The sequence below is a fragment of the Equus asinus genome, chromosome 2 (genome assembly GCF_041296235.1).
Source record: "Equus asinus isolate D_3611 breed Donkey chromosome 2, EquAss-T2T_v2, whole genome shotgun sequence".
Taxonomy (NCBI): Eukaryota; Metazoa; Chordata; class Mammalia; order Perissodactyla; family Equidae; genus Equus; species Equus asinus.
In genome coordinates, this window is record NC_091791.1 from 29034315 (window position 1) to 29173399 (window position 139085).

Sequence of the window (139085 nt, forward strand, 5' to 3'; positions counted from 1 at the left end):
CTGGTTTCCAAGTTACTACTAACACCCCCAGTCCCTAGGGACTCTCTACCATCCTCTGATCACATTGTAACCAACCTGGATCGCTGAAACAATGTTAGAACTCCCCAGAAGGAATTATTAAGAATTCAATAAAAGAAAATTTCCTACAAAGGCCCAGTACCTGCTGACTTTACAGAGGGCACGTCTGAGGTCCAAACACAGCCCAGTGATATTCCCTCATTCCTCCATTGGTTCGTTCATTTAGGGTGGAGGTTCCCAAACTTTCTACGTTCATGGAACCCTTAGCTTTTTAGTAATTTTTTCACAGTACTCTAGGCCAAAAGAGATACCCAACAGTTCCTTTTAAGTACTTAGGTCCAAACTTAGGCACTTTTTACCTGAGGAGGCCTCCTGGGGGTGCAGGAGGTAAATGCTTATTAAGCATTTGTAGCTGTCTGAAAAACTAATACACATAAATTGGAAGAAAAAAGGAATATTTTTATGTCATACTTTACCTCAATTACTTAATAATGGAATGTGTCCACCTGTTGAGCTCTGCATAAGTTCTCAAAACTTGGAATCAGCTTACAGTGCCACGGTCATTTCCTGTTCCACATTGACTTTTGTGTGGTTTTTGCTTTTTGTCACAGCAACCATCAAAAACCCAGTTTTTGGGCTGGCCCAGTGGCGCAGCGGTTAAGTTCGCACGTTCCCCTTCTCAGCGGCCTGGGTTCGCCGGTGCAGATCCCGGGTGCGGACATGGCACCGCTTGGCACACCGTGCTGTGGTAGGCGTCCCACGTATAAAGTAGAGGAAGATGGGCACGGATGTCAGCTCAGGGCCGGGCTTCCTCGGCAAAAAGAGGAGGACTGGCAGTAGTTAGCTCAGGGCTAACCTTCCTCAAAACAAAAAAACAAAAAAAAAAACCAGTTTTGCAAAGACATCATTGAAAGTAATGCAGCGCAATCTAATAATTGAATTGTGAGCTAACTTGAGCTAACAGTTTGTGCAGTGTCCAACAGAGGTTGAGTATTGCTGGGTTTCCCTTGAACCCCAGGGTTTACAACTTAAAATGTCCTGCAGCAGCCCTTTGACTTCATTGTTGCACTCTGGGGTGCCTCAGTACACAGTCTGGAAACCACAGATTTAGGGAGTCTGCCTATTTTCTTTAAGCAACAAGCCTTCTTAGTGGTCTTGAAAAGTTTGGGATAGACGAATAGAGGTCATTTGATTTGGCCAAAGGAAAAGAATTTGAATCTTATCCACAACTTGGGGATCAGATATAAAATAGCAGGGGAGTCTGACAGCCTGGGGGTTCAGGGTTGGAAGCCAGCTTGCAGAAATGGGGCCCTGAAAATCACTAGCAGTGACAAACAAGTCCAGCAGGAAGAACCAGAGTCAGCAGAAGGCTTGATATCATAAAAAGCAATGCTTCCAGGTAGGTTGTAGGGTGATGCTTAATCTTACACCACCACTATCCAGAACCACCCCTACCCCACTGTGCCTTGGTGCCAGGAAAGGAGGTCGTGAAAATGAAACTGTATCACCAGAGGCCCAAGCAACTCTGCTGTGGGAGTACTCTATAGGAACCGGACAAGAATGAGGTGAAGGTGTCTCCTTTCCAGCATGCCTTGAATGACAGCAGCTCGGTGCCAGCCCCAAGGAGCTGCAGAAGTGGAGGGTAGGTCAGCACCACAGGGAACTAGGCATCGGCATGTGCAGGGAAGCAGAGAGATAACAGAGTTGAAGATAACAGAGGCTCTGATTACGTGGGAAACACTCTCTCCTTCACCCCCCTGCATTTAGGACTCCTAGAGAGACACAGAAGAGGAGGGCTGAGTTCCTTCTCTTGCTGGCATAATATGTAGGGACATATCTAGGGATAAGCTTCACTTTGCCTATGGGCACTTTTCAAGACACAGTACCCCCAAGATTCTGACATGCCTTCCTGGGAGGATGTGCTCCTCCATCCTCCAGGCTGAAAATCATTAAAGCTGTGAGCCATTGTTTCTGTTGTGAATATGTCATGTTTTTTAGGTTTATCAAAAAGTAAAACAGATCCAGAACCACTGTGTTAGTAAACTTACCTTGGACCAACATACGAGTGGGTTTGAGGGCACTTTTGGATTCCACATTCATTTATTCAGCAAACATGTCCTGAGTACCTGTTGTGGATCAGGCACTACTACAGGTGCTGTGGGCATATAAAAGTGAAGATATGAGTTGTTTTTTCATGAGTGTAGAGTTTCAGATGTGCAAGATGAAAAAGTCATGGAGATCGGTTTCACAACAATGTGAATACACTTATTACCACTGAACTGTACACTTAAACATGGTTAAGATGGTCAATTTTATGTTATGTTTTGTTTTATCACTATAAAAAAAAAGTGAAGATATGCTGCCTGCCCTCAGGAAGTTTTTCATCTAAATTGGAGAGAATCATCTGTATAGAACCAGCAATAATATATGTTGTAGTAAATTCCAATCAGAGTAATTCCCAGCTCACAACAGTGGCCCTTCTTTGGGAACAGCCCCCACCACAGAGGTAGACCTGAAGTAATGATGTCCAATGTCCTTGCAACTTGACCCTAACCTCTGGCCACCTCCTAAGGGTAGACAACTGATCTAAGCTGTACCAATTTTTGCAACTTGAACGGAAAGAGCAGAGACTGAAGCTGGTTGAAGCTGTTACCTTAATGGCAGCCCCCATAAACTCCAGTCGCTGAGGCCCCCAGAGCTGCCCAGCTTCCTGGCCTTTCCAAGGCCGGGTTGGTTAGCTCCATCCCTGGTTCTGAGAGCTACTGCAGAATCCATCCAATACAGCTCCCTGTTTACTGGAGCTAGCCACAATCATTCTCTGTCACTTTCCACAACATAACTTCAGTCAAAACCCAAACCAGAAGTGCTCCTTCTGGGAAACAAAAGTGGTCAACTGACTGAGGACTTGCTGGTGATAGGGGAGGGGAGGTCTTCAGTCAGAAAATAACATAGAGGTAAAGGGGCAGCTATATATGGTGACAGGTAAAGATTAGACTATTGGTGGTGAGCACGATGCAGTCTGTATAGAAACTAATAAATAATAATGTATGCCTGAAATTAATTACACAATGTTATAAACCATTATGACCTCAATAAAATAATTTTTTAAAATGAGAAACTGAAACACTGAAAAAAAGAAAAGAACATATGTGGTTAATAGGTTGATTTCTAGATTAACATAGCAAACTCCTGCTCCATAAGCAAACACTTTACCCTGAAGGAGCTGTTTGTTGCTTATTACAGGAACGGGGTTATTTTCCTACTGGATGCATGGAAGTGGAGCGAGGACAAGGTTGCGTGTGTAACCCCCAGCTACGCAGAGTTCCTCCCACATTCTCCTGGTCGTTATTCAGTTACAAAACCTCGCTGGTAGAAGATTGGAAGGAGGAAGCTGGAGGAGGCTGTGGCCTGAAGCTGAGGCTGCCTTTGTCCCTCTGGCAGTCTGGGATGGGACTACCAGTGAGGAAAAATATGTGTGTATAAAGGAAGAGAGAAGGATACTGCCCAGGAAGCTCTCTTTTAGGGAATGATCCAACTGTGTCAAGATTCCTCCACAATTCCTAGCAAAAGAATCCCCCGCATCCGAGATCGCTGAGACCACAGAGAGATGCTGGGAGACTGATGAACAGGGGCTGGGGAGAGGTGCCTGAATGCCTGCCGAGCACAGGCTGTGTCCTGTAGATGGGAAGGGACTCTGTTCACCCAAAAGGCCATTTCTACCCAGCGCCAGGCACACAGCCCCACTTAGCAGAGTTCAGTAAACGTTTCCCGAACGGTGGGATGCGAGGGGGCGGAGAGAGAGACAGAGAGGGGCGGACGGCTCAACCGGCAGGGCCAGTAGCCTCGGAGGCGGCTGGAAAAATCTAGGCTTGGGACCCACGAGGAGAGGCCTCGCCTGAATCCTCGAAAACCTCGCGCATTTCTGGGCAGGAAGTCAAAGGGCGGGCGCGGAGGCGCTAGTGGGTTACGAAACTCTAAAGGAGGGAGGGGATTTGGCGGATTTAGCAGTCCAGAACGGAGGTCACCCGGAGCGGATTGGAACGAAGGTTCCAGGCTCAGGTAGGGAAGATGAACTGTATTCCTGGCCTCCGAGCTAAAGCCGTTGCCCAGGTAACGAGAAGGAGGCGGGACCGAGCAGAACCTTGACTGACAGAGCCACAGCAGGGCAGAACTCTGCTTCTGACTGGCTATGTCCCCACAGAGGGGCGTGGCTTACCTATGACTGCTAGACCCCCCCTCCCCCCCCCGGGGCGGGGTTGGTTTGAGACTGACAAGCTTGACTGGGAGGAAATGGGGCTCGGCTAAGATTCCTCGCCCCGGACCTGGCAGGAAGTAGGCTAGTCTGATTAGCATGAGGCCACAGGGCCAGAGATGAAGCTGGCCCAAAACTCCTGCCCTTAAGATGCCGGCCTCTGGGTGCCGGCCGGTGGCGCAGCGGTTAAGTTCTCACGTTCTGCTTCTTGGCGGGCTGGGGTTCTCTGGCTCCGATCCCGGGTGCAGACCTGACACCGCTTGGCAGACCATGCTGTGGTAGGCGTCCCACATATAAAAAGAAGTAGAGGAAGATGGGCATGATGTTAGCTCAGGGCCAGGCTTCCTCAGCAAAAAGAGGAGGACTGGCAGTAGTTAGCTCAGGGCTAATCTTCCTGAAAAAAAAAAAAAAAAGATGCCGGCCTCATTAGTCCCAGTGACCCTAGAAAGGAGCAGGATATGCCCTCTTGGACCCCTCCCTATGGCCGGACTAAGCTAGGGCTCCAAACCCAAGCCATTTTTCTCCGTAGACGGTGGGCCGGGCGACAGAGAGGGTCGTGGTCTTTCTTATGATGGGCGGGGTGGGGGCTCTGGACCAGATGAGGCCAGGCGAGGGGAAGAAGGCTGTGGAGGAAGGCCAAGGACGCTGATGCAGGCTAGGAGGAAGAGGGGAGGCCCAAGAATGGGGCAGATTACTTTCCAGTGAGAAAAGTGCTCTCTCAGCCCAAATGCTGACTTCTGAGGAAAATTCCAAGTATGTGGAGGCAGTTTGGAAAACGTACCTGGCTAGGATTTGCCTCTAGAGAGCCTGTGAAGTTAATCTACAGCTAAGTTTTTTACTTTGAGAAGCTGGTGTGGAATTAGGAAGGAAAGACAGCAGGAAAGCATTCCTTCCAAACTGGCCCATTGGTGCCCTGGCCAGTCTTCTCTCTGACATGATTTAGTGTTACCTGCAGAGCACAGATAATTGTTATAAAATGTTCTTAATTATTTTGTTTTACAGAGATTCCTGCACCTCACTCCCCAAGTGGGTTTATTTTACATAGATTTTCCAGTAAAAGTGCAAGCCCTTTTTACAAGGGGATTACCAAAGGCCAAAGGTCTCACTGCAGAAAGAGGCTTCAAGAGTTGACCCAGGGCTCCAGTGGGCTTGGTGGGAAGCACTGGTCCAGATCGGCAGAATAGGGTGGACTCGAAACTGGTTATCTAAATGTCCCATATTTAATCAAGAATAGGAATCTTCACTTATACTCCTTCAGCTATAAAACCCTCATGCCTGGAAACTCCTCAGTGGCTTTAGTAAAAGTTTGTGTACACTTACGGGCCTGTCACTTTTGCTGGCCTTAAACAAACCAGGCCCAGGGAGGAGATGCCCTGGAATGTCCGAGGCACTAGGAGAATAACCTCAAGTTTGGCTGGTGGCTGGCAAGGAAGGAAGAAACACAGTACAATGGCCTCAGAGTCACACAAGTCGGCTTAAATCCTGGCTCCCTCACCTCCTAGTTATCTAGCCATGGACAACTTTCTTAATGTCTTTAAGCCTGTGTCCTTGCTAAGACTGGATATAACATGTCTGGCCTCACAGGGGTGGTTATGAAGACCAAAAGATATAATGGACGTAAAGCACGTGGCCTCAGTAAACCTGGCACCACACAGCAGGACTCAGTGGGCAGTAGTTGGTGTAACCCCCGCTGCCCATACAGGTAAACTTCACTTCCCGAGGGGAGTGAGTGAGTCCAGGCCAAGGTAGCAGGTTCACTTTCAACCCCAAAGATTTCTCCCCACCACCTAGAGTGAGAGCTTTGAGCTGAAAAAAGCGGGATGAGGCATATTTCCTGCAGGGAATAGGGAATGGATTTGATTATAGATTTATTCATGTTTATTCTTTTGAATCTTCCAAAGCCAAGACTTAGGGTAAGAGAGCCAACTATAAGCCGTTTAATAGTGGCTCTCACCAGCTGCACACAGGGAGGAACTTTTGGCCTCATTTCTCCCAGAAAAAAGAGGGAGTTACATAAGCAGGGAGGGAGTGGAGGGCCCTGGGGCGGGGGAAAGGGGTGTTAACTGGCAAGGGGTCCCTGCCAGGCTTGTTCCTATGTTGTCTCAGTTGGGGCATGGAGGGTGTGCTGGTGCCCTAACAACTCTGGGCCGTCCTTAGCCCTCTAGCTTTCCTCTCTCCAAAGGCCTCTCTGGGAACCAGAGGCCACCACCCCATGCCAAATGCCTGAAGGAAACCAAGAAGCAGAGCGTGAGGCTTGAGACCAGCCCCGCTAGCCAAGAAGGAAATGAAGCCAGGACTCCATTTGCTGAGAGAATAGAAGGTGGAGGCATCTACATCCCCTCCACTTTAGTACTCAGGGCGCTGATGGAGGACTGATTGTCTGATCTCAGCGCGCCCTCTGCTGGAGGCTCAGGCTCCCTACGGAAAGGGAGGGAAGAGACTAGAACGGGAACACAGTGGGTAGAGAAGGGAAGGCTGTATAGGCAGGAGGCTATTCCTGGGCACTCAAGACATGAAATCAAGTGAAGTAGACAGTTTTTCAGTTTATTGAGTAACAATGGCATCATAGCGTTTATCACTGGTGGTGGATGGGTCGGGGAGCAGGAAAGTGTTCTTAAAGGCGCCCACTGGGGCCTTCATCCGCCCCACCCACTGCTTCAGCCAGAGGTCATGGGAGTTGGAGTCAAGGTCCACCTCTGCGCTCTGTGAGTTTGCCACCACAAATTCCATCCCCAAGCCCACGTCCTCTTTGGACCAGCCTTTGATGCCTGGGCCCTTCCTCCTCTTGGGAGCGGCATGGGGGTGGGAGTAGGGCCAAGCCTCAAGAAAGAGGAGCTAAGGTGGGAGGTCAGCTGGATGTCTAACAACGGTCAATGGAACACAAAAGTCCCTGTCTTAAGATTGTACACTCAGGGCCTAGTTTCCCCTGAGGGTGTCCTAGTTACACCCACTCAGATACCTGTGGCGTTTAAGCACCGTTCCCACAGCTGTGTCCCTCTGTAAGAGGGTGCCAGGGGAGCTCTTAACGGGGAATGCTTGCTTTGTCTTTGTGGCCTTTTGGTTGGGGGAGGGAGTTGGGATTATAGGTTTAGATTTGAGGTTATGATATCAGAGTGGACCAAGAACTCCTAGGATTGTGCCTAAAGACACTCATGCTGCAGTGTGGGAAAGATGGGAAGATGGCAAGAGCAGTACAGGATACTGACACTCCTTTGTTCTGGTAGAGAAAAGGAGAGGAAATGATCTAGTTCAGGATGTAGGGGATGGCATAAGCCCCTTGCCTCCCTTATCCTGACATGTCTTCCTCTGCCAGCCTAGTTGCTGGGTCAGTTTTGGCAGCCAGGAAGCAAAAATTGGAAGAATTCAGCCCAGTTTGGTCTGCTAGTGTCCCTCAGTCTCTGTCCTGAGATCCTGGGGCTCCCCCTGTGTCCAGAAGGGGTTAGATGCTGTCAGAAATGACTTGGCTGGTGGAACTGTTTAGGCAAGGAAGTCCTCTAGCCTGGCTGGCTGGCAAGTGGCAGGAGGCCGAGAGGGGAAGCCAGACATCAGGACATCCCAGGACTGCATGTCTGCTCCTAGCTTCCAACACAGCGTATACACGTGTACACACACACACACACACACACACACACACACACACGTATATATGTAGAGACGCAAGCTCAGGAGAAAGGAATTATGTCACCCTGCTCTGTGAAATCAGAGAGGAGAGAAAACAGTTTACAGGGGCACCTCTCCCAGCCTAATGGAATGGATGCTGGTCTCAACGGCCACTCCCCCACCAAGCCCCCTGCCCAGTACCAGGCAGACAGGCAAGTGGCAGGGATGGCAAGGCTCCACTAAAGCTGCAGCCCAAGGGAGTGAGGGAGAGGCCAGGGCCTGCCCCTCCCTCAGAGCCCCTTGTTGTAGTAAACCACTTCGAGGCTGGGGTTCTGCTCACGGATCTGACTTCTCAGCTCCGGCTCCAGCCTGCTCACATTTATGGAGCTGCAACAGAACACACAGGCAGGCTGAGTGTCCCCTGAACCCAACCCCCTCAGGCTAAGGGATCGCCATCCCTCCTCCTTCCAGGCTGAAGAATCTTCTCCTTCAACTGCCAGGAGGCCCAGCTCACTATCGTTCCCCAGCCCCCAGAATAAGCTGAGCGCCTGCCAGGCCTCCTCCCACAACGCACTAAAGGACCTTAAGCTCAGCTGGCTCCAGAGAGGTGGAGATCTGCCAGAACCCCCAGCCAAGCCCGGGCAGGGCAGCACTTACCTTCTCTGGGGAAACAGGGCACAGCACAGTGGGGTGGCAAATACCAGGCTAGGGGGGAGAAGAGTGTTGGAAAGGTTTGTGAAGCTTTGATTTAAGGGATTTCCCTCCTGCACCCCAACCCATCTCTGGAGACAGCCCTTAGGGGTGGAGATTGATTAAAGCCAACTCTGACATTAGGTTATGGCTGAGGAAAGAGCTTCCAGAGCACTGACCCAGAGCTCCACAGACAGCAAATGTCAGAATCAGGAGTCAAACGTGCGTGAGACTCCTGGATGGTACCAAAAGGTATTTTTCTATGCTTTCCTCTTGCAGATGAAGGCTGGAACCCCTTCAGCTAGCCTCTTGACCTTCAAGGACAGGGATCAGCCCCTAACACACCCAGTACACCCTCCAGGCATCCAAGACCCCTACCAGCTGAATATATGAATGAATGATGTATATAAACATCTTAAAAGCAATAAATAACCACCCACATCCACCATGGAAAGGGCACTCCCACACACCCTCCTATCTCCCTGCACACTTACCAGAAGCCCACCAGCCCCACCTGCAGGGGTGCCCCCAGCCAGGGGCGGCGCTGTAGGGAGACAGAGACAATGGAATAGCAAGTGTCCCCCGCCCCCCGAACCCCCAGGCCATTGCATTCACCTGGCTCTATGCCATCAGCCCTGACGTGCGGCCCTTTTCTTTCTCCCAAGCCCATAACACGGTTGGGACCTCCAGATCACCACCCTCCACTCCAGCCAGGCCTGTTTACTGACACCCTCCCTAGTGTCCCATCACCCATTCTCGCCTCTCAGAATTGGTTCCCATGGCACTCCCTGCCTCTTTCTCTTCCCTCACTTCCTGCAGGAGTGCCTCATCTAACCCTCCACTCACTTCCCCCTGGCCCTTCCCAAACACATCTCCTGCTCTGTACACCTTCTTGATTTGCTCCAGCCACAGGGACCACCATTCTGTTTCTCCAGGGTACACAGCTGGTGCTCAATAAATATTTGTGAATAAATGATTGAATGAATGAGCTAGAGCTTGTGTTCCTGTGCCTTGCTTCCCTGTCCTGTTTGTGCATGTGTGAGCCTGTGTGTCTGTGTCTGTCTCGCTGTTGTGAGCAGGTGACAGCATGAATGTCATATCAAGTGTGACATGATGGTCCATCCCTGGGTCAGAGGCGTCTGGAGTGACACCAGTTTCCTTCAGGACAGAAACCATTTCCCTCCGTCCCTTATCTTCTCTTCCTCCTCCCTCAGTGTTCCTTTGCCCAAGCCCAACTCATTCTTGCTGGATGAATGAAGGTCGAGGGGGCAGCACAGGGGTGGGGCCAACAGATGGCGAGTCTTAGACTCAGGTCAGGCTGGAGAGAGGGCTGGGCTCCCAGCCACCATCACTTCCAGGCTGGGAGAAGTGAGAGTGACATACCTTCAGAAAGTCTTTCTTCTCCAGAGTGTCCATGATCACGGGGGGAATGGCTGAGGGGAGAGCAGGGCAGGGAGGGAGGTAGTGAAGTGAAAGTTGGGACCCAAAGGAAGGGGGGATCCCCCCCAAGTCTTATGGTCCCCAGAGTCCTCAAAACCCTTGGGGAACCGCACCTCCCTTCTCTCAGAGCCTCCCGTGCCCTACGCAGCCACCCCCACCTCACCCATGGCAGGAATCGCCATGCAGATTCTTGATACCACCACCTGGAAGATTCCCTGCTTAGCTGCAGCCACCGAGTGGCCAAGCCTCTGACCCGCCTCATCAGTCACTGGGATGCCCACCTGCAGCTCCCTGGGAAGGGAAGGAAGTAGGGGTCAGACCATAGGCCCCAAACCCCACCCACAATGTCCTCATGGGCAGCTACTCCCTATTCAGACATCCTAGATCCAAAGGCTGGCTCTCCCACCCCAGGATCCCAGCATCAGACTGAGACCGGGCCAGCAGCTCATGGCCAGGGAAGGACAGGACTCTCCCCACTCTGGACTGGTCTGCATGGCCAGATGGTGTGTCCACATGCACACTGGGCACACACAAGCCAGGATTCGGGGCCACTCACCTCTGCCTCATTAGAGGGATGTTTATGCAGTTGGCAGCTGCCACAGCTGCAAAGGGCACAAATCTGCTGACCAGCGGGGGCAGGTGCTGGGAGAGGAAAGATGTCATTTAGTGGCCCTAAGGGCCAAGGGATGGTGAGGAACTCTCGGGAGACATATGGGGAGCCTGTAGGTCCGGGTGGAAGGGTGATGGAGAAGAAGGAAGCACATAAAGGGTGAATAGGGGGCAGTAGAATGGGGGGACATTTACCTTAGTGAGGGATTTGAGGCCCAGGGCCGTGGCCACAGCCCCAGTGGTGGCACTCACATAAGCTGTTCCCAGCTGCCTGTGGGTGGAGCCAGGACACAAGGAGAGAGGTGAACAGCCCAGTAAGTGGTTCTTTCCTTCAGGGACTTGTGAAATCCTCAATATATGAAGTGTGGGAGGGTGGCCTGATTGCAAAGAAATGCCTCCCTGGCTCCAGTGTAGACTTTTCTGGAAGCCCCAGTCCCTCCCTTTGAGGAAGGGTGAATCCCAAAGCCCACCCAAGAGGACCCTATGCACTCAGTCAGGCCAGGAAAGTGGGGAAGAGGGGCAGGCTGAGAGGAGGGCCCTGAGCCACTGGCGGCATGAGCCCGCTGGGAACAAGAGTGAAGAGGAGAGAGCAATGATAGGCGAGGAGGGGAGAAGAGTCCCTGGGGACAAGCTCTCACCTCACAGTGATGGGAGCATCGCCACTGCGGTTGGAGTAGTTAACGACGGCATTGAAGGACTGATTCACCCACTGCCAGAACACCACGGTTGGGGTCTTCCTGAGGGAACAAAGACACTTACTTTTGCCCCCTCTACAATGTCCCTCATCCTTGGACCCTGATAAGGAAACCACAAAGGTCATTCCCAAACACTCAGGAGGGACCCAGTCGATGACCCAAGAACCTGGTCTGGTGACCCCTGCATGACCCTCCCCACCTACACAAACATCCCCACTGTCTCTGGGGTGGGAGGACCCCCAGGGCGGAGTTCTGAGTAAAGGAAGGGATTCTGACACAAGCTTTCACCCACCCCTACTTTCTGCCCAACTGGCCTAGAAAGGAAGCACCTGGTCATCAAGCCACACTCTGGCTAGGACAGAGCACTCAAGGAGGGGACACATGGGACAGGACCTGCCTGTAGAAGGTGAGCATGCAGCCAGTGATGGTCATGTTCATGGGCACCTGGGCTGACATGCGGCCAATCAGGACCACCTTCTCCCCTGTGTCTGGATGGAAGGCAGAGTCGTACACATACTTGGCCCTCCACAGCTGGTCCTCGGTGAGCCCTGGACTCACCACGCCAGCCCTGCAGAAGTTGACAGGGAGCAGACAGGCAATTCTAGAGGGCAGATCTACCCTCCAAATCCCCGCCCACCCAGCTCAGAGGAAGTCTGGGCAGAGGCCCAGGCACTCTGGCCCCCAATCTTAGAATAAAGGAGCTCCTTGTCTCTGGGGGAGAGTCAAAGCTTCCCAGAAACGGGGGGGGGGGGGGGGGGGGCTGGGGGGGGGGCGGAGAGGGGAGGCCCATTTCTATTGCCCTTCAAGCCACACGAGGAAGGTTGTCCTTCCATTTCTGCCTAAATGCTGGGTCACGGGTACTGGTGGTTTCCAATGGGTCAAAAATGGCTGGGGGCATTGCAAGGGTTTCTCCTCCTGGAGACAAAGGGGACGCCCTCCTATCTTGCTGGGACTCAATTTTGAGCCCCTGTGTCCTTGCAGAGGGTGGCCCAGCAATGGGATAGGTCCCTGTGGAGGGTTTATGAGGCATAGAGCAGCACCCCCCGTAACTATCAATGCCACCTCCTCAACCCAAACACCCCAAAATCCTTTGAGTTAAAGCTCTGTGCCATCGTTGTGAGCAAGGGGACTGAGGAGCAGGACAGGATCACCCTCAAGCTTGGGGAGGCAGGTACAAAAGGTACTATTAATGGCAGGGAATGAGATCGTGGGGTACAGGGTCAGATGGCATAGGGAGTCACCTGTAGTTCTGCACGATTTTCCGGGAAGCTTCCAGCTGTGCCCCAGAAAGCAGCAGATTTCGGGGATCGGTAACAGTGAAGAAGTGCCGGGCTCTGCCCATGAAAGTGCTTTGGTCCCAGCGAGGTTCCTGGATGTTGATATCTAAGGGCAATTCACCCATTTTCTGCAGGGCAGGGACAAGAGTCAGAGGACTCCAAGGAGGGGGTCCAAGGGCTCCACCTGAGGACAGCCTTTGGTGGCCCTGCCCCAGTCCCTGGGCCTATTGCCAATCCCTTTTGGAGCTCAAGGTGACTCCAGATAGGGAAGCAAGGGTTGGGGGAGAAGGTGTTTTCTAGGGGAGGGGGTGGGGAGAAGAAAACCACAAAAACAGATCTCCTTATGCTGTGGCCTGGTGCAGATTTTCATGAGTGAGGATTTATATGTGTGTCATTGATGCATGCGCAGCAGCTAATCCCATGCATCTACTCTTGTGCTCTGTATGCACAAAAATGCATTCTATATGCATCACACATCTATGTTCCTGTCAGCTTTAGGCCCCAGCTGCCTTGAGACCTAGATACAAACCCCTAAGGCTGTTTGGGAAGATAGGATAAGCCCTCCCACAGGTCAGCCCCTGATTGGAGGAGAGCAAGAGCTCATAGGCCACTCCAGGGCTTATCTATTCCAGATCTCAAACAGGGGACTCTGCTGATAGCCCTGTGCGTGCGTGTGTGTGTGTGTGTGTGTGTGTGTGTGTGTGTGTGTGTGGGCATGCACAAGTCCCCTCTCCAGACCCATCTTCCTCAACCCACACTGAATGGCTCAAGGCTCTCCTTGTTCCTCAGCTGGGCAGGGCTGGCACAGACACTCGTCCACCTCTCCCTGAGCCACCTGCTTCCAGAAAGGAGCAGGATTCAGTAAAGGCCTCCTCCACCCAGCACAGAGAGGAAAGCCTGGAGCAGCCATCTGGTTGCATTCGGCAAAATCCTACAGAATGACTAATCCTCTCCAACCACACTTCCTCCCTCACAGGCAGACACACCCTCCCTTCTCTCACATACTCACACTCACATACCCACACACAAAGACACCATCATATAGCCCTACATAGACACACAAACAAGGTGGACACGCCCTGCATACCCTGGCCCACAAAGACTGTTACTTGCATGCGCACACACACACGAACACACACACAAACAGCCCATACCCATCAGTTGTAGCCACTTGAAGGCTTGACCAAGCCGAACCCCACCCTGACATTCCTCCGCACTACCAACTTCCCCCTGTGCCCCTTGGACCTCTCTAGAGCCAGAGCCGAAGATACTGAATCGGACAGGACAGAGAGCACCCTGCAAGGCAGGCCTCTCTCTCCGACTCCCAGTCTTCAACTCCGTAAGCCCCTGACTCCCGAACCCCGCCCGAGCCAGCGGGACTCACGCTTTCCCGGGATCCTGACCTCTGCAGCTCTCAGACCTGCCTTCCTCTTCGCGCATCGCCCCCGCCCTCCAACCCATCACGCGTAACGTCACGCGTGACGCTAACCAGCAGGAGGGGCGGGGGCTCCCCTGGCACGTCCGCCTGGCGTGCCCCTGGATTGGCAGAGTCCGGGGGCGGTGGGGGCGACGCCCCTAGCCCAGGCTACTGGGACCCGGCTCCACACTGCCTCCCAGAGCCAATCCCGGCTCCAGGATCAGTTGGGCCGGATTCCCAGCGAGAGAGAGGAGGGGAGGAGCCACGGGTGCTCCCCCCCTCTGCTTGCAGTCCCTTGGCTGTCCTCGGGAGGCACCCGGCCTCTGCAGCAAGGGGTCTAGGTACCCAGGGCAAAGGCTCGCAGTGCGCAGGGCGAGGGCGGGCGGCTTGGAGGGGCCATCCTTTTGATGGCGCGCCGGGAGGGACTCGGATTACTGCGCGGCTTACCTGATGGCTGCCTTGACAGTAGCCTCTGCCTACTTGGCCCCCTGGGCTCCTACCCCAGTTTCCACAAGCTCCTCTCGCAGCACCTCGGCGTTCACACCCCTTCACAGCCCCGTTTCGCTCGTGCCTGTGCCCCTTCTATGTCCCCAGCCCTTTCCTCCTCCCCAGGCCCCTTCTTAGTCCCCTCTGAAACCCCTCGCTCCACTGGGTCCCCAGTTTCCTTATGCCTCCAATCCTACCCCTGCACCGCAGACCGTAGCCCCAGTCCCTGCCCTGGGATGCGAAGGGGCAGAAGGCTCAAGCTAGTGGATCAGAAAGAATCTTCTGCCCTCTAGTGTCGTGGGACCAGCTGCCCCGCCCTGCGTCCTTTCCCGGGCTGGGTGTCCAGACACTTTCTGACATAGAAGAAGGATGCATGTGAAGAAGGCAAAGCTCAGCCACAGACACTCTCACAACTCACCCAGTCACTGTACGGAGCACGCCTGCCTCACACCCAGGCTCATGCCCTGCTCCGCCCAGGTGACACTCCCTCACTGAGGCCTCAGGGGTGACCGCAGAGGTGTGGCAATTCCAGGAGCCCTGGTAGCTGCGTCGGCCTGGAGAAGACCGGCTTTTGGGCTTTCCCTGAGCTGAGTTCGCGGGACAGGGTGAGGCATCACAACTCGAACTCAGCGGCCCCAGCCTAGGTGACAAACGGAGGTCCCGGGCGCCCGAGGTAGGTGGCAGGAGGGAATGACTGGCGGCTTTCCCAGCCAATAGGAGCCCAGGGCTACGCAGGCCAGCCCTGCTCCCGGAGCCTCGGCGGAGAGTGGGGAGAGGTTCCACGGCTGCTGCAATCGCTTGCGCCCGCTGGCGGGCGAGGCAGGCGGCTGCTGCACGAGCGAACAGGTGAGCCGGGCCAAGCCTGAGGGGTGGGGGGCCGGGAGGACGCAGCCGGGGGTGGGATGCTGCGTTCTGGGTCCCAGAGCTGCTCTAGGGTAATTGGCCCTGGTTTTAGGCGGGATGCTGTGGGGCATTCGACAGCAGGTCCTCCCCGCAAGCCTGGGAGAGGTTCACACAACCTCTTTAGACAAGAGAGAAGAGGGGGCGGAAGGGACAGCAGCCTGGGGGTTGGGTATCTCTGGGGCCCTTGGCTACAGCTGTCCCAGACCCTGAAGCCCTGCCCTCGAGGCCTGCGCCCCAGGAGCTGGCCCCCTGCCCATATATCCAGGGGAGGCGGTGCAGTGAACTGTGCTGGCCCCACTTTCTCTCACCCCAGTTGAAGCCCTAGGGCCGTCCATTATCCCATCTCCCCTCTCTCAACCTCTACTGGGGACTGGGGACCAGAGTAGATGACTCAGCTGAGAGCAGGAATGAGTGAAGCAGAGGTTCCCACTGCCTTGTATAAATGATTCCACAAGTCCATCATGGTGCCTGGACTGGGCAGTTCTCTGGCGAGGGGTGGGAGAGGTGAGGGGCCTAAGGCATGAGAGCTTAGGGTGCTCAAACCAGGGGGAGGGGTAGAAGTTCTGGAGGGCTGTCTTCACATCCCTCCCCCAATCCCTGCTCTCAATCCTGGCAGGCCTGGAGCACGCAATCTTGACAGGCAGCAGAGGTGGGGGGCTCCTGGTCATTGAGACCCCACTCCCGCACAGAAGGCTCATGGAGCTCGGAGCACGCGGGCCTTCATCTTAAGAGCTAGCAGGTTCCCTCTGGACCTGTAGGGCGCCCGTCCCAGTCTAGCCACCATGGCGCACAGTTTCGCAGTGGGCTTGGACCCGCTGGGCCTCGGAGACCTAAGCTCTGGCTCTCTGAGCTCTCTCTCCTCTCGAGGCCACCTGGGCAGCGACTTGGGCTCCGCAACGCGATACCTGCTGAGGAAGCAGCAGCGGCTGCTGAATGGGCCCCCCCGCGGAATCCGAGCCTCATCGCCCATGGGCCGCGTCATCCTCATCAACTCCCCCATTGAAGGTGGGGGCGGGGCCCAGCCACCGGCCTGGGAGCTGAGGGTGGGGGTAGGGGGCAGGGGCGCTAAGTTGGAGGAGGCAGAGCCAATATGAGTGGGGGAACTCCAGAGATGGGAGTCATAGGGATGTAGGGGGGAGGGGGTTTCTGAAGACCCATACTCTCTTCCTCACGTATCTTTTTCTCACCTTCAGGCTAATCCTTTAGGGTTCCAAGATCATAGAGAGGTCAGAGGGGCGAGATAGGGTCATGGAGGCAGGGGAAGGTGTGTGGTATGCTACCCCCCAAGTGAGTGAGGCAGGGTACTGAATTGGTCCCTCCCTCCCATGGACTCTGCCTTCCTCCAAACCCACTTGTGTATGCCTTTGGGGGTGTGGCAAGATGGAGAAGGATGTCCTCCATCAAGGATGTCATCCTTGGATTCATCCTTGGACTCACACATCCAAGGACTCATCAGCCCACTGTGTGACCAGCTCTGAGCTGGGCTGTGAGGACTCAGTGCCCAGTTGGGCAGAGAGAATTAAAGGCTTCAGGTGCAGAAGGAAGGAAATAGAGATAGAGCAGCAAATGTTCTGATGGGGGGCTGGGGGAGGGGTGGCCAGGGAGGGAGCCCCAGGATTGGGCCCTAAAGGAGGGGGAGACCTAATCTTACGTAGTGTTTAATGCTGTTTCATTGCACACCTATTCTATGCCAACCCTGGTTATGTCCTGCAGGGGACTTAGAGAGAAACAAGGCTCAATTTTCACCTTCCATAAATTTACAGTGTAGCAGGGCTCTGAGACAGAGCCACCAACAGCTGGTGGTGGGGTAGAAGTATCACAAAGGTTGGAAGCATGGAGCATGGGGGTGGGGGGCACTTACGAGACAGCTTGGCTGTAGTGACAGATGTGAGGCGACAAAGAGCCAGTAAGAAAGGCAGGACCTTGAATGCCAGCCGGGGAGTGGGGCCCCCCTGGGCCTGGGCTTTCCGTGAGCAGGACGAGATAAATATCTCCAGCTCCCCTCCTCTCCCTCAGCCAGCAGAGCTTCCCTGGCTGGATCCCAGACTGGAATTTTCAGACCCTGCTCCTCCCCTCTGGCCCAGCTGGGCATCTCTGTTCCCCTACCTGGGCCACTGGGGCAGGGGTAGAGCATGTTGCTCAGGGAACAGGCTTTCCTGCACCAGTGGCCCAAGGTACTCACCCTCATCATCCACCTTGCTTGGCCTCAACCTCAGGTGAGCAGCAGGGTACTGCTGAGGGTCACCACTGTCATTCTGGTCATGCAGCAGAAGTCCCAAGATGAGCTAGGAGACATGGAGGGGAGAGAGGAGGCGCTGTGGCCCTGCCCCTGTAAGTCCCGTTGTATTCCAAGAACTATGCTGTACCTCCCCTCACACATCCACGTGCACCGTGCTGGCTGTGGTGCAAGGGCTATGTACACTGTCCCTCTAAAGATCCTCTTCCAGAAGTTCCATGATGGCTCTCTCCCTCTGCCTCACTCCAATGCCCTGCAGCCAGAGGAGCAGCATCTTCTAGCGGTGCAAGTCCTGGGGTGTTGCTCTGACCTCTGACCCCTGACCCTGGCCTGTCTGGGCTGGGAGCCTCTGAGCTCAGATCCTCCCTCTGCCAGAGTACAGACATCTCCCAACTCACCGCAGCCTGGAACCCCTCCCCCACGTTATTATTTAGACCTTTCCAGGGCCTGAAAGTACCTGAAAAGGGAGACACAGTGGGACGAGGAACACTGCCACCCACATCACCACCATGAGTTCCCACCAGCTCCTCAAACTCAACTGGTCCCAGAGAAAATGCATTATCTTTAATCCAAACCAGCCCTTTCTCCTCACTCTCCTAGCTCATTTGTTTATTCATTCATTCATCTATTTGTTCTTTTATTTATTCAAAAACTACTTAGCAAATATCAAGCACTGTGCAATACACTGGGGACACGTGAGTAGAAAGGAATTACAAAGTCTCTACCGTGACAGAGCTTACAGTCTAGTGAGAGGAGACAGATACTAGATAATATATGAATAAGCAAATAATGAGAAAGGGTGGTAAGGATCTTGAAGGTACTAACTTGGATGATGTGATGGAGTAGTGGTTCTCAAACTTTAGAATACCTCAGAATTGCCTGGGGGGCTTGTTATTAAAAGACAGATTGCTGGGTCCTCCACCTGGAGCTTCTGATTCAGTGGGTCCGTGGTAAAGCCTGAGAATTCACATTTTTAATAAGTTCCCTGTTGCTGCTGGTTTGCGGAACACTCTTTGAGAACCACTCTAACAGAGATGATCTGGGAGGAGGGGGTCTTAGGTAGGGTTGTGTAGGAAGGCTTCTCTGAGAAAGCAGAGTCTGAGCCAGGAGGGGCTGAGGAATAGGAGCCGGCCCATGAAGGGCTCAGCTAGATACCGCAGGCGGAGGGAAAGGATTTGGTCTGTGGGAGGAACAGGAAGGAAGTCAGTGTGGCCAGAGCTCAGTGAGGCTGGGGAAGGTGGCCGGAGGTAAGGGTAGACAGGTGGGCAGAGGAAAGCCCATGCAGGGCCTTCTTGGGCACGGGGGGAGTGTGGAGTTTCTTCTAGAAGCAGGGGCAGGCGTTGAAGTTTTTCATCAGGGGAAAGGCATGATCTGTTCTAAAAGGTGACTCTGGCGATGGCGTAGCAAATGGATTAACAGGGGCCAGAGAAGAAGCAGGGGGATAGTGAGGAGCCTGCGGAGTGTCTGGAGAGAGAGGTTGGTGGCCTGGCCTAGGGCAGTGGAGGTAGAGAAGCTTCCATCCTCAGAGGCCCCAAGCTCCTAGGCTCAAAACCCAGATGTGGCACCCCCTGGCCCAGAGTCTGAGGAAGGCCCCAGGAAGGGACTGAGGAGAAAGAGGGTTGGCGGGCGGGAGAGCAAAGTCTCCCTGGCTGGGCCGAAAAGGTCCTGAGACCTGCGCAGCTAGAATCAGCTAGGAAGCCCCAGGATCTGCCCTGTCTCTGCCCTGCACCGTCCCTGCCCCCAGGCTGCCCTTGGGGATTTCTTCCTGAGCTACCGGCCGGCACTGTAACCTGATTTCTCTTAGATCAGAGAGAAGTGTGTGTGTGTGTGTGTGTGTGTGTGATTTCTCCCTCTCAAACACTGCTAGAGCAAGCCTTGCCCAAGATGAAATCTCACCTTCTCACCTGGGAGCCAGCTTACCTCTCCAGTCTTCTCACTTTTCTCTAACCAAAACACCTCCTCAGGGACCCATCTCTGAGGCCTTGCTCCCTCCATCCCCTCATCAGTGTTCTCCCCTTCCCCTCCATGCCTCCAAATCCCACCCATCTTAGTCCTCTAAGAACCCTTCCCTGGCAGCTGTAGCCCCTGGGGACCCCTCTTCTCTGACTTTCCCCAGCGCCGACTGAGAGGACCACTCTGGGCACGTACTGCAGCGTGGTGGTGTTTTGAGTTTCTCTCCTCATGTAGTCAGGTAGTTCCTAGATTCCTTACCTCCAGAATCCCAGAGTCTAAGAGATACAAGGGTCCTCAGGGATCCTTCCACAACATCCCAGACAGGGATTTACCAAGTCTCAGCTTGTATACCCCCAAAGATGGAGTACTCACTATCTCTCCTGGAAAATTCATTTTGTTGTCTGACAGCTGAAAGTTTTCCCTTAGTAAATCTGCCTCCATCTAACTCCACTGTGTGGGCTTGGTTCTGCCCTCTGGCTTACACAGACAGAAACATCTAATGCCTTTCCCAGAATAGCTCTTCAACTGTTTGATGATAGAGCAAACATACTCATTTCTGCTGCAAGCTGAAGAACGCAGACTCCCTCAACTGTGCTGCAGAAAGCATGATCTTGAACCTCTTTTCTATCTACCTGACCCTCAGAGTGGCAGGATTCTTAGGAATTTGGCCTATTTCAGGCCTGTGGGCATGGGAAGTTTAGTAAGCATTAAATACACACACATATATCTATATTATGAGGGAAGGACGACAGTGTCTTGGAGCATGGCATCCTGTCCTACCTGCTCCCATACCCTCCCTGGCCCATGGTCTCAAGACCACCAAGAGAAGACTCAGAAATTGGGTCTCCCACCCCCTCATTTAGGGCCCCAGGTGCTTGTGCCCAGAAACCCAGCCTTTGCAGGTCCCAAGTTGGGGAACCCAGGGGCCCTCTGTGCCCAGAATGGGCATGGGAATCATGCCTGTGTCCCCACCCCCATAGCCAACAGTGATGAGAGTGACATCATCCATGCAGTCCGGGTAGAGAAGAGTCCCGCAGGGAGGCTGGGTTTCAGTGTGCGAGGCGGCTCCGAGCATGGCCTGGGCATCTTCGTCAGCAAGGTGGAGGAGGGGAGCAGTGCAGGTGAGTGGGGCCCCCAGGGGTGAGGTCCTGGCTTAGGATGTGACTCGAACCTCAGTGGGGTGCGGGAGTGCTGTTGTCAGGGTTGAGAGGAAAGCGTCCTCAGCTTTGGAGGGCCTGAGCCAATGAAGAGAGAGGGCTCCCTCCCAGGGCAGAGTGGGCTAATGGACAGGTCCCTAGTCTAATAGGGGATACTCAGCCCCTAGCTGGGGATCCCCAATCTAGTAGAAGTTTTACCCCAGGCGGAGGCTCGGCCTCCCCCAGGGGACTTCTCCAAGTGGCCCACGCCAGCCACCGCCTCCCCTGGTGCAGAGCGGGCTGGCCTGTGCGTGGGGGACAAGATCACGGAGGTGAATGGGCTGAGCCTGGAGAGCACCACCATGGGCAGCGCTGTGAAGGTGCTGACAGGCAGCAGCCGGCTCCACATGATGGTGAGGCGCATGGGCCGTGTGCCGGGCATCAAATTCTCCAAGGAGAAGACCACATGGTGAGAGGCCTGGCCCCACCCCCCCACACCCAGCTCCACCCCCCAAAGCCATGGCAAGAGAGCCTGAGGGCACAGGGCTCTGCATGGGGCCTGGCTGCCATGGCTTTTGCTCTCCCTGCCCCCTGGCACTGGAAACACAGGGATCCTAAGGCCTGACCTTGAAATGAGCAAGGGCCATGTTTTTCCCCTAGCCCTCCTCCCAACAGCTCTGCTGTCCCAGACCCCAGTGGCCCTGCCCCCCACACTCTGCTGCTCTTGTGAGTCTGGGATAGTAACAGCGCCTCTTCCTCAGGGGCCTGAGGCTTTAAAATGGGACTTGGCACTTTGTAGCTGCTCAATAAAAACAGATCAGGATGGTTTCCCAGATTTGATGAGATCTATGTCCCACTGAAGATCTCAGGCCTCTGGCGTCCCCCAAAGGCAACCCCTCCTTTCCTGTGCAGTTACTGGGGCTGATGGGGGGAGAGGGGGTGGGTGGTGGTGGATGGGGGGCCATGCCGAGGACCCCTTGCTGTTGTCCCAGGGTGGATGTGGTGAATCGGCGGCTGGTAGTGGAGAAGTGCAGTTCGACACCGTCCAACAGTAGCTCAGAGGATGGCGTGCGGCGCATCGTCCACCTATACACAACCTCCGACGACTTCTGCCTGGGCTTCAACATCCGCGGGGGCAAGGAGTTTGGCCTGGGCATCTATGTGTCCAAGTGAGGGCTGGGGCAGGGAGTGAGAAGGGGTCCGGCTGGGGATGGGGCTTGGAGTGGGGCCTGGACTGGGACCTGGGGATGGGTCCACAAATGAGGCCTGGCCAACTACGTCTCCAAGGTTGGGGAGGGGGAGCCTGAGGAGGGGTCAGGGCTCACCAGGAGGAGGGTCAAGGAGTTTGCCTGGGGCATCTCTGTATCCAGGTGAAGAGAGTCTGGAAGGGGGTCGGGGGTGGGGGTGGGGGACGGACCAGGTGGCCTATCAGCCTGCCTCCTGTCTGACCCCAGAGTGGACCGTGGTGGGCTGGCCGAGGAGAATGGCATCAAGGTCGGGGACCAGGTCCTGGCAGCCAACGGTGTCAGGTTCGACGACATCAGCCACAGCCAGGCAGTGGAGGTGCTGAAGGGCCAAACGCACATCATGTTGACCGTCAAGGTGGGCAGGACTGTGGGAGTCAGGGAGAGGCCAGACTGTAGGAAGGACTTCCCAGAGTACTCTAGAACTTAATTATGCCCATCGCTCTGCAATTTTTGACTTTTCCACAGCCACGTGAGAGGTAGTGCAGGTATTGTTCTCATCCCTGTTTCACAGAAAGAGAAACTGAGGCTCAGAGAGACAAAGTAACTCAGGAACCAGAGTCAATTACGTGGCTGGTCCGTAGCAGAGCCTGGTTCTAGGCCTGCTCCCCAGACGCTTAGGGCAGTGCCCCTTCCTATGAGTGGTGGAGGCCTGGGGCTGAAAGGAGAAAATGTCCTTTGCAGAAGGATGGGGTGGTACCTGGGCGTTGGGCAGGACCTGGGCGGTGGGCATCCTCAGGGCCTAGGGCAAGAAGGACTGGGCTGGGCCAGAGATTGGATTTCAGGGGAGAAGCCTGGATTCATTATTCATGTGGGTGTCACACTTGCCCAAGGATCAGGTCCTTCTCACTCCGGCTCCTGGAGGAGGTGATGCCTCGCTTTCCCCCATTGCCCAATCCCAGCCCTGTTCCACCCTTCTCCCTTCTCCAAGCCATCACCCATCTCACCATTCAATGCCTCCTCCACCATCCCCTCCGCAGGCACCTCTATTTCCTACCTCTCCCACATCCCATGTCTCCCTTTCCTTCCTCTCAAATTATCCCAAACACTCCTCCCCTCTCCCACTCTGCCCCTCATTCATTCATTCAGTATCTTTGAGTACAGACTACATGAAAGCTACTACGCCAGGTCCAGGGGCTACAATGGTGAACAAGATGGACAAGGTCTCTGCTACTGGGGGAAGACAACAAATAAACTAGATGCCTGCAGATTGTGACAAATGCTATAAGGAAATTAACAGAGAGATGAGATGGGGTAATTTAGGAAGGCCCTTTTAGACAGGGGGTCAGGGCAGGCCTCTCTGAGGAGGTGACACCTGGAAAAGGAGAACAAGCTAGCCATAAGATGAGCTGAAGAAAGATAATCCAGGCAGAAGGATCAGCAAGTGCAAAGGCCCTGAGGTATACAGGAACTTGGCGTGTTCAGAAATGAAGTGGCCCGGCTGGCTAGAGCATGATGAACTTGGAGGAGAGTAATGGGGTTGAAAAGTTTACTCCTGTCCCATCACTCTTTGATTTGTACCCTCCCTTCTCACCCATTCCTCCATGCCCTCCTATGCCCACCATGCCCTCCCCAGGAGACTGGCCGGTACCCTGCCTACAAAGAGATGGTTTCTGAGTACTGTTGGCTGGACCGATGTAAGTGGCTCAGGCCCCAAGGTTGGAGGGAAAGGGCTGAGGTTGGAGGGCGGGGCCAGAATCTGAAGAATAAATGGGCAGGGGGACAAGATCTCCTCAGGATTTCACACTGCCCAGAGCCATGAGTTCTCCTCTGAGAAGTTGCAGGTTCAGTTCCAGGCTCTCCTAGGGTCTGGAGTCCCAGGGAGTGAATGGGGGAGAAGTGACTTGTCATTGGCAGGGCAGCTGAGCAGTTAGTTTCCCAGACCCTGTGCTTCCAAACTTGACTGCTGCCCGACACTCCCCCACCCCCAAGCCCAAGGGTGGTCTGCAACCCAGGCAGACCCCTGAGACACCCCTCCTTTACCCACTGCCCGCAGTGAGCAACGGGGTGCTGCAGCAGCTGTCCCCAGCCTCTGAGAGCAGCTCCAGCGTCTCTTCCTACGCGTCCAGTGCCCCCTACAGCTCGGCTGAGGGCTCGGGCTCCCTGCCCTCAGACCGCATGGATGTCTGTCTAGGGCCTGAGGACCGGGGCAGCCGGGGCCCAGGCTGGGACAGGGCAGACACAGCCATACAGACAGAGCCCGACATGGAGGGCCATGTGGAGACCTGGTGCAGTGTGCGGCCCACCGTCATCCTCAGGGACACAGCCATCCGCTCTGATGGACCCCCGCCCAGCCGCCACCTTGACTCTGCGCTCTCTGAGTCCCCCAAGACTGCTCTGCTGCTGGCCCTCAGCCGACCCCGGCCCCCCATCACACGCTCCCAGAGCCACCTGACTTTGTGGGGTACGTGGGGGACAGGTGGCTGCTGCTCTCTCTGAAGCCCCGCATCTAAAACCTCATACCCTGTCCTGGGCCCCAAACCTCCCTTTGCCCCAGGCCTGGCCCCAGCCCCAGCCCCAAACTCAGCCCCAGGATACCTTGCTCTGGGCTCCACTTTAAACCAGTCCTGGGCCCAAAACCCACCCTGTCAGCTCTGGGCCCCAAACCAACCCTAACCCAGCCCCTCCATCCTGGAGTTCCCAGGCCTGTCAACACACACACACACACACACACACACACACTCACACTACAGCCCTCAAGGAGATTCCTCACATAGCTGTAGCTATGGGGTGAGGGAGGGGTGGAAAGTTGGAGGAGGAACCCTACCCCCACCCCATCCCCACCTCCCCACATGGCTGCAGATCCTGTCTGCCCCCTACTCTCCCTTCTCTCTGCCCCTCCCCACACCCCTGCCCCTCGGCCTTCCCTTCTGCCCACCCTCCAGCCCCCTGGGTGCTCCCTCGTGTCTGCAGAGGAGAAGAAGCAGCGGAAGAAGGAGAAGTCGGGGTCCCCTGGGGAGAAGGGGGCCCTGCAGCGCTCCAAGACGCTGATGAACCTCTTCTTCAAGGGAGGGTGGCATGGGCGGCTGGCAGGGGACGGGCGCAGAGAGGCCTGGACTCTGGACAGAGGGAGCCCAGCCAAGCCCCACTCTCGCCTGGACACGGAGAAAGGTAAGTGCTGGGCGGATCGGCTGGGGAGGAAAGAGGGGAAATCCGCTCTGGCACCCAGCAGCTCTGGGTTGAAATCCCCCGCTGCCTCTTACTGGCTGTGAATCACACTCCACCCCTGCGGGCCTCGGTTTCCTCATGAGTAAAAGGGAGTAATAACACCTATTTCTTTAGGGACAGCAAAGAATAAGTGAATTAGTGTATGTAAATTAGACACGAGGGAGGGCATTAGTGTATGTTGCCTGGCACACACAAGGTGCTCAGAAAATGTAGTGATCATTGTTAGCCTGCCTCATCTCCCCATTTTACAGAAGGAAAAACTGATAGAGTCAGAGCATAGAAGGAAGTGGAAGAGCTTGGGTCAGATCCCTGTGCTGTTGGTGCTGACTAGGGGAGTGTACTCCTTTCCTAGATAGAGTATTTGGCTTCACTTCCCTTGGCCAGAATTCCACAGTCCCTACCCAGTTCTGGAACCATCCTTGAGTAAGGCCACTTCTAGATCAGGGCCCAGGCAGAAGGGCCTAGGCAGGCTTCACTCATGTCAGGGGCTTCTCAAGGACCCTCACAGAGGGCCTCTCATCTCTTGAGTGAGGTTCAGAGACTGGACTAAGAGTGGCTGGGTTAACGGGGTTGCCTGTGACAGAAACTCAACTCCAACTGGCTTTAAAAAGCACTTCTTGACTCAGCCACTAATGTAAGCTGGGTCTCCAGGTTTAAACAATCAGACTTCTGCCCCCTTCATCTTTTGGTTCCACTTTCCCCTGGGTCGGCTTCATTATCATGCAGGCTTTGCCCACTGAGAGTAAGATGGCCACTGTTGCTTAGCAACCCATGGACAAGAGAGCTTCTTAAGTAGTTCCTGCTGAAGTCCCAGGCTCTCACTGGCCCAGCTGGGATCATGTGGTCAACCAATCGCTGTGGGGTGGGGGAGAGAGGTGCTCTCCTGGCCAGCCTGGGTCACGTGCCCACCCTCGAGTACAGGCACTGAGAATGGGGGGGCCCCAGGTGAAATCAGGGTGCTCTTTCTAGAAGGGAGAAGGGATGTTGGTAGGTAAAAACAACCAGAGGATGAGGAGCTGGGCCATGCCCCTCCTGGGGGTCTAAGGTGACAGTCCCATGGGAGAGACAATCTCTCCAAATTAGGCCAGCCACCCCCCTCCCTCAACTCATCTCTCTTTCCACAGCCCTGGGCCTGCTCTCTCCTGGTTCTCCTCCCACCTCTCTGGGCACTCCTCTCTCTCCTTCAAAGGCTCCCCTTTTTCTCTCTGTCCCCTGAAGGTAGGTGTTCCCCCAAGCTTTGTCCTTAGGGTTTTTCTCTCTGTACATTTGCTTCCAAATGAATCTCCATAAGCAGAGCTCAGAGTGCACCCTCTCTTGATCCAAACTTTCACTAGCTCCCCTTTGCCTATGAATGAAGCTCCTACCTTGAGCATGGTCTTCAAGACTCTCGTGGCCTGGCCTCTTGCCTCTCCGTCCCACCTCCTTCTAGCCTGAACTCTCCATTCCAGCCAATGATCCAGCCAGTCCTGAGCTCCCCAACCCCCATTTTCAGATTGGGGACCAGGGCCTCAACTGAGCCTCTTTCTTCTTCACAGCAGGGGGAGTGGGGCCCGTACAGAAGTTTGTCACCTGGAGACTGAGACGCGGTAATTCATGCATCCCTCTACCAAGGCCTGGCTGACAGCAGAGCTGCAGATGGGGTGCATGTAGGGGGCAGCTCAGGGGCGTTGGGCTAAAATCATTTGGGGTCAAGCATGGGGGATCAGGTGGATAGAGAGGCACACATTGGCAGCAGCTCAAATAACTGGACTAAGCTTACCAGGAAAGATAGGGTTGCAGACAGATATTGGGGTGCATTTTTGAGGACTGGGGAGCTTGAATTGGGACTCCCAAAGACGAGGTTTGAAGAGATGAGGGAGCCTGTGCTAGAACCCCAATGGGGAACAGACTGTATGATGGTGCATGTTCAGGGGGTCCAGGGGGCACTGGGCTGGGACACCATTAAGGAACAGATTGGTACAGGGGTCTGTGTTGGGGGGCTGAGGGGCCTGGAGTGGAGCTCCGTTGGTGGGCAGATTGCTATGGGAGACCCTGGTGTGTAGCATCTGGGCTGGGATTCTGTTGGGGGCACCTGGGCCTCTCAGCTGTTCAGTTCTGACCCCCACTGAGGGAAGCCCCTGCCTCCTCCCCTGATGGCTCCTGGGTCCTTCATCATACCGCTTGCTGCTGCCCTGCAGACCGGGAGAGGGGCCGGAACCTGCTCTCTGCCAGGTCTGGGAGCCCCTCCAGCCAGCTGCCCAATGTGGATGAGCAGGTGCAGGCCTGGGAGAGCCGACGGCCCCTTATTCAGGACCTGGCCCGGAGGCTGCTGACTGACGACGAGGCGCTGGCAGTCACCCGCCACTGCTCCCGGGTGAGCCTCCAGCCTGCCCCCAGCCCCAGCACATGGTCACTCAGTCACCCAGCCCCTCATTTGTTCAGTCCACTGTGTGCTGACCAGTATCTTGGTGTGAGGCCAGTATCTTGACACACTATCTCGACGCTGTGGGGCCAGTGGTCAGTAAAAGCAGAAGTCATCCCTGTCACATGTACACACACACATACACACATGCTGACCTCACAGCCAAGAAGAGGAGATAGACAATATCTAGAACCTAAACACCCATAGCGACAAATTATGTGAAGTGTGGTGAAAGAAAAGAACGTGAGTGAATAACCCAAGAGATACAAATTAGATGGTGTGGTCTTGGAGGGCCTCCTTGAGGAGGTGATATTTAAGCTGAGGAGAGAGGAAGCCAGACAGGCTATGAGGAGGGGGATGTGAATCCCTGCAGTCCCCTGCCTCTGTTCTTTAAACCCCAACCTCCCCCTGCCCCGTGCCTCCATCTGCTCCTGGGGCAGCCAACAGGCCCAGCCTCATGCCAGGTGCCCTCCTCTGTTACTCAAGTAAGTAATCTTTTGTCCCCGCCCACACCCCAAGCCTCCCCCAACACCTACACTGTTCTCTGTTCTCTTCCGCTTCAAACAAACCAGAGGGTCCTGGGCGGGATGGAGGTTAGATTTGAGGGAGTCTTTGTAGTCTGAATGTGGGGGAGGCTGCGGGAGGCACAGGTCACCCCCTCTAGGAGGACGGGAAGGCCCTCTGCCATCCCTCTGTCTCGAGAACCCGCAGGTTTCCTGTGATGAATCCGTGTCAGTGCACACGTGAGCCTGTGGGCTGGGGCAAGCTGAGGAGTTTCAGGAAATCATTTGTGGTTCCTGCACTCCCTCACCTTGGTCAGGGAGGGCTGTGTTGTACGTCTGTGTGATGTGTGCGTACATGGGTTTGTGTCGCCTTAACTATGATTATATCTGTGTGTGTGAACATGTCTGGCTAAGGCATGTGTGTGTTACTTGGAGACTGAGGCGCGGTAATTCCTGCATCCCTTTACCAAGGCCTGGTTTACAGCAGAGCTGCAGATAGAGGTGCATGTTGGGGGTCAGCTAAGGGGCTTTGGGCTAACCTCAGGAGCCCACTCAGCTCTGAGCGCTGAGTAGGGGACTTGCGTGAGTCTGCAACTCCGAACTCTGACCACTAGGTGGGGCTCTGTGCCTGCTTCTTTGGTGGGCTTCTTTTTCCTCATCTCTCGGCTCCTCCCACCCTGCGCAACCCAGGACCGCCTCCCGCTGTGCCTCCATAGCACCTGGGGAGCTCTGCGTACCACGCAAACCTGACTCGAGCCCACCCACACCAAGAAATCAGACCCTCTGGAGTGGAACCCTGGCCGAAATGATTAATAAAGCTCCCCTACTGATTCGGATGTTTGGCCCCCAACCCCAGCCTCCCTTCTCCCTCCTCCTCTGAGCCATCTCTCCACAGCCACCAGACCAGGCACTATAAACCAGTCTCTGAGCACTTTATACTCCCCAAGCCCCCTTGCGACCTCTTATCTTTGGCAGAATACAGTGGAGTACAAGTTCCTTATCTTCATATTCAAGGCCCTCCCTGATCTGACTCCCCAGCCCACTAACCTCAGCTTCCCCACAGTAACCATATCTCCACATCATCATCTTCCCCTGGTCACCGCAGAGGGTTCCACAGGTTATGAATTGCACGATTCACGTTGTAGTCACTACCTGCGCAGTCTTCATGGATGCCCTTCATGTACCCCACGGTCAAGTTAAACTTCCTTCTACCCATTATTCCACATCATCCTGGAGCACTTTCCTCCTAATTTTCATGCTGTTCCCTCCTTAAGAGTCAGTGTAAATGTCACTGCCTCCATGAAGCCTACTCTGATCTTCTACCCTCCTCTGAGACTCCTTCTGTCTCGTTGCCAGTAGTTTATAGTTCATTGGTGTATGTGGCTCATTCTTGTCCCCACTAGACTGAGCTCCTGAGGCTCTGGAACAGAGTTTTTGTCGTTGTGCTCTCGCTGCCCAGTACAGGGCCTGGCATTTAGTAGGCGGTGAATGCATGTTTGTGGACTTGATGTGTGTGCACATATGTGGCTGGTTCTGTGCAATTGTGTGTATCTCTCCAGACAAAAGGGGGTGCATTGTTGATTTGTGAATGTGGAAGTCCCTGTAACTTTGTGTGTGGTTTAGGGCCACACACACGGTTTATATTTATTTATATCTTGATATTTATGAATGTCCCATTCTGATCACCAGGGCATGCTATTTCTGTCTATGCCCTACCGGATTCTGTCTCCCTGAATCAGTACATGTCTCCTTCTCGCCACCATGGGGCAGTGTGCTGTGCAAGTAGGGTGGCTCCCAGTTTGCCAGTTTGCCAGTTTGCCAGTTTGCGTTGGTGGGGTAAGGCGGGGCTGGTGGCATCCGGGCAGTGTCAGGCAGAAGGGCCTCCACCCCCAGGGTACTGACTGGGGAAGCTTTCTGTGGGGCCATCCCTTCCCCAAGGTCCCCCTTCCAGCCCTGAACAAAGTCTAATTTGTAGGTGTGTGCAGACACATGGTGGAACAGCCAGGCGCACAGCCTAGTGTTTGGCTCAAATTCCTTCCTTCTGCCTGGAGGTGGGGGTAGGGAGGAGAGTCCACTCCCTGCATATCCTTTTCCGGTACCAGAGCAGGCAAGAGCCAGACTTCTCAGGTTCCAATCCCTGTTTGCATGGCCTTATCTGTGTGGCCTTGGGCAAAGTCCTTCTCTCTGAGCCTCAGTTTCCTCATCTATAAAATGGGAATAGCTAACACCATCTCTCAGGGTGGTTGCTAAATAAGAGACCATGTGTAAAAGGCTTAGAAAGGTGCCTGTCCCAAAGCTGTTCTTGCTGTTACAGATCTGTTATTATTATTGCAGGCTCCCACCTAGTCACCGTGACAATCCTGTGGACAGCCTGGGGATGGGGAGAACCTTTCCTAAATGGAGGGAACCCCTGCCTGCCCAGGCATTCCCCCAAGCCCTGCTCTGGCAGTCCCTGCTGCTGTCTGACCCGTGGTGCCTCTCTCTGCAGTATGTGCACGAGGGCGGTGTGGAGGACCTGGTGAGGCCCCTGCTGGCCATTCTGGACAGGCCTGAGAAGCTGCTGCTGCTGAGGGACATCAGGTGGGGCCAGGGTTGTGGGCAGGGAGAGGACCCCTGATACCTCCCCCAACCTCCCAGGGCTGAAGCTCCTCTCGGCACCCCTAGCACTGAGCCCTTGCCCACCCCCCAACTCTTGCCCTCCCCCAGGAGTGTGGTGGCCCCCACGGACCTGGGCCGCTTCGACAGCATGGTGATGCCGGTGGAGCTGGAGGCTTTTGAGGCCCTCAGGAGCCGGGCAGGTCAGCAGTAGGGGGGGCGGGGGAGGTCGGGGCAGAACTTGTGGATACTGAGCCCCAGCTGGGGATGGGGGTGGGGTCTCCCAGTGGAGAGCGAGGCAGAGATTGCCTGCGCCCCTTCTGCCGTGTCCATCAGGGGGCCTGGCAGGGGGCCCCTGCCTCTGACCTGTTCTTCTCTCCAACTAGTACGGCCTCCTGCCTTGCGACCAGCCCGGCAGGACACACCGCCCAAGCGTCACCTCATCACCCCTGTGCCTGGTCAGTCAGAGTCCCAGAGCTCAGGGAGAGGTCACACTTCTGGGGGATTGGGGAAGGGAGAACGGGCCTTCTGTCCTTGTCCCATGCACGTGGAGAGTCCTGGCTTCAGAACTACGTGTGGTTCCCTGAAGGAAATCCTTTGTCCACCTGGACCATTTTTATCACATCCACTCACTGCCTATACTATTATTTACTTGATAATTGATTTTAAACTCACTCACTTGTTAAATCTAGTCTCATTCTATGCAGTAATCTCTGAGAAATTACCAGTTTGGTGTGCAAGTCGTGTTTTTTCTTAGACGTATTAAAATAAAACTGTAACTATTAGCATAGAAAGTATTAAAATACCATTACAATAGAACCCAGGCAGCGTCCCTCATTGTGGAGAGCGCTGCCATAGGGCCTGAGCAACCCCAGGCCTGGGTCTATAGACCCTACACCACCGAAGGCAAGGACTGGGGCCTGGCAAGGTGGCCTGGGCATTCTGACCTTGGCTCTCTTCCCCAGACAGCCGTGGAGGCTTCTACCTGCTGCCTGTGAATGGCTTCTCGGAGGATGAAGGTGATAGGGAGCTGCGGGAGCGGCTGGAGGGCCTCCAGGTCTCCCTGAGTGCCTCTGACTCCCGCCACCCTCATAAAGGAATCCCCCCTCTCCAAGACGTGCCAGTAGATGCCTTCGCCCCACGCCGAGGCGCCTGCACACCCCCACCACAGCCACCAGCCGTGGCTCCCCGGCCCCCGAGGCCTAACTGGCTGCTAACAGAACCCCTGACCCGAGAGGACCCTCGTCAGAGCCAGAGCCAGAGCCAGGGCCTGGCCCAGAGCCGCAGCCGCAGCCACAGCTGGGGCCGAGGCAAGTCCCCGGGACGCAGGCGTTCCCCATCCCCGGCACCTATCCCTGCCCCCAGCACAGCCAACGGGCGCTACCACAAGCCTCGGAAGGCCAGGCCCCCTCTTCCACGACCTCTGGATGGGCAGGCAACCAAGGTAGGGGGCAGTCAAAGGCTCTCCGAGAATGGAACTGGTGGGACAGCCGAGCAGGCAGCCATGAAGGCCCCTAGTGGGGAGCTGAGGACGGTCACGCTGTCCAAGATGAAGCAGTCCTTGGGTGAGTCTGGCTGTGACTGGGCCCGGCAGGGGGGTTCTTGGGTTTGGCTGAGGTTGGTGGTCTTGGTTTGAGGGTATGACTAGGGCACCTGGGCCTAGCAAAAGAATCTGGGTATTGGGGTATGGTTGGGAGGGTCCACATTTGGGGGGGATGAGACCTAGAAGATTTTGGAGTGACTTGAGGATTGAGTAGTAACAGAATCTGGGGGTTTGGGAGAAGTTGGGGGCCATGGATGTGGGGATGGGGTCCTGGGTTTCTCCTGGAAGTTCTGGGTTTTGGGGGTGTGGCTGCAGTGTCACCCCATGTTTCTCACTCTCACTAGGCATCAGCATTTCTGGGGGCATTGAGTCCAAGGTGCAACCCATGGTGAAGATAGAAAAGATCTTCCCTGGGGGGGCCGCCTTCCTCAGTGGGGCCCTTCAGGTGGGTGAAGAACACCCAGGCCCACTCCCTAGGCCCAGAGTTGAATTCTAGCAGGGGCGGGGCTGGCACACGCTCATCTTCCAGCCAGACTTGCTTAGGCCAGGTCGTGGGAGGAGGCTTGGGGGCAGGGGGGTCAGGCCTGTGGGATGAGCAGGCCTAGAAAAAAATCTGTCCCCTCATGCCAGCCTGGGCCTGAGGGCGGCCCATCCTGTTCCACCCCTAGCCCCAAGGGACAAAGGGCCATTGTCTGCACCCCACCCTGCCCCCAACAGCTCCAGGCACAAAAGTCCCATTGTCCATCCCCTCCACCCAGATGGGGAGGAGTGTCCTAGCTGGTGGAGGTGAGAGGTTGGGTGGTAGGGTGGGGGTGACCTGAGGAGGGAGGGCTGTGATTCTCTCACCCCCACCCCAGGCTGGCTTCGAGCTTGTGGCAGTGGATGGAGAGAGCCTGGAGCAGGTGACCCACCAGCGAGCAGTGGACACCATCCGCCGGGCTTATCGAAACAAAGCTCGGGAACCCATGGAGCTTGTGGTCAGGGTCCCTGGGCCTGGCCCACTACCCTTACCCTCTGACTCATCTGCCCTCAGACCATTCCCCTGCTCGCTGACCCCTTGATGGTTTTCCAGTTCCTTTCCACTCACTCCCAGAACCTCTCATTAATGCCCTTCCCACCAAGAGCCAGACCCCTCTCCCCGCCCCCGATGCCAGGCTCCTCCAGCTGACCCTCAGCCTCGTTCTCTCTCCAACCCTCCAGACTCCTGATACTAACCCCACTCTCCTCACCTATCCCACGACCGCACATCCTCCCACGGAGCCACCTCCTGTCTTCAGACCCCACCTACCTCCTCAGAGCTTGGGGCCCTCCCACTCCTGCTCGCCTTGCCTACTCCCAAAGCTGCACACTGGTGGCTCAGATTTCCCTTCTTCCCTCCACAGTTGTCATTAAGGCTCTGCCCTTTCGATAAACTTGGTGTCAAGGACAAGGTGCCACTGGGCAGCCTGTGTCACCCACTCACTGTCCCCAACCTTCCAAGATAGGTAGGGGGTTGAGAAACCCAAGGTCTGGAGCTTGGGACTGGTGGGTACTTTCTCATGATGCCCCCAAGCACTAAGGGTCATGGGCTCTCAGATAGGGTCCTCAAGGGGTCACTGCATCCATCCATCCCCTAGGCCCAAGCAGTGTTCTCTGCAAGGGACAAGATGGAAGTCCTTCCTAGTTTCTCAAACCCAGAGAGACCGTTTCATGTTGTGGTCTACTAGGACCTGACTTTCTACTGGATTTATCCTTCCCCCATCACCCTTTCTCCCCCTAAGACCTCTATGAGGGGTAGGGAAATAGCAAATAAAGAGGGAGTGGGGGTCTAACAAGTTCCTGTAATCTTAATCCAGCACACTCAATCCTTTTTTAAAAACAAATTTTTTTTTAATTTTTTCTTTGGGTTTGTACAAGAAATTTACAGTGTGAAAAATATACAAGTGAAAACGAGGCCATAAATCTGGGTGTGGGGAGGGGCCACTTGGTCACAAACACAAATAAACAAAACATTTCTGAGTTCTTCCTTTGGTCTGACTACAGCCCCCTCACCCCAGGAGAGAGGCTGCAGAGCTGGAACCTGGGGATCAGACCTCAGTCACAGCCCTGGCCCTCAACATGGGGAGGGTGGGGGCAGGCACATCTGGAGCAGCTGGCGCTGTCTGGCTCTCTCTGGCTTTGGGGTGGGGGAGAATGTGGAGATGAGGGAGCCCCTTTCTCTTTGTACCCCCCTGGCTGGGAGGGCTGGCGAGTGTCTGGGGTGCATGGGTTAGCAGAGTGGCACTGGCAGCAGTTGGGGAGTGAAATGGGTTGAGTGAGTTATGACTCTGCGTGACGGTGAACACAGGGACCTTCAAGGAGTCTGATGTTGCTCATCCAAGTCATAGGGCAACCCTGAGTTCCTGGCAGAGGCCCTGAGGCCTGAATCCCAGGGGACAAGTGGCTCTGGGGCCCTCAGTGCACCTGAGGCGACTGCCCCCCTCAGCAGAGCTCCTGGCAGAGCTGGGATGCCAAGGGCCCTAGATTTCGGTGGCGGTGATCTCTTCCAGGCAGATGCAGGGGGCTGGCTCGGCCAGCCCCAGGTCAGCGAGCTCCCGGGCCTCCAGCTCCAGGCTGAGCTGCTGCAGCTCCTGCTCCAGCTGCCGGTTACGCCGGTACATCTGGATATAGTTGTGCTGCAGCTGCTTCTGGTAGCGGATCACCTGCTCCTTCTCTGCCTGCCAGGCCAGCCGCTCCCCCTCGAAGCTGTCCCGCTGCTCCTCGCCCCGCCGCCGCTCCCGCTGTAGCTCTGCCCGCAGCCGTTCCACCTGGGCCCGCAGGCTGCCCCCCACCCCGGCTGCTGCCCTCTGCGCCTTGGCCTCATCGCTCTCTGCCAGGAGGAATGGGTCAGCCATGGCAGGTGGCACAGGGGGTTCCCGGAGGCCGGCCGCCTCGGTGTCCAACTGCCCAGCTTTCTCCCGTAGCCGCTCAGCCTCCTGGTGGTGCCGTTGTAGCTCCTGGGAACAGGCCTCCAGCTCCAGCTCCCGAGCTCGGGCTGCCTCCTGGAGGCCCCGTGCCCGGCCCTCACTGACCCGCAGTGCCGCCCGGGCCTCCCGCAGCGCCACCCGCAGGGCCACCAGCTCACTGCCCTTCTGCACCAGCTCTGCCTGAGACTCCTTCAGTTGCTGCTTCAGCAGGGAGATCTCGCCTGACTTCTGGCACACCTGAGGGTGGGAGGGAGCCGGGAAGGATGGTGAGAAGAGTTCTCACAGAGGGTGAGGTCCTGACATCATGCTGGGCATTTGGGGAGAGGAGGTTTGATCATTATACCCATTTTACAGATGAAGACACTGAGGCGAGCCTAGTGACATATCCAAAGTCATACTGGGTGTCTTAAAACCACCATGAAGCACGGCAGAGCCCTGGAGACTAGGGGGTGGCAGGTTTTGTGGGAGTGGGAGCAATTGAGGGCAGTGCCCAGTTGAGAGGCATTACAGTGTGTTGGTTAAAAGCACAGACATCAGAGCCAGAATGCCTGGGTTCAAGGCTCAGCTCTGCCACTGAGTAGGTGTGATGTGGGGCTCCAGGAGTTCTGGGCCTCAGTTTCCTCATCTCTAAAACGGGGATGTTAACAGTACCCATCTCATAGGGCTGTTATGAGGATTAAATGATACACTCTATGTAATATGCTTAGAACAGTGCCTGGCGCATAGCAAGCACTACATTCTTACTCTTATTATTGGCTAGAAGGCAGTGGATGGGAATGCTACTGGCTACGTGGGCACTAGACCAGACCAATGAGGAGACCTAACATGGAGGCCCAAGGAAACCGCCCCCCAGAGAGGGAAATCGGAGAGGGGTCCTCATCTCACAGAGGTGAGGAAGGGGAGGCCCTCTGGAGGTGGCAGGCAGAGGGTGTGTGGCTGGGCCCCCCTTTCCAAGGCTTGTTCCATAGGGCCCCACTCCCTGCCCCTCTGGGTCTGGCCCACCTCCCACTTGGTCTCCTCCAGCCGTGGCCCGAGCTCCCGCTGCTCCCGCTCAAAGGTGGCACAGCGCCGCTCCAGCTGCTCTCGTTCCTGCAGCAGCTGCGCAAAGTCATCCTGCATCTGCCGCTTCTCCTGCTGCAGCTGGAACACCTGCAGCTGCAGCAGCTGCTGGGCCCGCTGTGCTCGCTGTGCCTGGGCCGCACCGTCCTCACGCAGGGCCTCGCGCTCTCTCTGGCAGTGCCGCTGCCGGTCCTCGTAGCCCTGTGGGCAAGAAGGCAGACCTGGGTCCTGGCAGCTCCTCCAAACCTTGAGCCCCGGCCACCCCAACACCCTAAGCACCGAATGCTCTGGTTGCCCAGTGGCCTGGGCTCAGGGAGGGCAGGTTCCATTAACAATGATAATAATTATGATAACAATAATAACTGCTACTTTTATGGTAACAGAAACAACAACAGTAATAGCAAGCACTGAGGTAGCACTTCCTAGGTCCCAGGCATATTCTAGGCACTTTACACTCTTCGCTTTACTTAATCCTTGTAATCTCTATGAGGCCAGAAACATCCCCATTTATAGATGAGGAAACTGAGGCTCAGTACAATTATGTAACTTGCTCCAGTCCGGGGCTGGGTTTGAATCCTCACCCCTCTACAGGTTAAGCCAGACAGTTGGGGTGGGGATGGGGCCACAACAGCCACTGCCCAACCCCTGCCCCCCAGCACACACAGAAATGCTCCTTGGACCCCCAGTGCCTCCGGATGTCCTGCAAGGCCACCCCCACTACTGCCGCTGATCACACCTGACACACGGTCACCTCACTCTCGTCCAGACTGTCCCGCAGCTGCTGCAGCTCTGCCTCACGGTCACGGAGCTTTCCTTCCAGGACACAGTGCAGCAGGGCCTCGTCCGAAGGGGGTGGTGGGGGCGGCGGTGGGGGTGGGGAGCGCTCCCCACAGGAGCTACTGTCAGGGGAGCCCCGGGGACCGCTGCCCAAGAGCCCCCCAGCCACACGGCCCCCCAGGGAGCCTGTGCTCTTGCTAGAGGAAGAGCGGCCACTGTCCGAGTGGGAGGGCCCAGTAGGGGCCCCTCGGGCTGGCCCAGGCAGTGCCCCCCGCCCAGGGCCGTGGGAGGGCAGGTGGCTGCCTGGGGAGTTGGTGGCCGGCTCAGCACCCCCGGTGCTGTAAGTGGGCAGGCTGGACAATGAGTTTCGGCCAGAGTCAGACAGCGTCCCCGATGGGCAGCCACTGGCCCAGCCACTCAGTGCCAGGGGTTTGTCGGCAGCCGAGGAGGAGGAGGAAGAGGAAGAGGAGGCAGGGCCCCCAAACAGCTGTGTTAGGCTTCCCTGGCTCCCACACAGTCCGGCGGCCCGAGGACCCAGGAAGCTAGGTAGGGACGGTGCCCCTCGAGGCTTGGGCAGTACTGGCTTGAAGGCTGTTGGGCGAATCAGGATTTTCTCCATGTTCTGAAATGAGGTGCCATGTGACACTGGGGATGAGCTGCCCAACCTTTCAAAGTCCTTATCACATTCCCTGCCCTCCCATGCAGGGTCCCTAATCCCCAAATATTAATAACAATTGCTACCACTGGCTGAGGGCCTCCTAAGCATCAGCCTTGCGTCAAGCAATTTAAAAGTTTCATCTCTAATGATTACAGCAGCCAAACCAGCAAAACGTTATCACTATCCCCATACTACAGGTGAGCAACTGGAGGCTCAGCAAAGTTAAAGGCCTCGCTCAAGGTCAAACACACCATGGTTGTACCGTAACAGTAACTTAAGCAGCTAACATTTATTGAGTACATATTATGGGCCAGGCACTAGGCTAAACACTTACATACATTATTTGATTTAATTCTCACAGCAATCCTATGAGATCTGACCTATTACCTCCATTTCACACATACAGAAACTTTGGCTCAGACAGGTTAAGTGACTTTACTGAGGCCGTACAGCCAGAACGAGGCAGAGCTGGGATTAGAACCCAGGTCTGATGATTCTGGGGCCCACATGTTTTCCTCTAAATTGGCCTCCAAATTCCAGCTTCTCCAGGGGGCTCCTGATTCCTCCCAGGCCCCAAAGGAAGCGCTGGTCCTCACCTTCTCCAGCTTCCCGGAGACAGGGATGAGCTTCGGTGGGGGTCCACGGAGATGGGCATTGCGTGCCCGCTGCTCTCGGGCATCCTCAATGTCACTGCTTGGGCTGGGGGGTGACTCTGTCCGGAAGTCCTCGTTGATGTAGGTAAAGCTGGTGCCAGGGACAGCCTTCCTGGGGGGCACAGCTGGGCACAGTGGCTCCTGTGCCTCGTAGCCACCCCGCAGCAGCCCATCCTGCTGGCGGAAGAAGGTGGGCCCAGGGGGGCCATGGTGGCGGGGAGGAGCCGGCCCTCCAGGGCAGGGCCGGCCTGAGATGAGGCTGCTCACGCTGCCCATGGCTTGAGCTTGTGGGGCCGTGGCAGCCTCAGGAGCAGGCTCCAGTGGCAGTGGCAGAGTCTGCACAATGGCCATGGTGGCAGAGGCTCAGGCCTGGCCAAGGGCCTCCAGGGGAACCTGTGAGCAGGGCAGTGGTGTCAGAGTCCTTCCACCTTGAGCTCACTCCCTATTCAAGACCCTGAGTCCCTCTCCTGACCCCTTGTCCCAGGTCAAACAGCCCCCTGATATCGGTAACAAGCCCTCATGCCCCCAAGGCTCCCTCTCCAAGCACTGGCACAAACCTCAGTTCTCCCTGGGCCAAGACCACTGCTAACTCTGGTCTGAACAGGGCTGAGGACTGAGTCTCCGGGCAGGGATGGCAAGGGGATGGGAGGCCTGGTAGTTATGCAGGGCCCTTGGCAGCAGAGGCCCAGGCCCCAGTCCAGACCTGCATCCCCCACAGAGGCTAGGACTCCAGTTAGGGAGGGAGCCCTCTGTACCAGCTCCCACACAGGTCCTTGGTCCCCTGGGACAGGTGGCCTCATTAGAGGGCAGTTTGGGCAGCGGCAACCTCAGGGACGCAGCCAGCAACTCAGATGGTAATTAGGGAACAAAGAGCCAAGGCCAGGCAGTGCCCAGCCTCCCCCAGCTGGGCCTCAGTTTCTCCCAGACAGAGAGGCGGCAAGGGTGGAGCCGGCCAAACAAGAAACCCAGAGCTCTTAGGGAGCCCACAGGTGCCCTCTGGGGTCTCCTGCCGGCCAGAGGTGGATGCAGACATATGCTTATTTCCATGACAACGGCTAGCCTCACCACACCCAATCGGTTGGGCCTAAAGGAACCTACACAGGCCCAGTGCCAACCTCTATGACAACTTCCAGCTTTAGATGTTCTCCAGAGTCACCCCGAGGGGATGAGGACAGAAGCCCCACCATCACCTCTGGCAGCTGCTCCAAGATCTCACTTCCCTGGAGCTCAGGGAAGAGGGCTCCGCCTCCCAGGCCTGCTCCTTCCTGGAAGGGGACAGCCAGCCTCCACCCGGAACTCCCTCCCCAGTCCTGAGGCCGAAGACCAGGGCTCAGGCATCTGCTGAAGTCATCACGCAGAGCGGGGGCCAAGAAGTGGACAGAGAATTGCGTAGGAGCAGGAGTGTGTGCATGTACTTGTTTGTGTGTGTGAGACTGTGTGCACAGGAGCGTGAAAATGTGAACTGTGTGTGTATACGAAAACATCATGAATGTGTGAGTATATAAATATGTTGGCTAGATCTATCAGTACATTCATCTACATGAGTAAATGTGTGAATTCATATGTGCGTAGCTTACAAGAGTATGTGTGTATAACGGATCACTTTTAGAAAGTATGTGGAAGTTATAAATGCATATATAGTAAGTGAATTTGTGCTGTATGAGTGTGATTGTATGAAAGAACATGTTTGGACAGATGTCCATTCATATACACAAGAGTTTAATGTGTAAACTCACATGTATCTTATGTGACTGTGTGAATAGGAAAGTGAGTGTGCACAAGTGTGTACAGAGGAGTGTGTGTGAATAGGAGCACAGGTGAGAGTGGGTTCTGGGTGGCATGCAGGGCCAACTGGTTTCTGTCACTCACTGGAGGTGGGGGAGGAGAGACATCCTTTGCCTGATCTGCTTGCCTTCTTTCTTGCTTGTATTCCACTGAGTCCATCTCCCTCCCCACTCAAGTCAAAAGACCCTGAGAACCAGGAAGATGTCCAGACCGAGGCAGGAGGAGCTGGGAGCTGGGGGTGGGGGTTAGCAGTACCCACGAGCAATCAGAGGCTCCTCTCTGGCAGGGGCTGAGTTCACCCCACAAGTGCCAGCCCTGAGGGAAGTGGATGGAACACCCCCTCCTCTGCCTTCTTGCAGGCCACTCCAGGGCATGAAGAAAACAGTGGGGAAGGGGCTTCTTAGGGGGCAATGGGGGTTGGCACCTCTGTCTGCACTTCCCCACTTCAGTGAGCACAGAGAAAGTGAAAACAAGAGGAGGAGACAGACAGACTCAGAGAGACAGGGGACCAAAAGACAAGAGACAAAGACTCAGAGAGGCCCCAGGGTCAGACAGACAAGGAGACAGGCGGACTCAGTCAGCCAGGGGCCCCTAAACCCAGAAGAGATATAAAGCTGGGCCCCGAGAGCTAGACACCCAGGGAGCCAAAGCCAGGCGTCTGGAAAGCTAGGCCTGGCCAGCCTGGCTCCCGCTCTTGGAGCCCGAGAGAGAAGGAGGGGCAAGTGGAGGCTCCATTTTGAGAAATGCGTTTGTGGCTTTGGGAAGGGAACCCCTCGCTCTCCCCAGCGCTCCTTGAGCAATCCTTCGGGCACAGCGCACACATCCCCCCTGAGGGGGTTGGGGGAGCTGAGGGCTGGGTTCAGCCAGGGCCCGAGACAGGTCTGGCCAGGGCCAAGCTCGCGCAGACCTGCTTCGGGGGCTGAAGAGTTGGGGAAAGTCTCCCCCTCACTAAACTCCAAGGACCAGTCAAGCGGGATCGAGTCTGGGGTCACGAGTTCCCCTTCCGCGACAGGAAGCCGGGGGCCCCAACCCACCCTCCAGAGTCCACCCTCGTCCCCGCTTCCAGTGGGGGAAGCCGTGGAATGCCGCCTCCCCATGCACCCCGCCGCGCAGAAGTGGGGGGCGCCCCAGGTCGCCTCCCAGCCCCGGCGCCCCCTCACCTCCGCCGCGCTGCTCCATGCTCAGCCCCGGGCCGCCCCAGCGCTCCCTCCACAGGCGCGCCGCCCGGCTCCAGCCCGCGCGCGGCCACTCGGAGCCGCCCGGCCGCCCCGGCCCCGCCTCCGCGGCGCCCCCAACCCGGGCCAACCCCCGCCGGGCCCAGAGGGCGGTGCAGCGCGGGGGAGGGGTCCGAGGGGCGTCCCCGCCCCCGGGGCGCGGACTCGCGCAGGCACCCCGCGTCACGCGTGTCCTGCGGGGCGCACGCAGGGGCTGCACAGCTGGGCTCAGGATCCCTCCCTCCGAGGCCCGGTGGTCGTGTGTCTGGGGGCTCGGTCGGCTCAGGAATTGGCAGCGGCGGGTCACCCTCTACCCCTACCCGGGCCCCGGGGCCAGCGGCAGCTGGTCATTGTTTGAGCACAAAGCGCCAGGCGCCGCGGCGACCGCCCTTCCCCCTCCGCTCCTCTAGTCGAAGCCTCCCCCAAGACACACTCTCCGGCTTCGGAGTCCACCGGGGGAGGCCGAGGGTCAGCTGCCCCCGACTCTCCCCGCTGCCCGGGCCCTGCGCGCCAGCACAGGTCGGGGCCGAGGCTCGGGCCGTGCCTGCCCCACCCCGCGCGGGTTGGAGGCGGCACACTTCATTTGCCGAGGCGGCGCCCCCTGGCGGCCCATCCGGAGAGCACACCCAGTCACCCCCCCCCATCTTAGGGACCCCTATCCGACTCCTCAGCACTGTACCCTCTACCCCGCGAGACCAGACCAGCCCTAGGCGTGGCTCTGTGCTCCTCAACCTTCCTCCAGAGTCATTTGCTAAGAGAAAGGTCATTGCTCGGAGAGAGGCAGCCCCTAGCCCCCATCACTCCCTGGAGTGAGCAGGTCCAAACCTACAGTCCAAACCTACAGCAGCCTCACAGAAGACAACATTCCACTGTCTTCCCAGGGTCACACATATCCTCACCCCCTCGCAAACAACACAAGCTTCTTAACACCCACACGACCTTTCCCACATTCAGGCTCACACAGCCACAATCACATGGGCTCATTCATCACCTGGTTCCATGTTCCTTCTTTCCATAGTCTTCTAGGCCAACTCACACACAGAGACATGCTTGGTGTCACAGACCTTGTTGTGCTCAGGCTTTCACAACAACTCGTAGTCCTTCCCACTCAGTCACAATCTTAAATATACTTAGGCTTCTAAGCATCTTTCACACATTGACAATCTTATTCACAGTCACACAGACAACTTCTTACACATACACATATTTCACAAACATTCTACCACACGGACTTTCCCGTAGGGGTTTCTGTGACCCAGTCAGGTCAGCCGATGCCTGCACCCCTGGGCAAGGACAGCCTCCTGCTCCCACCTAGCCCAGGACCAAGGCCTGCCAGAGCTCCTCTGCCCCAGGAAGGAGCATCCCCCCCTTCCAGGCCACAGCCCTGGCTGGCTCTCAGCTCTATTTTTAGCTCTATGGAAAGGGCTGTTTTTCTTTCTTTTTCCCTGGAAAGGGAAACATAACCCAGCCACCCTCAGGCTCACCCCAGACCCTCAGCCTCACCAGGATAGAAGGAGCCCCTCTCCCAAGTAGAGACCCCTCCTCTGGCCTTGCCCTGATCCCAGCCTCTTGGGGCACCAGCAGCCTCCTCCCCTTTCTGGCAGCCTGCCCAGAAGCTCAGGCAGCAGCTGGACTCAGCGTGTGTGTAGGGGTTGGGGGTGGGGCGGGGAGGGAGGCCCAGGACTGCTGCCCACTCCCTCATTCCCTGGGGGGAGGAGGGGTTCATCCTCCCTTCTACCGGAGGGAGATGGGCCCACTCTGGTGTAGAGGGGATGTTTACGCTCATGCATTCTCTGGGGAAGGGGGACTCCCCCTCTTGCACGAGTGGGCCTTCTGCTCCTACATTGGGGGGGGAGGAGCTCCCAGTTCTGCAAGAAAAAGTGCTAGTAGGAAGGGGACCCCTAGACGCTCAGGTAGCGACTCCCCTGGCTGGAGGTATGGGGCGGGGGCTGCTGTACACTGCCATCAAGAATAGTGCCCGCCCCCCCTCCGATACCTTCAGCGATGAAGGCACCATGAATGTGTTGGGGAGAAGGAAGGCGAGGAGCACAGGTAAACCCACCCTAGCACGACAATCTTCCGTCCTCTGCGCTACCCAACTCCAGGGGGCGTTGTGCTCCCATTTCTGGGGGAGGGTTTATCACCTCTCGAGGCGGAGAATGGAATACAGCCCGGCACGAAACCTTCCAAAGTCTCCCTGGACTGCGGGGGGTGGGGTGGGCACAGCCCACTGGTCTGCCAGTGGATCACGTGCTCGGCGCTTGTTTACGTCTTAGTCTTCACCTGAGGGCAGCTGGGAAGCAGGAACCTCCGGAGATGTCCCACCCGGCCCGCCCCCGTCAGCGGTCACTGGGGCGGCCCTTTTCTCCCACCCTGTCAAGTACGCTGGACAGTAGAGCGCCCCGTCTGCTGGGGGTCCGTGCGGGCCAGTGGTGCTGCTCCAGGAACTGCAAGGATAACCCACTGGGTTCGTTCTTTCTGAAGTGCACGTGTGTTCGTGTGTCCCAAGTGCATGCGTGGGGCTGCGTGCATGCCTGTGTGGGCCCGTCAGTGCGAGTTTCTGTGTCGGTTCCCTGTTCAGACTCCTCGCCTGCGCTCCTCAGAGTGAGGACACCCCTCCTCACCCCAACCCCCAGTTTCCCCAGACCGGGAAAGTTCGCTCCGGAGCGGGGATGTGCGAAAGGCGGGAGTTCCTGCACCTCCGCGGCCCCACCACTCACCCAGCGCCACCTGCGCCCCGGCTCCAGCTCCCGCCCGGCTCTTGCTCCAGCGCGGGCACCTCCTCGCCGCAGATCCGCCGGCTCTCAAGCCCGCTCCGGGCTCCGGACTCCGGGCGCCCGCCTGGCCGGGCCTGGCGGGGCGGGGCGGCTGAGGCCGCGCCCCCGACCCAGGGAGGGGAGTGGTCTGCCCAGCACCCCCTCAACAGCCTACCCAGTACCCAGCCCACTAGTAGCTCGATGGTGGCCTGAGGCTGCCCCTGTGGCCACTGACTTCACAGTTTACCGGATTTGGTTTTCGACCTGGGGAAGGGGCGAACAGCACGTGACTGAGCTACGCTACCTGACTGCCCTAACCAAGCCAGCTATAGGGCTTTACTACCACCTCCCCTGCACTATAGAGAGCCAAACCTGTTCCATTCTAAGCCCACTCGCTAGACGCAGGGAAAACCCCTGGGAAGCAGACAAAGAAGGCTCGGGTTTCACCAAAACAGACCCCCCCAGAGACACACACACACCCCCCTCGGGTTGGGGCTGCCCAGGTAAAACCAGCAGCTCCCCCTCCCCTGGAGTAGGTGTCTGCCCAGGTAACCAACCCTGCCAGTTCTGGCCCCCCAAGGAGCGTGGCCAGGTTTCCTTTAGACTCATAAAGTTCCACCCACAGGCACAAACAGGAAGTTGGCCTGTATTGCAGGGAGGCACCTAGGGCTCCCTCCCTCCCTCTATGGCACCCAAGGCAGCCTGTGGGCAGGCACAGACTGTGATGTCTGCAGGTACCTGGGCCATGTTTGCAGCCTGGGTACTTGGGCAGCAGGAGTCTAGCAAGTTTAGTCCCTTCTCAAACCCACCCAACTAAAGAAGCTGCTGGAAGACTAAAGCTGACCCCGCACAGCCCAGTTTGACACTGAATCTGAAGACAGGGCTGCAGATCCAGCTGGACCCTGCTTGGCCAGGCCCTTCCTGAGCTCTCAGGGAGATTCGTAGTAGCCATAGGCAGAGTACTGGTCCTAGCCCAGGTAATTTGCCTCAAGCCACTTTGACTGGGTACAGGGATGGTGGCTCCTAGGGACCTTACACAGGACCCAGGGATCCCTCACTGCTTTCTAGGCTCCAGGGACTCCTGACATACTTGGGACTGATCTTGATGTGAGGAGTTTAAGACAGGTGTGGAATGGAATGTGTTTGTGTAGGGGGTGGGGCTGGGGGAGCATTAGCTTCCCCTCCCCGCCATCATTCTGGTTTGTGCTGTGTGGGGGTGTCTGCTAGGAGGGTGGGGCAAAACAAACAAGGCAAGTGTGTATCTATCCCTCTATCCCCAGTTCACACACAGACCTCACAAATGTCCCCTAAAGGAAACTCCTAAAGGATTTCCTGAGAACACACCAGGCGTTCTCCATAGACCAGGATGTGGAGCCCATGTCCTTGCAGATATGACTGATCTGGTAGTGTGCATGTGGAAGACATGGCTGACATACACTGTTATAGACCCCGGATGAGGCCTAGACCAGCCAGCGGCTGGGAATGATTACTGCGGGATTAGGAGGCCTGGCTCCAGCCGGTCTGGGAGAGACCCCCAAGAAGGAGGCCCTGGAGGAGCTATCCCCTCTCTCCCCCAGGTTCTTCCCCACAGAGAAGAGCTTTGCTCCGGGCTCTGTTTCAGGAGACAACTACAGTCACAGTTCTCACACACAGCAGACCAAAGACCTGTGCCCTTGCAAGGGGTCCCAGAAGCCCCCTCTTAGGTTGACAAAAAGACCTTGAGAAGGCAGCCCTCTTCCTAGGGAACAGGAAAGCACCCCTCCACCCCCTCCTTACAAAAGGTTTCTCCCCAGTCGCCTCAGAACATCTTGCATTCTTGCCGCTCTTGTAGGCAAATCTGAAGGGAAACTGGCACTTCAGGGTATCCGAGGAAGCAAGACGGCAAAGTGTTATTTAGGAACATTTCTGATGGGGTCTCTCGATAATTTATTTTACAATCTCCTTCAGAGCTTGTTAAAAATGAGGAATCCTGTACCTCTTCAAACCTCCAGGATCAGAAATGTCTGTGTGTGCATCAGGATTCGGGGGGAGAGTAGGGCCTAGGTTCTGCAAGAGCCCCAGGAGTTCTGACACACACTAACAGAGAAAAACTGAGAGGGTACGAGGAGGGAAATAGACACAGGCCAGATGAGAACATGCTGAGCCTGAGTCCACACTTTGAGAGGTCAGTGAGTGGTTCATGTCAAAGAGGGACAGCTGGTCAGGCAGGGCCTAGGCATGTGGTCCAGTGACCCGCCCCTCTGCCAGGGATCACATGGAGACCCTCAAGGAAGACCAGGATAAAGAGGCACCATCCTGTCTTCTCTAGGCCAAGAAGAGGTGTAAGGGGGTGTATGCGTGCCTCTGCTTCCTTGGGAGTACACAGCTTAAAGACTGGAAGTGGGAGAGGGGACCCATCCACTCCCAGGTCAAAGTGAGAGGAAAATCCAGTCATAGACTGGGGAGACACCTGGTGGACAAATAAGAAAAAGCACAGAAACAAAGGCAATGGAAAAAATTTTTTAGTAAAACTAGAAAAACTTTACAAAAAGTCACGACTGCATTTACTCTAGTGGTCTGAGGCAGCAGACCATGGAATCAGTGTCCAGGTGGCAGGCACTCTGGGCTCACAGCTTCCTTCCATGGCTCTGTGGCCAAGCTCCCACCTTTGGGGCCCTGATATTACAGGGCCAAGCACCTAGGGTCTAATGGTAGCAAGTACCACCTCATGGCAGGCCCCAGAGTGTGGTGCAGAGGCGCTTGGTACCCACCATGTCACCCTTTGGCTCTGGAAGCCTAGGCTGGAATTTTGGCAAGAAGTCCCTTATTCCCCTCCAGGTCCAGGGGGCCTGACCCAACTGCTTTGAACTCAACTTGTTTATTCCCACCCCAGGGCCTCTGTATTTACTTTTCCCTCTGCCTGGATCCCTCTTTCTCCAGATGTTCACATGGCTCAATCCTACTTCTTTAGGCTCCAGCTCAACATCCTCTGCTCAGAGATACCTTTTCAGACCTAAACTAGCCCCGTAAGCACTACCACATTACTATTTTATTTTCTTTATAGCCTTTTCACTATGTAAAATTATGTTTTATGTTTATTTGTTCATTGCTTCTCTTGTCTCCCCCACGAGACTGCAGGTTCTGTGGAAGCAGGGACCTCATCTGTCTTGTCAATGCTGTACTCCCAGGAGCTAGAACAAAGCCTGGTACACAGCAGGTTCTCAAATATCTGCTGAATTGAATTCTCTCCCTATGAAACGCTGCACTACGCCAGGCCCCTCAGACTGAGAAGGGGCCCTAGCTCAGGATCACAGGACAGAGGCAGCCCAAGCAGAGGGCCAAGAAAGAGTCCCAGCCTGTCCTGTCAGGCTCATTTCCATGTCTAGCTCTGCACTGCCTTCACCTTGAAGGCTTCGAGGGGTCTGCCTGGGAGGAGATGGGGGCCTGGCTGGTCTGAGAATTCTGAGGCACAGCACCCTTTTTGCCAGAAGAGGGCTTTTTAGCCACTAGCTCATTGTCGTCCTTGATCTTCTTGAGCCGGGCCTTGCTCTTTGGTGGTATGGAGAAGGTCAGAGAGCTCTTGTTGAACTCAAGTGGGAAGACACCTATATCTCCATCAAAGCGGTTCTTGGACACCTGCAGATACCGTTTCCCTGGCCCAGTTACCAGCTTCCTGTCCTGCAGGATCAGAACATTGTCCGCTTCCTGGCTTGCCTGAGGACCAGGGGAAGAGGAGGAAGAAGCAGTGAGAAGACACATGAGAGAAGCAAAAAGCAAGGTTGAGGACGCAGGGAGGAGTGGCATAAATTGGGAAAGGGAAAAATACTTTCCCCCATCACCAAAGCTCTTTGAACTACTGACCATAACGCTGGGCCACTTGATTCTTTCAGTTTCTTGACAACCGTGCTGCTATTCCAGGTTTTGTACAAATCTGGAACTTCTACTTGTAACACTTCTACTACTTCTACTTGTAACATTTCTCCTCTATAGCTGACCACCCTACTCAACCCCAGCTTCTTCTTATTCAGGTCTTGGTCTAAATGTCACACTTCATCAGAGAGACCATTCTTGAAACAAGGCACCATCATCCTTCCATCTCTGTATTATTCTCTTCCCTGGCTCCATGTTTATTTCAGCATGGCACACAGTTTGTACACAGTTTGTGCCCAGCCGAGAATTGGCATGTAATAGGCACTCAGTGTACCACTGGAAGCTCTAGGATAAGGCTGGTCCTGCTGTCGAGAAGGCCCTCCCATTTATTTATTTAACACCTACTGTCTGCCGAAACTCAACCAAACCTTTGTTGACCCCTCCTGTAGGAAGCCTCCCTGGATGTCCCAGGCTGACTCAGATGTCTTTTCTCTTTGCTCCCCAAATACCTGTGGTGCCTGTCATAGCTCTTATCATACTGAGTTGTAATCACTGTCTCACTGTTTCCCCACTAGAGGATGTGAGCTCCTGGAGGGCAAGGAGAGCACAGGCCCAACTATTATCAGCCTTTGTATTCCTAGCCCATGTATTCCTCATGTCATGACCCCAGAGGCAGCTAGCTGCCTCCTGCTTCTTCCAGAAGAACAGTCAAGATGATTTAAGGCTAAATAGGGGCTATCCCTGGTCACATCTACCCCCTCTCTTCTCCAAAGCTTGGGCTCCTCTAAAGGCCACTTACTTTGGCTGAGCCAAAAATGGATGCTGTCTGTAGTTCCTTATCATCATCCTCCTTCCGGGGATGAATGACCAGTGTCACATGGCAGCTATTGTCTGTTGCAAACTTCCGAAAGGCCCCAACGATGTAGTCTTGAGCTGCAATCCTGTCCCCACCCCAACAAAGCAAAAAGGTTATCAGACACACACAGAAGGACAAGAACATACACATAGTCTTGATTCATTCACATCTCCCTACAAACCACCACAACCCCACACTACGTCCTTCTACCCAAGGACTCACACCTAGGTCCTTCTCCATACTTCCCACTGCCACACCCCACACCTCTATAAAGATAAAAATACACATGGAATGGTATGTGCCTGCACACATGTCAAAAAAATAAGACAGTACAGTGTGTGTGCCTAGCGGCCAGCTGCCTGAGAAAACATGTGTGTTCAAGTGGGTTCCCGCTAGACAAGAGAAGGATGTCACCTGTCTGTGGACAGCTGCTCGTGACCCATCATGAACTGCAGATTGTCAATGACCACATGACAAATGTCATAGACGTAGACTGCATGTTGCATTGTGTCTATTACAGTCCTGGGAGGAAGAAAAGGGAATGAATTCAACAGTCAACTATAAGTGGTCTCCAGAACACCCCAGGCAGAAAAACCAGCATCCTGAAAACTCTGCTGGGGGTCTGTTCTCCTGCCCTCCAAATCTTTGAAAACCCCAGACCTGGGAATCTCACCTGATGCTCTGCTGCCCATGGAAAGTCATGAAATAGAGAGGCAGGTCCTCAAAGCGGTCGGCCCACTCATCGTATTTGTCCAGTTGATCTTCTAGCCGCCCCACAGCAAACTGTGTCAGCATGACCCGGGCTAGTCTCACGTTGCTGATCTCAAAGCTACCCCATAGCGTGTTCACCCCCTGGGTACACAAATCCAGGGCATACTCACTGATGAACGTTGTCTTTCCACTGCCTGTTGGCCCTGCAGGGAAGGTTGAATACAGACCAGGGTGAGGGAGGAAAGTCCTACCCGTGAAACCAAGACACAGAGCAGGGCTTCAAAGTCGGGAAGGGAAGCCTCCTCTTCAACATTTACCATAGCCCAAACCCACATGCTTTCATCATCTGATCCCCTGCCCCCTATCCCAAGCAGTGATTTCCCAAAAGGTCACCTGTGAAGACCGTCAGCTCGCCCTTCCGATGTCCCTTCAAGAGACGATTAAGGTCTGGAAAGCGACCCCAGCGGATGCCAGCTACCTGCTCCACATTTGACAGTTCTCCTAGCACCTCCTCCCGAAGCTGCCGGAAAGACACGATAGACTTGTGCCAGGCGGGCAGGGCAGTACGCAGAATACGAGAAAAATTTAAGCCTCTGTTCAGAGCCTCCAGGGGACGGGGCTGGTGGTCCCCAGGCCGCACCAAGGAGCATCGCTTGGGGTTCAGTTTACGGGCAAACAACTTGGCAGCTTCCCAGGACCGAAGGTCATCCCCTAGCCAGAGCACAATACGTCGAAACTGTTCAAGGTAAGGGAGCAAGGCAGGGGGTAAGCAGGCTGTTCCTCGGGGTAGGGCAAGGGTGGGCAGCCCTGTGGATTGGTTCAAGGCTAGGCTGTCTAGCTCACGACTTGTGAGTACCACCTCAACATCTCGACGAGTGATCAGTGGTAATCCAAACAGATTGTGGTAGGCGCCAGGCCGGGGAATGGTGGTCTCCACATAGTGTACTCCATCCCCCTGGCCTTCAGCCCCTAGTAGCTTCAGGCCTCGTAATCGCAAACTTCCAGGGGAGAACCAAGGGAAGACAAGGCTGCGAGCAGGCCGCAGATACCGCACACTGAAATGCCTGAGTGTGTCATCTGTCACTTTGGTGAGGCCAAACATCACACGAGCCAGGTGGGCCTCCTCTGGCTCAGGCAGCTCCCAGAGAGGTATTGCTCGGTCCCAGATCCTCCGGACTTCCTCACTGTCCTCAGCTTCTGGGGCCTCACTAAGCAGGACTCCCTCTCTGGCCCCATCCCCTCGCCCCTCCACGCTGGCCTGGAAGTCTTCCCAGCTCCCCTCTGCTAGGCTGGTCATGCAGAGAAAGCGGCCTGTGGTCTTGTCAATGAAGAGGTTGAAGGAAGTGGTAGCACTAGTTTGGTCCTTGAGCTGTGAGGCCCCCACAAAGGGGCTTGGTGCCCGCAGACAGCTGTGGCCATCTTGGAAGGGGATCCCATGCGCCCGCAAATACTGGCGGATTTCAGTTGTAGTTACAGGCAACACTGGTACGTCCAAGGCTGGGAGAGCCTCTTTCCTGTACCGTCTGCGAGGAGGGCCTGGGACTAAGCTCCTGGGCAGGCCCCTCCGACTCATCCACTCCCCACGCAAGGGCAGTAGAATACGGAGGGGGTACCCACTTCGGAGGAGGACCCACATTCCTAATCAAACGGAGGAAGTCACTACATGAAATACCTTAGATGCCTGGTTCGGATGCCTTTACTAGATCAGACCTTAGGGATCCTCCACATTGTACTCTGCCAAGCCCATTATAGGTGGCTTTTTTCTCTCTTCAAACTTCTCCCTCATAAACATCTCTGAATCCTCTTCAGCCCCTCTACATTGCTATTTCACATCCATGCCCGTCTACACGACCTCTTCCCGTCTATGTTCCTGTATCTGGCTGCCTACCTCTATGGTCCTTGCAACTTCTCCTCACCACCGCCTCACCTCTACAACCTTCTCCACCGCCCCTCACCGATACGGTTTCTCTCGATCATCTCTCCACCACTACTGCCCCTCGAAGGAACCTCCTCGTCGTCCTCATCTCTACGGCCGCCTGCGTCCTTTCGGGAGCCCCTCCGCTCTAGGCCCCCGACTAGACGCCCTCTTCGCCGCTCTTTCCCTCAGAATGGACTAAGCACGGCTAGAGGGCCATTAAGCGGCTCCCGCCAATTTCCGAGTCCAAAGGAACGCCCAGCTCTCACCCGCCCCGTGTCCTCCCTCCGCTCTCCTACAAGAAGCTCCGCTGCTCCCGACCCTGGCCCCGCGTCTCCACTCTCCTCTCAGCGCTTTCGCGCGCAACGTGGGTCACACGCACGACCCGTTCTCCGTGACCTCGGAAGCAAAACTCCACCGGGCCCGAGTGTCCCCGGAACCGGAAGCCTCTGGGTTAGTCCCGCCCCCATCCCTCGAGAGTGTGCTCCGCTGCTTGGGAGCTGTGGCCATGACGGCACGCGGGACTTCGAGCCGCTTCCTGACCAGTATCCTTCACAACGGCCTGGGTCGCTACGTGCAGCAGCTGCAGCGTCTCAGCTTTACCCTCAGCCGCGACGCGCCCTCGTCCCGCGGCGCCAGGTGAGCCGGGCGAAGGACGCAGGGGTGCGACTCCGGACAGAAGTGGCCCCGGGTCAGGGGTCACTGTACTCACGCTCCTCGGGTCCCTCAGGGAGTTCGTGGAACGGCAGGTGACCGACTTCGCCCGACGAAACCCGGGGGTCGTAATATACGTGAATCCGCGGCCGTGCTGTGTGCCCAGAGTAGTGGCCGAATACCGTGAGTGGGGCCGGGCGGGGGCTGCAGGGCGGCGCGGGGGGCTCGGCCCGCTCGCCTTCCTCTCGTCTGACACCTCACCGGCTCGCTCCCTCTTACCCCCGCCTCCCTTCGGCCAGTTAACGGGGCGGTGCGTGAGGAGAGCATCCACTGCAAGTCAGTCGAGGAGATCGCGACGCTGGTGCAGAAGCTGGCGGACCAGTCCGGCCTGGAGGTGATCCGCATTCGCAAGCCCTTCCACACGGACAGCCCTAGCATCCAGGGTCAGTGGCACCCCTTCACCAACAAACCGACAACGTTGGGCGGGCTGCGCCCCCGAGAGGTCTAGGATGCTGCCCCAGCTCAGGTGCGAGTGCAGTGAAGACGTGCCCCACCAACTCCACTCCTGGGCTTTGGACTCTTACCCTGGTAGAGGTGGTTCTTACTCTTTTGCTTCAGGGGATTCCAAGCCCAGCAGACAGATGGTGCCTATCAAAGGGGAATTGACACCAAAGCTTTTGCTTGAGATGAAGAGCTGCCTGTTTCTTTTCAGTGCCCACTGCAAGGGACAGTGAGTTTGTGACTCCTAATTCTTACTCATTTGACATCCCTGAAACCTGAGAGTCTTCAAGGATTTTTCAGGGTCTTCATTTATGAAATCCAAATTGGTAATAGTGATCTCAAATCACAGGGAGGGGGGTTTCAAGGCTGGTTTCTGAAGAATTGTTGATGTCCTGTTTTTGCAACTGCTGAGCTAGAGAGTGCTAGCACCTTCTTTGCTGCTGTGAGCCTGGCATTGGCTTAGGCACTTTATATCTCTGTGAATGTTTGTGTACAGATTAGAAAACTGAGGTTAATAAACTTGCCCAAGGTCACACTTGAGGTCTTACTTCAAAATATGTGCATATTTTAAGTGTAACCCTGTTTTTCATTATCTTAAAACCAGAAGCAGAACATATAATAATTCTTCAGGATGGTTAGTATCAAAGGCCATGCGATTAATCTGGGCCTGAGCCTTGGAGAGAGTGATTCTCAGGCCAGGTTCCTGGTAACAAGCCTGTCCTGCTCTCAACTGCTCCCCCCAGACAGGCCCCTCTGTGCAGAAATGAATCCATGCTGTCCCTTGTTGGGGGAGGGGAGGTACTGAAAAGCTTCTTGGGGAAGAGCAAGAGGGCTGATCAACAGGGAGCATTTTCTAGGCTTAGCTAAAAACCCGGGGTGGGGGGGATGGTGAGGAAAAGAACCAGGAAATAAAAACCTAGAAATCTTAGTGTGAGTTCTTGAACTGTTGTAATTTTGTCTGTCACGCCCTTGTCACCATGATCAATGAATAGTGAGCGCCTTAATAAAAGCCTGTGTACCTGCCCAGGATGGAAGCTGAGGATCCCAATTTCCTCTGTAAATGGCTTTATGGAGAGCAGAGCCAACTCTGCAGCACCTTCTCCATTGCCTCAGAAGCCTGCCCCCTGGTGTTCAGGGGAAGGCCAATCTAGACCAAGCCGACCACTCATAGCTGTGGGAAAGAGGGTATTTATTAACCAACAGAGAGGGGAGGAGCTGAGCCCAGGCTCCCCACTCTATCACATGCCCATTCCGCCCACCTTGGTGGTGAGTGAGGGCATTCCTAAAGATGTGTAGCCGTTCTCACAATAAATACATTCATTGTGGGGTGGAGGTGGGAGAGGTTGGGTGAAGGGCAGTAAAAACCCGTGGGATTCCACGTTCGCAGCTACAAAAATAACAGTCATCCTCACCCAAAGGGAATGGGGGAACTCAGGATTTGATTGTCCCATATGGGCCTGGAGACTTCAGAGGCCCCTGGACCCTGAAAGTGCCCCGGTGAGGTAGGACAGGGGTGGGAGCCAAGCATCCAAACTCCCAGCCTCTGCCCTTTGCATAGTTCCAAGAACGGGCTTCATGTGCCAGGTGAGACATCGGATCTCTCCTCTCCCTGGTCTGGTCTAGGGGTAGCAAATGTTTGGTCCCCAAAAGGGAGGCTGGCTCATTGAGTGCAGTGTTGGTCACCCGTCCTAGGGAAGTGTCTGCGAGGACAGCTAAACTGGAGAGGGCTCTCCCTCTGAAATGTCCATAGACCAAACCCGACAGACACAGGTCCGAGGCAGCAAGGGGAGGCTCAGAAGGTGCATGTGAGTGGAAATGTAAGCACATGGATGAGGAAGGGACATGCCTGGAGTTCTATCTTGGTCATACAAGTGACCAAGCAGGTGGGGAGGCTGACTGGTAAGGGCTGCACATTACGGGAGAAGAAGAGAGGAATGATACAGTCTTACCTCCCCAGGCTGGCCTGTTCCCAAGCTCTTGCCAAAGAGGTTACCATATGGGGCTGGGACTAGGGGAGAGGACTAGATAGGATGAGATGTGGCAATTGGGAGGGCACCCAAAATCCAGAAGAAGGGATGAAACACAAGAATGCACCAGGAGGTGGGGGTGAGGGCCCTGCAGCCCAGCTGATAGACATTCTTCCATGTGCGCATGTGAATGTATGCAGGGCTCGAGTGGCTCTGGTGGCTGGCAGAGGTCTTGTCTGGTTTCTGGACCATCCTGCACGTAGGGCCATGCAGAGGGTGGTGACATCGAGGCCATCTCGACCTGCAGAGCCCTGCCTGAGAGAAAGAGGAAGGCTTTGAGCAGATGAATGGGGCAGGAGGATGGCATCCTCTCCTAAGTTCTTAGGTTAAGGGAATAGGAACTGGGGCTGGGTCTGCAGAGCCCGAGGGAACACCTACCTCTGAGGAGCACCGGTTGGCCTGGGCTGCTCACAGTGGGTCTGTGGAGACTGAGGAGGGGGCTTTGGCTGGGCCTGACTGACCAGCCCTACAGGGACATCAAAAAGTTGGGAGAGGGGCCTGGAGTTGAGGGAGTGAAGATAGGGTGGCTGTGTGGGGAGGCAGCGGCCCAGCCCGGGGCAGACAGGCTGGCTTGGAAGAGCATTTGTCCCGGGAGGCTGGGCTCAGACAGAGCTCTCATCCAGGTGCTCCACGAGCTGTGTGTGCTTCCTCTTCTCCAGGATGCGGCTAAGCTCCTCAGCGAAGGAGCAGGGCCCTGCGGGCACTCCATTGTTGCTCTGCCTCAGGAGCACATAGCTGTTGCCATTCATCCTGCGCAGGCGGCTGGGCAGTGCTACCAGCCCATTGGTCAGCTCAGCCGGTGGCGGTGGGGGTGGTGGGGGTGGTGGGGCTGGGGCTCCCTCCCCAGGGATGATCTGGAGGCAACCGCCCTCCAGGCCCCCAGCCCCCTCCCCATCGTCACCCTCATCTTCCTCTCCAGGACACTGGCCTGAGATTGTCTGCAGCTGCACAGCAGAGCCCCCTGCCCGGCTGACCCGACCCAATGAATATTTCCGTCGACGCCCTCGTCCACCTCCTTGAAGGCAGGCCACATAGAGGAGGGAGGAAGCCAGGATGAGGCAGAGGCCCCCAAGTGCAGCAATGGCTAGCACATAGAGCAGCCTCACATCAGGTGCCATTTGTACCCCAGGCAGGGCAGGGGCTTGTGGAGCCGGGGCAGGAGTGGCTGGCCGGACTGTGAGGCTGTAGGAGGCCAACAGGGTGCGGAGGCCATTCTCTTCAGCATAGCAGCCATAGTTGCCACTGTGCTCGGGCTGTGTGTCTGTTACCAGCAGCCCATCCACGCCGATGCGGTAGCCATCCTGCCCATCGCTCAGGCCCATGCTCCCATTGAGCAGCCACAAGGCCCGGGCCAGGTTGGATGGCTGATCACAGGGCAGGAGGACATCATCACCCCGGAGCACAGAGCGGGTCTTCAGCGGTGGTGGTGGCCCTGAAGGAGTAGGGGGGACAAGAAGAGCAGTCAGTGCCTGCCTATCACAGGGAGGGCATTGGAGATGGCAAGCCAGATGAGTCACTGTTATGTCCCCAGCACCAAGGACAGAATCTGGAATCACAGTGACAACTGACCAAGCTCTCTGCATTCATCCTCCCACGTAAGGTTCACGTTGACCCTTCCCAGTAGTTTTAATTCCTGCCATCTGCTAATGATTCCCAATCTCTACCTCCAACACAGACTTCTCTCCTGAGCATCTGACTTAAATATCTTCCACGTTCTGGACATCTCCATGTGAGGTCTCTTGGGCATGTCACAGGAACTAAGGCCAAGGCCTCTCTCCCAAACTATACCAAGTCTTTTTCTTGAATTATCATCACTGAATGGCACCACCAGCTACTCAGTTGCCTAAGTCGGAAACCTGGGAGTCTCCTTGCCTCTCTCTCCCTCTCACCTTTGTATCTAACCCTCACCAGATTCTGCTTCTAGAATCTATCTCAGACCTGTTCACTTCTGTCCTCCAACTGCTGGCCCACTCTAAGCCCCATCTAATGCATTCTCCATGCAGCGGTGGGGTGACCTTTTAAGAACACTAAGCTGACCATGCCCCTGCCCTGCCTCAACATGGTCCCTGCCCACCACTCCAGCCTCTTCTCTTGTTGATCAAACACACCGAGCTCATTCTGCCTGCTGTTCCCTCTGCTCGGGTGTCATTCCCCTCTCCATGCCCTCCACTTGCCTGGTTAACTTTGGGGATTGAGCATAGCAGTGATCAAAAGAACAAACTCCAGTCAGACTGCATGGAGTCAGGTTTGAATTCTGACCCTGCTGCTTAACAGCTACTTACTTTGGGCTGTTTACTTATTCTCCCCGTGCCTTGGAGAGGTTGCCCCTCAGGGGGATGATGCTAATGGCACCTCTCTCATAGGAGTGCTCTGAAAATCCAAGAGCTCGTGCATGGAAGGGTTTGATCAGTGCCTGCACATAGTAGGTACTCAGTACATGTTAGCTCTGATCATTCACTTGCTCTTTCTTCAGCTACCAGCTCAGTCATCATATCTTCCTTGAGGAAGTACCCAATATCCTTCAACCCCTTGTCATAGTTGTAATTATTCCTTTTGTAACAAAAACCAATGAAAATAATTATAATTATTTGTGTGATCATGTGATTTCCTGCCCCTCCCCCCAAACATACACATACATACACACACACATACTTGGCTATAAGCTCTAGAAGTGACAAGGAACTTTATATCTTGAGCCTGTTTCCCCATTTATAATTCTTTTGGGCAACAAATGTTTGTTGAGCACTTCTTCTGTGCCAGACTCTGCTGGGTCATCCTCGCTGAAAGCACACAGGTGCAGCCATTCAGCTGCATACATGCACAGACAAATGACAGTAAATGGTAAAGAGGACAGGTTATACAGCCAGACCCACACACTTACATGAATGTCACTTACCTGTGTTCCTGTTGCCCTCACAGCCTCGGTTTCCTCTCTCTATGTCCTGTATCAATGCTGTCCTGGAGACAGAAGATCAGGACTTATGAACAAGGGGAACTGGGCTTCATTTCCCCAGTGGAAGGGTCAATAGGGCTGTTACCAACAACTGGTCCCCACTTCCCCTACAGCTGGCAGGCCTTCCTCTTTCCCTCAGGCCCTGATCCCCACAGCAGACACTCACACCCCTACCACCTCCCACCTGCCGCCCTCGGACCTGTTGGCTACGGTGGTGGTCGCCATGCAGGCATGCGTGCTAGGGTCCCAGCCGCAGTAGGGGTCCCGAGACAGGATGCAATCGTAGCAGGAGTGGTAGCGGGAGCAGCTGGACAGTGGTAGCTGGATGACTCCACCAGGAGCCCCCACATAGAGGCTGTGCTGGGAGCCAGAGAGGAAAGCTGGTCAGCAATACCCTTACTCCCACTTACAGACACACACAACAACACTGCCCAGCCTCCCTACTCCCTCCCCCTATTCTGGCAAGGCTATATGGAGGGTCGTGAGTGAGGGGCTACCTGCATTGGAGAGATGACCAAATTCTCCACAGACTGGGGCTCTTTGAACACTTGTGTCTCTTCAATAATGTGCATCCCAGAGCCCAGGACCACGGCCTTGTGGATCCAGCCATCAGCTGGTTTGGAAAGGGCAGAGGGTCAGACCCCAACAATAGAATCTGCTCTCGGTTCCCTGCAATAGCCTAATGGGAGCAGCTCAGGAATCATGAGGTCAGGGACGAGGATTCAGCCAGTAGCAGTGGGCCCTCAGGACACTGGGAACTCCAGGCTAGTCATGGCAGGAATTATTTGGCTCAGAAGCATTAGTGATCAGGGTCAAATGTCATTGTTGGTGACAGGAATCAGCAGTCACCAAGAACCAGGGGTCACTGGGGGCCAGTAGTGAATATTCATTGAAGAATCAACATGAGTGGTCACCAGGGTTTTGTGATCAAGGGTCATCCTGGGGGCTTGAGATCAACAGGGATCAAGGACTCAGGTCAGCAGTCACCATAGGGCTCAGGCCAGGGGTCAGAAGCACCTGTGCCCAGAAAGAGCAGGTCATAGGTGGGTCCAGCAGGCGTGGTGACAGGTGTCCCTGTGAGGTGTGTGTAGCGCACACTGCGCTTGAGCAGCAAGGGCCGTCCACGTGTGGGTACCACAGGCCGAGCCATCAGTGGGTGCAACTTCACAAAGTCCAGGACCAGGGATGGCAAGTCCTGGGATGAGTTGTAGCCTCGGCTGCGCAATGAATCTGTGATGCACTGGGGTGGGGGATGAGTGGTGAACCTCAGGACTCCACCACCTGCCCATCCTCCCCACAAGACTAGACCCGCCTGCCGCTCCCAGGGGTTCTGTCTACTCAGCACTGACCCCAGGCCTGGGCACTCACCGAGCCAGGCCGGGGCTCTGGCACCCCGCCCTCGTAGCGGCCCCAGCGCCGGGCACCATCCTGGTATTCCATGTAGGGGCCTGCAAAGACAGCCTGTACCTCAGCCAGGTCGTAGCGGCAGATGGCTGAGGCCTCCAGGGTCTTCCTAGGGATGAGACAAAGGGGAAAAGGCTGAGTCACACTGAGTGGATTGCCACCTGCCCAGCCAGGAGCCCATTGTTACCCTGGCCAACCCCAGCTCTAGGTCCACAAGGCTTCTCCTGAGGGTCAGCAGACCACTGTGGCCTTTGGTCCCAGGCTAGCTGGACATGCCTGAAATTCTCTCCCTGCAGCCAGCCCTCCCCACAATGGATCCTATCTCATTCTCACTGACCTCTGCCCCAGTCCCTATGCTGTCCCCAGTTCCTTGCCCCGCCCCCCCCACTGTCCCTGCACTGACCACTGAGTGGTCAGCGTGAAGGCCGCATAGAAGTGTGCGCGGGATGAGGTGTCAGTGTCCAGGCTGCAGACACCACGTAGTGTCTCATACTGTGGAATGTGGCAGATAAGACGGGCCTTTAAGAAGGAGGTCCACTTCTTCTGCAGGATCTTCTTCCCTCCCAGGTCTCCCTGGGGAGGTAGGGGCATGGGGTCAGAGGCCAGGGTCAGAAGTTGTCACTACACCCTTGCCCTGACCTCAATCCTCCTTACCTTGCACACACGGGCCACACGGGCCACACGGTGGCTGCTGCGGCTCTGAGCAAAGCTGCCAGAGCCCTCCTCAGCAGCGCGCTCCGTGAAGAAGTAGTAAACCTTGTCATCGTCACCCACTGCACTGGCCTTACTCTCGCGCACCAGGACGGAGAACACAAACTCAGCATCTGTGGGTCAGGCAGTTCAGGTGGCTTCGGAGATAGGCTGGGATCTACCCTCCACCCAGTCAACAACACACAGGAATAGACAGGCTCACCTGGGGACAGGGGAGTAAAGATGAAGAAATAGTCCCCTGCCCCCCATCATCCTGTGCCTCATCCTCCTAACCATTGAGCCAGTGCATCGGTGCCTCCTCAGTCCTCAGGGAGTGTGGGTGGCGGCTCCGGCGGATGTCAGGAATGCTCCGGAATTCATACCTTGTGGCTGTGTAGAGGCCTCCATCTGGGGCAGGGATATGCCAGGCATGAGAGACATGTCACATACAACAAGGCACATAACACACATGAGTACCAAGTCCTAGCAACGAGATCTATGTCCCACAAACAGCATGCTTGTGGATGAGGGGCCAGGGTGGGGAGGAGGGCACGCTCACCGATGATGAGACCTGTGAAGCCACGGGCTGGGTCGTAAGGACACTTCTCCTTCCCCTCCTCGAAGCTTGTTGGCAAGGTGAAGGCCTCAGCATCCTGGGGAAGGAGGGGCCAGAAGTCAGTGGTCCTGAGGACACACAAGGGTTGTGGCCCAAGGTCAGACCTAGGATCCAGGGTCAGGGACCAGCGGCTGGGGCAGGCACACTCACAATGGCTGCACAGAGGGGCTGGAAGGCATGAGTCCCACATGCGTAGAGATGAGTGGCGTTGAGCCGCTGTAGGAATCGCACATGGTTGAAGCACTCGGTCTGTGGGATAGGTGGGAGAGGACTGTGAGCCCCAGGCCTCCTTAGAGGCCTCTTGCATTGGTCCAACTCTGTAGTCTGGCTTTTGCCCCACCCACAGGACAAACAGTGCTAAGATCCTGGTGGGCCTTCTCACTGCCCAGAACACAGAACATTCACTGGAACTCACTGTCCTTTGGCCTCCCAGTGTCATGACCCCTCTTCTCTCCTCTATCTTTTGGATTACCAGCTTCTGCTGCATTTCCTGCAGTCCCCTGCTCTCCCAGTTCAGGGGCTTCCAGGGCTCTCACCATCCTAAGATGCTTTTCTCACATCTCCTTCTCAGCAGTGTCCCCCACTCCTGGAGTTTCCACACCTCCTTTGGTCTGACACTACCAAATCTATTCCTAGGCTCCAGCATTCTCTCCACTTGATATCCCACAAACACATCAAACTCACCTTGTCAGAAACCAAGCTCATCCCCTCCTCCCTAATCTGCGTCTACCCTCCTAAACCTGTTCATCCAGTCTTTCCCACCTCACTTCATCTGTCCATCCTATTACTCAGTCCAGAAACCAGGAGTCATCCTTGCTGCTTCCCACTCCTTCACCCCTACATTCAGTCCCTCTCCATGATTAATCTTTGTCCTAAATGTCCTTGACTTGGTCCACTTTCCCTCCACTGCCATCACCCTAGTCCAAGTTACTACCATGACCCTTCCCTGGACAACTGCAGCGCCCACCTGACCTTTCTCCTAACCCTCTGCCACTCTTTAGAGAAACTACTTATTTATTCAATGAATGAGGAACACACATACACAGTGTAAAACTCAAAAGGCGCGAAGGGATATGTTGTAAACAGAGAGTCTCCCTTTAATTCCTGTAGCCTTCAAAGGGGACTGCCGTCACCACTGTCTGAAGTTTCCTTCCAGAGATATCTGACCACTCGGCACACTCTTGCAACCCACTTCCAAGGCATATTTTTAAAATGTAACCCAGACCATGCCACTGCTGTATTTAAAAACCCTTCATTGGCTCACCAGAGTCCTGAGCACAGGGTCCCATATGCTCTTAGCCTGCATGATAGGGCCCAGCCCTTCCTCTGGTCTCACTCACTCTACTTCAGCCATACTGGTCTTCTCTGCCCATTGAAAGCCTTAAGCTGCTGCCCTCTTGACTTCTTCGCCTTGTTAATGATTCTTCTTCCTGCCTATTACCCAGGATTTGAATCCCTGCAGGCCTCTCTCTCATCCCACTCCCTCAGCGGGCGCAGTACTTTGGTCTCCACCCCTCTTCTCCACCAGCCTGCTCAGGTCTCCCTCCTCTGACCCACGCGATGCCCCCAGCCTCCCTACTGCCTCTCCTGCCTCCAGACCCACTCTATTTTAATTCATCTAGTGCCTGCAGCCAGATAAATATTCCTATGGTAGGGTTTCACCAAGATGTTTACATTAAAAGACATTGGCAAGGGAGGAATTCTGTGGTCAAATAAGTTGGAAACCATGGGTAGACCTACCTTTACTGTGGGCTTCTCAAAGCCTTAAAGGTGTCGCTGTGCATAGTGGGATTGAGCATGCAGCATTTCTCAAACTCATCTGAGCATTAAACCTCTGTTTTGAAAATGAATGCTCCTCAGAACATGCTTTGGGATATGTTCTCCTAAAACCTTGCTACCCTAAGTGTGGTCGGGGAACCAGCAGTGTCAGCTTCACCGGGGAGCTTGTTAGAATCGCAGAAACTCAGGCCCTTCCCCAGACCTACTGAGTTAGCATCTGCTTGTATAATACGCCCAGGTGATTCATGTGCACATTATACAAAGTATCAAAAAATGAGGGTGCCCACTGTCACAGAATAAAATCCAACCACTCAGCTGGGCATTTATAGCCCTCCGTGACCTAGGCTCCACCTGCTTTACCAGCCCCATTTTCTATCCATGCTGCTCCAAGAGGCAGCCTTTGATGGAATCTCCTGGAGACATCTCTTTAAACGCAGCTGTCATACCACCACCCCAGACCCACTGAATCAGAATCCCTGGGCTGCTGGACCTTGGACATGTGTATTTTTTTTTTTAAAGATTGGCACCTGAGCTAACAACTGTTGCCAATCTTTTTTTTTTTCTTTTCTGCTTTATCTTCCCAAACCCCCCGTACATAGTTGTAAATCTTAGTTGCAGGTCCTTCTAGTTGTGGGATGTGGGACGCTGCCTCAACATAGCCTGACGAGCAGAGCCATGTCCGCGCCCAGGATCCGAACCCTGGGCCGCCGCAGCGGAGCACGCGAACTTAACCACTCGGCCACGGAGCCAGCCCCAACATGTGTATTTTTAATAGGCTTTCCAGATGGATCTGTTACACAGCTAGACATGGGAGCCCTGGAGACACCCTGTTCTTTAGCCAGGAAGAGCTGACACTTCACTAACACCCCTCCATGGAATACTGGGTACTTGAGCTAATCCTTGACCAAAGCCTCATTTTTCTCATCTGTAAAATGGAGGATAATATTTCATACAGTTATTTTAGAATTAGGTGATATTACCTAAGTCAGACTTACTAGAGATTACTTATTGTTATCATGATGATTATTTGGGAGGCCAGAGGAGATTAAGATGCTATTGAAGATCAAAGTAATAGGTGTTTGGATTAGGAGTGCTGTGCCCAGGGCCTGCCCCTCTGGCAGCACTTACAATGTTTATTGTGGTTGCTACAACTGATTGGCTGATATGTACCGCTCCATCTGTGTCCCCACCAACCCTGACATCCCCAATTGAGGAGGAGAAGGAAAGGAGCTAGGGACAGGGCAGACCACATACCTGGTTGTTTTTCCCTTTTTGATGACATTTCCTTTGCATCTCTGGGGAGGCCTCCCAGTGGATCTGGAGGAGGAAACAGAATGGGCTGATGTGTCAACCACAATACCTTTGCCTTTCCCCATTACCTGTGGGACCAGGTGATAGGACCCCAGGGAACTGGAGAAATTGGAGTAGGGGTAAGTTTCAGGAGGAGGAGTGGATGTAAGGGAGACCTGAGCTGGGAAGGGCAGTGCTGTCTGACTAGGGAGCTATGGAAGGCTGGCAGGATTTCCAGGAAGTTGAGGTCTCAGGGAGCTGAATGAAGATGGAGACCCTCTGGGTAGTCCAGATTCCAGGGGCTGACCTCTTTGTGAGACCCATCTCCTATGTTGTGGGCATTGAGAGAAAACAGGGCGCCTCGGGCTCCCACCAGCAGCCTTGCCGAGGCCTCATCTAGCAGCAGCGTTGAGTAGTTCTGGGCCTGGCCCTTGAAGTGCCGGGTCCCGGAGAGCTCTGGGGAGAGTGGGAGTTGTAAGCCCTGCTCTGGGGCTGCCTCTCCACCCCCAGCCCTGGCTCCTGCCACCTTATGAGGTTGGGGGGCATCTAACCTTCATAGGGGATGGTCATCCGTGGGGTGGCATCTAGTTCTCTAGATGGTCTCCGAAGCGAGGGTCCAGGAAATGCAGTTGCTGTGAGGAAGCTCAGGAGGAAAGGCCAGAGCCTCCCCCACATCTTCCTGGGGAGGCCCAGACCAAAAAGTCCCCAAAAGGGAGCCAGGGCCAGAATCAAGGGGTGATGGGGAAGAACAGTCACAGAGGTCACGGTCCAGGGAGGTCACTTGGAAGGTCAGGGGTCATGGGGCCAGGGAGGGTCCTGGAATTGGGGAGACATGGAATCACAGAGTTGTGTGGCCATGGAATCCCAGGTAAGAGGTCAGAGGGAGGGATGGATCACACACTGCCTGTCTGCATCAAATACAAACTCCATAGTGAGAGGGAGTTGTGGGGTCATAGAGAGGTCGTAGGTCACTGATAGAGTCACCCTGCCCCGACAGTAGGGCTCCTCCTGGTTCTCTGAGGTCCGTTTTCTGAAGAAAAAACAGGAAAAAAGCCTTTTGATCTGTGTGTAGGTAGAAGGTAGATGGCATTACCCCCAGACTTTATTGGTACTGAAGGGAGGAGGCCCGGCATCTACAAAACTCCCACGTCAGGATCGACTCACAGTCATTCTGTCCATCTCTGGGCTGATGCAGGAAGTTGGATGGAACTTGCCCTCTTGCCAAGACCCTAGACTCCCCAAACCAAACCCAAGGTAACAGCCCTCCTCTGACCAAGTCAGAAGCTTAGCAAGGCTTCCATCTCAGTGGAGCTCAGGTTCTCAGAGAGAAGGCATTCTCCTCCCAACAGACCGAACTCGGGCAGCAGCTGCCCCTCCTGCCTGCGGGGGTGCCTTATGCAGGAAGGCCTGGGCAGAGACGTTTAATGGGCCTTTGTTTATTTTGTCCCGTTTTCCCTTTGTTTTTTCTTTTCCCTGGCCTGAGAGCTCCCTCTGGAATTTCTCTTTAATTAGACACTTCTCCTCAGCATTCCTCTCTTAGGGGGTGCAAATCTCTGCCCTGCCCGTGCGAGTTTGTACTGCACCCTCTGGCTAGGCATCCACACGTGCCCCTACCTGCAAACAGGCATTCACAAGCATTGGCAGGGTGGGTATCTGGGCCCCCCTGGCTGCACAGGTGTAATATCTGTGCAGGAGGCTGAAGTGTACAAGGCCAGTTAATTGAGACATGAGAATAGGGAAAAGGTGAACAATGGGATCCCTGAGCTATTGGCCACCTCCCCTGGCACATTTTGGAGACTATTCCCACACCTGGACCTTCCCTCAAGCCAATCAGTTGGGGATGGGTTGGGGGTAGGCGTCAGGCCTCCTCTGACCCCTGTATATCATGCCTGATTCCTGAAGTGGCTCCTGAAGTCTTCTTGGGCTGGGCTAGGTGTGGAGGAAGTCTGACCCACCCAATCTCATTGGACAGGGCGAGAGGGGCCATTGGCCTCTCCCCTCCCTTCCATGTCAAATATTAACTATGGGGCCCTGAAGAGAGGGGAGGGAGCAGGAGCTGGCCAGGGGAGAACAGGAATTTGGAGCATTTATTCAAGAGGTAAAGGTCATCACTGTAGTGGGAAGAGCCCCGAGGTGGAGAATGGAGTATGACTAGAGAGAAGAGGGTCCCTGGACCACAGAAAGGGCATCAGCTCCTGGTTTGGGGGCTGGGGCAGCAGGAGGCCCCAGGCAAACTGCTCGTGCCCCACCCCTCACTGTGGAGGCACACCTGTTTACCTTTGGGGCCTCCTATTTGCTTATTAGCACAGTAGCCAGAGGGAGCCCTATGGCTAGGAGGGATCAGTCCCTAGGAGTGGGCAGGAGGGACACACCCCAGGTCAGAGCAACCACCCAAAGTGTGGTGCATGGCACACTTATACTGGTTTACACAAGAGTCACATGTGTCCAGAGGAGGGTGATGTTCATGCACACAGATACGCACACACACATATTCACAGGAGGGGGGTGAACACATATCCTCACAGGAGAGTCATGCACATGCACATTCACAAGGAGGTTTATGCACACATATGTTCACATAAAGGGCCTGCCACATGTGTTCATACAAATTCACATGTAAGATTGTATTCACATGCCCATTTAGTCAGCAGGTCACAGCCTCAGAGGTTGCCAAGGAGGGTTATAAACCCACAGATGCACACATGAAGGATTGTACACCTAGCACAGGAGGGTCCTGTACATACACACGTATGTGGAGGGGACATGCATACAAACCCATTGATACAGTGGGTCAGGCACCGTCATGTTCACAGAAGGGTAAAATACATGTGTGTTCACACAGTCTCAGACACATAATTACATCTACGCAGAGACAAGCATACATCCACACAGGGGTCCAGTTCTCACTGCAGGATTGGAGGCTGCCAGTCTCCACTGGGGGTGAGATGCAGAGCAGAACCCCGCCTCCCTTCCCGAAAGTCCGAATTCTAAGGCCAGATTCCAAGTATGTGTGTGTGTGTGTGTGTGTATTGATGGGGGGAGGCTCCTGACCTCGGATGCTCAAATGGCATGGCTGTGTTGCCCCTCTGCAAGAGAGGGAGGGGCACCTAAACCAGGCAGAAGGAGGCTCCTAGTTTTAGCAAAGGAAGGATGGAATGGAACGCATAATTTAATACTCCTCTACTCCAGTGTATACCGCAGTTCTAGATAGGGGAGTTGGGCCGGAGCTCTCCGCCCCCATTTAACCTGTTGGGAGAGAAGGCGGGGCTAAATAGGGGGAGCGGAGATGCCACCTCCCCTCCCCCAGTGGCAACGAGGCTTCAAGGTCTCCAGTCCACACCCCACACTCCACCCCCAGTTCCATAGTCTGGGTTCCTCCCCAGGACCAGCCCTCTGAACTCTGATCATGTTCCTACTATTAGATCCTAGGGCGGAGGGAACTGAGGAGGGGAGACACCCCCTACCCCACCCCCGCAAACTGGATCAATGTAGGATCAGTAGGCTCTCGACCTTCATTCCAGATGTCCACCTGCCTAGTGTAGGCGGTTATCTCCCTCTGCCCAGTAGGATGTCTGGCTCTCCTGGCCTGAGAGCCCCTCCCCCGCTACCCCCTCCCTCCACCATCCTGGACAGTCCGCGGTTCTCTCCTGTCCTCAGGTCTAACCTCACTCTCTACTGCTGCAGCTTGAGGACGAGCTCTCCTTCGATCCCACCGGGCGCCGGGAGACGTGACCCAGATCCCGGGGAACACTGTTCGCTGCGCGGGTCCCCGCCCCGCGCCGGTCCCCGACTCCGTGGTGGTGGGTCTGCGCCCAGGGCGGCCCGAGGCCTGGCCCGCGCTCCTCCAGAGCCTTTATGTGGGACCAGGACGAGGGGACTTGGCGGTGAGGAAGGCCTGGCCCAGCTTGAAGGGTGCAATGGACGTGGGGAAGGCTTGGCCTGGCCTCCACCCCCGGCCCAGGCCCCCTCGCCCCCCGCGCTCCCTGCCTCTCTCACCTTTGCGCTGCGATCCCGGGCCACACAGACGGCGACGCGCTGCTCCGCGGCCCCACAGCACCAGCTGCGGGAGGAAGGGGCCGTGGCGGGAGGTGGGGCGGGGTGGAGGCGGAGCCGGGGGTGGGGCGGGGGCCTGGGAGGCGGGACCAGGGAGGTGGGGCCGACAGCGTGGGGCGTGGGGAAGGGCGTCGCTCTCTTCCTTCGTGCCCCCCACCCTACACAATAGAGACGGTATGAGGCCACGGCTCACACACAGCACCTCGGGCATTTGGCGTCCCCCTCCCCCAAGCGCCACGGCCTTGGTATCGCCTCCTGGTGGTAGCCTCACCACCCCGCGCGCCCACCTTCCCTCCCCTCTAGCCCTAAGACGCCTCGGACTTGCCAACAGCTAGGGACATGTAAAACTGCCCTTTGGGGGCTTAACTCTCCGAGGGCCCTCTGGCTTGTCCTCTAACCTGGACCTCACTTCTTGTGCTCCTGCCACCCCCTTCTGCTCTTTGCCTAGGGTGTGGAGGGCCACAGTAGGTGAAGACCAAGCTCTGGAGCAGCTCTGAACACAGAACAGGGTCTTGATTCCCGACTCAAGGGTCTCCAGCCGCCTGGTCCTTCAGTTTGAGGTCTGAGTGGGTGAAAGGGGTCAGGCCTGGAGGAGTGAAGTAACAGCTTGACTGAAAGTGCACACAGAAAATGCTGTTTTTCTGGATAAATAAGCCACAACCATTTGCACCTCTTACATTCAACCACCTCTTGGATGTAAAAGGGTTCATCTCTTTAGGGACTGGGTCACTCATACAACTTATCTGGAACATCGTTCTTACTCCAGATCTTCCAGTGAATTCCTCCGAGGCAATCAAACGTCCTCTCCTTGCTAGTTTCAATCACATTACCCAGCAGCAATCTAGGAAGCCCCCTCAGAATCAACTCCCCAACCTCTTTAAGTCAGCTAGGCCAGTCCTACCATGCAATCTTTGGCCTTGCAGTTTCCCCTCACCTCAGGCTATGCCTCTTTCCCAATGCCTATTAAAGACCCCTCTAGGGTTTGAATCACACCAGAGCTCTAGCCGTGACCTGGCCTTGATCCTCCCTCCCTCATCCATGACAGTATTGATAGGCACCCAAGAGCAAGACCGAAATGATGAGGCCATAGGACAAAGGAAACTGACTCTTGCATGTGCCTAGGAGTCTGAGCTCTGCAGGCAGGGGGTGAGGAAACAGGTGGATGAGCACTGGCCTGAGAGAGGGCAAACAAGATTCAAGCGGCTCTGTCATCATTTAACTGAAGGGACAGTGGGAAAGACACATCATCCCTCTTTTCTGAATTTCCCAAAGCTCAGTTTGGCACTTCTTCATATATAATCTCATAGTTTGGGCTGCTCTGTGTGACTGCAGATGGATAAACAGCAGGGCCCACGTCACACTTCCACCTCCCCTAGCACTCTGTAAATAGGATGTGTGTATGTGGAGGGGGAGGTGGCTGGGGAGAAATGCTTACGTTAAAGTGTACACACACTTTCACAAAGAGTGTCCAGCTTCGGTTTTTTTATTGTAACCTCATTCCACCCTGAGGGGTTAATAGCTCCATTTTATAGATGGGAAAACATGCTCTAAGAGGTTAAGTAACTTGCCTTGAAAGTCATTCTCGTGTTTACAGAGAGGACAATCAGGACTGGAAAAGCGTGAGAAGAGGCAAGACGGGTAAGCCTGAAGGGGAATTATCAGCGCAAGGGCAGAAATGTGCAAGTTTATGCATAGACCTGTGCTGGGAGTGGGCAGAAGGGAAGGGGCATGAGAGAGGAAAGTGAGTTTGACTTGATGAGATAGGAGGGTTCCTAGTGGGAAACAGAAGGGAAAAGTCAGCAAGTAGTTTAGAAAAAACCACAGAAGACAATCCTGAAAGAGCTGATGGATTGAGTAAGGAAGTCCAGGCTGGGAAGATCAGGAAAGACATGGCTAAGAAAAACAAATCTGCAGTCCTGTGTGAAAGTGGGCTGGGGGGTGACAGAGAAGGGAAGGCAGGAAGACTGCTAGCCCCACAGTACCAGACAGGAGAGAAATTAAAACGCAGGGGCCCAGTGGGCCAAGGGACAGAACTCATGTTCTCACAGAAGTCACAGCCCTGACTTCAGATACCTTAGGAGGTAGCAAGTAGGCCAAAATGATTTGGTGGTAGGTTCAGCATCCCACTCACCTATACCCTATGAGGCAAGCCTTTCTCCTCTAAAATGCCTGATGGCAGACTCAGAACCTCACACATTTTCAAAGGAACAAAATGTGTAAATCACAATGCTGAGTTCCAGCATGGCACTTGCTAAACTGTAGTTGGGTAGTTACTTCAGTACCTCTGATAATATAGATTCAGACCACAATCCATTTATCTCTGCTATCCTCCCACTTCAATCTCAGAACCTACTGAAATGATCAGATGCGATGGCAATTAATGGAACTTTCTCTAGGAAGCCTCTTCGATTAACAATATTCCTTCCTATAAATCAAGCCGATAAAATATGAATGAGGGGAATACTGACAGTGGAAAAGATTTGAAATCAAACCAAGAAATTAATCCTAACCCAGCCACATATTTGTGCCCCGGGACATAGGCAGGTCATTCTTTGAGCAGGTTGTTATTCATCCTTAAAGTCACTACCCTGGCTGCTTCACAGGGTGGCTGTGAGAGGAACCCATCTGAAAACCTTCTGGCGTATTTCACAAACACACAACAAAAACGTGCGTTTTGTTTTTGCTAGGCTATTTTCCCCAACTTCGCTGTAAGAAGGTGGCTGAGGGCAGTGCTGGTTGTCCTCTGCCACCTAAACACCAGCGTTTGGCTCCAGGCTTTGCATAGAGCAGTTACTCAACTGTAGCAGGGATCCTAGGTGAAGGGGGTAGGTATGAACTCCTGAAACGTGAGCAGAGGTGCCCTGAGGCAAGAGAACTCTGGCCTAATCAAGTTGTCCTGCTTCCTGTTCACTGTGGCAGCATTTCTGTTCCTGCTTTGCCATCTCCACCTCTGGTTTGCCCAGCACTCTCCCTTTTGGTGGTGTGATCTTTATTTTGGCCACATATACAACTGAGGTGCTTCTTCAGAAGGGACTGTCACCAGTGCAACAATGCTGTAGTCTCACTGTTCCTCTGTGCCTCAGAAGCCCGTTTTGCCTGTTAAGTTTTTCCCCCAGCCAGTCACCTTGGAGTCAGACCCAAAGCTGGGCCTTCTGGTTTGCCCTCCCTTGACTCCAGCTTGGGAAATGGTTAGCAAGGAAAATGAAATATCAGGACATGTCCACAAATGCTGGAAAATCACTCACCCACCATCACCTTTCTCAGCTTTAACATGTTGGATTTTTTAAAAAAAAGTCACAAACGTAATTTTTCACCAGCAGACAGAGCTGGACAGAGAAGCCTCTGGGGCTCCTTGTGTCAGAAGGAATAGAACACACATACACTACAATTTTAAGAGATATGGTTGGCTCAGATGTCAGTGAACCCTAAAGTGCATTAAGATCAATTTTAATTTTCATCTGAGAAAAGTCTCAAATTAGAGCTAAACAATAACAGCTAGCATTTATCGAGTTTTTGCCATATGCCAGGCACTTTGCTCAGCACTGTTCATGCATTAGCTCATTTAGTCCTCGAAAACTCTCAAGTAGACACCGTTATCATTCCTTTTAACAGATGAAGAAACTAAGGCTCGCAGAGGTGAAGAAACTTGCCAAAGATCAAATGGCTGGGATAGTGAATCTGGGATCTGAAGTCAAGACTAAGGGCAAGGTTAAGGCCCTTAACTTGTACAAGGATGTGCTGCCTGCCTCCCAGTAAGTACTTAAGGCATGTCTCTGCTTTTGCCCGGGCTGTCACTCCCCCACCCCACCACCCCCCTGTCGAAAAAAATGCTCACAGGCAGTCTCTTCCAAACCAGCCTGTCAGAAAGGAGAAAGAAATATGGGCATGGTTCTGGAACCCAACGCCTCGGGTTCCATGCAACCATGCCTATCCTTCCATGAGCCCATAAGAACAGTTTATCCTGTGAGGAGGTGTCAACCTATGTCTGCCCCCAGCTGGCATACCCAGAGCTGTATCTGCCTGGCAGGATGGAGGTGGTCCTAAGTCCTGTCTTGGCATTGTATGGCTTCCCCTTTCTTAGCCCTGGGCTCCAGAATGAAGGAGCCAGGACAAGGGTGTTCTTTTCCAGTCTTCTTTGCCCAGTAATAGAAAGTATTTTCACCTGGATACCAGAAAGTAAGACTCATGAGAGCTCTGTTTATGTTGTTCATCACTGACTCCTCGCTGAATCCTCAAGAGTGCCAAGCATGTGGCAGTTACTCAATAGTTGTCGAATGAACAGAGTGAATGAGGCAATGTAAGAATGAGATTACTGAACTCCTGACAGCAAAGTATACGGCAAATTATTAATCAGGTTATATGAAAAGTGAACTGTGTATAGCTATGCCTTTCTGTATTCCAGAAACAGGTGACATCAGGCTAAAAAACTGATTGGAGAATCCAAAGCAAGAGGAAGAAAGGAAAAAATCAGTTTTAAAAATTAGGAGATGGGGCAGGGGAAGAAACAGGACATTCCAGATACTTAACCATCCCCACTCCGAAACGAATATTACCAAACACGTGTTCAAACTGAGAAAAAGCCATTTTAATAACACACACATACATTCATAGGACTTTAAACAAGATGTAGTATAAAATCCTTAAAAAAAAAAAAAGAAAGAAAGGAAAAGGCAATCTGCATTTACTTGTCAACTGCCTAAGAGCTGGTGGATGAACTGGCTGACAGGACTGCCCAGGGAAACGAATGCACAGATGACAAAGTGCAGCCACACTGCAAATGAGCAAGAAACCACCACCACAGATTGTGGCCTACATGCGCAGCCACCTGCACCCTAACCGTGCCTCCTCAGAGACAAACCAGGACAGTCCTCCCCTAACTCTCCAACTCAGTGTTAATGGGTCACCTCTTACATTTTTATTTTTTTTTAATTTAAAAATTACTCTTGGTTTAAAGACTCCACACATTAATACTGGCCAGTCCCCACCAACTATACTTGTTTTGACAGAAATAAAAATGCAAGTGCTCCAACTGAGCCTGGATGACAACACGCCATTTTCTATCTTTTACATCTGGGGAGATTTTTGTGAAGTCAAAAGCAAGCTATTACTTGTACTTCAAAATAAAAACAAAATGCCAACCTTCCAAAAGGTGACAAAGGCACCACTGCCATCAGGAGACAGACAGAAAATGTATAAATGCTGTTACTTTACTGCTACAGAGATGCGTTTTGTGTATGGAGAGCCTCTTTGCTTAACATGATATAACTAACAGAATTATATTTTTGGATAACAAGAAAAGCAGTTTAGAAAAGGCAAACAGTTACACACAAAAGCATAAACACTTACAAGTACCTTAATTTTCAGCTTGCAATAAGGGTAATAAGTTTGACATATATATCCAGAAAATTAGACACGGTGATTTTGGCACAGTAATATTGCCAAACACACCACCACTCAGTGCAAGCTTTGTTTGCCAAGTCCCAAAGGTGGCCTGACATTCTCTGTGCAATGAACATTTTCTCCCCTGCTACCACCCCATTCACTGGGCAACAGCAGCAGGAGGGAGACAAAGCATGGAGACTCAAGAGGGGGAAGGATAATACTTGCTTTGGGAGAAAAACCATGGGCTACTTCTGCTAAAAGAGAACCACAAAATTTTTATGAGAACCCAAATGCAAATACTGACTGGAATATGACCTGGAGACGAAGACATCTACCAGAGTCATAAATATAAGGGCCCAAACTGATGTTTGGCTATTTACTTTAAAGGGACAGATGAAGTATTTTTCTCTAATGGAAGAAAGACAATTAAAAATAGAACTTTTCTTACTGGAATTGTTAAATAAAAATTTATCAAAGTGGTTTTATATTTGATGGGTAGTTCTGTTGAAACTGCAATACAAAAGGGTTACTTAAAAAAAAAAACCTGAATAACCCACTTGTCCCCCTGTCAATGTACACGATTAGAAAATATTTACACACTGTAATTACAAGCAATATAAGCAGTATTTTATACTTTGAGATTTTGTACACTTTACACAATGCAAAATGAGAAAAATATGAACACTTATAAAATTACACACAAATAATGTATCTACAAAGTATTAAATTACAGAGAGTGAAAGCTCCCATTGTTGGGCAGATAGATGCCAGAGTTTCAAGCTTCTGTCAAATATAACTCTTTGTATCTATCTCATTAACCATAAGTGGCATTTTCTAACAATACCCTTGAGAGGTAGTATCAAGATAATAGTATTCTTACCAGTAAACTTAACACAAAATAAAACTTCTGTTGGTCTGACTCTTGGAGCCTCATTCAGCTGGGGTTCTTGGGAACTAGATTAACTTAGTCTTCTGTATGAAATCTCTAACTGCTCAATGCTTGACACGGGCTCAAAAGTTACTGATACTATTTTAAATGATAAATTTAAGATTAAATGCTTTTTACTCCTAAGCCTCAATTTAGAGGTAGAAAGCTATTTTTCAAAATTTATTTCCTCCCCTCTCAAACCATACACATGAAGTCCAATGCCCTTTCCCTCCATCATCTTTCCCCCACAACCGGAGACATGAGAGTGCTCAGGAGAGCAGTTCATCCAAGTCAGTACTGAAAGAAAGAAGAAAGAAGCTGACATTCTCTTTCAAGAAACCCTCCTAAAAGGGACACTCAGCCAACAAAAGAATTTTTCAGTTAGCTAGTAAGCGTCTCTAACTACCAAAGGCTTCAAAGGGCCCTTGGGCTAAGACCAGCATGCGCACTTCTAACCCTCCACCATTTAACCAAAGGATGGCTTTCCAGTGTTTAAGAATTTAGAGCAGCTGTGGTTTTCAAGTGCAACTTTAAAATACAAGCACACACGTGTGTGCATATACACACGTGCACACAGTGTCCCAAAGAATAAACGCCATCCAGGTCTCTGCCAAGGCTATATATGAAGGGAAGTAAGGTTTTTGGAAACTTGTCCAGATTGTTAAGCTTTTACAATATAGACTTCTGTAATATGGCTACAAGGGCCAGAATGCTAACATTTAGCCAAGATTCTAAGATTTAACCAGCATTTAAAAAAAAATGCGCTTAAAAGAAATCCAAAACAAACTGCATATGAATGTTTTGGCATAAAATCAGAGCCACTATTTTATAGCTTAACCTCATCCTCGTAAGGGGATCTGACAATATACCAAACTTCTGTTTTTCAACTGTTTGTTTACATGTATTTTGAAAACAGTAACAGATTTATAATCTTGAACAGTGAAGGAAAATGCATGGGTTGAAACCTCCCTGTGGTTTATAAGAGTTACAGAAGAGATTTATCCTTTTTGTTACTGAACTCAGTTCTAAGCTTTCCCTTTGAGTCCTAACATAACCAAGAGGGAAAACTAAATCCAGCTGGAACTTGTTCTTGGTTTGCACGTCCAACTCCTCAAGTTGGTCCAAACTCTTTCTTACATGTTTCGTGTGATAATCCAAGTGCCACAAATACAAAAAAAAGAAAAAAACAAGATAACTGGCTTACAATTTAACAAAAGGAGTTAATAGGGGCAGGTTACACATGCAACTACTAGCTGCTTCTACCCCTCCCCTCTCGTTACAGGATTCTGCTCTTTTAAAAGGCCAGTTGCCTTAATTAAGCAGATTGTGTTTCATATCTGCTTCAGAAATGGCAATTTCTTCATTACCAGTTTCATACTAGATATTCAAGTGGCACATTTGCTGCACATTTTCTTAGCATTCCACTAGATTCTGTAGTAATCCATTCTACTCCTCCAGGAAAGCTTTCATTGAATTTCTCTTGGTTCATATTTTTGCTGCTGTAAATCTTGTTAAGAATCTGGTACCCAGAAGTCATGAAGCTGCCCCTAGAAAGGGGAAGGGTGAAAAAACAGGATAAAAGAAAATCAGATTATGCATTAATCCTTATAAAACTACTAATCATCAGACAATGGGCTTTGATAATGAAAGTAATAATCTTCATATTGAACATTTCTCTGAAAATTTATGGTAATCAGATTCAAGTTTTACACTTTGTAGTCTAACAATTAAAAAAAAGTATAAAACAAGTACAAGATGTTTTCCTCACTAACATGTGGAGGGTCATATTTAAGAAGATTAGGTAAAATGTTAAGCTGATTAATATAAAGTTTTGGTATTACATTCTTTTCTGTTTTAATGACACATCAGCAAAGTTGGCTAGCTAAAAAATCGTTTATTGAAGTTAGAAACTAAAATAAAAAACAACAAAACACTAGCTTAAGATTTCTCAAAGATTTCTCTAAAAAAGCATATATATCTTACAAACGACATCAACAGCAAAAGAGTCAAAACGCCATAAATATTGGGAGTGCTTTTCCCAACTAATCTTCAGCGTTCTTATTACTTTGATATAAAACATAAACAACTTCTAGGCCCTATCTACTCAAAATATTGGCTCTGGACCAGCAGCACTGGTATTAATCTGAGAACCTGTTAGAAATGAAGAATATCTCAGGTCCCACCCCAGACCTATTGAGTCAAAATCTGCATTTCAGCAGGTTCCCAGTTGATGCCTCTGCACATTAAAATCTGAGAAGCATCATTTTAGACAATCCTACGTCAGTTAGTGTGTAAACAAGCAGGGTGGCAAACTTAATAACAGGTGGTAAACAATGCCCCTCTTAAGCAAAGTCTCCTTAGACATGACACCGAAAGTCTCCTTAGACATGACACCGAAAGCGCAAGAGACAAGAGAAAAAAATCAGATACAACTGGACGTCATCACAATTAAAAACTTTTGTTGCACAAATGATACCATGAAGACAGTGAAAAGACAACACAGAGAATGGGAGAAAATACTAGCAAATTATACACCCAATAAGGGACTTGTATTTAGAACATATGGAGAATTCTTAGAATTCAATAATAAAAAGATAAAAAACCCAATTACAAAATGGGCAAAGGATTTGAATAGACATTTTTCCAAAGAAGCTATATGAATGGTCAATAAGCACATAAAAAGACGCTCAACATCATTAGTCACTAGGGAAATGCAAATTAAAACCACAATGAGATTCTACTTCCAACCCCCTACTATGGCCACAGTCAAAAAGACAGGTAATAACCAGGTTGGCAAGAATGTGAAGAAATTAGAAAGCTCACACATTCTGGCAGGAATATAAAATGGTGCAGCCACTTTGGAAAACAGTCCGGCAGTTCCTCAAAACATTTAACACAGAGTTACCATATGACCTAGCAATTCCACCCCCAGGTATATGCTCAAGATGTTTTCATTTGAAACATACGTTCACACAAAAACCTGTATCCAAATGTTCATGAAAGCATTATTCATAATAGCCAGGAAGTGGAAACAACTCAAAAGTCCATCTACTAAGTGGATAATAAAATGTGATATATCCATACAATATTGATTTGGCAATAGAAAGGAAATACATGCTACAACACGGATTCACTTAATTTTATGTTATATGGAAGAAGGCACTCAGCCACTCATCAAAGACCACATAGTATATGACTTCTTCTATATGAAATGTAAAGAACAGGCGAATCTATACAGACAGAAAGTAGATTAGCGGTTGCCTAGGGCTTGGGGGGAGTGGGGATGGGAGCACAGGTGTTGGGGAATGAGGAGTGACTGCTAACGGGTATGTGATTTCTTTTTAGAGTGACAAAAATGTTCTAAAGTTAGATTGTGGTAATGGTTGTACAACTCTGTGCATATACTAAAAACCACTGTATACTTTAAATGGATGACATGGCATATGAATTTTGTCTTTAATGAAGCTGTTAAGAAAAATGCTCCTCACGAAATAACCTCCATTTGATGCAATGTAACGTTTTAAAATGGGCTCAACCACCTCTGGAAATAAACTGAATATAAAGCAAAAAAACCTAAAAAACATACATAAACTATTACAGGGGAATTTTCAGTTTATCTTAAGATACTTAGAAGCAAATGCTCTGTCATACTTTATTCAAAAGTATGGAGAAATATCATTTAACAAAATTATTAAGAATAAACAAAATTGTTTAATAAAATGACACCTGAGTAGGCCGACAGTTCTGGATTATTTCCTGCCATTTTCCATGTATCCTGGCAACCAAGTCTTTCACCTTAAAAATATCAAAAAGGGGAAAAGGGATTAGATCAAAACATCCTCACCTAAAATCAATTTAACGCTCGATACAAAAGATCTGATAGCTGTGACAGGCCCACACCCAACAACTCAATTTGATTTTTGTCAAGAAAGATAAAATAAACTCATCTTCTGGAGAGGCTTTCAAATCACAGTGACTAATAAGACTTTTCTTCATCACCATAATCTAAAATACTGAGTGCTTAGGACTCCATTTTCCCATTAGTTACTGAAGATCATCCAGAAAAACATATTCCTTGCCTTCAAGACACTTACATTTTCAACTTGCTGGCTTTTGAACACCCAGATAGAGAAGCTGACAGGTGGGCTTTGTTACAGGGCTCAAGGCTTTGGTTGTTCCCTGCCTTCCCAGCTTCTATTTGAAAGACTCAAGGCCACAAAAAATGGTTGTTGTTCGTTCCTTTCCACATTATCAGAAGATCCAAAATTCACTGTTATGCCTTCTTAGGATTTTGCACAGTACTATGAATCCATATCTGGTATGTTCCTATATTTGGAGGTTTAGCAAGTCTTTGTGAGAAACTCAAACTTTTCTACCACTCTAGAGGTTCTCAATTAGCTCTTGAACATAACTGCTTGAGAAAAATGTTTTAAGTCAGTCAGGAATTTTATAGCTGCCTTAAGTTTAGAAAGTAAATTGCAAGGTCTGCTATTTTTCTTCATTTAGAGTTCAGCAGATTCAGTTTCTCCAAAACAATCACCACCTTTTCTACTAGAGGCTTGTGGAGAGGCACGCAACTCATCTATTTCAGCAGGACCATCCCCTGGAGCAATTTCCACAGACCTCTCCGTCACTCTCCACTCCAAGTAAGAAGAGCCCGCGCACCAATCTCTGCCGGCTCTTGGCTTTAAGAAACAAAAACCTTGGGTGGTCCCCTTTTAGCATGTCTGTCAGCAGTAGCCACTACCACCAAGTTCTACGGGCCAGTAATTCTAATCAACGTTCAAAAGAATGTGCTTCTGAAACCATGATTTCCACTCTAAGGCGAAGAGCTATCCCCTAAATATATTTGAAACTCTGCAATCTGATACAACTTCATTAGTCGCTCATTTCTGTACTTAACTTAAATCTACTAAAATAAATACAGATACTAAATCCAAACGGACATTGTTGAAATGACGACCCTTTACAGCTAACTAACGTTAAGATATAAAGTTACAAAGCTGAACCTTCACATTCAATGACTATCCAAACACAAGTGGCAAAAAAGAATCAGCTTTACATTACAAAAGCTAAAAGATGATTTGGAATAAAAAAAAATCCTTAGACAAAAAAGTTTTTAAAGAAGAGGTGTTTAATTTTATGTTTCAGGAACAATTTTCAAATCATTTTATCAATATTAAAATTCCTTTCCTAACTCCATACTCACATATTCAGCTTTTCTACTGTCTTTGCATATACTAAACCTTTAAGAAAAAAGCAAGTTTGCTGCAGAATTATTTCCATCCTAGAGCTCAGACTGGGTGATGTAGGACTCAGAGATTTGAAAAGTCCTTCCTTTAAAACATTCTCTAATGGAATATTCAAAGGATAACAGCTAAATTAATTCTTCTCTATGAACAAAAGTTTTCAACCATCACGAAATTTTATAACCACTGTTTTAAAACTTATATATTTATTTAAACAATGCTTTAACCCTTGAAGCTAACTTAAGCACAAAGGTCTTAATTTGTACAATGGGAAAAAACTAGTAAGTTTCATTAGTATTGGAAGCACTTTTCTCCTTAGGTGTCATGAGTTTTAGAATAGAGAGTATACTAAAATGAAAAATGTATTTGCTTTGAGATTTTTTTCCTTTCACTTTCACTCTGGCTAGAAGAACTTAGTAAAAGCTGATTTCTGGGGCTGACCCCTTGGCCTAGTGGCTAAGTTCACATGTTCTGCTTTGGCAGCCTGGGGTTCACAGGTTTGGATCTCGAGTGCAGACCTCCATCACTCATTGGCCGTGCTATGGTGGCAACCCATATATAAAACAGAGGATGACTGGCACAGATGTTAGCTCAGGCTGAATCTTTTCCTCAAGCAAAAAGAGGAAGATTGCAACAGATGTTAGCTCAGGGTGAGTCTTCCTTAGCAAAAACAAAAAACACTCAGATGATTTCTGTTATTAAGGAGAAAGTCATATTTCTAATCTCATATGTTCTTTTTTTTAAAGAGAGGCTTATATGCTTCTCTTCCTCAAATATTATGTAACCAAAGTTAAACAAAAATGCTAACAATATGTAAGAAAAACCCACACTTACCTTAGTTCTATAAAATAGTCTTGCGTCTTCCCTAATATCACACTTAACATGCTTTTCCAAAGCCCCACAGAGGTGCACAAAGTGTTTCTGTGCAGAACAAACACAAGAGATGAAAACAACTCTGAAGCATTACAAATTAACAGAGGAGATTAAGTAGTTAAAACAACTAAGAACCATTTAAAAATCTCTCACTCTCCACTTAGCAATTTCTGACGCTGACCACCCAGCACAGCAGCAGGCCTGTCAGTGAAAGCAGTAACTGCCGCAACCAAGAGACTATTACGGTTTACTGCTGATTAACGTAAAAAATAGACAGAAAAATACATGTTATTTTGCTATGTATTAAGGCACATTAATGAAAACTAACCCTAGAGCTCAGACTGTGACATAATGCCCAGAAATTTAAATAGAGTCCTTCCTTTAACACATTCTCTAGTAGAATATTCAAATAACAGCTAACCTACTTTTTCCTCTATGAAGAATATAAACTTTAATAATAGTTCCTTGAAAAATTAAGTGTCTTAAGTTTTAGAAGTTTATAGTCCAAAACAGTCACTCTCATACATATAGTATGATTGACTATATTAAGGTGAGAATATAAATGGATGCTTTTTGGGAGGGAAATGTGATAACAGCTATCTTTTTTTTTTTTTTTTTGAGGAAGCATCCATGCCCATCTTCCTCTATTTTATTTGTGGGATGCCTGCCACAGCATGACTTGATAAGCAGTGCGTAGGTCCACACCCGAGATCCGAACCAGTGAACCCTGGGCTGCTGAAGCGGAACGTGTGAACTTAACCGCTGCGCCACTGTGCCAGCCTCCGACAGCTATCTTAAAATAAGTAAAATTTGAAAAATTTATAACCTTTGACTTCGCAATTCTACTTCTAGGGATTTACCCTATAGAAATGCTTGCATAGGTTGGTAGAGATATATGAATAAGCATGTTCACGTTAGCACTGTGTGGAATCACAAAAAGGATAATGTTCATCAATAAAGCTTTTCAAATACTATAGTTATTAGACAGAAATGCTAACATATTAAAGTGAAAATACAAAGACAAGTGGCAAATAGTATGAATGGTATGACCCCATTTTTGTTGGAGTCATATAATATGCATACATTATGGAGAAGTTTACAGGAGGGCAATGGATTCTAGGAATCTCTCACTTTCTACCTTATATGGTTTTATAATAATTGAATTTTTAAACAATAATGATCGTTCTTAATCAGAAAAAAAATGTGAAGACCATATAAGAACATTACAGATAATTGACTACATTAGGTTTCAATCAGAAAAGCAAACATAGGTTGTATGTACTACAGTGTTTATAAAAACACACGGACCAGTCTTGTGTCCTTTTCATTATGCCTAAGATACTAAATTTTAAGACAGGGGTTGGATTACCTAAGGTGTGAAACATGAGGAATTAAACAAGAACTTTCCCCAGGAGTATGGATCATGGTACTATGGGAAGAATAGAATAATTCAAAATGAAAATCTTAATATGGGAGATAATTCAGAAATGTCTATCTGGAGACATCAGATATAGCAGGAAAAAAAAAAAAGGGTTGGCCCAGTGGCTGAGTGGTTAAGTTTGTGCACTCTGCTTCAGCAGCCTAGGATTTTGCTAGTTTGGATTCTGGGCGCGGACATGGCACCGCTCGTCAGGCCACGCTGAGGCGGCGTCCCACATGCCACAACTAGAAGGAGCCACAGCTAAAAATACACAACTATGTACTGGGGGGATTGGGAGAAAAAAAGCAGAAAAACAACAACAAAAAAGAAATGTCTATCTGAAGTAGCCTGACTTATCATCAGTTTAATTTTGAAGGCAAATATTTCTAAACAAAAAAAAAAGTAGACTGGGAGAAGAGAAGATACCAGCTAAGAGCTGGCCCATTTGGTATTTAGTGACCTTGATATCTTACTAATGTATTACACTGTTGCCAAGTTGTGATGGCTAAGTTCTATTCCAATAAGTTCTATTCTACTAAGTTCGTTCCAGAATGAACATTTACAGACAAATAATTCTTGTCAATGATATGGTTGCAAGGTTACTATTACTTCCCTCTATCCAGTGTACAATGGGATTTCTATAGCAAATCCAAAGTTAACTTTTACTAAGTTTTCTCCTATATAAAGAATGTTCATGCATTCCATCAATAGTGACACTTCTTAAAAACAAAAAAAATCACTAAAAACTACCCACCCGTTGTCCAGAAGAAAAAGAATGAGAACAACTAACTTCACCAACTAAATGAAGAAGAATGTAGGTCAGGTAATATGCCTGTAAGGAAAATGAATAAAATAAACATCCATGAATTAGCTGGCATAGATGACAATCCAGTTTACACATTAGGAAAGCTGCCCAGGAAGGATTAAGGATTTGCTAAAGTCAACTAAGCTGGTAAATGGGGAAAAGCCAAGCATTTAACCCAGGCTTTCTGATTTCTAACTCAAGTGCATTCCATTTACTACCTCAGGACTGCACTAGTAAAGGGCCAGAAAATATACTCCCAGTGTTAATTACCAAAAACCATCATTTTACCTCAATTCTCAACTTTCAAGTTTTCCTGAATAATTTCATGACAGCAAAAATAAAAAATATCATTCACTTTATAGTTGTGCTTGCTAGAATGTATCTAGTCTCTAATTCCAGAAATGCCTATGCTATCAGTGTTAGGAAGTTATGCTCATATGTACTCTTTTGAGATGACCTAGCCCTGGATACCTGCTTTTCAAGTTCCAAATGAAGACTCTCGTCAATAGTGCCATTTGGTTGTTCAGTCCTTTTCTTCAAGACCATTTTCTTCAACAAATCAGAAGGCTTCATTTGCACAAGATAGCGATGTAGGACTGATACCTATCAAAAGAAAGAGGAGATACTGAATATTGCTAAGGAATACAGTTGCTTTTTCTTAGGCTACCTTTCTTCAGTGTGTCCTCTGTTCATTTTGCCTTCTTTAATTTTGCCCCTTTAGTTTTCTTTATAGTCCAGTGATATCCATTTCTCCTTTACTTAAAAGGCCTCAATTGGGGCAGGCCCGTGGCTGAGTGGTTGGGTTCGCGCGCTCTGCTTCAGCGGCCTAGGGGTTCGCTGGTCCGGATCCTGGGGGCGGACATGGCACCGCTTATCAGGCCGTGCTGAGGTGGCGTCCTGCGTACCACAACTAGAAGGACCCACAACTAGAATATACAACTATGTACCAGGGAGCTTTGGGAGAAAAAGGAAAAATAAAATCTTAAAAAAAAAAAGTCTCAATTGCTTAAAAGGGATTTTAAATGAAATATTTAGTACTTGTAATTGAGGACAAAAGCTTAAGGGGGAGACCAAATGGCATAACAATAGAGGTCAAAGGGAGTGCTTTCTCTGTGAAATTATTTGAAAGTTGAATCTCCCTGTGAGCAGAAGTTATTGAATTTTGAAAAGAATTCTTTTTTGATGGCAGTAAATACACTGAAAGGATTAAGAGCTATTTGCTAATTACTCTGGTGGCTCAGGAGTGGTCCCCATATATCTGGAATGAAATCTACCTCAACTTTACTAATGCAGAAACCAGCCGTCCCTTTCCATCTCTGTCCCGCAGCACGCCGTGCATATACTTCTATCACTGTGGGCCACACTGGACCACAAGGGCTGGTTTATTTTGTTTCAACCACTAGATTATGTTTTCAAGGGCAGAGCCTCTAATTCATTTCTTTATCTCTAGGACCTAATAGAGTATCATGTACTGAATTGCAATTTAAACAAGAACACCGCATCTAGATTAGATTCTACGTTAAGTTTTCAAATCCAACTGTGAGTAGCCCCATTAATGTCATTAATGTTGGTAAAAAGCTTTCAGGACTTCTTGGAGTGAAGCTTCCATAGGACATGTTTACACACTCATATATACATGACAAATTCATGACTGAACAAGCAATGGAGGGCAACCACTTTTAAGCTCTTCTGATAAAATTGCTAACCTTGATGAAGTGAACTAATTTAATAAAAAATGTCATATTATGATTTTCCCAGAAGTTTTAATACATTAATTCATCTAATTGTCTACAACCATCCTATGTGGTAGAGAGTGCGATACCACCTCCATTTCACAGATGAAGAAACTGGATCTCATTAGTTAAGTACCATTCTACAGAATACATGAATAGGGGCTGGCCCCGTGGCCGAGTGGTTAAGTTCACGCGCTCCACTGCAGGCGGCCCAGTGTTTCGTTGGTTCGGATCCTGGGCGCGGACATGGCACCACTCATCAAACCACGCTGAGGCAGCGTCCCACATGCCACAACTAGAAGGACCCACAACGAAGAATATACAACTATGTACTGGAGGGGCTTTGGGGAGAAAAAGGAAAAAAAAAAAAAAAAAGAATACATGAATAGTATTATGCCCGAGAGTTGAGATCTAACCCCAGGATTCTGACTCTGGATTCATCACTTTTCCCTACACCTCACCAACTCTCCATTTATTAAAAGAGAACAAAAATGTTATTTATACCTGCAGGTTACTGGCATTGGGGATATCTTCATGTTTCTCATCCAAAAGCTTTGAAATAATCACTAGGCTGAGGCACTGTCTCAGTTGCCTGGAATTAGAATTTAAAAGTATTTAGAATGTATTTTAATCAATATTGCTTGAGAAGCAAATGAAGGAGCCAAAAGGAGTTCTTCTAATTGGAAACAGCTAATCTTTCAAGAGAAGGGTATCCAAGAAGATATGAGCTTTAACAGGACAGTATAATTTTCATGTAAAATTTTCTACATAAAGTTAGAGTTGCCTGAAGCTCAGGCAAATCATTAAAGAGCCTTTATCTTTGACCTTGCTGATTTACTGATAGAAAATCTATCTTACTGCTGGAATTTATTTTTACTAAAGCAAAGAAAATGCTATTTCATTCACTTTCATGGTATGTACCATGTAAATTATCAGATAAGCTAAAATTAAAAATCAAGAATATTACAAAATGATCTAAGTTAAGTGTCAGAATCAGAATGCCAATGCCTTTTCCCACAGCTGAATATGAAATAAAAGACTCTGGTCTAACAGTCAAGGAGTGATGAAAGGAAATAAAGGTCCCAAAAGCTTTCCATTCATGTAAACATTATAAAATTTTCTTAATATCTAATTCTCACTTTTCAGTACCTTCCACGTGACGTCCAGTTAGGCACCAGCTGTACCAACCACAGAAGATTGTGGGGATGACTGGAGAGTTCACTTATGGCCAGACAGAGTTCAGGCACCTGAAAACAAAGAATGAACAAGATTTTTCAAATAAGACAATGGAGTCAAACATCTAATAGATTATCCACATCTCTTCTTGCCCTAATGGAAGTGTTATTACAATAAGAACACTCATTTTTAGAAACAGCGTGGAGTTTAGAACCTGCTAAAATGTACACAGTACAGAGATTCAGTCTTAAACTCTACAACAGACTAACCAGATACATTTATCAGAATTTCATCTGGCATTCATGTTTTGTGCTACATCACATCTGTATCTGTATTTAAACAGTACTTCTTGGAAGAAAAAAGTAATCTAAATACAAATACCAGTTCCGAAAGGTGTACAATGAGAGTTGCAGAAGATCAACATATTCCTGACCTGGGATTTCTTGCATTTTAGGGATCCTCAACTATTCTAGTATTTAAAGTCTAACAGAATTGCTTCAAACTAATCCCTGAGTAGGGAAAGGAAGTATGGGATGAGGGTAACAGACAAGACAAGATTGATTATGTTGTGATAATTGTTGAAGCTGGGTGATAGGTACTTAGGGGTTCATTACATTCTTCTCTCTACTTCTGCACATGTTTGAAATTTCCCACCACAAAAGGCTGAAAAATATATTTAAAAACTTAACAAAAATTATATATGGCTGCATAAGTTCAACTCAAATTCTTGTTGTATACGTGACTCATTCCACTACTTCATTTAGGTCTCTGCTCAAAGGTCACTTCTGAAAGGACTTCCCTGACTGCCTCATCTGCAATAGCAGAGCACCCCTGCCTTGCTACTCTCTATACCCATGTCCTGCTTTATTTTAATCTGTAGCACGTATTAGAACTTGACCTACTATAACCTACACTTTGCTTATTATCTAACCCACTGACTAGGATAAAACTGCTATGAGGACAAGGGTTTTATCTTTTTCACAGCTGTATCTCTAGTACCTACATTATAATATACTTGGCCCACAGTAAATCCCCAATAAACACACTTTTTTTATTGAAAGAATAGCTGCGGTTTTAGAAAAGATTCAGTTATCACAAATTTAAATAATACAGTTCCAACAAAGACAGTCTCTTCCTCAGTTTATTTTTCATCTGCCAAAGATCTTAACTGAGCTTAGAAACTATTAATTCTGCATACACTATGAAAGTCAAATTGTGATGCTATACAAAAAAAACCCAATACTAAAGTTTTAAGTCACATTACCTTTGTGTTCCAATCTCTGATGTTTTTCATCAAGTTTATCAGGAGGCTTTGAAAGTCCACTAGAGGAATCTGTTTCAGCTGTTTCTCCAAACTCATTTTAAACAACATTAAAATCAGCAACATTACCTCACGATCCTGGTAACCTTCTGGATGTATAGATGTACACAAGCCTAGAAACTGTGAAACAAATGCAGAGACAAAACAACTTAAGGAGATACATTTTACTTGAAGAGCTTAAGTTACAGAAAACTTTTTGACAAAAAATGCAAAAGAGAACTATAAAGAAAATAAAACATTAGCCGTCTAGGAAAAAGAAGGCAAGAAACAGTCATGCTAACAGTTGAGTTAGGTGACTGGATAAATATTTTCTTCTCCATTTTTGATTTTCAAGATTTTCTTCTTAACAGTTCAATATCATTGATTTGATTCAGCCACTAAAAATGTTTTAACACTGTTACTAATTCTTGATCACTAAGTTACATTGTAAGTAATAAGTTTTTCGTCATACATCCTCTAAAAAATTATTGGTTTCAAAAAATATTAGTTTCAAAAAGGTTTTTGGTAAAAGTATTCCTAGAACTATTTTAATTACATAACTCCAATCTAAAGTTCCCTTTCACTCCTAATATTAAAACAAAAATAAAAACAACCTCTAACACAAAGATTATTGCTAAAAAATTTCAGAGATTGGAAACACTAGTGATTTTGTTTTAAAACATTAAGCACAAAACTAAAGAGTTCCATCTCTGTGCTAAAGACATACAAAAGTTTTTTCCTACCTTAACTACATTTAAAATGTTGGTTTCAGGAAGAGTTGAAAAAATTGGCTTAAAAGATGAATCTTCACTTCCTTTTTCCCCCAATGTCATCTGTGTTTCAGAACTATTAAAAAGTGAATAAAGCAATAGGAAATTAGGCACAAAATAATTACTTTAAGAAATACTGAAAAGTAAGTTTTATTGAGGTATAATTTACATACAATAAAATATACCCATTTTAAGTTTTGATAAATGTATATATACTAGTGTGACCAGCATCTGAATCAAGAAATAGAATATTCCCATTACCCCCAAAAGTCCCTTCATGCCAGATCCAAGTCAATCCACTATCTCCCACTCCAGGTAAATACCAATCTGATTTCCTCTCTACGGATTAGTTTTCCCTTGAACGCTACTTTTTATAAGGCACTATACTCGTGGCTCTTGGTGTCAGAGAGCTATGTAGAGAAGGTGGTTCTCACTACAAAGAACTCATAATATTTAAAGGCCTCATGACTGGCCTAAAGAAACTGCCAAGGCAATATAAAGAAACAATTCTTTTTTTTTTAAAATATTTTATTTGTTTTTTTTCCCCTTTTTCTCCCCAAAGCCCCCCCGGTACATAGTTGTATTATATTCTTCGTTGTGGGTCCTTCCAGTTGTGGCATGCGGGATGCCGCCCCAACGTGGTCCGATGAGCAGTGCCATGTCCGTGCCCAGGATTCGAACCAACGAAACACTGGGCCACCTGCAGCGGAGTGCGCGAACTCAACCACTCAGCCACAGGGCCAGCCCTGAAGAAACAATTCTAAGCATCCCCATTTTGGTTGAGGTAATCAGTGAAGATTCGTGGAAGAGGAGACACATGAACTTGGCCTTCAAAAAATAGACAATACTTTCTTGTTTAATTTTTTGAATAAATAATACCTTCATATGGTTAAAAAAAAGTCAAAAGGTATCAACACCCAGTATGCTGTGAAGAACTGTCCTCCCAGCACCCATTTCCCCTCCTCACTGACAAGCATGACTAGTTTTAGTCCTTCCTCCACAGGCATTTTATGTACATACAAATGAATATGAATATACGCCCCCTCCACTTGCAATACAAATGGGAGCATACTATATACTGTTGTGAACCTTTCTTTTTTCACTTAACATATCTTGGAGATATTTCCATAACTATATGTGAAGCACTTTCTTATTTTTAAAAATATCTGCTTGGTAGTCCTATGTCCTCCTCTAGCTGTAACAACCTAAGGCAAGTTACTTAACCTTTCTGTGCCTGACTCACCTGTAAAATGGGAACGAAAACACTAGCTAATAGTTGTAGTGATATTAAATGAAGTACTATATGTTAAGCCCTTAGAACTCTGCCTGGCACATAGTAAGCAATATGTGTTTGTAGTTGTGATGATTATTATTAAAGCACCATGGTTTATTTAACCCATCCCCTAAGATGGATTGCTCTAATAAACAGTGCTTCAAAAAGTGAGACAGGTAATATTTTGGTGAGCAGTCAGAGGATGGAGGTGAGGGAGCAGCATGAGGAAGGGCCAATGCAACAACGGCTAATGTGGAGGAACAATAAGCAGATCAATTTGGTCAGAAGAAAATAGAAAATAGGTCAGAGACAAACTGTAGAGTCTTAACAATGAAGTGTAAAGGTTTGAGAATAGGGAGAACGAAGTTCAAGGCTATTTCATAAAAGGAATCTTCCAACAGTGAAAAGAATAAAGATTTTAGAGGTGGAAGCTCCTGGGGGAAAAGAGATTATTGCCAGGCCAGGCATGCAAAGGGGATCTGAATTAGACTGACACTGAGAATAAAAAGGAAGGAACCGCTGTGACATAGGTAGAGGAAGAGGTGAGATGTGAGAACTGATGCAATATAGAATAGAAAGAGGCTGGGACTCAAATTTTAAGTCTGTATATCTAGCAGAATAATGTTTAAGAAAAGAACCATACTAGTATCCTTTAACATCTTACTCTTTCTATCTGAATATTTACTCTAACAACCTTCAAATATTTTTTAGTCCAAATCTGCTATTTGTATAGAGACTTGTTATTATGAAGATGCATATACAAACCAGCAAAAACAGGTAAGTTGCACGTGAGCCCTAGTGAGAGAAGAGTGAGTTGTGGTCCTATCTCAACAGGATTCAGTCTTGTGCCCATGTTGTTGGAACAGGCATTTCATTACATTTCATTCACTCCTTCACCAGCTCGCCCCTGCATGCCTATGCTCAACTCTGCCTACCACTACACAGCAAAAGTGACGACAGCTACCTCCTCCCTGCTCCGGTCACCACACCTGACTGAGGCAACTCTTCAATTGGTAAGCAACTAAAAAGAAAACCCTATTTTGCTAAATGTTATTTGTGTTTACTATGTCTTATTGCAATCATTATATATCTTTATTTCATTATTATGGTATCTGCTCACTATAGTGAAGAAAAAAAAAATTCAAATCTGTTGCATACAACGTGCAAAATTACCACACACTGAGTTCATTAAATGTTAAATAATAAAACAGTTCATATTTTATTTTTTTAAATATAGGTGTTTGAGTATTTTAGTTATGTCTAGGGTTTTTGGATGGGCTAGGAAAGCATTATTTTTCCTATGTAAAGTGATGGAATATAGCCTTTATCTGACAATTTCCATCATATTTTCAGATACAGATTACAACTGAGCAACAAGAGATCCAGTGTGGGGTATAAAGAAAACTGGAGAGAAGAAGAGTTTGGTTTTAGATATACCAAGTAATAAGAATTTGCATTTTTCTCAGAAGTGAAGATGAATATATTCTCACAATGTTTAAGAACTGTTTTTATTTCTTTTTCTGTGATCAGTCTATTCATTTCCTTTGTTCATTTTTCTAATAGGCTATCAATCTTTTTCTTATTAATTTGAAATTAAGCCTGTGATCAGAGTTTATATGTACATATACACAGACACACATACATATATTCATAGATATATCCCCCTCCCCCATTCTGAGGTTTTTCTTTTGACTTTGTTTATGGTGATTACTGTCATGGAATTTTTTTTTATATGTGGTCAAATAAGTTAATCTTTCCTTTTATGGCTTTTGAGTGTTAGTTCATACATAAAACCATCTTCCTCTCTTCTAGGATTATAAAAGAAATCTGCTAGTTTCTTCTATTAATTTTATGTTTTCACCATAAACATTTAAATCTTTGATGAATCTATCAGTTTGAGGTATGGATGCAAAATTTTTTTTCAGATGGGGACCCAGTTTTCCAAATACTGGATATAATACCAGATACTGAATAATTCACTCTTTCCTTATATTTTGAAATGCCACTTTTAGCGTTTACTGAGTACCTATGTGAATTTGATTCTATTTTGGACTTATTTCGTTCCACTGATGGAGCTTTGTACCCTTGCACTTGTCCTACACTGTTATCTGCTGAGGCCAGTCCTGCCTCATAACTCTTCTTTCTCAAAACTTTCCTGGATACTATTTTTTCCATATGACTTTAGAGTCACTTGTATAGTCTCAACTCCTCTCCTCCCCACAAAGAATCCAACTGGCATTTCTTATTAGGATCTGATTAAGTCTACAGTTTACCTTAGGGAGTGCTAGTATTTATGACGTTGAATTTTCCTATCTGACAGCATGGTATGCTCTTCCACTTACTAAGGTCTTCTTTTTGTCCCCTAGTAATGTTTACGCATGTGCACACACACACGTTTCTATTTAACTTTATTCCTAGGTATTTCATATATTTTTCTTTTTTAAAGATTTTATTTTTTTCCTTTTTCTCCCCAAAGCCCCACGGTACATAGTTGTATGTTCTTCGTTGTGGGTCCTTCTAGTTGTGGCATGTGGGACGCTGCCTCAGCATGGCTTGATGAGCAGTGCCATGTCCGCGCCCAGGATTTGAACCAATGAAACACTGGGCTGCCTGCAGCAGAGCGCGCGAACTTAACCACTCGGCCACGGGGCCAGCCCCCTCATATATTTTTCTTACCACTGTAAATGAAGTCTTTTCTTCTAGTGTATCTTTTGACTAGCTACAGTTCATATATGTGAAGGTTACTAATTTCTCTTTATTAACTTTGTATCCTGGTGTCCATACCAAATTCTCCTCCTTGTTCATCATAGCTTTTCAGTTGACTCAGACTTCTATGTATATATTAAATCACTTCTGCAAATAATAAATCTTTCACCATCTCATTTCCAATTTTTATATCTCTTTTCTCTTGTCCAATTGCTTTGGCCAGTACCTCCAAAACAATGTTAAATAACAATGGGAAGTCTCATTTCTAAAAAAAAGTTTAAAAATGTTTAAATGTTTCTATTTTTGCCCTGTTAAACATGATGATGGCTTTTAGATTAAGACAGATGTTAAGAATGTATCCAGGGGCCGTCCCTGTGGCCAAGTGGTTAAGTCCTCGCACTCCACTTCGGCAGCCCAGGGTTTTGCTGGTTCAGATCCTGGGCGCAGATGTGGCACTGCTCATCAAGCCATGCTGAGGCGGCGTCCCACAGGCCACAACTAGAAGGACCCCCAACTAAAATATACAACTATATAATGGGGGGACTTGGGGAGAAAAGAGCAGCAAAAAAAAAAAGAAGATTGGCAACCGTTGTTAGCTCAGGTGCCAACCTTTAAAAAAAAAAGAATGTATCTAATTCAAGAACCATTTCAACTTTGAGAGATTTAAAAAATCAAGAATGGATACTGAATTTATCAAAGGAATATTAACTGTTATTACATATAAATTGTTTAAAAGAATGTTTTAGAGTTAATTATGAAAATAAAACTTACACAAGATTGTCTTCATTAAAGTCTGGCTGAAGATTCTCCAGAGGAAACAAAGATCTAAAATCAATTCCCATGTTGAAAAACACAGCTGCTATGTCAGATAATGATGGGATCCAGGGCCAAACTGGTGAATCACTGAAGGTATCTAGTTAACGAAGAAAATATTTTATTCCAAATCCTAGGTTCACAAACCCACAGTTGCAAGGTGATAATCTGCATGTGAAACATGGACTATTATGATTTTATAGAAAGAACTGGTAATGATATGGTAAGAATACAGTTATTTAGAATGATCATACAGAAATTATACGTCTTTCAAATAAATGTGAAGAAAATGACACTTATGAACAAAATACCTGAGAATGATGGATAAAAGGGTTTAACTCAGGAGGAAGTAACACATTTTGAAAAGACTAGAAATAATAATGGTAAAATACCAACTACTGCTAACACAGGAAGATTTTACTGTCTTCACTGCCTCTATAGTCCCAATCCTCAAAACAAGTGAAAGAGGTAAATCACAAGACTTGTTTCATTATAAGGGATCTCAAAGGTAAGAAAGCAACTTCCACATTTTTGCAGTGGATACTTTCAATCTCCTCAGTGCATAATTAGTACAACACTGTTGCTCACCAACAAGCTAATTAAAGTTAATTGGCTAAATAAATAAATAAACTTATAACTATTTCCACTTACTCAGCACAGTAAGCTATGACTTGGTAAATATTAGGTTAGGGCTGCCATTTGCAAGATCTTATACCCTTTTTCTCAATGCAGCTAAAAAAATGCAGATATTCATTTTTGATTGGAGTTTCATTTCATTAAAGACTTTACAAAAATTATTTTTTATTCTTTATTTCCCAGTATCCTGATGTTTAACAATATAAGAGACCATGTACACACCAACCAGTAATTCACACTGTTAATCACAGTAAATTTATACACTCACCATTTCTAATTGTTATTTCCATCAGTGTACTTAAAATCTGCACGGACACAATACAGTTTGTATGAACCGACATCATCTGTCAAAAGTAGATAAACGATAAAGACAGAATAAAGAAAACATATGAGCATTTACTACTTGCCAGGCACATATAAAGGTGTTTTATGTGCATTTCATTTAATACTTACAATAACCTTATGAAGTGGTCATACATTACACATATGAGCAAAGAGGCTCAGAGAGATGAAAATACTCTACCCAACATAATACATGAGGAGCTGGAATTTAAATCCAAGTCTGATTGCAAAGTCAGGGTCTTTACCATTCTAACATGCTGCTTGTTTTTACAACTTTCATTTACAATTAGACAAATATAACATTTGAATTATCAAAAAATGCCTTTCTTGTTCACATGACGCCATGAAACCCAAAACCCATAAAGGAAAAGGCTGCTAGGTTGAATCACATCACAGACAGAAATCAAACCATAAACTAGTAAAAATATTTGAAAAGATACAAATATGCAAATTAATATACCAATATACTTTTTAAAAGATGTTCAATATCATTAGTAATCAAAAAAATGCAAAGGAAAATGATAAGATATCATTAGTTGACTTCAAGATTGGTAAAGATCAAGAATATTGATAATCTTCAGTGTCTACAAGAGTACTAGGAAAGACATAGTATGCCCAGTCTGAGTGTAATTTGGTAAAATTTTTAAAGTAATTTGGTAATGTTTATGCAAAGTTATTGTCCTTATGCTTTGATTGAGTCAGCTTTTTTACACATAGGAATTTACATGCAGAAGCATGTAATTAATTTTAATTTTTTGGAACAAAATCTCAACTTAAAAAAAAAATTAAAAAAAAATTATATACTTAGGGCCAGGCCCGGTAGCCTACTGGTTAAGTTTGGCACGCTCTGCTTCAGCGGCCTGTGTTTGGTTCCTGGGTGCAGACCTGCACCACTCGTCTATTGGTGGTCATGCTGTGACAGTGGCTCACATACAAAATAGAGGAAGATTGGCAAAAGATGTTAGCTCAGGGTGAGTGTTCCTCATCAGCAAAAACAAAAACAAAAACAAATTATATACTTACATATTGAAAGTAATTTTAAATGGTTTTGTAGAGGAAAACATACTATATTTCTGCCACTTTGTCTTTTGAGCCATGGATTATGATAATAAATTTAAATCTAAAATGTAAGGGGGAATAACCCAAACTCTAATTTCAATCAGGCATATGGCTTGTGTCATTTCAAAATCAACCTATGTGAAAAAATGTCTTGGCTATGATGTTTGTGTTGTTATGCTCTGCCACTAGGGGGCAGCGCCATTCAAAGACATTGGACACAGGACACGTTTTTGATGATGATCTTTTTGTGAGGGGTGATGAATCATAAGGGCAACACAGTACTTTGAGATAAGTAAGTGTGTAAAGAAGTGTATATAACAATCTAATGTCTATCAACTGAGACTGGGTTAAATAAATGGTACAGCACTATAAAGGAATACTATAAAGCCATTAAAAAGGATGATAATGTATGGATACTGAGATGAAAATACTCAATTTGTTATCTGAAATAAGTTACAAGATAGCAGATATTCTGTTTATATTGTTTACAGCAATCTATGTACATACAGAGAACAATCTAGGAAACACTGACCAAAAATTCATAGCCCCTGGAGATTGGGAGGAGTTCAATGTTTTCTTTTTAATCTCCCTTTCATTTTACTTGAACTTTTATCAATCACATATGAATTCCCTTTAAAAAGAGCATTAAAAAAAAGTAGTAAATTGTCTTTCTGGTTTACTACATTAGACACATGATAAAATCACAAAGATGCAAACATTTTAATAATTAAATTTACAAAATATTAGGACTATAGAATTAAAATGAATTCTGACATACTTTCTAAAAAACAGTTATGAGTTGGTAAGTCTCTCCATCATGAAAAATGGACTTGGAATTGAAAAGGAGTAACAAGACAAAGTGTCTTACACAGAAAAAGGGCTCAATGAATGATTAATAGTCTGGTTTTCAAAGAATAAATATGAAGAGTATAAAAAACTGGTTACACAAAGATATGCTTATATGCCATCATTAGGCTTTTAAAGGCTATAATGATGGGCCCACATAAACAAGATGAAAATTAACACAGATAAATGCAATGTTGTACTTGTAAGTTTAAAAAAAGATATATTATATAATTAGAGAATAATGAAGCCCTGCTGTGACAGCAAATGAAATTTTGAATAAAGAGAAATATGTGTCGGGGCCAGCCTGGTGGTGTAGTGGTTACGTCCATGTGCTCTGCTTCAGCGGCCCAGGGTTCGTGGGCTTGGATCCTGGGTGCGGACCTACACACTGCTCATTAAGCTATGCTGTGGCAGTGTCCCACATACAAAAATAGAGGAAGATGGGCAGAGAGGTTAGCTCAGTGACAATCCTCCTCAAGCAAAAAGAGGAAGATTGGCAACAGATGTTAGCTCAGGGCCAATCTTCCTCAACAAGTAACTAACTAAATAAATAAACAGAAATATGTGGGTGGGGTAGATAGGTAAGAGTCTTGCTGGAAACTGTTGGTAAGAAAGACCTTATCTGGAATATACATCTGTTTATGGGGGGAAGGGCGAAACACTTTAGGAGTGACACTGACAAGCTAAAGGTCATTCAGAAAGATAATCAGTAAAGGGACTGGAAATTTAATAACTGGAAAATGTTTAGTGTGAGGAGAGAAGAAGGTCATGATGGTTGTTTTAAAATAACTGAAGGACTATTAGATGAGGCAGATTCTGGGAAGCTGTAAGAACAGATAATAAGTACCACTAGATAAAAGCCATAGGGAGGCAAATTTTGATTTAATTAGGACTGTTTAAAAAAAAATTACTGGGGTCCAAGTGGTGAGCTCCTAACCACCAGAAGCAAACATTCCTGCCCCACAGTCTGCACCACTTGTATTCTCTCTGCCTAGAATGCTCTTTTCTGCAAGTCTCATTCCACCACTTTCTTCAGGTCTTTACTCTGACCTCACCTTATCAGTAAGGCCTTCATCAACTACTTTATAAATATATTTATAAAAGCAAACTTTCTTTCCCACCCTGGTACCCTCTACAGCTACCTTGTCCTACTTTTTCTTCACAGCACTTACCATCTGACGCAATATATCTATAAATGTGTGCGCACACACACACATATTTATTGTCTGTCTCCTCTATACTAGAATGTGGGTTTCATGAGATCAGAAACACTCATTTTTTCACTGCTGTTCTCTCCAGTGCCTGGCACAATTGGCACTCAAAAATGCCAGCTATATAAAAAAATGAATGAAAAGCTGTACTGGAATATCTAGTTCCTGCTAAATATAAGATTCTTTGAAATGCTACCTTAAAGCCCAGAACAGAAACTCCCTATGCTTTTCCCACTTCTCACTTCACATGTAATAATTATAGTTCTCTGATATTACTGATATTTATAAAGTTACCATGTAGATAATACAAAAATTAAGATAATTATTTAGGGGGCTGGCCCCATGGTGTAATGGTTGAGTTTGGTGTGCTCCACTTTGGCTGCCTGGGCTCACGGGTTTGGATCCTGGGCATGGACCGACACCACTCATCAGCCATGCTGTGGTGGGACCCACATACAAAATAGAGGAAGACTGGCACAGATGTTAGCTCAGGACGAATCTTCCTCAGCAAAAAGAAAAAAGAAAAGGTAATTATTAAAGGGGATTTAAGAGTTAAGAAAGAATGGGGAAGTGAAAGAGTCAGTTGGATGTGTATCAAATATATATATATATATATATGTGGGGAAATACTAGTACACAAGCCAAATCTTAAAAATGTACACAGGTGGGGCTGGCCCCGTGGCTGAGTGGTTATGTTCGCAGGCTCCGCTGCAGGCGGCCCAGTGTTTCATTGGTTTGAATCCTGGGCGCGGACATGGCACTGCTCATCAAGCCATGGTGAGGCAGCGTCCCACATGCCCCAACTAGAAGGACCCATAACGAAGAATATACAACTATGTACCGGGGGGTTTTGGGAAGAAAAAGGAAAAAAAATAAAAATCTTAAAAAAAAAAAATGTACACAGCTATTTCCATAAAAATGAGGGGAAAAAAGCTAAAACTCCCAGGTATGTAAGCATTAGAATTAGATCTCTTCTTTTTTTTTTTTTTTTAAAGATCAGCACCTGAGCTAACATCTGTTGCCAATCTTTTTTTCTTCTTCTTCTTCTCCCCCCAAGGGCCCCCCTAGAATAGTTGTATATTCTAGTTGTGAGTGCCTCTGGTTGTGCTACGTGGGACATCTCCTCAGCATGGCCTGATGAGTGGTGCCATGTCCGTGACCAGGATCCAAACCGGCGAAAACCTGGGCTGCTGAAGTGGAGCGCACGAACTTAACCACTCAGCCACAGGGCTGGCCCCAGATCTCTTCTAAAACTAACTATAATAGTGATTTACCAGTGTGATGAAATGTCTCAAGGCACAACTGACATTACTGACTATCCTGCACACTATCTGCATTAGCATTTCCTTTATAATCTCTTTATATTGACTCTTTTTGCCTCTAACATACTGAAATCATGGGTTTGATGTGCTAGGTTTGTTTTTTCTCTAGTAACATGCAAGGAAGATTATATTTTAAAAGTTTGTTTTTGATTGAGAAATACAGTAGGAGGCGACTATACCCCTCAAACATTTCTCTTACCCGAAACAGCCACTTTAACACAGGGACAGGACACTGGACATAGTGATAGGCAGAGGTAAGGAAGCCTTGTGTTGTCAAAAAAATTTGATCTGTTTTTCCTGATCTGAAAAAACAAAGGAAAATCAATATGACTGTAATTTTCATGGCAAGAAACTTTTAGCACCACTACATCTGACATAATTAGGGAAATGAGCAAGCAAACCATCCACAGTGCATAGAGGTGGACTCTGCCCCTGTATGGATGGGTGACTCACAAAAGAAATTCAACTGATGGCCTAAAGCTGATCCAATCTGTTGGGCTGGCTCCAGATCCATGTGGTGGGCAAATCTACATTAGCTAGCAGTGTTGAGAAGAAGCCTATCAAGTCTCAGGACATGATCTGCTTTTGTCAGATTGGGTTTATACTTCCAAAAAACTCAGGAGCAGAATTAATGAGATCTCTCCGGATTTGAGACATCATGCACTGAAAAAAATTAGACCAGTTTGGGCCTTGTGGTAGAGACTGCTAGTTGCCCATCCCCACATCTACTCTTGCTTTTCCTCTTGGTAACTGAAGTCCGATTTTCAGCTGGGTACACTGGCTGCCTGAAATAAAAATCACTTCCCAGCCTTCCTTGTAGCTAGGTGTGGCATGCTGACTAAGTTCTATCTAACTAACCATAAACAGAAATGTGTGGCGTTTCCTGGAATCTGAATCTAGAGGCTGGAGCTCCAGCAGAACCTGAAGTAACCCGTGCTAAGGATGGTGGAGAAGAAAGATTATTTGGTGAAACACCAGTCCTGGACTTCCCACCTCTGAACTTCTTTCACCTAAGAATGAAACATACTTCTTGTTTAAGGTCCTGTTATTGTCACAGTCTCAAAGTTGCTATTATTCTATACTACTCTTAATTCTAATAAAGGTATGTGATGTGCCAAATGACTATCTTACTCTGCTTCACATAAATAATAAAACACAAAAAGTAACAGTAATAAGTAAGGGGATTAGGAAGCTGGATAGGTTATAATAGAAATTAACCTTTTAGAAGATTACATCAGTCAGAAATCTTTTAGAGTACTTTTTACACAGGAAAAAATAAAATATCTATTTTTCTACTTACTTAAGAATAAGCTTTTCTACAGCACTTTGTCCAATAAAACCAGAGTCTCTTAAATCCAAGGTATACTGATTGAAAATCTTTCCAGAATTGAAGAAATTAAATATTTCTTCACCTGGATGATGATCAGGAATAGCATCTATTGTAACTGAAAATTTCTTTAGAAATTCCCTGAAATAAAAAAAAAAGTTAATGAATACCAAAGAGTTATACTGCATATGAGTTTGTATGTAAAGTTTGCGTCCGAAAAAGACTTTTCTTAGGAGCAATGTTAATTCCAGATTGGAAGACTAGCGTGAGAACACGTGTTTTGCTCCTGCCACTTTTTGCTAGTAGTTAGTCCAAAGCCACTAGTGTCTGTGTGAAGAGAAACAATAACCAGGAGAAAAGACAAAAGATGTAACCTGGCCTTAACATCTGCCCTTCAAATCCATCACAGATGGATGAGAATCCCACCACAGATCATTCACTAAGTAAACAACCATCAGTGGCCCATTTATTTTACAAAAACAAAGTTTTTAAATGTATAAACTTAATAGAGTGTACAGCATTTTTCATACGTACCTGTGCTCTTCTAAGAGGCCATCCTCATCATCCGTACTGTCTTCATCTCCAATTCTGATTGGAGATTTAATGCCTCGGCCCTGCCTTATGTCTTCCTGTAGTTGCTTCTGCAGTTCATCTAGCCTGAGAAATCAAAGAATGTTATAATAAATGGTTTACCCTAAAAATTAAAAAATCTTTAATTTATATCTAAAAGCAGCACCAAGGAAAACTCTCATTAAATACCGTTAGATGACAAACTTTGTTACACTATAGGTCAAATCATGTCTCCCAAATATATCATGATATACAATATAGTAGACTACCTTCACTAAAACAGAGAAAATCAATTTCAGGTCTTAGGCTTTTACCCAGCTACCAGTACCACATTAGAATAATGTTCCATAGTATAAAAGATGTGAATATTTCTTTATAGCTAGGACTTCAAGAATGATGCCCAATTCATTTACAGAAAAGCAAAGGAAAAACGGCAAAGCATAAATGTCACTAATTTGCTTATCCCCTCTAATCTTTAATGCTCATTGACTTCTAGTAGACCAACAACCTGATAATGTTAACTAGGTTTTCTAGCAGCAGTAGTCATTATCATTGTTGTCATCATTATCATCAAAACACCCAAAACAGGGGCCAGCCCGGTGGCGCAGCAGTTAAGTTCGCACGTTCCGCTTCTTGGCGGCCTGGGGTTCACTGGTTTGTGATTGTGGGTGCAGACATGGCACCACCTGGCACGCCTTGCTGTGGTAGGTGTCCCGCACATAAAGTAGAGGAAGATGGGAAGGGATGTTAGCTCAGGGCCAGGCTTCCTCACCAAAAAAAAGAGGAGGACTGGCAGTAGTTATCAGCTCAGGGATAATCTTCCTCAAAAACAAAAACAAAAACAAAAACAAAAAAAACACCCAACACGGGGCTGGCCCCGTGGCCGAGTGGTTAAGTTCGCGCGCTCCGCTGCAGGCAGCCCAGTGTTTCGTTAGTTCGAATCCTGGGCGCGGACATGGCACTGCTCATCAGACCACGCTGAGGCAGCGTCCCACATGCCACAACTAGAAGAACCCACAACGAAGAATACACAACTATGTACCGGGGGGCTTTGGGGAGAAAAAGGAAAAAAAAAAAAAAACACCCAACACATACTGAGAACTTACTATGTGACAGGCACTGTAATAAAGACTTTATATATTAGCTCTTTTTTTTTTTTGAGGAAGATTAGCCCTGAGCTAACTGCTGCCAATCCTCCTCTTTTTGCTGAGGAAGACTGGCCCTGAGCTCACATCCGTGCCCATTTTCCTCTACTTTATATGTGGGACGCCTACCACAGCATGGCTTGCCAAGCAGTGCCATGTCTGCACCTGGGATCAGAACCGGCGAACCCCAGGCCGCCGAAGCGGAATGCACGCACCTAACTGCTGCACCACCGTGCCGGCTCCTGTATTAACTCTTTTAACCCTCACAACAACCTCATGTGGTAGTTTATGTTACCCATTTTATACCTGAGGAAACACACTTTAGAAAAGCTAACTTGTTCAAGCTCACACTGCCAGGAGCTGGGATTCAAAGCCAGAGTCTAGCTCTGGAGTCCTTGGCTATATTGCTTGCCAAGATAAAGCTATTTTAACCAAGGTCTTTATTCCCAGTCCCACAGTAAGTACAAGATAATACAATAGTAAATAACCAGTAACTGTACTGCTCTATCACTATAGAAAAGAGTCAATCATCAGATCAAACCAGCTTCTCTACCTTTGGTCTGTGCAATATTCAATTTTAAATAAGCAACTTCAGATTTGACATCACGAATTACATGAATTTATCAAACATTTAAAGAGTCTACAACAGAGATAATTTCTCTAAATCCAGACTATGGATCTAATACTGTCTGCAATTCCTATGGTTATCAAGTTTGAGAAACGTATATAACAACTTCAAGCCAGTTGGGCTTTTAGCAAAGTTCTCTGGGCTAGTTTCAAGAATATTCCTTGAATTAATAAGGAATATATATTTCCCCCCTCATTAACAAAAGCAGTTTGCAACTAGTCACTGAAATTTCCTTAGGGTCATTATGATCCTCAAACTTTTTGACTTCTGTGTGTGTGTGTGCAGGGGGTTATCAGTCATGATTCTAAACTTCTGCCTCAAAAGAGTAACCTGCTGTAGAAACACCATGTCTGGTTTCAAAACTTGGGACTGAGTGGGCATACAAACATTTAAAAAATTCTACCTATGCAAACAACAAAGAAACAAACAACCCGATTAAATAATAGGCAAAGGATCTGAACAGACATTTCTCCAAAGAAGCTATACAAATGGCCAATAAGGACAAAAAGATGCACAATGTCATTACGGAAATGCAAATCAAAACTATAACGAGATATAACTTCATACTCATTAGGATGTTTATCATCAAAAAACCAAAAAATATCCAGTGTTGGTGAGGATGTGAAGAAACTGGAACCCTTGTGCCCTTCCGGTGGAAATGTGAAATGGCGCAGCCTCTATGGAAAATAGTATGGCAGTTCCTCAAACTGGCATAGAACTACCACATGATCCAGCAATTCCACTTCTGGGTATATACCCAAAAGAACTGAAAGTGGGGTCTTGAAGAGAGATTAGTACACCCAGGTTCACAGTAGCAATATTTACAATAGCCAAAAAATAGAAGCAACCCAAGTGTCCAGCAATGAATGAAGGGATAAACTAAACGTGGTGTACACACACAATTATTCAGCCTTAAAAAGAAAGGAAATTCTGACAAATGCTACAACATGGATAAACCTTGAAGACATTATGCTGAGTGAAATAAACCAGTCATAAAAGGACAAATACTGTATGATCCCATTTATATGAGGTACCCAGAACAGTCAATTTCATAAAGACAGAAAGTAGAATGGTAGTTGCCAGGGGCTGGCAGGAAGGGGCGAATAGGGTGTTACTGTTTAATGGGTATGGAATTTCAGTTAGGGAAGATGGAAAGAAAAAGTTCTGTAGAGGGATGGTGTTGATTGCACAACAATGTAAACGCACTTAATGCCAGTAAACTGTACATTTCAAAATGACTACAATGGTAAATTTTGTCATATATTTTATTACAATAAAAAAACACAAAAGAAATTCTACCCATGCTTTTGATCAAGAATTGCAGCTATCAGTCAGATATTAGTTGTGGTAAGTAGAAACAAATTATATTATTAATTAATGCAGTATACTATAAAAACTTGGATCTTCTGATCCAGCCTATGAATGAGAACACCTTATTTTCTAACACAGTTGACAATAAAACAGTTATAAATAGTACTAGCACAAAATGCATGCTAATTTCTCATGATTTCTTAAGGTAAATTAAAGGCTAGTCCCACAAACAAGCAGTACGTTAAATTTAGCTGGGTAGTGATGCTAACTAACCTTTGTGTGTCTTCCATCTCCTTCACTAGACGCTCTAAAGTATTTGTATAAGTTCCACTACAAACGTGTTCCTAAAACAAGAAGAAAATTTAGGAATACTTTATAACATAACCTTTGCAGATGAATTGGGATGTTTTAAGTTATTCAGAGTACTAAAGAATATTTTCTATTTCAATAACCTGGGCCAGGAGGATACCTTTCTTAATAGAATTTTCACCATCATGCTTTAAATCTAGTATTTTGTACTGCAGGCAATTTGATTTTACCATCTATTAGGAAAGGCACTACTTATAAAACCGTGCTAGCCTTAGGAATTGACTGCAAACACCCAAGGGCTCCATGGCTACCCTGTCTTTATTTTTAAATTCTATTTTAGTGGAATCACACTACTAATTTTTAGGTGTTACCATGGAACATTAACACCTTCCCCACCAAATTTTACAGACATATTAGAATTTAATTCAGCTTATTCCCAAATTAGAATGAAGCACTTTATAAATAAAATTGCACACCACAATTAACAACATTTCTACACTCTACCTTCATTTACAGCAGTGGTCTCCAAAGCAGAGGGTGTGCAAGGTGATCCATTGGGGTGCAGGAAGAAAATAATAGAACTTCTATTTATATGGAACTTCTAGAGAAACTCCAGTAGAACTTAGTCTATAGTAACTTCTACATAACTTCTATAGGAAAATACTTTTTTATTCTTCCTTTTAAAAAAATTCTGTTTTTGCATATGCCTTAGAAAGTATACAGTAGTATAGTGGTACATGTATATAATCCATAAATATACATATATATTGGGGTACATGCTCAAAAATTTTTTTACTAATAGAAGTGTATGTGATCAAAAAAGTTTGGAGACCACTGATTTACGGTTATAAAACTAAAAATATGAGAAACCCATTAATCAAACAAGAACTATACCAGTTTCAGTACAATTATCAATCATAACAAATAATGAATTCTAAACCAAGTTCTAAGAATCTATCCCTCTTCCACTAATCGATCCGTCCTCCCTCTTCAAGTAAAGATAAATGTCACAGAATACTTACTGTATACTCTGATGACTGAGGTCTAAGCCCCTTGGAAAGAGCGGGAGGCTTTCCTGTAGTTGCAGGAGTCTGATTGAAGTTCAAAGCCATTATTTCTTCCAGTGATTTTAATGTTTCCTCTTCCTCATCACTGTCTAGGTTGTAACCTAAACTTTCTTCATCACTATCAAAATCACCCCTTAATTTTCTTTTCAGTGCATTGCTACCTGCATTGGAATTTCCTGAACTCGCTTTATCTGAAGGGGCTTTATCTGAAGGCGCTGTAGGGCTCGGGATACATGGCACAACTTCCAAAGCAGCCGGGGGAGACTTTGCAGGAGTGCCATATTCTGAACGCAAAGATCCCCCACAGACTTTCCCTGAAGATATGTCAGAATCAGCCTTATTATTGTTAGTCTTTGCTCTGTGTTCCTTGTGTTTGGAGGCCTCTGTAGAATGCCCAGAACACTCTTTAGATGAGGAATGCTCTTTATCTTTTTTAGGAACTGGAAGAGTGCAATTTTTAGCATTTAATGGTACCCGAGAGGAACCAGCACTTGGAACATGGGAAAGTAAAGGTAGAAGTTTTGTCTCCTTTGATGCCACAGAGCTGGCAGTTTTATTTTTCTGAAGGTTGCTAGCTTTTTTAACTGCAGACTTCTCCTGAGGTAAAGATAAGTGGGGTTTCTGCATCTTAGTCTCTTTGGTACTTGCCACACGTATTTGGTCACTATTCCTGGAAGAATGGTGGCCAGAATTTGAAGGTGCCAAGCCTGCAGAGGAGCAATCAGCTTCTTCAGTCGGTTCCTTGGATATGTCTTCCAAGCGCAACACCCCACCAGGGGTCTTCAGTGCAATGTGTTTTATAAACTTCTCTCTTGGATGCGGTGTGTCAGGACGCTTCTCGAGGAAGGACTCTTTTGCTTTTGGCATTATAGATTCTCTTGTGCTTTTCAGATCTGAGTCCACAGAGTTCCTTTTTCTTTTGTCAGGGAATTTATTCTGCTTAGAGCCTGCTAAAATTTAATTTTTGCCAGATTAGTGAGAAGCATATTTTCCTATCTTAGTAAAGTTTATTCAATGGGTGTCTAGAACACTGACAAAATGTCTAAATTCTAAAAGTTTAGGCTGAGATTATTCACCATATATAGAATGAAGAAAAAGAGTTAATATCATCATTTATTTATTAACTGATAAATACTGGTGCCCAAGAAATTTAAAGCTAATGAAAATGCTTGTTTTCATTCCAAAGCTATTAAACAGAATTAAAGGTGTCACTCCCCCAAACATAAAAAACCGTATATTTGTATCAAAGAAAGGATTCCAAAGGCACTTTCCTTCAAAGTGCATACACTCTTTCTTAAACCAAGGACTACCTGGTTCCAGAAATGTAACACTTCTACATCTAAATTTATAGTACCTTAAAACACATATACCATAACAAGTTGAAGGCAGACAAATTTTAATTTCTCAATTAAAAAAAACTCACCCAAGTCTTTCTCCCTGGTATTTGTTTACTCTTTCCCCTATATCCTTCAAGTCTTCAGCTGTGTTACAGGTTGAATTGTGGTTCCCAAAATATGTAGGAGTCCTAACTCCCAGAACCTCAGAATGTGACTTTTATTAGAAACAGGGTCTTTACAGGGCTAATCAAGCTAAAATGAGGTTGTTAGGGTGGGTCCTAATCCAATATGACTGGTGTCCTTATAAAAGGGGAAATTTGGACATGGAGACAGACATGCAGAGGGAAGATGACATGAAGACACACAGAGAGAAGACACCATGTGACTGGAGTGTTTTATCTACAAGTCAAGGAATGCCAAGGATTGTAGGCAAGTACCAGAAGCTGGAAGAGGCAAGGAAGAATTCTCCCTGAGAGTTGTTATAGACAGCAGGGCCCTGCTGACAACCATAATTTTGGATTTTTAGGTTCCAGAACCATGAGACAATAAATTCTTGTTGTTTCAAGCCACCTAGTTTTTGATACTTTGTTATGGCAGCCCTTAGAAACTAACACAAGCTTTCTGTGTCTCAGGAGCTCCATCCAGAAGGACTTTAATAATCACATATGTTCGAGTTAACCAGTTTTTAAAAATTTCTTATTGTGTTGAAAAACGTGATGTTTCATTAATTCCCTCTTAAAACTCATTATTCATTAAAAAATTCTCTACTTATATAATCAGTATTCTCAAAATCAAATTTCTTTCTGCACATGGACAGATGTCCCCAAATCCTCAATAGTTTGACTAAAAAACAAAACAAAACAACTCAAGAGTTAAGCTTATTTGGATAGCTTGATCAATACATAATCTGAAAAATTCAATTTATAAAAAATTTAAAAATCAATTAATAAACAAATGCCCCTATCTTTATTCATATATATATATATATATATCTCCTATTACGTGAAAAAACCATTCTATGCCCACTCAGTTTCCTGGGGTTAAATGTCTTGTAAAAAAGGAAAGGGGTCCCTTATAGTGCAGGATGAGAAACCAAATAACTAAGAAAAAGAGAAGACTTGGCATGGACTTACACTATCTAACTTTGGGGTTACAAAAAAAATTAGCTACAGAGTTGCCAGTTTGAATTTTGTTCCACTTTCCCAGAGAAGTCAGACCATTTATACATAGCTAGTAATGAGGAGAAATTCCTGCTTTGGTTGAGGAACTGAAGACTTACCCAGGAGGAAAAACTTGTTTGTGGACAAAGTTCAGGAAAAAATCAGCTTATTAAGAGCTTTGAACATCTAGAATTAGAGGAGGGTAAACTGGTACTGCAGGTAGCTTCCCGTCGCAAGCTCTCTAGGGTAGTGATTAACTGCAAAAATTTCATGATTTCTTTTTGTACCCCTTGTACGATATGTAGACTGAATGTTTGTTTTATGACATTTCAAATATCTATTAACATATAAAATACTCAGATAAGACAGGGATTGCATTTGTAAAAAGAAAAAATCCAAATGTTCATTAATAGGGAATTAGTTATTAATAAGTTATGGAATAAACTAGAGATGGATTAAGTTGGACCTCAGAATTCAGCCAAAGGACAGGGCTCTAGAAGACCAAAGAGCCAAATGCCTACTCAACCAACATTTCTGAAATCCCTGAACTTGTGTGTGGTTAATGATTGTGTAATTATGTATATCACCATCACAATCAATAAGCATAATAGCAGTAATATGAGTAAGACATAAGGTCTGGATTATTAATATCTATTCACTCTCAGATAAAGCATTCTTCATGTTATCTAGAGTGAAAAATCCTCTTATGTCCTTTATATTCTGTTGCTAGTCAACTGAAGTATAAATGTATATTTATTAAGAGTACAATACCATAATTATTAATGAGGATTATGAATATGTGCAAAAATATGAGAAAAATATAAGTGAAGGCAACCATCTTAAGTCTGCCTCTGAAAATATGCAGAAAGCATCTTTTTCAAACAGTGTTCAAAGACTTCAGGAGGTGGGATTCTATAAACGAAACCCCTTCAGTTATCACTGAGGAAATCTGCAAACCTATGAACTGAAGAGAATTTTTATCTTAGTTATTATCAGAGAAAAACAAACTTGAATAGCTTGGTGGCAACACCACCACCAGCAGCCCCTTATACTGGCAGAGCTGGCCTAAAATTATTTTGTTCTTCCATTCAACTCAGCACAAAGTGATCATTTCTTTAGTATTACAAATGTGTAACAGTACGAGTGTAGGAGCAATCTCATGGCTGAGAAATTATTTTTCTTGTACTACAATGTCAAAATTCTCTAAAATTTGCACTAAAATAAACAACATTCTGAAAATTAAATAAATTTTTAAAAAAAACATAAAATTTAAAATTTATTCCTGTATCCTTGAAGCTCCATCTATGATGGTAAAAATATGGTTTCAGCCTTGGCTGAAGACTGATTTTTAACACTTGGTCAAAATGCAATGCACCTCGAGAATATACAAAAAATAGAGTTTTACATGAAACCGGAAGAAGAGGCAGAATTGTCTCTCTGTGCCTCTGTTTTTTTTGTCTCTAAAAGTAACCACCTTATAAGGATGTGAGGATCAAATGAATTAAAAGTATATAGAACAGGGCATGGCACACAGTAAGTGCTTAATAAATATTGGCTATTATCATCATGTCCAATGTACCTTACTGAGTGTGAAAATTTGCAAAGTGTACTTTTCAAAGTTTGCAGTCACAGCAGAAAAAAATATTCTGATGCACCAGACTACTAACAACTGTTATTTCTGGGGGGCCTTCCATTTTCCATGTTATAAATTTCTGCAGTGTTCAAATTTTACATTGTTCTATTTTCTAGTCTAAAAAACAGATACAGATACCTTAAGAATTACTGAATTAACAGTAGCTATTTGTTAGTATGTATTGTCTCAACCAACAGATACTAAAAATAGCAACTAGTATCATGCAGGTGTCCTAGAAATTTGATATTAAAAAGGGATCTTTGTATTTGAAACATGAGGAAACACTGTTTTAGATCATGATGTTTCAACTTCATACAAAGCATCTGTAATTCCAAGACCTCAGATAATAGTCCACAACTCCAAGAATATAAGATTATGCTTCTTAACGTAGCCAAGGATTCAGAACTAGAACAATGACTACCAAGGTGAGAAACACATTGTTAGGAACTCTTGAAGAAGGCAGAGAATGAGTCAAGACAAACCACAGGTTACATGTAATAAATTCAAGGACTATTTCCTTTGAATATAACTTTACTAAACTCACAACTATCTGAGATACTCAATTTCACCTATAGGAAAGAAATTACATATTTAAACTAATTTGCTTTAAAAAACAGTGCCATTAAGATGCAAATTTATTTAAAAATTCATAAATTTAATTTTGATTCTACCTGAAGCAGGTTCCCATGAATCAGAAGAGGATCTTTTTCTTGAGAGATGTCCATTTTCCTATTAGCAAAATGAGAAAAAATTAATTAGGAGTTGGGGGCAGTAAAGAATGTGAACTTGTCTTTAACATTTAAACACAGATTTCTAGACTGAGTAAAGCAAGCACGTATATTTGGAGATAAATTCAAACTTCTATAATAAAGTGTTTTAAGTTCTTAAGTTTTAGCATTAAAACGAAGGGCATTTGTATCATAAAAATGTAAAAATAGGGGGCTGGCCCGGTGGCGCAGCGGTTAAGTGTGCACATTCTGCTTTAGCGGCCCGAGGTTTGATGGTTCGGATCCCGGGTGCAGACACGGCACCGCTTGGCAAGCCATGCTGTGGTAGGCGTCCCACATATAAAGTAGAGGAAGATGGGCACAGATGTTAGCCTAGGATCAGCCTTCCTCAGCAAAAAGAGGAGAACTGGCAGCAATGTTAGCTCAGGGCTAATCTTCCTCAAAAAAAAAAAAAAAGTAAAAATAAAGTGAGTTTTCATAATGCAAATTAAGAGACATATTAATAACTCAAGATTGATATTACAGCACTGTACTATTATTTTGATAAAGAAATAGTAAGCTTAATATTTGCCAATCAAATGGATACAACTCACTCTTCAGTACTTCTGTTTTAAGTATTGATGCACCACCAAACACCGAGATCTTAAAAAATGGACCAAATATTACTAACCTCTATTGATCATTAGCAAATCTTGCTGGTGAAGGCATCAAACTCCCTGCAAATGAACTCTAGAGTTTACAAATATATTTTCCAGTAATTTACAATGCAACAATCTCCATTCACTCCTAGAATGTCATAGTTTGGTTTATTTTTGGCTATGTGATTTTAAAATCTCATGCATCTTATCAACATACCACTTTCTTGATACCTGATCTTCCTTTATTTGCTCTCTATATAGAGAAGCTCTTTGAAACAGATGTAGCTAATAACTTGACTTTCCAGGAGAGAGGAACAGCTTTTATGCTAATCTTAAGTCTGGTCGATTCTCACAAGAGAAATCTGATGATGTTAAGATGTACTTGGATAGTTTTCTAAGTCATCTTGTAAGTTTCCTAAGACCCATACTCAATTGTTTAAGATTTATATATAATCTAAACCACTGATTCTTGAACTTTAAAGTACATCAGAATCATCTGGAAGGCTTGTTAATTGCAGATTGCTAGATCCTACTTTCAGTTTCTGGTTCAGTGGGTCTGGGCTGGGGCCTGAGATTTTGCACTTTTAACAAGTTCCCAGGCGATGGTGATGTTGCTAGTCCAGGGACTACACTTTGAGAACCTCTGTTCTAAACCATTTCGTGCTGTTTTACATTTTCCAATCCTCAAGTATCTTGCTGCAACACAGCCTAATTTAAAATGACTATATTTGCCTTAAAAAAAGAATGCTTACTTTCCTGATTATGAAAGATCTTTGTTCTTGTTCTGAAAAAATCAAGGACAAGAAACACTGCTTTACTGAGTTCTGTGAACAGTTGGAAGAAATCTAATGAAACCAGCTTCTACACAAACTATGTATCACTATTTCCTTAATAAAAGATACCAATATGATGTCAACAATTTATTAAATATTGTTACATTTAGTATTTTAAATATGATAAAGCAGTACCCAAAATAATTCAGTAATTATTGCACATACCAAGTTTGAAAGGTTACTCTTTCCAGGTGTGACATCATTCTGTTTACCTTCTTCTTGCCTTGTTTTATATTTTCTTCCTATACTAGATGATTTTAAGGAAAGATTGGTTGCTTCTGAGAAAGAATTTTCTGAGTTGATTCTCCGCTCCATTTGCTCCCTTCTCAACTTCTTTAGTTCTCTTTCTCTGCAGTAAGAAGCTAGTGACAACTGGAACTTAGCTCCCAGTGGGCTTTCTCCTGGCTGGTGCCTGGGTAGGCTGCTCCTGCTGCTGAGACTTCTGGAGCTGTTCTTGAAGATGTCAGCTTCTGCACCCGTGGCCTGCTTTCTGGAATCTGCATTGGTCTTGCCTCGATCTCTATCCTGCTTCTCCCTGCTATTTTCATGAGTGAACAGTGACTTCCTTCTCTCTGGAGATGGATGTTTTCTCTTTAGTGGCTTCATCTCTTTTGACAAACGATATGAAGGAGGAACAAAAATTGTCTTTGGGTATTTGGTGCCTAGGGACACACAAGGCCGACATGACTCATGTACGCCACTATCTCTGTGCTGCTCTTTAACACCCTTCATGAAAGCCTTTAAAATAGAACCCTTTTCTGATGGTATCCTTTTGAGTTTGGATTCTTTTGGTGAGGATGGTTTCCTTTCAAACTTCTCTGTTCCCGTGATGGACAATCCACTTCCTCCATATTTGATATTTGATTTTTGTGGAGAATCCAACATATGTCTGTCTAAGTAGCCAATTAAAATACATACAAATTGCATGTTATTAAAAATAACACCAATGATTACATTTTGCATAAATATTTATTTCTATTATTAATACTTAAAATACTAAGCTATCACAAAAATTTTCAAGTCAATATTTAGATGATGATATACATTTTATAAGAGGGAGAAATTAAGACATGGTCTATTTGTTAATAGCCTTACTTTCATAAAGCGCTCTTTTATGACATCATGTAAGCTCCCTGTGGCTCCATTTATGAAATAAGTTACTGTATTAGAGGCTCAAAATAGTATGCACTATGAACATTATTGACTGGAATATTATTTTAAATATAAGAAAACATAACAGTAGTTTCCTTATGATGTTTAGAACTTATCTTTGTAGAAAACACTGCATCTTCATTGTATTTTCAATTTTGAACACTATGTTTAATCAGATTAAGAGTTTAGAGTAGATTCAAAAACTGAATCCATCTCCTTCCTCAAAAGATCTCACAAAAAAATGCATTAATAGTATACATACCTTGTTTTGAGGCTGGTTTGAAGAAATCTATAATTGACTGCTTCCTGAAAATAAAAGCATAACTAATATGGTATCACACAAGCAAATATTAAAACCTTAATAATTCAGATTAAGCAAAGAATACTAGTAAATTTATAAAATATAGGCTGGATTCACTATCTGGTTTCATCAAGTTCTGACAATGGCAATAATACCTTGCTCATTATAAAAAATTGAAAATAATTCACCACTTCCTATAGGAGTAAATTGATAAAAGCACAACTGAGGTTTATGTAATCTGTAGTACGAAAATAAGACGATTGGAGTGTGGATCCAGGGAAGCAGGAGAGTGCTTCCTAGGACTGAAAAGCATGCTGCTACATGGTAGAATAAAAGATCTTGAGGGGATACGATCCTAGTCCTTGATATCTCCAGTGACTGGTACAAAATAATGCTCAACAGATGTTTGCTGAATGAATAATAGAGATTATAAAAACAGAGTAAAACCTGAACAAATTCATAACAAGATTAGATGCTAGATGGCAATATGAGTGACCTGGCCAGTCTGGGGAGGCAGTTGAAGAGAGTGCCAGGCAAAAGGCAGAAAGGATCAAGTACTAAGCTTACACTACCCTCTTTATACACTACAGTGAGACATTAATCTAAGTAACAGCAGAAACTGGAATGAGTATTCACAACTAAATAAGTAGTGTTCCAATATTTTAATTTTTTATCTAAGAATTCTTAAGGCATTTACAAAAATAACATATTGACTAGGAAAAACACAAACAAAACAAAGAGAAAAGGAAGAAAGTAAACAAGAATAACAAAAACCAAATTGGTTTAATTTTTAAGGATTTCTGCATTGTATAGAGGACACAAAGTGAAAGAGGACCATATTACCAGACTTTGTATTTTGATTTGTTCATGTATTTAGAGTTATTTGTCAGCCGCATAAAAAGAGGGATGATATATGTAAAGAACAAAATTAACTTTCGGGTAAATTTTGCTAGTATTCCTTCCACCGAGAGAGAGCAAGCGGTGGACTATTAAGTCTTTCCTAAACATTTATCCACCACAAAATGCTCAGAGAAAACTTGAACCACCGAAGTCCCTGGAAGGTTAAGCTTCCTCACATCTTGTGTGTACACTTTACTGTCACATGAGAAGAGCAGTGACCATCTTTAATGGTTTACTGAGAGTCTCCAATGTTCGTTTGAGATGTTGGTAGAAAAGCTAAGTGGTTATGAAATGAATATGAGGGACAGGCTAAGGAAGAATCTATGCTTTGTTTTCACAAAGTAAATTATATCAGGCAAATTAACTCCATGAGAGAGTAAATGAAGAAATGCTAGTTCTCCAAAGGGGAGGATGATGCCCTTCAGTTATTGGTTGAGGACGGTGAGATAGGAGAGGATTAAGCAGCAGCTAATTAATTCAAAACAATACTAAACATGTTTTTACATTTATTACTAAAAGTAACACTGTATCTCTTCCCTAAAGTATCAGACCCCAGGCTCCTTTTCCATTAATACACCAGATAGAAAAACGATTTGGCGTAAAACATACCAGAAATCTGTAAAATAATCACGAATGTAACTTTCAAGAAGGAACAGTTCCCTAAGTTCACATGCACAGAAATGTGCGTTACTTACTTATAACTAGTTAAAAAAATTATCTGTAACAGCTCATAAACCCTTATCTGAAACTTTTGGGGCCAAATGTGCTTTAGAATTCTGCATTTACTGGATTTTAGAAAGGGGGTTTCTTAGATGCATTATATAAAACCCCCAGTGGGGTCTAACACTGCACCCTGTAAGCAAACATTAATATTTCCCCAGCAAAACGTACGAATACCCACACCTAATGGGATAAAGATCATATACAGCCTTCCACTAGTTCTAGCCAGGTTTGGCTGCCAGGTAAGACGTGGTGCCAAACTTACCGAAAACTTCAGGTTTTCATAGCTTTCTGGCTTTCAGAATTAAGAGAAGGGATTGTGGACCTGTACCACCAATATCAGAAGATAAATTTACTGTTAAACTTATGTTACAAGATTTTAAACTTAAAATAAAAAAGACAGTACCAAGTGCGTGGAGAATTTAAACATGTTTTATTGTCAGAGGATGTCATTTGATGAAGCTCCCCATCTCATTACATAGCTCCCACAAAACCTGTACAAAAAAACTGGCCTCTCGCAGAGACATAAAGTTACTGAAGGAGAAGACATATCACATCCCAAATCTGCATGTTCTTTTAATTATGAATACCGTGTATACTGCACTATAAAGTAATTCGTGGAAGGGCTTCCCTCATTACCTCTTACGTAATTTCACCCAGAATATAGAAGAGGTTTCTACTACTAAACCACCAGCATCAGTAGAACTGACAACGTACAGAAAATCACCTAAGCATGCATTCAGCAGTTAGGGCCCCGAGTCCAGCTATCGTCAAGGACAAGAATCACGTTCTACCTAAGGCGGTTCTTCCAGGCTGCAGTCACTAGACCGAGAGCAGCGTCCCAACTAGAGAGAAGGAAACTCGAACTCCCAGAAGCCCCCGCGCGGAGGCGGGGCGGGGGTTTGCCTGGCCCGGAACGCCGAGGCCCGAGCTCGCAGAGGATGGCGGGAACTGGAAGAGCGGCCGTCCGCAGTCCTCCCTCATACCCTTGCCCCCGCGACCCGGCCCCTCCTCAAGCCCTCTGCACGGTACCTGTCCCCAGGACTCTCTGTTCTCTTTCCCGCTGCAGCAGGGACGGTACTACCGGGTCTCAGATGGCAGCGCGGGGGCGACGACCCCGGGGCTGGGGAAGAGGGGAAACCTGGCCTAGCGGGCATGCAGCGCCTTGTCATGTCGGCGCCGCTGGCGACGGCGGCATGAGCTGTGGCAGGAGAAGTTGGGTGCGTGGTTGCCGTCTTGCTGCTGGGACTCGGGGAGGCTGTCGGAGCAGAGGTGGGCGGCACCCCCTTCTCTCTTCATGGCGGTTCCCTCTCTTCGGAAATGACTCCTGTGCGAGCGGGAAGGAACCTGAGGACCAACAAGGGGCGGGCCTTACCAGAAGAGTCACGTTCTGATTGGCTGGCACGGCCTTCATTCCTGTAGTGGTGCAATAGAAAGCCACAGACTCTCAGGCGGAGGCGGGGTTTGGGGAAGGATCGGGGAGAAGGAAAACTGCCCTCCAGTCACGTGCGTGGGGGGGGGGGCCGGGCGCGCGTCGTCGCGTCCGGGCTGCGGCTGTCTTGGCCGGTGCGCGGGGGCGGCAAGGCGCGGGTCGCCGTGGGCGCTGCGGCAGCTGCCGACACCCGCCTGGGTCGAGGGCGAGGGGCGAGGTTTGCACAATCAAACCCAAGCCCAGCAGCTGCCCTCGGTGAGCATGGCCAACATGTTGGGCTTCCTGTGTCCCACAGTTGTGCCTCGGAAATCCTCAGCTGTTCATTACATCCTCTCTTTAACATCTTAGGCCAAAGTGCCTGAATGCTGTCACCATTTCCTCGGTGGTCTGCACAGCCCAATTTGAAGACTTGTCCATTCTGTGAGAGTTCTTGTTAAGTGTCGTGGTGGATTCTTTCTCTCTCTTTTTTTAAGAAGGAAAGAAACACCCCCATTGAAATAAAGACTGTTTTGATTCCGCGAAAGCATTTTGTTTCTCAGCTGCTGAAACAAGTTACCCGTGAAGTTTCTGCAGCCAGATTCCTTGGAGATTTTCCAAAGGAACAGGGTCAGTTTTCGATTACCCATGTTAAGTGTGGACGGCATAGACTAGTGAAAGGCACCAGCAGTCACCAATCCTTTGTAAATGGCTTGTGCTTTGGAGGCTGTTAGCCAGGGTTTTCCTTACAAAGACTGATCAGAGTGTCTCTGAGCCTCGGTTTCCACGTCTATAAAATGGGTATTCTACTTTTCTGGATAATTGTAAACCATAAAAGAGATAAGCAATGTAGACTGCACAGTTCACAGTTTCTCACGTAATAAGTACTGAGCAAATTAGTGTTCCCTTTCCTTGGTTTTTTTAGACTGACTCTTACACTTTTACTGTAAAGTCTTCCAGAGACAGGTCAGATCTGTTATAGTAACTATTAACCAAAATATCAATCTCAAGGATGTCCAAGCTTTAATTGGCAGGCCTGTTCAATCAGTTGGATGGAACAAAATCTTAAATGACACAAAAGAATTTAGGCAGGTCTTTAAAGTTTATTGTACTGAGATTTAACTGCTTCCGTAGCTAAGCATGCCTGACTGACCTGAAGTTTACCTCCTTTCCTTCCCTGTTAGCCCTCAGGAGGAAGAGTTAATGAGGAATAAAGTGGCAAGTGGAGGGTAGAAGGTAAACAGTGAACATACAGGTCTCTCATTCATCCAAAAAACATATATGCACAGCCATATACTAGGTAGCAGTGACGTGAGAAAGGAAATACTAAAATAAGGGGCATTTTTCTGCTCCTAATAACTAAGAAGTTACTGTAGCTACCATTGTTCCTTACATAGAGGGTAACAGATGCTCAAAATGTGTTGAATGAATAATGACTTAAATGTTTGTTTATTAAGGGCTTTATACATGTATTGTTTACTATCTCTTGTATTAGTGTTTTCTGTTGGATGTTCTACACTAGTAAATTCCTGCTTCTATAACAGCACATCTACAAAACATTTAATCTGATTCGTTTCATTGCATGCTCAGTCCATAAAAAAGAGTAATGCATAAAAACATGTTCTGCATGATCAATTAGTTGCTTTTCTTGGATTATAGCATTTGAATCATCCAGCCTCCAAGGTATCCCTTTAAAGTCTGTAATCGTGCTGTCAGACAATAGTTTTCACGTTTTCTTAATCTGAGCAACAGATTATGGAGTTAAGTGAGGCAAGAAATCCCTTGATCAATAAATGGAGATGGAGTCATAATGAAAACACAATTTTAAGAATCTCTTCTTAACAGGGAAGTAGTTATCTAAATCCTCAATAAGCATCAAGGCTCTTCTTTGTTTAAGCTGTGTTTGAAAATGATACAGATTTGAGTTGCAGGGTGAAATATGCTCAACACACTAAGCAGAACTGCTGGGAGCCTCTAAGGCTCTTCCCGTCCAAGAGTGTTGGACAGTCTATTTTGTGTTTATATCCTTTCTCCCACTGTGAATGTGTACACATATACACCATACACACACCCACACACGCATGTGCACGCATGGTTCATGTAAGAGCTTTTTACACATTAATTTTTAGTGGGCCAGAAATAGATGGCCAGGAAGCTGTGCACTAGGTGAAAGATGTTAAAGAGCTCGGGTATTTGGATGTGAGGAGACAAGGGAAGAGAAAAACTGGGGTTGGGATGGGGGAGAGGATGATGGATAAAGTAGACAAGACTGAATTAGAGACTGAAGACAAAAACTTCAGCCAGGATTGGAAAAATAATTTGGAGAAATTAAGATCAGAGGACCATAAAGGCTAGTTTGAGAAGATTTCTGGGCATCGTGAGGAGGAAGCAAAGACCACAGGAAGGGAGTGGCTTCTATGCATGAAGCTTCTATGGGGTACAGCTCTGCTCGGTTTAGCACCCTGAGTTGTTAAGGACAATAGGAGGAGGGCCAACTCTAGCCTTGATGGGAAGGGATGGGGTAGCAGCAGAAACACTGTTACACGAACAACAGATCAAGTTTGCTGGGAGCCCAAGGCCACTGTGGGAGTCCTGAGAGGAGTGGCAGTATAACTGATGCCAGAGATCCCAAGCAGTCACAAGAGAGAAAACACCTTGGGCAGATTGGCTCTCCCAGTACCTTAGCAGGCAGGAACCAAGAGAACAAAAGGTTAGTGAGTTACAAAGAATGTTGCTAAAATGCAGGAAACTCTAAAAGTAACTTCTGATTCTGCAATAATGACCTGCTTCTGCTCTGAGATTGCTACAAACTCCAAGGCTTTTGTTGGAGGGTGCTCTAGGGCAGATAGTGAGACAAAGATGGGTTAGCTGCAGAGCTGCCTGCCTTTGGCCAAGAGTGTGTGTGCAGAGGGGAGGGCAGAGGGTGACCCGGGAAGGGGGATACAGAACAGACTCAGAGAAACAGGAAATAATTAACCTGAAAGCCTGACAGAGAAAAACAGACCACGTGATGACCTTAAGAAGGGAAGGCAAGCTCCAGTCTCAAGATCCACACAAATTACTTTACAAATGGATGCCGAACTCAAAACTGCCCAAGTGCTTGGAAAAAGCACTGGCTTGGTTTTAAGGGGTGGCTGGGGAAGAGCCAAATGTGATATAAAGTAATGTTATGTAACCTAAACTTCCTGGGAGTAATTAGTAAAACTGCAAGAGCAGATCTGATGTTAAGGAAAGTAAGTTTCTTGTTGTTTGATTATGGAAAGGTACAAGATGATGTTTCCCACTTTAAAACATGAGTAACATATTTTTGATTTTTGACATACCTGAATATTTCCTATACTATTATTTACTTAATATTTTTCTTTGTCACTTTTTAAACTTAAATATATTTTTAGAAGAAAACTGAAAATCATTTCCTTGACTGGAAAATCAGTGGGAAATTAAGTGGAAGCTAAATCTAGAAACTAATAATAACTGGAAAAGAAATATTGCCACATTTCTTCTAGAGTCATCTTGTTTACTAGTGGTGGTAGCCGTATAATACTCGTACATCTGAAATATAAGAGATTCTTTGGGAAATACTGGTTTTAAGGACTCCAGGTTGTAATCAAGTGTTTTTCACACACGGTTAGCAACCCATTAGAGGATTTTGAAATTGATATAATGGGTCACAGACCACACTGAAAAAAAATAGAATAGAGAATATCAGTGTACTGCACATAGTATACGGGTGTGTCTTGTTTTGCAAAACTTCTTCCATTGTATATACATTTTCTATGGTAGTGATGTAAAAGGTATTTCTGTGGCCCCGACTGGAGGCGGTAGTCAAAATGTTTGAAGGTCATTGCTGTAATCTATATTCCTATTTCACGCTTTTGTGTATCGGTGGCATTAAACAGCAGAAGCTGTTTGGGGGAAGAGAAATGGGCTGCCTTTGGCCCCTCCTGCTGGTGGGGCTGGTGGAGGAGACATAACTCAGGCTCTCCTTGCGCCTTTTTAATGCCGTGCCCTCCAGGAGTGGGAGAGACTTGCAGAGGGAGGCACACTGTCCCTCCAAAGAAGCTTGCCTGTACCCCTCCTGTGCTATAATGGCTTCTAGATGAGGCAGAGTGGTTGAGGTGGCCCTGTCAGTTCCTGCCCTGTCCTCTGTAATCTGGGGACTGCAAGTGAGAAATGGGAAAGAAGAGAGAGTGAGGCAAGAGGCAGAAAGATCTTATATCCCTTGTCCAACCTGCCCCTCACATAAAACCCCGCGACCCTGGAACTGGAGAGAGTCTATTGGGGATAATACATTTAATCTCACACTTTTGCGATGCTCTCCCCAGAATTCGACACACCTGTCATGACCCATGAGTCCTTTCTTCACTGGGCTCTGACCTGACTCTTCAGAGTCGTTCCCTAACACCACTAGCCTTAAGCTGTAAGCTTCTACACTACCAAGATACTGAACCTCTATGCCATGCATGATAAGGTGGCCTGCTGAGGATGTGTTTCTTTTAGCTCCCAAAGAGTTTTTAAAGATGTGGGGCAACATTTAAAAATCAAGATATTTCACACAAAATTCTAGATTTCTGGCTTCAAAAGATACAAAGAGGGGTCTCACACTTATGCCAAGAACCCCTTGGTAGGTAATATAAGTATGTGAATCAGGTCCATTTTCCTATCATTTACAGAGAGTTGAGATCAGAGAAATATTTCTTGACAACAACAATGACAGTGATGGCAAATACCTATTGGGTCTTACTAGGGTCAGAGCTGTTCCGAGCACTTTATGATTACTGACCCATTTAGGGTCAAATTCCTACAAATTAGGAAATGGTGGTGTTTGCCCAGTTTGCACAAGAATGAAGATAAATGGCACCTGGAATTCAGCCTCAGTGAGTAAAGAGGTGGGACTGTGGGAGAACCCGAGGGCACATTCCCCATTAAATGGGGACAGCCTCTCCAAGCCACAGTTTCCATGTGGCAATGTAGGCCCCATGTTTCCTCCTCTCCTCTCAGCATCAAACCCCAGGAGTGGTGAGGTGGGAAATGACATAGACCTGCAGTAGAAGTCTGCTGTCTCCTAGTTGAGCTGCCCTAGATGTTTTGTTATATACCCTAACATTTGTTTGTTGCTATAGTTCTGTGAGATTGTGCTCTCTTAAAGGGAATGTCTCTTGGAGCCAAAAGAGTTGGAAAGAATGAGTGCTTTTGGTGTTCAGAGTATTAACAGGGAGTAGGCAGGATTCTCACTCAGGGTTTCTTAAACTTAAAGAAATTGCTGATCAAGACATATGGGCATTTAAAAAGACCAATGATAGTATCTATCAAAAATATAAAATGTCCATCTCCTTTGATCCAGCAATTCCCCTTCCAATGTACAAAGATGGATGTATAAAGGTATTCATTGCAGCACTGTCAGTAGCAAAAGACTGAAAGGGAACTAATTAGTCCAGCAAGAGAGGACTAGTTAAATAAATTATGTTACATCCATACAATAAAATACTGTGCTGCAGTTAGGAAGTCTGAGATAGACATACAGGATGTGGTGTGGTTAAATGTGCAGGTCCCAGGGTCCCACTCCCTGGGTTCAAATTCCGGCTCTGCTATTTAGCAGATCTGTGACCTTGGGCAAGTTACCTAATCTCTCTGTGCTACTGGCCTCATCTGTAAAAGGAGGTGACAATAATACCTGCCTCATAAATTTTTGTGAGTTTTAAGTAAGTTAATACAAGTAAAGTTGTTAGAACAGTGCCTGGCATATAATAAGAAGTGTGAGGTTTAGCTATTGTTACTTGCTATTGTGACTTTGTTCAATTAACACTTGTCAAGTAGAGCCCTGGGTTAAGTAGAGCCCTGGGGTGTTGGGTGGTTAACAAAAGACCACAAGGGAAATTGAAATAGAGAAATTTATTTCTCACAGGTCCTGGAGAAAGTACATGGCATGCCTTTATGGGCCACACGGGGAGTTCAAAGCAGGGTGCAGGCCTGGGACACATGCCTTTACTAGGGTTCATGGGTGGAGGGCTTTAGGGTTCTTGGACTAAGGCTTTGTCAGTTCAAACCAAAAAGAGCCAGGTTTTGATAAGCTCTGCATGAGTGCACAAGGGGAAGGCCCTGGGAGGCAGAGGACACTGTTTACCACAAGGGCTGCTGGAGGAAGGTTACATTTACTTGTGACTCTGCGGGCTGTTATCTAGGCATGCGCTTGGGAGGGCTAGTGTCAGGTCAAGGCCTCTGCAGGCTGCTTGGCCACACAAAATGGATGCTGAGGCAGCAAAACTCCCAACACTTGAAACAATATAAACTGGTATGGAATAATCTCTAAGATATAGTAAATGAAAAAATTAAGTTGCAGAACAGTGTATGCTACAGTGTATACATATACTATGTTATTATTTTGTATAAATAAAAGAGACTATTTACATGTATATGCCAAGACTATCTCTGGAAGGACGCTGTACTTTCCAAGTGACTTCTAACTGCAGCATAGTGTCCTATTGGATAGATGCACTATAATTTACTTAAGCAGTCCCCAATTGCTGGACCAGTTAGTTCCCTTTCAGACTTATGCTACTAATAACGCTGCAACTAAAACCTTTATACTTCCATCTTTATGAATATAGAAGTACACCTCAAAGATATATTGGGAAGGGAATTGCTGGGTCAAAGAACATGTGCATTTTATATTTTTGATAACATGGACCATTGGTCCTTTTAAATGTCCAGCTTGATCATAGGTAAAGAAGCTCATAACAGCAGTTGCCTCTGGAGAGAGGTTTTCCCCTATTTGTGAAATTTAGATTTTACCAGGTGCATATGTATTTTTCCAAAGAAACATGTATCTCTATGTCTATCTGTCTTAAAGTAAAAGAACCAATGGTTTTAGATGAAAAGTGACACTAATTGTTACATTAATTGTTTTCAATGAAGACCTTGCCAGATATCCTCTGCTGTTTCTATTAGCCTCTGCTCATTTCTCCTGTATCTCCCTTCCATAGGACCTCGCTGCCGACACCTCTACCTGGTTCCTACCCTCCTTGTGGGCACTGTAGCAGCCATTAAGTTATGTTGCCTGACAAGGGATTTGACAGCACAAACATTTGTTGAGTTCTCAAACTCAATGTGTCTTAAACATAACTTACTATCTTTCCTCCCTGACCTCCAAATTCGATGCTCTCTCTTCCTGTATTTCTTATCTCAGTGAATGGTATTGTCATCTCCCCTCTCCTGTCACCCAAGCCAGAAACCTGGGAGTCCTGTTAACCCCTCCCCTCTGTCTCCCTCAGCATCCATCTGTTATCAGTCAACAAATCATAGTGATTCTGCGCCCTAAATATCACTTGTATCCTTCTCTCTCTCTCTTTTTTAAAAAACACATAGCTCATTCCTTTTTATTACTCAATAGTATTCCATTGTATAGACTCACTACAGTTTGTTTATCCATTCACCTACTGAAGAACATATTAATTCCTTCTTGTTTGGGCAATTCTGAGTACAGCTGCTGAAAACATTCATGTGGAGGTTTTTGTGTGGGCATAAATTTTTAAATCAGTTGGGTAAATAGCTTTGAGTGCAACCGCAGGATTATATGGTAAGACTGTTTTGCTTTGTAAGAAACTACCAAATTGGCTTTCGAATTGGCTCTACCATTTTCCATTCCCACCAGAAATGAATGAGAGTTACTGTTGCTCACATTTTGCCAGAAATTGATATTTTTATGATTTAAAAAATTTAGCCATTCTAGTTGGTGTGTTTCCTTTCTTCTGTTTTAAAAATACAGTTTCCCATGTTGGGGCCTCAGATGGTCTTTACCATAATATTCTCTTTCTGAACCTTTCCAAGCACCAAATTCTTACTTTGTGTTCTTATGACCAGAGCAGAAACAAACCTTTCCTGGGTAGTTGGGAACAGGAAAATATGCTTTGTTTCTGTTTTGTAGAGCAGAGCCTAGAAATGCCGTGCCTGATTTTCCAGAGGCCCTTAGAGTGCTGCTGGCTTAGATCACAAATGAAAAATTCAGATGTGGACAGGTGTGAAAGTCAGGGGATCAGCCTGGGGGATTCTGGGTGTCTCCAGTTCAGCAGAACAAATGGCAAAACAACAGGTGTCCACAGATGTACCAATCCATGAGGCACTTATACCCAGAGCTCAGTTTCAGATCGAATTCTCTCATGAAATCTGCCCCCTCTTTGAGGCCCCCATCACCCAGTGTCTGTAGGGCTTGGGAAATCATGCATTTTGCTGGCCTTACGTTACAGGTACCAGGAGGTTATGGGTGACTCACCCGGGATAAGCTGGCTTTAGGACTCAAAGTTCTGACATTTTCAGGCTGTTTATTAGTCACAGAATGTTGCAGCCTACCTATAGATATTGCATAATAATTAAAAACTATGACTGAAGCAAATGCTCAGGAGTGACCCGATAGGACAGAGACTTGTGGAATAGGGAACCCAGTCTAGGGTCCTCAGAGTCACAGAGTGCTCTCTTGAAATAAGAAGACATTTTCAGGTAGAGGAAGAAGGAATACTATGGGAAAAAAATCAACGTGACTTTCCCTAGTTTGGGGATCAGAAACGGAGTTGGTGAACTTTGGAAGTTAGCATTCCATGGAAAGAAAGCAGAGCCAGGGACTACTAAAGTAAGATCTTTGTAAGCTTTGGACCACCCTACATTTGTTCTTATTGTGTTCCCTGTTTGCTTCTTGGAGTGATGGCAGAAAACACTTAAAACCAAAGAGGCCTGTGTGCTGGTCATCAGGAGCACTAGCAGAACAGGGAGCTTAGGGAACTACGTGTTGCTCTTTAGCCAACATAGGTGGTGGTATGGCAGCCTCCAAAAGAGAGGGAAGCAGGTTGAATACCTGGGTCTGCTGCAAAGGAGAGCTTTCAGTGAGTTACACGGTGGGAGGGAGAAGTTGGTCCTGAGAAAGGCCTGAGCCGAGCAGCAGCAATTTCATGTGTGAACGAGGTTGCTCATAGCAGCACTGTCTGTAATAGAAAATTGGAAACAACCCAAGTGTCCATCAATAGGGGGTTGCTAAATAAATTGTGGAACAGCTTTACTATGAAATACTATACAACCATTAAAAAGAATGGAGAAGATATAAATGCTGATATGAAAAGATACCTGAGATATGTTGTGAAAAAAGAGAAGTGCATAATAGTATGCATATAGTAAAATCCCATTTCTATATGGTGTTTCCTTTTAAGGTTAGGCATATAATATGTATTTACATATTGTATGTATCTGGACAATGTCTGGAAGGAAATACGTAAAACTGTTAACAGTGCCCCACCCCTGCCCTCTGGGATTGGGACTTTGGGGAAATATCAGGGAATTATTTCTTTCAACTTTATAATCTTGATTCTGTTTGAAAGTTTTAAAAGGCATTTATAATTTTTTTCTTTTTTTTTTTTGAGGAAGATTAGCCCTGAGCTAACTACTGCCATTCCTCCTCTTTTTGCTGAGGAAGACTGGCCCTGAGCTAACATCTGTGCCCATCTTCCTCTACTTTATACACAGGACACCCACCACAGCATGGTGTGCCATTCGGTGCCATGTCCGCACCCGGGATCCGAACCGGAGAACCCTGGGCCGCCGAGAAGGGTAACGTGCGAACTTAACTGCTGCGCCACCAGGCCGGCCCATCCATTTATAATATTTAAAAATTCTTTTTTTGTAAAGCTTTTGAGGGTTTCGGCCAGGCAAATTTCAGGATTTATGATATTTGGAAGCCTGTCCCTCAATGCTGATTTCAATAGCAATATGGACTTCAGTTTTCTGGTGTCTTCCTTCACCCCGGGTGGTGGACAAAATTGCAGGGGTAGTGTATGTTCTTTTCACACCCATGTGCAATATTTACAATGACCATGTTCTAAGCTACAGCAGGATTCAACAAGATGCCGAAGAACTGATAGGATATAAATAACATTCTCTGTCCACAGGGCAATAAAATGAGAAATCAGTAACAAAATACCATATTTAAGTAATAGTTAAATAACCAGTTTAAGACATAGTCCAACTCTAATTCTCCAACAGTGATGACATAAAGGAAAAACTTGTAATCATGACTTTTCTCTGGTTTTTATCGTCACCCTTAATTATAATGAGGATATTTGCTGCTCCTAAGTTGAACTAGCTGTGAACAAATGAATGAGTCAATTTATTTATTTATATCTCCTCTCTTTCCATAGTGAATTGAAGGCAGTTCAGTCACTTGTGAACTCAATTCTGAATCTGGAGGGACCTTCCTTGTCAGTAGTTGTGACGCTAATGTATTAAAGCCATGAAATTCCCCTAAGATGCTAACCCTGGGCTCCAGGCACCTGCATTTGAAGAATCCTGTTTTTCTCTGGAGAGGAACCCACACCTGCCAGTCACAATAATGCTTAGATACTGACACGGACAGATGCCCAAGATATATCTTATGTGAAAAAAAACAAGTTGCAAGGGCCGGCCCAATGGCATAGTGCTTAAGTCTGTGTGCTCCACTTTGGTGGTCTAGGGTTCGAGGTTCAGATCCCCAGCCTGGACCTACACACTGCTCATCAAGCCATGCTTGATGCGTGCCCCACATACAAAGTAGAGGAAGATTGGCACAGATGTTAGCTCAGGGACAATCTTCCTCACAGACACACACACACACAATTAAAAAAAATTTTTTTTTTAATAAAAAAAGTTGCAAGACAATGTGTATTATACATAGTGTTAAGTGGCCTAGTTTACAAACCAGGCATAGGCTTGGGGCATGAAGAAAGAGAAAAAATGTTTTGAAAGAATATATATGTATATTTTAAAGTACTGAAATAATAAAGGAAAAATCAAAACTTTGACTTCCATATATTCATTTACTGTTTAGTATTTTAATTTTGAATGAGACATGGGTGGGGTAGGTGGACAGCATAACCATTCCTAGGTTTAGGGTTGCTTAAATTCTGAGTCTGATTTTATGATATTAATTTTGTAAAATTTTACATATATGTGCGTATATATTAAATGTTCCCATATGCAGAGAAAGCAATCTGGATAAATACACCTCAGCTTAAAAGTGGTTATCTCAGGGCTGGCCCCGTGGCCGAGTGGTTGAGTTCTCGTGCTCTGCTTCAGCGGCCCAGGGTTTTGCAGGTTCGGATCCTGGGCGGGGACATGGCACCGCTCATTAAGCCATGCTGAGGCGGCATCCCACATGCCACAACTAGAAGGACCCACAACTAAAAATACACAACTATGTACCGGGGGCTTTGGGAGAAAAAGGAAAAATAAAATCTTTAAAAAAAGTGGTTATCTCTGTAGGATAGAACTTTAATTTCTACCTCATGTATTTCTGTAACTTTTGACAGTTTTACAATGAGTAAGAGTTATTTTTGTAATCAGGAAAACAATGAAGATTAAAAACAAAGCAAAACAAATTTATTTTAGGCAGTGTGCAGTTGAGCCTTGTCTGGGAATGTCACTCATCGATGGTGTGCTTGTGTGGTCTTACTGCCCATTTTCAGCTAGTGAGATGTTGCTGCCAAACTCACGGACAAAATCTTTCCCACAAGCCCAGCCTGAAGGCTTACCCTTGATTTATTGCACTTTCCTATGATTTCTTTGCATCCTTCTGCTGCCACTCTGATCCCTGGCCACACTCTACCTGTTCCCTTATCCAGCTGGGCTCGGTGGACACTCATCTGACTATTAAGATTCCTAACTCTGGGGCCAGCCCTGGTGGCATAGTGGTTAAGTTTGGCGTGCTCTGCTTTGGCAGCCCAAGTTTTGTTCCCCAAGCCTGGACCTACACTGCTCTGTTAGCGGCCATGCTGTGCTGGTGGCCCACATACTAAAAGAACAGAAGAAGACTGGGATGGATGTTAGCTCAGGGCAAATGTTCTGCAGCAAAAGAAAAAAAAAAGATTCCCAACTCTGTTTTTCTCTTTTCCAGCTTGACTTGACCTCTGGAATTGACGTTAATGCAGACTTTCTAATAAAACTGTACTTCATTTTCCTGTGTAAACAGGCCTTCTGGTCATTTTCTTGTGTGATTCAGAACTTTATGTAAATACTCCGGCAAGCTGGATGAATGCAAAATGTGGGCATGATCAATTAAACATATTGAGCACAGTAAGTTCTTAAAGCTGTGTTTGGATGGGAGATGGCACTGACAACCATGCAGAGGATGCTCACCAGTTTCCTGACAGTTTAGGGATGAAGGCTAAACCAGCAGATCAGAGGAACAAGACAAAGGTGGCCAGCTGGCAATGAGGAGATTGCAGTGTTGGGGAGGTGAGGGTATCGGTGGTGATGAGGGGTTTTGACTGCTGAGTGACTTCTCCGGGTGGAGAATTCATCAGGGTCTGGAGTTTCCTGAAGACTAAGGCTGTTGAGACCAACTGGGATTTACTGGGCTTTAGCTAATCCTTGGCTTGGAGACACACAGATTACCTGTCTGGCCTGTTTGTTGGTGTGTTATACAGAGACCAAAACCCAGCAAAAGAGAGGCCTGGGAGAGCAGAACCCCTCTTAAGTGGAAGGACCCTTCCCCAAGGTAAAGCTGATGGCAACTCAGAGTAGGTTTTACTTGATGAATAGTTTGCCACCCAAGGAGAGAGAGAGAGATTGGGAGAGAGAATGAAAGGGGAGGGGTGGCAGCCCAGTGAGCGCTTCCAGTTACCATATGAGAAAGGAGTCAAGAGCCAGGCCCTGGAGCCAAACCTTGTGACACCTGTGTGACTCTTAACTGTGTGTGCCTCTCCCAACTGTGTGTTGTTTATGTTTTTCCATGTCTGTTTCCAAGGTGATTAGCAGTAAATCAGTATCAGTAAAGGAGCAAAAACTTTAAAATAAAATGTGTTTGTCCTTGGCAGCAGCAAGGAAGGGGGAGCTGGGGAGGCTGGCAGAGGCACCTCCCCAGGGAGATAAAAGCATCCTGGGCCCCAGGGCCCACTGCGAGAAGGTGAACGAGATCTGGACCTGGCAGCAAGCTTGCATCGAGGAGGGCCTTGGGGCCTTTGAAAAAAAAAAAGCCCTCTCCTGTGGGGTTTTCTCACTGCTACCCTCATTTTACTTATCCCTCTATTGTGGCACTTATTTCCCACCTAATAGGAGATCATAAATTACCCTGTGGCTATTTGCTTTTATATTTCCAGCTAGATGTTAGAATGAAACGATGCCTCACATGTTCCTGTATTCCCAAGAGCCTGGTACAGAACTGGGCATGTATCAGAGGCTCAATGTACCTGCATTTTTTTAATTAAAAAGAATTTTATATACACATATATCGTGTATAAAGCTGCCCTTTTTGTTGGCTCTTTTTCCTTGGCTCTCCCTCCTCATGTTCATATGGTCGTATACAAATAGAATGCACACACACAAATATATATAGTTTTTTGTCAATATATATTTTAAAAAATATAATTATGTCACCTCATACACTTTTCTGACTCTCGCTTTTCTTCCTCAACAATACCTCTTGGAAATCTACCAAGTAAATTTCTGTAGTCCAAGGTGTGGCTATAAATGTGCTGTAATGTATTCAAAATGTGGTTATGCTGGAGCCCTGGCTCTCTGGAGCTGATTGTTCACGTCTCTTCCCAGTCTGGCATTTGGTGACGTCAGGCTGGTAGCTTGAAGTTGGGCATGGTGGGAATATTTACACCATAGAAATCTGCTTTTTCCTGGTTTTACTAGCATACCACTGATCCCTACTAATGGGTTTTGGTTTGTTTCTATTTTTTGTGGGGTGAGTGGGGGCATGAGGGGAGAATGGCCAGTACAAATAAACAATGCTGATACACACACATACACATACAAACACATGTATATATCTCTATCTATCTCCTTATGTACTGGAGTTTTCATTTCTATGGGATATGAGTGGGATTGACGGGTCAAAGGGAATAGATATTTTCAATTTCAAAAGATGTCGCCAGATTATAAAGGGTTGTAAAAATTTACAATTCTACCAGCAATGTAAAAACTGTTCCATGCATCCCTGCTAGCAGTGGAAATTACTTTCCTTTTAAATTTTGCTAGTTCAAAAGGTGTAAAATAATCTCGTTGTACTTTAATTTGCATCTCTTTGAATACTAATAATTTTGAGCTTGTTTTCCTATGCGTGTTGACCATTTAAATATGCTCTTTTGTGAGGTGCCTTCTAATAACTTTTGCCCATTTTTCTATTGGGTTCTTTGTCTCCTTCTTGTCCATTTATAAATGCTTTTTGTTTATTGTTGTTTTTAATTATCTGTCTGTCTTGTACATTGTGAATATTTTCCCCCAAATCTATTGTTTGTCTATTGACTGCTTATTTTATCTATTGCCATACGAAAGGTTTTTTTAAATTGTTACAAGGTAAAATATGTCTATATTTTCTTTTATAGCTTGTGGATTCCAGTCTTGGTTTACAAAGCCCCCACTCTCCCCCGACACTGAGCATGTAGACTCTAAATTTTCAAGATTGTTATTGTCTTATTTCTTACATTTGTCTTTAATCTGTATGGAGTTTATATTTGTATGTGGTATAAAATAAGAGTCCAGTTTTATTTTCTTCCAGATGGAAGTTGTCTTGCTACCATTTATTAAATAATCCATCGTTTTTCAGGGAATTGAAATATCAACTATGTCATGTAGTAAATTCTCATATATATATATATATACACTTCATCTATTTCTGGGTTCTCTATTTTATTCCACTGATGCATTTATCTATTCCCATGCCTATACCAAATTGATTTAATTACAGTAGTTTTATAGTACACTCTGACGTCTGGTAAGACAAATCTCACCTTTTATTTTTCTTTTTCACATTTTTATTTGCCATTCTAAAGCATTTATTTTTCCGTATAACTTTAAGATCATTTAATTTTCTCCCCAAATAAAAACATTTTTGTTATCTAATTAGAATTGCATCAAATGTGTACATTAATTTTGGAAAAATTGACATTTTCGTTAATATTCTTTCCAAAGGTATTTACTGAGTACCTACTTTGTGACAGGCCCTGAGGGTATAGCAGTGAAGAAAACAGACACGTCTCTGCCCTCTTTGAGTCCAGGTTATTTTTTAAGTAAATAAATGGCCCAGTGGTTCCACTCTTGGGTATATACCCAGAAGAAATGAGGACTAACATCCACCAAAAGATGTGTACAATAATGCTCAGGGCAGCTTTATGCATAATAGACAAAAACTGGAAGTAACACTAATGTCCCTACCATAGAGTGGATAAATAAATTGTGGCATATTTATGTGATGGAATATCACACAGCAATGAGAAAAGAATGAACTACTGATACCCACAACAACATAGGTGAATCTCACAGATATTATGTGGAGCATACAAAGGTGAACATAGAAGAGTACATACTCCATGATCCCATTTATTTGAGGTTCAGAAATAAGGAACACGTTATCTAGAGACAGGGTAGAATAGTGGCTACTTCTGTGGGCTAGATGCATGTTTACTGTGAGGGGACACAAAGGAAACCTCTGGGGTGGTGGTCATGCCTTACATTTGATCTGGCTCATGATTACACAAGTACATATATACGTTCATCAAACCATACATTTGTGAACCATCCACTTTACAGTTTGTAAGTTATACTTCAATTAAAACAAAAAAGAATAAAAGGGAAATTCGTCCTTACAGAATTGCCACCTCCCCTTCAGGGTCCCTAGGATGAGCAGCCATCTGCCCACCTCTGTCTTCTGCTTTCTCCATCTCTGAAAAACTGAGTTTTCCAGTGCTTTCTAGGCTGGGCTGTTGCAGTCTTGAAGTGCCTGCAGCTGCTGTTCATGTCACGCTCTTCCAGAGCCCTCCCCGCTTTTTAAAAAATATGTTTAAAAACATCTCTTGATGGAATACAGCACAGTATTGTGGAAAAGCAGCAGACCTGGACCAGCCAGCTCAAACACCCTCTCCCCCACTGGTCAATAAGAAACCCTAGGTTTTTGTGCCTTACCCCCAAAAGAGTTATAAAGTTCAGTAAGTGCCTGGAAAGCAGGCAAGACTCTGCGATGCAATCTGGATCCCCCATTACCAATTTGCTTTGCTCACCCACCGTGATGGCTGGGCCTTATGCTTCCTAGGGGGAAATGAGCAGTTTGAATGCCCCCTCCTTCTCCCTTCTCCCATCTCACCCACTCTCTTCCCTTTGTTCTCCATAAATGGTTCGCTGATGTGGGGGTGCCTGCATTTGCGGCTCTTTGGGGAGAAAACTTTGAGCCAAACTTGGGGTTCACATGTAACCCCAAAATTGTTAACGTCGGTTGCAGCCCGCAGCGGTTACAAAAGGCAGATTACCATGCAGTGCAGCTGAGTTGTAGTTATTTCATGCCATTGTGTATTTCCGCCCTCTAGGGTAGTGACTCACTGCTTTCCAGTTCAATGTGAGGACATGTCCCACGGTGTTGACTGCCTGATGCTCCTGGAGGACATTCCTAACCCACCACTCACCAAGTTATTAGAAATCTCACTCCGAAATCACTAATCCCCAAATAGCCTCTGTTCTCTCAACTGCTGGCTTCCTTGCTTTGATTTTATGCACAGTAGTTCTAAACTCAAGGCCAAAAATTCTACCCCATGCCGAGCCACTTTCAAAGGAGAACCAATATGCTAAGACTAGAGGGGGATTTGAATAGCGGCTAATTGTCAGTTTGTCTAGTGAAAAAAGCTTCCTCTCTCCCCCAAGCGGGCTGGTTATTTGTTAAAGTTTGCTCGGGTTTTGGAGCACCTCGCTGTTAGGGGCAGCTCAGACTCAGCAGTTTTAATTATTAATCAGGTCAAAGGCTGATGACAATTTTTCTTCTCTTCAGGGGAGGGTCTTGGAAGTTCACAAGAGGGGATGTCCAAGCCCTTGTCCTGTGATGGGTGAAAAGGAGGGAAGTGATTCAAGCCAGACCAGTCCCGAGTTCTTAATGGTTCCTTGCCCTAGACAGACTGGGTTGGAAAGTTGCTTACTCTGCCTCTGGCTTGATTATAAGTGAATATAGGTCTTCATCCTTTCCGGGGGGTTGTGGCTTTCTGAGTTGAAGAAATCCCAGACTTGACAGCCTATATGAAAGTGTATCCTGTAATATAGACCCTTGCAAATTGGAGGGCAGACAAGGTGATATGCTCTTCAAATTTGGCCACTTTGGGGCATCAGCTCACTCAGGTAGGGGTGGGGTAGGGCTCCTCTTTGCTCCAGCACACTTTGGGAAAGGCACGAGGCTTTTTGCAGTTGGGGTTTGAACGTTTCCAAATATGCTGACTCTATTCCTGTCCTGCCTCCCACGCTTCTCTCCTGGTCTCTCTGGCTCTGCTTTCTCTTTTTGGCCTGAGACCCCAGCTTGACAAGATCCAGAAAAGTCTCCTTTCCGACAGCCATTCTGCAGGATTCCAGCAGGCCCCGCCTCCTGTCTTCTGCTGCCCCTGTTGCTAGGCAGATTCCCCTGTTGCTAGGCCACCACTGCTTCTTCCCTGCCTCAGAAAGAGGCACAAATTCCCGGTGACCCACTCAACCGTTCACCTAGCCATATGCTGACAAGACAAGTGGGTCCTAAACACCTACTATATGTGAACCCCCATGCCCAGTGTAGACCAGTTCCAAATGGGAGAAGAGGCAGCAAACTGGGGTGTCAGACACAGAGGTGAGCAGTTGTCTTGGGGGGTGTGGGGCCGGCTGTCTCCTGGGGGGGGTTTCTCAGGGGTCAGCCATTAACTTGGAGACTTTTCTCTGGTCCAAGGTCTGACCCTCAGCCTTACAAGCTCTGAAAAGTCATCTTACCTGCCACCAGAAACAGAACCTTGTCCTGGTAATAAAAGCGTATTCATCAGGCTCGAAAGACCAATGCCTAAAACCAGAATGCGAATTTATTAATTTATAATGAGAAGTCTGTCACATGGATCTAGGATACTCCTGCAGGCATCACCGTCTCTCTGAGGAGGCAGACTTTTCTGGAAACAATGGCATTGCTGAAGGATATTGGAGAGTTGCTATGGAGCATCAGTTTGCATAGGAAAGGGAGTATTTCTATATTTATATCTATTTGAACCTTCTTACAATTTGCTAGATGTATACAAAATGCTAGATGTTTTACAGATGTCATTTTATTAATTTCTCACATCAGCCACGAGAGGGAGCTACAAACAGTCAAACCCATTTCACAGAAAGAAAGCAGTTCAGGTTAAAATAACTGAGATTATCCAGCTAATAGGTGACAGAACCAGGGTTTGAACCCCAAACTCACAGTTGGACTAAGAGATCCCAGCTACCTGGCAATGGTGAGATGACAAATTAGGTTGGAGGTGAGTTGGATAATGGACACTGAGGTGCTGGTGAATCAACCAGATGGAAATTTCCTATAAGCGATGGAATGTGTGGAAATGGAACTCTGCTGAGCCTAGATCTAGAGATGGCAGAGAGTGGCATCAACTAGCATATGCCTCACATCTTCTGGAAGTGCTCTGAGAGAACAACTTCTAAGTTCTTATTGATAGTGGAGAAATATTTGTGCTTTTTCAGTCCACTGTAGTGATAGAATGCAGAAAGTTCATTTGGGCCCAATAGGCATCTGAATGGGGTAGGACGGGGCACCTGAGGGAATTGCCAGGGCTGGGAGCTCAGAGGAAAAAGGCTCCTAAGATAGTGGCTCCACCACTGTCTTGCCAGTCAGCTCCCAACTCAAGAGGCCCTGCACCTAACCAGACCAAGGGACCAAGATCTTAACTTTAAGGAAAGGCAGAGGCAGCCTTGGGGAGAAGATGGCATTCATTGAGTTCTCTGGAAGGGGCAGCCTGGAGCCTTTGTGAGGAGAAGGCGAGAGAAGAGTGCCTTCCTTGTCCAGGGGCCTGGTCAGGAGCCCCTACCACAGGGCGGAGCAGACATGCCACACAACCCAGATCAAGGCAGGGGCTTGGGTGGCAGGTTCTGAGAGCAATTAAGAGCTCAATCTGGCATGGCGTTGGTGTTAACCTCTATCTCTGGCTAAACTGTGAGCATCTTTGTTCTGTAACCAGACCTTAAAGAATTAAGGAAGAGTGAGAAGCAAGGGTGTGGGTGTCCAGCAACCTTAGCTTTTCTTTCCTCCCTGCCTTCCTTCTTATTCACTTATTCTTGCAACAAATTTTCCTGGGACTGGAGTCCTTCTGGGAGAAGGAATCTGTGCTCTATAAGCTGTCTGTTGCTCTGCTTTTGTAATTTACTTTTTTGGCTTTCCCCCCAGTTTCCTAGTGAAGTGCTTTTTGAACAATCTCAGCCTTGTCTGGATGCCTGAGATTTGCCCACATTTGGGCCAAGAGACTCAGGGGTTCCAGGGCCCCTGGAAATTTAGCATGGTGGGCCAGCAGCTGTCTCAGGTGGATTTGCAGGAAGCAGCTGGTGGAGCCAGGGCAGAGAGAGGTGAAACCTCGAGAGAGGGGGAGATTGAGAAAGGGAGCGAGACACGAGCAGCTGCAGTTACTAAGCCCTCCTGCCTGGGCTCCTCCGTCTCAGGGGCCTGCCCTGGCTCCCTGGTTTTGCTCAAAAAGAAACAACCAAGTTAAAGTGACGCCCCGGGGACTATAAACAGTGGGCATGCATAGTATCTGACAGGGAATCAGACCTAGGGGTCTTACCTTAGAGCTCAGGGTATGTTCACCTGTAAAGCTTAACAGCACCTGGGGTGTGATTCAGCTAGAGGGGGATTATGCCCCAGACACTAGACCATGACTGTCGGCGGATGAGATCCAATCAGGGTACAGGCATTCTACTGAAAGAGCAGAGAATTGGAGGAATTTGGGCCTCTCCTGTTAGTTTAGTAAACTGAGAGTCTCTCAGAGGCTTGTGCACGCTTTAGCCCGCGCCTGTCTGGAGGACCTCCCCCACTCCCATCTCCCTTACTCGGGGGAGATTTTTTTACTTAAAGACTAGGGATTATGTAATAACCAGGGAAAGGTGATAATTTCTTCCACTTATTGCTAGCTGGCCTTTTGGAAGGAATGGCTGGAGTTAGGAAGGTGTCAGAGTCACTCAGAAAGGTTTTGGGGGGCTGCCTTTTCCTAACCCACTACGATTTTGCAGACTCAAGCTTGGTTCCTGGGCAGCAGCGGTTAAATTGAAATCTTGATTCTCTTGGTAACTTGATGGCTTAGTTTAGGCCTCAGGTTGCTGTTCCATGAACTGCCTTGAAATTTAATCACCCAAATTTATTTCCTAGAGTGTTTTTCACCGTCTCCTCCTCTAGGCCCATTAGTCACCATCCCGTGACCTGACAGAGTGATTATTAAAGACCCTATGGTTCCCTTTCACTAGATTTAGGGGTTTTGGTAACTCCGGAGGCAAGTTCTAACTTGAGTCACAGTTGGGTGGATTTTCCCTCAATTGGTTGTGAATCTTCCCTAAGGGCATCTTCTTAGGGCCTGGGAGAATAACACTGTGGACCTCCTGTTCTTTCTTCAAAACTGGAGAGATGGTTACGGGGTTCTTCTAGGACTGGTGTTCTCGGGCTGAGGGTTATATTATCCTTTGCCCCTGGGCACATCACTGACATTTTCCAGCTTCAGTTGTCCTTTAGGTGAAATGGAAATAGATAATGCATATGAAAAAAGGAGTGCTGAGCCAGGCACACCGGCATGCAACCCACCTTAGCTCCCTTCCTATCCAGCTGGGACAAGACCCTGGCTTTCCTTCTGGGATCTTGGAAGAGAAATCTTATCAGTCTGATTTGGATGCATTTTTACAAAACTTTATTTCAAGAGTAATTCCATAAATGAAATGTTTAGCTGTCCCCCTTCCAACCTAGTCCTTTTCTAAAGTAGGAGTTGCAAACTTACATGATTACAGGGGCAGGCAAGTAAATATATAGCAAGAAGCTGAACACTGTGTGGGGCAGGAGGGTACGAGCTCTGTGAAGATAAGATACTGTCTCCCTGCTGGAAACACTTGTTTCCACGTGAGAATGAGGCCCAGTATGGTTCCCACGTTTTTTTTTTGTGGTGAGGCAGATTGGTCCTGAGCTAACATCTGTTGCCAATTTTCCTCTTTTTGCATGAGGAAGATTGGCCCTGGACTGACTTCTGTGCCAATCTTCCTCTACTTTGAGTGTGGGGCACCACCACAGCATGGCTTGATGAGCTGGTGTGTTGGTCCACTCTCGGGATCCAAACCTGCAAACCCTGGGCCACCGAAGCAGAGCGTGCAAACATAACTACTATGCCACCAGGCCAGCCCTGACCTCCCCATTTTTGAAGAGAAGCCAGATAAGAAGCATATTTTGGTGAAAAGTCCCAAAATTTAAATGCTTTCAACAAATTAAAAACTTTTAAATGTGAGGTGAATGAAGCACAGCATGGTTCCCCGCTGGCTCGGGTTCTGGAGGGGGTGTCCTTCTCTCCCCCAAGGACTAGGCATTCCTAACGCTCTGCTTGGTTGACCTTTGGAGGTGTCTGCATGGGCCTGCTCCTCTCCTGCAGACATGTTGGACCAGTTAAAGGTTATTCTGTAGAAACCTCAACCAACAAGTCAAAAGATGAGTTTCCTGCTCTTAATAGATAATTTTTATTGGTTTTGCAATAAACGTATGAAATAGAAACAATAGCAATAAACCAGCTCAACAAGAAATCGAAAGGCACAGGCCCCCAAAGCCCTTCCTGCCTCTTCTTAATGAGTCTCTAATTTATGGACGCACCAGCAGGCCCACTTTTCTTTTTCCAAGCTTTGCAAACTTTTCCATCTCAGAGGCTCGGGCGCTCTGGGGGCTGTGTGCCTGTTTCTGCACAGTCGCTGTAATGGGAGCCAGGGCACAGCAGTGCCAGACAGGAGGGGGTGGCACTGCCTTGGGGCTTGGGGGTCTGGACCCAGCCCTGTTTCCTCTAACTTGGAGGGTCTGCCCCCTTCTAATTTCATGTTTGTCAATGAGAGGCAAGAAAGAGAAAGTGACTAGGACACAAACTCATGCCGAAATGGCTAAAGGCCACAGTGTAACTTTTTTGGAGAGCAAAGTGACCAGGGGTGGGCATGAAAAGCATCCAGAGGCTGGAGGAAGGGGTTTTTCACCTTTCAAACCTCTGACTTTTATCTTTTGGAATGTGCAAAATATTTTTAGTCCATAATGCTAGGCCTTTTCCAAGGACTCACATCTGCGTGCCCCCTGTCTGCTAAGCAGCACCAAGGGAGGTGGGGGGAATCTTGGCGTCTTTGTGACACTGATGAGACCTCCTTGCTGTTGTTCTTGGTAGCAACTCAAGTGAGCTGGTGTCCCTGGGTCCCTGCCAGTGGGTATTTACTTGCAGGGTTACTGGCAGTGTCAGATGAGTGATAGCTGGAGTCAGAAGGGCTCAGCGCTCCATCTGAACATTTCCCCCGAGGCCTGCAGCCCAAAGAACAGGTTATCTGTGTTCCTGCTCACACCTCAGAGGAAGTGCAGGCCTCCTCAGGGCTCACACCTCAACAGTGAGAGCGACAAACAATACCAAATAGGTTTTCCATACCCACCCTTCACCCCAGGGTCTGCGTGCGTGGCAAAGACCCTGGCAGCCCATGGCAGGAGGGCACAAAGGGTTTTCACTTGGGATGTTTATGCTCTCATCCCCATGGCCAGCTTGGCACTCCAGCACAGCCTGCCTCCCGCCCCTGGGCCCCTTGCTGACATACCCTGTGAGGAGGGAGCTGTGGGTGAATCCTCTTAGGAATTCACAGCTGGGGAAAGGGCTGCTGCTTTCTCCAGCGCCTCATCTCTCTGCTGCTCTCCTGCTCACCCCATGTCCCCCTCCTCAGTGGACCTGGGGGAAAAGACCGCTGACTTTGCAACCCAAAGCCTCTGAGAGTCCCCGTCGATGGCATGCTGTTATGCTTCGAGGACACAGGACTGTGAACTCGAAATTGTCTCGCCTTTGTCACCTCCTGGCAGGTCTTTAGAGCTCGGGGAAACAGCGGAGCGGTACAAATCGCAGCGACGTGGTAAAGCCCCCCTTACTCCTGATGGGCTGCCTGACTCATATCCGTTTCCCTGGCAAAAAATAAGTTTTTGTTATTGCTGGCTTGGCAGAAGCACGGAAGAGTGCGCGAGGATCTACTGCCCCATGCATCACTGGCCAAATTGCCTGAGAAATCCCAGCTCTAGAACTTTTCATCGTTGGCTGTGATGTACGGAGCAGAACAGCAGCTCCATTTCCCCCGCGTGGGGCTCAGCAATGCTGGCTCTTAGCAGACCTGCTCTGCTTGCAACTCCCAGCAAATGTGGCCTCTCCTTTCCCTTCCCTTCCTTTTGGCCCCTTATCCCCGCTACCCTTTATCTTTCCCATCCCCCGGTCTGCTCATCAACCCCCTCCCTGCCTCTACCCAGCAGAGCCATAGCTGGAGAATCAGGAGGAGGCCCACAATGTCATTTCCCCATCACTCTGCAGACGATTCCACACTAATGTTCTTTTAATGCTGTGATGCTGCACTAATTAATAAGCATCCTGCACAGAGGCCTCGCCTCGCCTCTCCTCCCCTCTCCCCCCTCTCCCCTTCTCACCCCTCTCCACCAGCCCTCGAGAAGGCCTCATGACATCCTGGCATCTGGCAGCAGAGAAAGGATTTTGCTCCTCTACCTGGACTGCCTGATATTGCTATGAGAGATAACTGTATACGAACCAATAATCTAGCCTGACAATCCAATTTACTGACCAATAGCGCACAATCCACCATGTCATCGGCTGTGGGGAGGCCCATAAATTAGTTCCTAGTAATTTATTCTGATCAATAGAATGGGCAAAGTCACTTGTCTCTTTAATCAAAGGCCCTCTCAGAGATGTCAGGACAGGCGGCTGTGTGGGAGGGAGCAAGGCTCTGCGAGCATCTGGGAGGTGGGTGCTTGGCGCTACACCCAGAGCCCTGGCTTCAGGAATCCAGCAGAAGGCTGCCTGAGATGGGGCTGGTGTGGTAGGGACCCATGCTCCAGGCTGCCTATGCTTCCTTCGGCCACCCCAACCATAAAACATTGGCCTTTAAATGAGCTAAGGGCAGAGGTGACCAGGATGGTGGTTAATGAGAGACAGACTTGAGGAGACAGTGCGCTGGTCCCGGAGGAGGTCTTATCCCTTCTGAATGTTCAGTCTTCCTTCCTCCACAGGTCACAGGGGCCCCACCAGCTATGTGCTGGGGCTTCTGTAAAGAGAAGGTACGTGGGGTGGGGACAAGAGCCAGACTGCCTGGCTTTGAGTGGTTGCGCTGCCACTTCCTGCATGTGAGGCTTTGGGCTGGCTGCTTCCCTCTGTGTGACTTGGTTTCCTCTTCTGTAATGTGGGACTAGTAGTAGTACTTGCCTCATGGGGTTATTAAGAGGATTCGATAAGCTAATATGTGATATGTATTAAATGAATACAAAATTAAATTAATATGTAAAACACAGAACGGTGCCTGACACCTAGTAAGTGCTATATTGTTTGTTAAAATAAATAAATGCAAAGAGATCAAGGAAAAATGTTGATGTGATTCTCTCTGAAGATGTGCCAAGACCTTGAGATGCTCCGCTCGCTCCCGGAACACTTTTGCTCTTTCCTACCCACCTTCTCCTCTTGTCCAAAATAAACAAAGGAAGAGTCAATTGATGCTAGCTCTTTGAAATGACAGAGAAACTCCAAAGGCCTCCGTGCAAGGTTCTTCCCCTCCTCTGGGCCCTCGGGGGAGAGCTGCGCATCGGCCTTGAGGAAAGACAATGATTGTGCTTTCGACAAAATGAGCCTGTTACAGAGAGGGGAGAGAAGGGAAGAAGCCCTGTTACCAGTGTGGGCTGCGGGGACTGACATATGAGGCAGAGCTCGCTGACAGCAGCAGGATAGACAAAGGAAGACGGAGCAAC

The 139085-nt window shown here is 47.6% G+C and overlaps 7 protein-coding genes and 1 long non-coding RNA gene across 36 annotated transcripts; 3 read left to right on the forward strand and 5 right to left on the reverse strand.

The window, feature by feature from the left end:
- Positions 1 to 6793: 6793 nt before the first annotated feature.
- On the reverse strand, positions 6794 to 15161 carry SFXN3 (sideroflexin 3). 5 transcript variants are annotated; one of them, XM_044752457.2, is made up of 11 exons: positions 14903 to 15161; positions 12546 to 12709; positions 11702 to 11872; positions 11248 to 11346; positions 10805 to 10880; positions 10557 to 10642; positions 10164 to 10291; positions 9944 to 9993; positions 9055 to 9104; positions 8528 to 8575; positions 6794 to 8257 (listed from the first exon to the last, which is right to left on the reverse strand). In XM_044752457.2, the coding sequence occupies exons 2-11, from the start codon at positions 12704 to 12706 to the stop codon at positions 8161 to 8163; spliced, it is 966 nt and encodes a 321-aa protein (XP_044608392.2). In that variant the 5' UTR covers positions 12707 to 12709; positions 14903 to 15161; the 3' UTR covers positions 6794 to 8160. The 5 variants fall into 5 exon arrangements, with proteins under 5 accessions (XP_044608392.2, XP_070341202.1, XP_014693115.3 ...); XM_070485101.1 differs by having other exon boundaries at positions 11248 to 11342; positions 11698 to 11872; positions 14903 to 15142; XM_014837629.3 differs by lacking the exon at positions 14903 to 15161 and adding an exon at positions 13966 to 14311.
- PDZD7 (PDZ domain containing 7) lies at positions 14960 to 33385 on the forward strand. Of its 10 annotated transcripts, XM_070484955.1 has the most exons (18): positions 14960 to 15089; positions 15195 to 15330; positions 16004 to 16392; positions 20557 to 20697; positions 21007 to 21181; positions 21705 to 21881; positions 22167 to 22314; positions 23533 to 23593; positions 23953 to 24360; positions 24870 to 25067; positions 26660 to 26710; positions 27302 to 27477; positions 30517 to 30608; positions 30735 to 30826; positions 31010 to 31081; positions 31589 to 32188; positions 32511 to 32611; positions 33024 to 33385. In XM_070484955.1, the coding sequence occupies exons 3-18, from the start codon at positions 16170 to 16172 to the stop codon at positions 33225 to 33227; spliced, it is 2919 nt and encodes a 972-aa protein (XP_070341056.1). In that variant the 5' UTR covers positions 14960 to 15089; positions 15195 to 15330; positions 16004 to 16169; the 3' UTR covers positions 33228 to 33385. The 10 variants fall into 10 exon arrangements, 7 of the variants coding, with proteins under 7 accessions (XP_070341056.1, XP_070341065.1, XP_070341101.1 ...); XM_070484964.1 differs by lacking the exons at positions 32511 to 32611; positions 33024 to 33385 and having other exon boundaries at positions 31593 to 31755; XR_011494339.1 differs by lacking the exons at positions 30735 to 30826; positions 31010 to 31081; positions 31589 to 32188; positions 32511 to 32611; positions 33024 to 33385 and adding an exon at positions 26249 to 26342 and having other exon boundaries at positions 24842 to 25067; positions 27379 to 27477; positions 30517 to 30557.
- A 625-nt stretch (positions 33386 to 34010) lies between these two features.
- LZTS2 (leucine zipper tumor suppressor 2) lies at positions 34011 to 44359 on the reverse strand. 11 transcript variants are annotated; one of them, XM_014837624.3, is made up of 5 exons: positions 43978 to 44359; positions 38202 to 38651; positions 36907 to 37569; positions 36114 to 36371; positions 34011 to 35348 (listed from the first exon to the last, which is right to left on the reverse strand). In XM_014837624.3, exons 2-5 carry the CDS (start codon positions 38607 to 38609, stop codon positions 34665 to 34667), a joined length of 2013 nt encoding a protein of 670 aa, XP_014693110.1. In that variant the 5' UTR covers positions 38610 to 38651; positions 43978 to 44359; the 3' UTR covers positions 34011 to 34664. The 11 variants fall into 11 exon arrangements, with proteins under 11 accessions (XP_014693110.1, XP_070341159.1, XP_070341175.1 ...); XM_070485058.1 differs by having other exon boundaries at positions 36922 to 37569; positions 43978 to 44133; XM_070485074.1 differs by lacking the exon at positions 43978 to 44359 and adding an exon at positions 43320 to 43455 and having other exon boundaries at positions 36922 to 37569.
- LOC139040228 (uncharacterized) lies at positions 43590 to 47240 on the forward strand. The gene is made up of 2 exons (XR_011494381.1): positions 43590 to 43724; positions 46933 to 47240. It is a non-coding gene; the product is annotated as an uncharacterized lncRNA (long non-coding RNA).
- TWNK (twinkle mtDNA helicase) lies at positions 46500 to 51750 on the reverse strand. Of its 2 annotated transcripts, XM_070485035.1 has the most exons (6): positions 51614 to 51750; positions 49823 to 49949; positions 49392 to 49632; positions 49133 to 49240; positions 48662 to 48803; positions 46500 to 47706 (listed from the first exon to the last, which is right to left on the reverse strand). In XM_070485035.1, exons 3-6 carry the CDS (start codon positions 49511 to 49513, stop codon positions 47392 to 47394), a joined length of 687 nt encoding a protein of 228 aa, XP_070341136.1. In that variant the 5' UTR covers positions 49514 to 49632; positions 49823 to 49949; positions 51614 to 51750; the 3' UTR covers positions 46500 to 47391. The 2 variants fall into 2 exon arrangements, with proteins under 2 accessions (XP_070341136.1, XP_014693107.1); XM_014837621.3 differs by having other exon boundaries at positions 49823 to 51734.
- A 34-nt stretch (positions 51751 to 51784) lies between these two features.
- On the forward strand, positions 51785 to 52732 carry MRPL43 (mitochondrial ribosomal protein L43). Its single transcript, XM_014837631.3, has 3 exons — positions 51785 to 51983; positions 52075 to 52181; positions 52298 to 52732. Exons 1-3 carry the CDS (start codon positions 51853 to 51855, stop codon positions 52504 to 52506), a joined length of 447 nt encoding a protein of 148 aa, XP_014693117.1. The 5' UTR covers positions 51785 to 51852; the 3' UTR covers positions 52507 to 52732.
- Positions 52733 to 53669: 937 nt separating this feature from the next.
- SEMA4G (semaphorin 4G) lies at positions 53670 to 67388 on the reverse strand. Of its 2 annotated transcripts, none has more exons than XM_044752394.2 (16): positions 67255 to 67388; positions 63810 to 64288; positions 63566 to 63714; positions 63223 to 63285; positions 60340 to 60438; positions 60133 to 60226; positions 59868 to 59981; positions 59538 to 59707; positions 59287 to 59375; positions 58848 to 58992; positions 58497 to 58719; positions 57977 to 58092; positions 57679 to 57839; positions 57423 to 57484; positions 54905 to 55958; positions 53670 to 54781 (listed from the first exon to the last, which is right to left on the reverse strand). In XM_044752394.2, exons 2-15 carry the CDS (start codon positions 63931 to 63933, stop codon positions 55129 to 55131), a joined length of 2439 nt encoding a protein of 812 aa, XP_044608329.1. In that variant the 5' UTR covers positions 63934 to 64288; positions 67255 to 67388; the 3' UTR covers positions 53670 to 54781; positions 54905 to 55128. The 2 variants fall into 2 exon arrangements, with proteins under 2 accessions (XP_044608329.1, XP_044608326.1); XM_044752391.2 differs by having other exon boundaries at positions 59287 to 59456.
- A 4486-nt stretch (positions 67389 to 71874) lies between these two features.
- SLF2 (SMC5-SMC6 complex localization factor 2) lies at positions 71875 to 114259 on the reverse strand. Of its 4 annotated transcripts, none has more exons than XM_044752469.2 (20): positions 113947 to 114259; positions 111256 to 111299; positions 110007 to 110734; positions 108314 to 108371; positions 103468 to 104462; positions 102410 to 102480; positions 99017 to 99139; positions 98456 to 98623; positions 97355 to 97457; positions 92644 to 92719; positions 91698 to 91839; positions 86921 to 87023; positions 86142 to 86318; positions 84851 to 84948; positions 84206 to 84293; positions 82440 to 82571; positions 81918 to 81995; positions 79705 to 79791; positions 77348 to 77416; positions 71875 to 75168 (listed from the first exon to the last, which is right to left on the reverse strand). In XM_044752469.2, exons 1-20 carry the CDS (start codon positions 114084 to 114086, stop codon positions 75133 to 75135), a joined length of 3516 nt encoding a protein of 1171 aa, XP_044608404.1. In that variant the 5' UTR covers positions 114087 to 114259; the 3' UTR covers positions 71875 to 75132. The 4 variants fall into 4 exon arrangements, with proteins under 4 accessions (XP_044608404.1, XP_044608406.1, XP_044608413.1 ...); XM_044752471.2 differs by having other exon boundaries at positions 103468 to 104459; positions 113947 to 114247; XM_044752478.2 differs by lacking the exons at positions 71875 to 75168; positions 77348 to 77416; positions 79705 to 79791; ... (4 more) ...; positions 86142 to 86318; positions 86921 to 87023 and adding an exon at positions 87491 to 87775 and having other exon boundaries at positions 113947 to 114247.
- Between the last annotated feature and the right edge of the window lie 24826 nt (positions 114260 to 139085).

Bases quoted from the DNA above. Each gene is read 5' to 3' on its own strand.
- PDZD7 (XM_070484955.1), top strand. From the start codon at position 16,170: ATGGCGCACAGTTTCGCAGTGGGCTTGGACCCGCTGGGCCTCGGAGAC. The intron at 16,393-20,556 runs GTGGGGGCGGGG...CCACCCCCATAG, and splicing joins CATCAACTCCCCCATTGAAG to CCAACAGTGATGAGAGTGAC. The intron at 24,361-24,869 runs GTACGTGGGGGA...TCGTGTCTGCAG, and splicing joins GAGCCACCTGACTTTGTGGG to AGGAGAAGAAGCAGCGGAAG.
- TWNK (XM_014837621.3), bottom strand. From the start codon at position 51,065: ATGTGGGTCCTCCTCCGAAGTGGGTACCCCCTCCGTATTCTACTGCCC. The intron at 49,241-49,391 runs GTGAGATTCCCA...TCTTCCTCCCAG, and splicing joins CATGGGCAGCAGAGCATCAG to GACTGTAATAGACACAATGC. The intron at 48,804-49,132 runs GTGACATCCTTC...GGGTGGGGACAG, and splicing joins GAGCAGCTGTCCACAGACAG to GATTGCAGCTCAAGACTACA.
- SFXN3 (XM_044752457.2), bottom strand. From the start codon at position 12,706: ATGGGTGAATTGCCCTTAGATATCAACATCCAGGAACCTCGCTGGGAC. The intron at 10,292-10,556 runs GTGAGTGGCCCC...TTCCCTTCCCAG, and splicing joins ATCCCTCTAATGAGGCAGAG to GGAGCTGCAGGTGGGCATCC. The intron at 8,258-8,527 runs GTAAGTGCTGCC...GTTCTGTTGCAG, and splicing joins GCCCTGTTTCCCCAGAGAAG to CTCCATAAATGTGAGCAGGC.
- LZTS2 (XM_014837624.3), bottom strand. From the start codon at position 38,609: ATGGCCATTGTGCAGACTCTGCCACTGCCACTGGAGCCTGCTCCTGAG. The intron at 37,570-38,201 runs GTGAGGACCAGC...ACCTCATTTCAG, and splicing joins TCTCCGGGAAGCTGGAGAAG to AACATGGAGAAAATCCTGAT. The intron at 36,372-36,906 runs GTGTGATCAGCG...TCTTGCCCACAG, and splicing joins GTGAGGTGACCGTGTGTCAG to GGCTACGAGGACCGGCAGCG.
- MRPL43 (XM_014837631.3), top strand. From the start codon at position 51,853: ATGACGGCACGCGGGACTTCGAGCCGCTTCCTGACCAGTATCCTTCAC. The intron at 51,984-52,074 runs GTGAGCCGGGCG...CGGGTCCCTCAG, and splicing joins CCCTCGTCCCGCGGCGCCAG to GGAGTTCGTGGAACGGCAGG. The intron at 52,182-52,297 runs GTGAGTGGGGCC...CCCTTCGGCCAG, and splicing joins CAGAGTAGTGGCCGAATACC to TTAACGGGGCGGTGCGTGAG.
- SEMA4G (XM_044752391.2), bottom strand. From the start codon at position 63,933: ATGTGGGGGAGGCTCTGGCCTTTCCTCCTGAGCTTCCTCACAGCAACT. The intron at 63,286-63,565 runs GTCAGCCCCTGG...TTCCTCCTCCAG, and splicing joins GAGATGGGTCTCACAAAGAG to ATCCACTGGGAGGCCTCCCC. The intron at 59,708-59,867 runs GTTAGGAGGATG...CCTGACCCACAG, and splicing joins ACCGATGCACTGGCTCAATG to ATGCTGAGTTTGTGTTCTCC.
- SLF2 (XM_044752469.2), bottom strand. From the start codon at position 114,086: ATGACAAGGCGCTGCATGCCCGCTAGGCCAGGTTTCCCCTCTTCCCCA. The intron at 102,481-103,467 runs GTAAGTATTCTG...TTCTTGTTTTAG, and splicing joins CTCAGTCATCAGAGTATACA to GAACACGTTTGTAGTGGAAC. The intron at 98,624-99,016 runs GTACGTATGAAA...TTTTTATTTCAG, and splicing joins GGCCTCTTAGAAGAGCACAG to GGAATTTCTAAAGAAATTTT.